The sequence below is a fragment of the Peromyscus leucopus genome, chromosome 16_21 (assembly GCF_004664715.2).
Source record: "Peromyscus leucopus breed LL Stock chromosome 16_21, UCI_PerLeu_2.1, whole genome shotgun sequence".
Classification (NCBI taxonomy): domain Eukaryota; kingdom Metazoa; phylum Chordata; class Mammalia; order Rodentia; family Cricetidae; genus Peromyscus; species Peromyscus leucopus.
In genome coordinates, this window is record NC_051084.1 from 67,265,110 (window position 1) to 67,409,288 (window position 144,179).

Consider the following 144,179-nt stretch of genomic DNA (forward strand, 5'->3'; position numbering starts at 1 on the left):
GGTTGTTCCTGCCTTTTGCACAGTGCTAATGTTACAGGGAGCCCACCAGAGATGATCATCAGACACAGTTTATAGCCAATTGAAAGTCTTTATTTCAGCTGGTCGGGACTACACTCAGGTATTGCAGACCTAAGTGTAGCAGCAAGTTTCCAGAGCACAGGGTTTTTTGAAGGCAGAAACTTTGGCATTTCCCTTGGGGTGGGAGTAGGGGAGGCGATTTTGTGCAAGCAAGCAATTTGACAGAAGCTAAGACTAGCGGTTAGCTGGAGGGGTTCTGTACAAGCAGGCAGTTTAAGAGAAGCTAAAGTTAGTTAGGGCATCTTGGCCTTGGGTTGGAGTTCTAGAAAAGAGTTGGATAATTTTCCTTGGGGTACTCCATCAAGGAGATCAAATTCTAGTTAAACTTGAAATGGCCTCACCAAGAACACAAGATGGAAGAACCACTGCACTGTCTTGCCCCATCACACTCTGTAATCTATGATGTTTTGAAACTGTTGGCTATTTCTCTTTACTATCATAGTGTGAACTTCATCAAAGTAGGATCTCTTCTCATTTTCCTACTCCTGGGGCCTCATACAGTGCTGGAATGCTGACACCCAGTGCAAGTTTAAGGAGAGAGTAAATCTAGAGCTAGGAACTGTACCATAGAAGTGGGAAGTTCACCCTAAGAAATGGTTTGATCATCACAGGGAATACTTCAGGTACAAGCATATATACTAAATAATACAACCAAATGGTACACACCAGAAGCTCATAGATACAGTGAGTTCTTGCTCCAGCACCTATATTATAGGTGCTTGAAATTTAACAAGCCTTACATTTGCTTGGCAAGTACCCTACCACTGAGCTGTACCCCAGACCTTTCTTTCCATTTAACCCACCCTCTTGCTACTGTCCACCCCCAAGTGTTATTGAACTTGGGTGTCAGAGACTGTGCTCCAAGCAGGATTCAGCCACTAACCCTCAATAAGATAATGTCAAGAGTCACATTAATAGTAGAAAGCAAGGAGAGGAGGTTTATCCAGTGTGGCCACATTGGGGAGAGAGACAAAGAGTTAGTGAACCCCCCAAGTCCATTCCCCTTTGGGGTCCAGCAGCTAGGCATAGTGGTACATGCATTTAATGCCAGCACTCGGGAGGCAGAGGCAGACGGAGCTCGGTGAGTTCGAGGCCAGCCTGAGTCCCAGGAGAGCCAGGGCTAAATAGTGAGACCCCCGTGTCAGAAACCAAATGAAAACCAAACAGAGGGCCAGGGGTACAAATTTCAGCTGCCTGGCCAAGGTGTGGTCCAGCCCAGCATAGACTTATCACTGCCTGAGTTTCAATCTCATCCAGTACGGTGGCCTGACAAGTTGTCAGAGCTATGTGAAACCTATTTAAAGGAGATAAATCACCCCCACACACTGCTCCCCACAACCCCTGGCTGGGGCCTTTTCCTTCTCCCAGCTTGAGATTCCTGGGAAAATTCCCATTTCTTTGGGGTCCATTGTTTTCTGATAGTCAAGTTGTGACAGGCAAGTGTATTTTTAGAATATCTTCATTTCTGTCAGGCTCCTGACATAAAGGTCTTAACCCTGAAATGTCAGGGAACAGCCATTATGTGCTGACATCCTGCTAAGTATTTCAGTGTTCTTCATCTGTTCCTGGAGTAGGTAGTTTTACATTTATTTTCTGTCCTATTCTGCTGTAGGAGAGAAGTGGAATTTTTTTTTTATGTTGGACCATTACACTATTATGATTAAACTCCAACTAAGTTATCCCCTGTTCTTTATCATGAAAAGTATTTTCATTTATATTAAAAAGTATAAGTTCCCCGCCTGATTAGTCCTGCGAGTCCTCTGCCTTCAGTAAAGTGTGGACAGGGAATATTTTAATTCTAATCCTATAGTTAAGGGCCAAAGAAAGGAAGGATAAGGCCAAGGATGAGGTGGAAAATACCTGAGAGGGGTTGTAATACTGTATCTTAATATTTTTATGAAAATAAGACTCAAAAAATTGGGGAAAATCAAGTGATACTTTTCTCTATGCTATCCAAACATAATTCAGAGTCTACTGCAGGAATCAACCATGTTTATTTTAAAATTTTTATTAGATTTATATATTTTATTTGATGTGAGAATGTTTTGCCTGCATGTATGTCTGTGCACCACATGTGTGCTTGGAATCCAGCAGATGCTTGGCCACAGTGACCGAGGTGAGGCGGCCTTACTTCACAGATACCAATGGACAGTCCCCTGGGGACTTTGTCTGTGGATCTCTAATTTCCAGGGGCCAGGATCTCTGACCTGGGAAGCAAGCTTACATCAAAGGAGTTACTGGTGGCCATGCATCCTGTTCCCTACTCCTTCTCCTGCCTCTTGTCTGCAATCAGGGCCTGTCTGCAGGCTTGTAACCTGTGTAAACCACCCCAGCATCAGACAGTATCAGAAGAGAGTCCTGTTTCTGTCGAGTGGACTCTGGTTCCTCTTGACCCCACCATGCTGTGTCTCTGGTGCTGGGGCCTGAATTCTGCTCAGAGCCCCACTAAGCTGTTTTCTGTCTGTGTGTCCATGATGTTAAATATCCTTTCTAATAACCATTACTCCCTAAGGATCCATCTAAATGCCTTAGAGCAGTAGTTCTCAACCTGTGGGTTGCGACGCCTTGGGTGTGTGTGTTGCATATCGGATATCCTACAAATCAGATATTTACACTATGATTCATAACAGTAGAAAAATTACAGTTATGAAGTAGCAACTGGCAGAAGATATCCCATAACCTGGGATTCAATGAGGAACTATATTAAAGCGTCACAGAATTAGGAAGGTTGGGAACCACTGACTGACAAGGAGCCCACCAGGAATTACCACTCAGCCAGTTTATAGCCAGTTGAAAGTCTTTATTCCATCCAGCTGAGACTATATCCAGGTATTCAGGACCTAAGCATAGCCCTGAGCCTTTAGACCAAAGGGCCTTTAAAAGCCAAACCCACATCCTGGCATCTCACTCAGCTGCTGCAGGGCAAAGGTCTGCACAAGCAAGCCGTTTAACAGAAGCTAAGTTCGCTGGGGCATCTTAACCTCAGGGCCAAGTTAAACCTGGCATGGCCTCCGCAAGAACACGGGACGGAGGAACCTCTGCACTGTCACACCCTGTCGCAAAGGTCTCTCTTAAATCCCCACCCAAGACCTTTCAGCTAAGAGATCCAAAATAAAATTCAAAAGACTACACACTGTATGGTTGTCATTAAATAGTATTATTAGACTGACAAAATCACAGCTATATAGAAGAGGTGAGCGAGGATGGAGGAGGCAGGAGCTCACCCACAAAGGGAGAAGCTGTGGGCTGAGATCACCACTCAGACTTGTGAATGTGGCAGTGGCTGAGGAGGCCACGCAAAGACGAGAGGCTTGCACAGAACAGCCTCCACGTCTCCCCCTCCCCTGCCTCTCAAACACATGTGAATGCTTGTGAAGAGGTGAAATGCAGATATATTGGATGCCTACTATGGTTTGGCATTGCCAGGTTCAGTGTAGAAGTCACAGAAACTGTGTTCCTTCACAGTGAAAGTGAACAGGCTTTGAACAACAAAACTTTAAGGAATTCGTGGCTAGGAGAGGTGACGGCGACAGAAAAGGAGTTGCCAATTCTGTACTGGATGAGACACAGGAATCAAAGGCGACGTGGTGGCAAAGACTCCCTCATTCTACAGCTGACTGCCATTCCTCTGCCAGGGAGTCTGTGCACAGAATAACTGGGGGAACTAGGAATACTCATAAAACAAAAATTATAGCCATGAAATATAATTATCTCTTTGGCTAGTATTAAATATCTCAAGCCCAGTATTCCAAATCAAGCCAATTTCAATTTCCACGATGAACAGTAAAGTTAAAAAAAAATCTCTAAGTTTTTGTTTTTATCTTGAAGCCATAACTGGATAGGAAAGAACCACTAAATCAATCAGGCATTTAAAAGCATTTATTTTTAAACTTCAGAACAGCGAACTTTATTTACTCACCTGTTCCTGTTTGGCACCAGATATTTTCAGCAAACAGACCTCTTCAAGCATCTTCACCTGCTTTAATCAGACCTCCCAAGTGGTTCCTGCTGCTGTTAGCAATCACAGCAGCCTGTCAGGGGTAAAGGACGGGAAGAGAAAAATAATCATGTACTCCTCACCGTTCAGAAGCGCTAAGGCACTTGGCGGCGGGGTTGGGGGGTGGGGGGTTGGGGGGTGGGGGGGTGGTAAACATGCATTTGTCTGTATTAAAGGAAAGGCAAATCTTTCAGACCCACTCTGAAATGAAGAATGACATAATCACACCTTTATTTAGCTATTAATCAACTAACTATTATATTATAGTATAACTAAATGTTCTATTATTTAAAACTACCCAATTTTAGCCTATATGGGAGGCACTTTTTGTTTGTTTTTTTGGTTTTTCGAGACAGGGGTTCTCTGTGTAGCTTTGCGCCTTTCTTGGAACTCACTCTGTAGCCCAGGCTGGCTTTGAACTCATAGAGATCCACCTGACTCTGCCTCCTGAGTGCTGGGATTAAAGGCCGAGCTGGCATTTTTTTTTTTTTTTTGATATGTGAGGGGATATGAGTATGTCATGGTATGTGTATGGAGGTCACAGGAGTCTGTTCTTTCTACCATGTGGGTTCCAGGGTGGAACTCAGGTTGTCTGTCAGTCTTGGCAGTGGGTGCCTGTACTCACTGAGCCATCCTGCCAGCCCGTCATGAAAGGTTTTCATGTGATGAAGATGGTATTTCTTAAAAATAATACATTTGACACCAATATCTTTTCAGTGGGAAGTTGAGCATTCGGTAAATACAGTAATGAGGTTCAAGGCACTACTCAACGTTATCTTCTGAAGAGAGGGGGAAATAAAATACAATAATCTGTCCATAAATGTTTTTCTCTCCATTTCCTTAAAAAGAGAAACCGCTTCTGATTTAACAGAGCCTCTAGGCGGCTCCCAGAGAAGTATTATAGAATCCTTGCTTCCAGATAGCTCCTCCGTGTATGGGAAAAAGGGCATATTTATCCACTTAGTAGAGGAAGCAAAGGGACCCATGGGTGCTAGAGCTCTTGAAAGCTTCTGATAGACGAAAGCTGGAACTAACTAGCCATCCGAAATAAAGGATGGGCGAGGTGATTAGACGGAAGTTAGGCGGAGGACACAGAGCGGAGGTTGTAAGATGTGCAGACAAGTGGAGCACACCTCTAGGGAAATAACCAGCGTGCTGTGTAGCTGAGAGGAGGCCGAGGTGGGAATGCAGGGAGAGAAAAGGCCGGAAACAAACGGCGAGTCAGAGCGAGAGGGCCTTCAACACGTCGCTGAAGATTTTAACTTTATTGTAGGTATGAAGGAGCAGCTGAAGGTGATACTATGTGATGCAGCCCAATTACTAAAAGAAATTACCCTGAGAAAAACAAAGTCCATGGTGACACAGACCAGCTTATGTTACAAAGTCTGAGTACAGCATTTTCCAATCTTGGAATATGAGGAAATATTACACTCAGGGAAAGGCAAGTCTAATTGAAAGTATTTTTCTTTTAAAAACAGGATATCAAAATGATGGCCCATCAGATACAGACTGGGTTAACATACAGAGAGTAGTAGCTTGTCTATATCTTCCTATAGGGCAGTGGCTTGTCTAGACCTTCCTATAGGGCAGTGGTTTGTCTAGACTTACCTATGGGGCAGTGGCTTGTCTAGACCTTCCTATAGGGCAGTGGCTTGTCTGTATCTTCCTATAATGAAACAGGCACCTAGAGATGGGGAGGACTAGACCACAATGTCAAAGTTCTGTTCTGTTAAAAGAAGAGCCCAGACTTGGAGGGAGGTTCTTAGACTTCAGGGCCAGACGTCCTTCCATGTTAACTGGCACTCAGTAACAATACATGGTTGTCTGGTAATCTCTGAAGAGGAGCTTCGGTTTAACAGCGGGGAAGAGAACAGCTTACTTGCCAAATTTTGTTTTATTTGGAGACAAGGTCTTTTATGTAGCCCAGGCTGGCTTTGAACTTACCAAACAGTCAAGATGACCTTGAACTCCAATCCTCCTACCTCCAATTTCTGAGAGCTAGGATTACAGGTATGTGCTACCATGCCTTGTCAAAACCCATATTTGAATCATCAAATATTAAAATTATACATTTTTCCCCAAGAGATTCCTGGAAGGAATCTGGTTTTGTTCATGGAGGGGAAAAAAAAGTTTAATTCTCTCAATTCCTTTTTAAATTAACACAGCAAAAGAGGCATTTGAGACCTACATGAAAGCTACAGTCTTAAAATAATGAAGACAAAACGAATACATTGTATGTAGCAATAAACAATTATATGTAGCAATAAACAATTTTCTTGAGGACAGCCAAATAAATGAATGAATGAATGAATAAATAAATAAATAAATAAATAAATAAATAAATAAATAAGATACAGCTATCAATGAGGGCAGTGATTCACATAAAAGCAGAAGATCTACCTAGTCCTACCCATGAAGGATTATAATCCAACAGGTCCTGAAGCTCTCTAAAAACACGTATTATTCCTAGGGCTGGAGAGATGGCCTAGTGGTTAAGAGCAATGGCTGCTCTTCCAGAAGACCTGGGTTCAATTCCCAGCCCCCACATAGCAGCCCATAACCACCTGGCTCTTTAGTTCCAGTGCCCTTTTCTGGCTTCTTTAGGAACCACATGCAATTGGTACATAAAGAAACATGCAGGCAAAACACCTACACATGTAAAAGAAAAAAATAAGTAAAAACCCATATTATATCTAACTAAAATCAGTCTTAAGAAATGCTATTCCTTTAGTTAGATATACTTGTAAATTTGCTTATAAAGAACAGAGAATTATTTATAACAAAAATGTATAGATTTTTTTCAAGAAGAAAAAAATATTTGATGAGAAAAAAAAATGTGTGAAAGCAAAAGAAAAGAAAACTGCCTAGAATTTTTAATACCGAGTCACAGAGAACATGAGAGGTGCCCAGAGTCGCACAGTAGGAAAGTGAGAAGGTGACAGACAGGACTCTTCTGCTGTGTTCACTTCTGGAGAGGACCAAGCGTTTTCCAAGTGGGTACCAAGAAACCAAGCTTGCTAGTAAACCGTGGGTGTGATGGGATATCAGTTAGAGACACAGCAAACAGCCAGTGATGGAGAGTCTCAGTGTTTATCTAATCCTAAACTTTGTGCTGCAAGCAACACAGATTTACTGAAAATGTACGAGATAAACAACATCAACATTAAAAAAAGCCCAGGATGACTCAAGAATCCGAAATGGGGTTGTCGTGAGATGGACGCAAGAGTTGCTTGGGCACCTAACCAGTGTACAATGATGGTCCGTTGTAATGCCCATAACAGTCAGGACCTTTGCGCTTTGCAGCCTGAGCAAGCTCCTTTCTCTGGGCTTCAGTTTCCAAATCTGTAAAGTGACGTAGTTCAATCAGATGATCTTGAAGGATAACTTCAGACAGTTTCAGAAATTCACACGGATTCAGAAACCAAAGAACAACATGTCAGTATGGAAGCAGTGTTTCAGCCCCAAGCCCCCAAAAGAATAAGGCTAGGCCAATTTTTAATAGTCCAGTTTGCATATAATTATTTAATTCCATATTTACTTAGTCATAAACATTACAAAACATAGGAAAACCAAAATTCCCCCAAAATGATTCATTGTGGAGCAGAATACGTGAGGACTTAAGCAGATAATTTAGTATGATCTGGACTATATATATATCTAGCCACTCAATTATAGATTGACAAACGCAATGGAAAGGTAGGCAACCTGAAGACATAAAGAGATTTCGCAAACTCCACCTTCTGCAAGTAGAAAAATGAGACGGCTACACACATTGAAAGATCTTTAAAAGTGTGCTTCCTCCTTTAAAATGGCAGTGATTATCCATCCCCACAGTCATGCTACACAAGAGCATCTCTGTCCCTCAGGACATCTGTTAGTTTGGCTCTGAGGTCTACCTTGGGCCTGAGTGGTCGGGGTTTTCCTAGTAACACCTCCAGCCTTTACCCCTAGCTACAGCCACCCATCCTGAAAGGCCATGTCTGAGGCTGGGGGAGCGGCTGTGGGCAGGTGAACCTGGAGAAACCTTTCTACAGCAAGAGAATGGATGGGATGCAGACTGGAGAGATGTACCACAGATGGCGTACACTTGTCACATTTTATGCAAGAATGAGTAAGATTCAAAATGACTAATACTCGGGCTTCTGAAAGTTCTAGAATGGCATCTGAGTTCTCTCTCTCTCCCTCTCTCTGCGCTCCCCTCTCTGGGACAGAGGAGACAGGTACAGAAGGAGACACACCAGTGTGAGCTGCCTTCATGCCAGTCTTGCTCCAAAAACACCCAGGAAGAGCTGAGGACATGAGGTGCTCCATAAGACGACCCTGAGAGCTGAATCTCAGTCGAACATGGTGTGGTTTCCGTGTGTTACGATTCTCAGAGCTACTGACAAGTACGGGTTGTGACGCTACACACGGCAAGTGATCTGCTCTCGCGGAGACAGGCTGTGGCTGTCAGGGGAAGTTACTAGGTTCTAGCATGTGTGGAGGGGTGAGCACATCTGTAAAGGTGGGCCCTGACAGCAAGCAGCCTCTTTCCCTGCAATTCAAACATCACTTCAAGTTGTCTCTTTGATCTTTCCATCCTCCTTGCGAGAAAAGGTAAAGCCACTTCTTTCAGCACTAGGGAAACTCAAAAATGTTTATTCTTGAATTTTCACTCGCCTCTCTGGAGTATACGATATGTGCACTCTAATAACAGAAAAGTGAGTTGTCACACTGCAACAATAAATACTGGCGCACAGGTTAAATGTGTTGCCTAAGCACTACGCAGTCTTCCGCATGGCTGACGCCTAGCCAGGTCTGAGGGCCTGGCTCCCTCTGGTACTCCTCTAGGCAGATACTTTTGCAGAGATCGGCAGCTCAAAGTCTAAACCTTCTGGTCCAAGGTCAAAGTGGTCCAGGTTCCATTCTTCAGGAAACGCTGCGCTGGGTCTCAGTGGTTGGTCTTGAGAGATTGGGACCAGAGAGATCACTCTTAGGGAAAGAGTGGAATCTAAGAGAACTCGGGTGTCCATAGAAATATAAAGCGCTGCCCCCTGTAAATCGCAGTCTCTGTGGAGTAAAGTATCTTCCTAAAGAGGTAGAAATAATAGGGGGCGTGTGTTGCGGATGCCCTTGTTCAGTAACAATGAGCCCTCTAGCTTTAAGGGCTTAAAATGGACTGACTCCACTCATCTCTCTGATTTTTTCATAAGTGAGCCAGAACACCATTGACCAAGGGGTCTGAAAGATTAACCAAAGAGGTTAGTGCACATTTCAAAGCAATTAGAAATATTCTACATATCGCATATACATCTTTGAGTGACAGAGTCATTTTCAATCCACTTGTAAAACAAAACAAAACAAAAGCCACACAAATATCTTGTTGTTTACCTTTGTAAATCACCTTGAAACTTACAAAGCATTTTCATGTCACAGATTTCCCTAAAAACAACTTGCAATAGGAAAAAAAAAAGAGAGATCTTATCCCCATTTTACAGATGAGAATGCTGAGCTCAGTTTAGTAGTCCACTGCCCACTGACATGGTGTGGGACTAAACCACAAAGTTCTTTCTACCAGCTGTTACTGGCTACAAGGCTGTGATGTGGGACGTCTTGGTTTCTGTACTAAGCTGCTCTCCAATTAGACACTTAGGAAGTGAGGAAGACAAAGATCATCCTTTAAGGGTTGGGTCATGAAAATCTCAGTCTCAGATGTCTTGCAATCTGCACAAACAAGTTCACACTAAATAGAAAAAGGAGCTCCTGCCTCTGAATGGCTTAACCTTAATCTGAATGACCACATCGACAGGAACCAGGAGGGATGTGGACTGACGTACCACACTAGCAAGTAGGGATTATCAGAGAACGGGTGCCTGGAGGGGATTCCTCCCTAATTTGGTTCTGATCAGTGACTGACTAGGGAGGATTTCCATTTTATAGGAGAGCTAACCAGTTAGAAACTAAACAGGATTTGCTACGTGTGTCTGTAAAGGAATGCATATGCCTGTGTTTGGATATACTAAACATGTCACCTAGGCAGACCGAGGATTTACTAAGTAGTGGTTAGCTGATCTGCACAGACATAGCTGAAATCATAAGCACAAAGCTGTGACCGTGCCATATTCCTGTGTCATCAGGAATGAAGCAGTCAAGGAGGCAGCTGCAGGGAGACCAGGGAGGCGGGGGTGGGGGGTGGGGGAGGTGGGGGTGGGGGCTGGTGAAGTAGGACCCTGCAGCCATCTCTAATGGTGTGGCTGTTAGCTTTGCTCTTCATATGAATGCAACATTACAGGTTTGAAACCATGGGGCCAGGGGAAGCAACTTCATGCCTCCTCTGTCTGGGGGAAAGGTCCGTGGTGGGGTTCAGTGGGGGTATTGAGTGAGTTCAAGAGAGAGAGCGTGTAGGCTGAGGGGAGCTGATCGGTGGGACTGACTGAGCCCCTGTACATCCATGCTGTCTTTCTGAGTTCCCCATCAGCACAGTAGTGACTGTTGTCAATAATCCACCTGCTTATGGACCTGTGCTACTGCCTCGGGTTTGTCTTGAGCCCACTGAAGTCTGTCTCTGCAGAGCAGGATACTCAAAAGCTCTCTTGGCTTGACAGTCTTAAATCTTAAATTTACAAATAAGCTCCTCCTCCCGATGTGATGCTTAGCAAGCAAGTACCTCCCAAAGCTAACCCGGGCTCACACAGGGCTTGGATTTACAAAGAACATGCTGGCCCGGAGGCATTGGTTACCTGTCTTATTTACCAAATGTATTGTATGGTGTGACCTAATCATAAACTTCAGTGAAGTTAGCTGGGTATTTGAAGGTGCTTATGAGTCAGATGTCTGGGTTCAATTACACATAGCAACAATCACCAAGGCAATAACAAGCATACTAGTGATGCTTGCTGGGTAGGGAGCCTTTCCTTGGCATCAGCCCTCCATCTCTATACACCCCTACTTTTTAGTTTTTCCTGTGTGTACAGTGTGCGTGTTTGTGTGTTTGTGTGTGTGTATGTGTGTGTGTGTGTGTGTGTGTGTGTGTGTGTGTGTGTGTGTGTGTGTGTAGGTATGCATGTAGGAGGTGGCCAAAAATAGCTATCAGGAATCATCCTCAATTGCTCTTCTGTCTTACACAGTGAGGCAGGGTCTCTTGATCAAACCCAGAGCTCACTGATATGGCTAGTCTGGCTAGACCACTTGTTCTGAGGATCCCCACCTCTGCCTTCAGGGACTGGAATTACAGCCGGCCACCACACACAGATGACATTTACATGGGTTCTAGGAATCTGAACTTCTGAACTTCGGGCCACACATATGTGGCAGGCACTTAACCACCAAGCCTTCCCCCCAGCCCCCATCTCTCTATAGTCTTTTAAGATTTTTATCAACTAGCTAAAGGATTCTGAGGAACTCAGTACACTGAACCAATAAGGAAAGGGAGTCAAAGTCAAAAATAGCTATGAGGGGCCAGGAGGTGGTGGCGGCACACGCCTTTAATCCCAGCACTCGGGAGACAGAGCCAGGTGGATCTCTGTGAGTTCGAGGCCAGCCTGGTCTACAGAGTGAGATCCAGGACAGGCACCAAAACTACACAGAGAAAACTTGAGCAAATCTCTTCCACACTGAGACATGGTTTTCTCATCTGAAAATGTAAATGACAGTATCTGCCTTACTGTGTTCTTGTACAAATTTAGAAATGATTCTTGTGTGTGGAGCGCTTAGCGTATAGTAGGTACTTTAAAAAATCACTGCATCACCTCTGCCTCCACACATGATGCTGATGCTCATGATACTCTCTCTCCCCTCTCATCTGATAAGCACCTACAGAAGCATCATAGCCCAGAAAAAATGACGACTCTTTGCAGCCTTCTGTGGCCTTCAGACAGCTACCGGCTACAGCCATGTTTTCTGCATTGTCCGTATTCCACACAGTATTTTTCATGCCACCAACAGATACAAGCTCCTTAGAAAGATGTCCTCCAACATCACACTTTACCCACTAATCCGTCTCCTCAACTTCTGGACAGGGTGTGTGTGTGGGGGTGGGGAGTGTTTGAAGGGTGCACCTGTCCCTGGCCCCTTCCTGTAGAGTGCTCTCTACTTCCTAGGGTTGATACTGAGAAATACCAGTTAGTGACTGAACATGGTCAAGTTATGCAGTTGCTATGACTTTATTTCCTCCTCTGTAAAAGAGGGCTGTACAGCAGCTCGATGCATAGACAACTGGGAGAATTCCATGGCTAAGCCACAGTTACAATGAGAACCGTGCTGGCAATGCACAAGGTGATTCATCGATGCTTATCATTTCTATAATTTTTAACTATGTACTTTTCATTGTCATTTTCTTTAATGAGCGTCTTATTCTTGAGGGTGGCCAGGACCTCTAAAAGCTCCTTCTTTTTGTAAGCCCAATTAAAAAAAATCTCTAGTTTCAGTAAGAAATATTCAGCTTTAAAATGATTTTAGGCTAATTGAGACCACCAAAGTAAGGTGGGTTTTTGTTCTAGTGCACTTTGTATCATGGTCTGACTCTAAAGTGTTTCCCCCAAAGGCTCATATGCTGAAGTGTTGGTCCCCAGCTGGGGGAGCTACTGAAAGATGATGGGATCACAAAGGCACTGGCCTCATCAGCAGACAGTTAATCCATCCATTAGGAGGTAAGGCCTGGTTGGAGAAAGTAGGTCACCAGAGGTGTCGTGCGTGCGTGCGTGCGTGTGTGTGTGTGTGTGTGTGTGTGTGTGTGTGTGTGTGTGTATGTGTATGTATGTATGTATGTATGTGTGTGTATGTGTGTGTGTGTGTATGTGTGTGTAGGATGTGTGTGTGTGTACACACCACCAGTGTATGTGTGTGTAAGAGGCCAGAGGCCAATGTTGGGTGTCTCCCTCAATTGTTTCTCTACCTTATGTTTTGAGACATAGTCTCTCAATGAGACCCAGAGCTCACCATTTCTGCTAGACTAGCCAACCAGTGAGTCCCTGAGATATATTGGCTCGCATCCCCACCATGCTTGGCTTACAGGCGCACACCACTGCATCTGGCTCTTTACACAGGTCCTGGGGATCCAAACTGGTCCTTATGTTTACACAGCAAGCACTTTACCCACTAATCCGGCTCTTCAACCTCCGGACAGGGTGTGAGGAGGGAGTGTTTGAAGTGTGCACCTGTCCCTGGCCCCTTCCTGTAGAGTGCTCTCTACTTCCTGGACACCATGAAGTGAGCGGCTTTGCCCTGCCACATGCTCCTACCAGGATGCTCTGCCTCAGCAGCCCACAAAGGCGATGGAGTCAGCTGACCAACCGAAACCTCTGATACCCTGAGACCAAATAGACTCTTTTCTTCTTTCAGGTTGTTTTGTTCAGTATTGGGTATTTTGTTACAGCAATGAGAGGCTGACTGACATATTTATGCTAAGAGTTTCTTGTTAATAAGCAGTTACTATCCCATAGTGATAGACAGCACACATTCCCAGTGGCCATTTGTAAGTGGACAGTTTTTACACTCCCTGCATCTCCCTCTCCACAGTCCCCCCTAAGATTCCGATTTTGGTCTAATTCTGATATTAAGACTGTCTTCTGTATATCTATCTATTCAGATGTCTTACAGCACTCCAAACTTATCTGCATCAGAGATTAAATGTATTGAGTCTACACTTTCCTTGCCCTGCAAATGATGCCCATCTGTCAAACCACTGTCAGAACCAATTGCCCAGAGCCTGTTTTTCCTGTATCTTCTCTGGCTGTTCCACTATCCTCATCCAATCAGTCTCCTGTACCCCAAATACCTATCAGAAGCTGCCCTCTTCCCCTCACTGTCCGACTTCCGTCTGCACCACCGTTATGCTTCAATAAATACCCCAGGCCTTTATCTCAACTCAGGGAAGATAGAGTAACGTAAAAGTACAGAAGTGCCTGTCCTCAGCCCACCCCAGTGTGCACAGTTCACCTGGCCTGCCTCAGCTGCCTTCGCCTCTCTGCCTCGCCTTTGCCCTTTGCCCTTTGCCCTCCTCCTTCAGGTCTCTGCCTTGCCCTTTGCCCTTTGCCCTCCTCCTTCAGGTCTCTGCATCTTGGCCAGCTGAGCTTCCTACCCTGCCTTCGGCTTTCGGCATGCCCCCATTCCTCTCCAGGAATTGTTTTCTTACCATTTGGCATGCTCAAGCCGTATTCATGCTTAAAATTTCAGCTCAAAGGTCTCTCCTAGGGTGGCCTTCTCCATTCCCTGGTGTGGGCTGTACCTACTTGCTATGTATCGCCACAGCACTCGCAATTCCTCCTGTGAACTCACTGTTTAGAGCTTCTTACTTGAGGCTAAGCCCTTACTACAGGGCATGCACTCAGATGTGGGCAGAGATACTTATGTATTATTATGCTAAGTTTTGATTAAGTTTCTAACCCCACAACTCATCCGCATTTTCAAATATTTATAAGTACTTACAAAAGTTCCTTGTTTTAAATTATACTTACTACATTACTAGCTCTGTCTAATGCTGTATCTCGCTGCACTGGAGTAAATGACAGAAGCATTGGTACAACACTTTCTCCTAAAGCAGGGTCTCTGTGATAATAATACCTGTATAACTTGTCATCAAAATAACAAGTTCGGAAGCAGCAAAATTTCCCCGAAAGAGCTCCATTTTTAAGTCTACACATTCACCCCAACCCAGGCTATTTTAGTGAAGGGGAGTAGTAATGGCTTTACATTACATTAACAGCAAATAAGTAAATAATAAATAGCATGTCTCTATCTACTTTCAAAACAGATTATCAACCTATTTATTAATAAATGTGACTGGTTCATTTAGCTTTTGTCTGTCAAGAAAAGGAACATGATTCTAAGGAGAGGTGAAAAAAACCCTAATACAATATTTTAAAAAGAAAGCATGGATGGGCCTGTTGTGGGGGTAGAGCCAAGCCACACACCAGAAGAGAAAATGGAAAATATCTGTAAAGTACAAGTCATTTAAATTCAAAGAAAACAAAAATTAAAGAAAATCAAAAGACCCCATCTTTACCATTCTGAGCCAGGATGGCAGAAAGCCTTTGTACAGGCTCAGGAAGCCTTCCCCTTGAACAGCCTGGATCAAGCAGTCAGTTGATGACTTATATAAAAGTCCCCTGCAAGGAGAGAGAGACTGTAGTCAGATTTCCTCCTGTGTAAACAGAGATGCAAACAAAGCCATCTCAGGAAGGTCATCATGAACCAAATGCTTTCTGCTTATTTAGAACAAATAGGAGCAGCACTTCATTGACATAGGTATCTTCATTTGAGCGGAGGCATTTCCCTGCTGACTCTTTTTCCCATCACCCCCTTGGGCCTCTCTGAGTTCATTCCACCTGACCTCTTCCAAAGAGAACACACTATTTGATACTACATCACATTCTGTTACCTGAAAGGCATAGGCTCTGAACACAGCAGTCTGAAAATTCTCAGCAGAGTAAGCTTTCAAAAACGCTTGGAAACCAATAAAGTCACAGTAACTACTTTGTGTCTAAATAATATGACCCCAAAGGCTTAGTATATTTGCATTAGACAAAGAGGAGGTAATTTCATACGAACAACTGCCCCATTGAGCAGGAAAACACATGAATACATCTCTATCACACAGACCTACAAGAAAGCATCTTTGAAATACCAAGCCTGGCGCAGACACTCCAGCATGTGGGCACCAAGGGCTTTATCTACCTTCCTTGTTTGTCTCGGGGTTGGTTCATTATTCGGCTTTTAATGACATCAGCTGGTGTTCCCAGAATGGAAGCTACAAGTCCAGAGCACAAACTGTAGACACAAATAAAGGAAATTCAAAAAGAATGTTTAAACAGTTCCCAAATTATAAGAAAAGGCATTTAATATTGAAAAAGAATGCAGTGCTAAATATTCTTTGAGATTAAAATTAATGCTTAATTCTATAAAGAGACAGAAAATATTTAAAGCATGACCAGCCAACAGGTATGTGCCTCCTGGTGACAGGTTTCCTTTTATGTAGGGAATGAGAGCGATAAGATTCTCCCTTTGAGAGAACTTGGGAAATGGAGGTGTTTGTCAGGAAAGTTTGATGCCCTGAGTCCTGATTTCAGTTCCCAGAGCCACAGTGGAGGCGAAAGCTGACTCCTGAAAGTTGTCCTCTGACCTCCCCAAGCATGCTCTGGCATGCACACACCCGCAGGGCATATGGTCACAACCCATAACCCCCACACACACCCACACACCCACACACACTCACTATTACTACTAAATAACAGATGGTTAAGAAGACCCTGTTCTGGAGTGTCTATGCTCTGCTTAAGGACAAGCCAAGGAAAACTGGCCATCTTCAGATGCCGACCAGTGCTAAGAAAAAGCAAAATGGGTAAATGTGACAGGTGCCAACCAGTTAAGCAAGTGACGGGCAGGCAGGGACAGGCTCTGGGGTGACTGAGTCACCTGTCAGTACAGATCTGGAGGAAGTGTTATGAGGACAGAGAGTAGCGGGTACAAAGGAATATTCTTGGTACACAGAGAGAGGGTGTGGGGGAGAGAGAGGAGAGAGAGAGAGAGAGAGAGAGAGAGAGAGAGAGAGAGAGAGAGAGAGAGAGAGGGAGAGGGAGAGGGAGAGGGAGAGGGAGAGAGAGAGGAGGGAGAGGGAGAGGGAGAAGAAGGGAGAAGGTGTAACTCCAATATCAACTTGAGAATATTAATATCACGCCACATATCTAGGGGCATCTCAATAGCATATGGGGATTGGAGCTTTTTCAGTCTTGGGCAACAAAACCAGGAGCCAGATGAAACAAATCACTGTGATGTGAAGGACAGCAGAAACCAAGAGTCACTCATTCCGATGGAGAAGTTGGCATTGTGTGTCAGAGAAGGGACGCCGAAGAGCCGCATCCCTCAAACCCTCGCGTCTAATTCTGCTTCCTCTGGGCCCCGTTCCTCAGTTCTTGTTGTTTTGCTTTGTTTTGTTTGTTTTCTCACTCCTTTGAGGTCTGTAGTGACTCATTCTTCTCGATCTTTATTTACTGTTCATAGTTTTCACACGTGTCAATTCCCCTGTTGGTGAGCTCCTGGACAGGGCCACTGTAAGATCCAGGCTGGGACAATCAGCCCAGAAGGCCACACATACCAACTGAACTGAGCTGAAGAGACCATTTATCAGAAACTGCCACTGAGGCAGCCCCGTCAAGTACAAATCCTTGCTGAGTTTAATCTGAAATATGCCATGATTTCATCTGTCTCTCCCACATTTTAATTGCAACAAAATTGAAGACTCTTTAAAAAACCTAGCATCATCCTTCTCTCGGGGTGATAACATGACATTCTCAACCAAAAGATCCCCAAAGTTAGAATTTATGCCAACAATTCAAGACAGGGCTATATATGTGTCGAGAGGGACAGCAGAGGGTTACAAGCTCTTACTGCTCTTACAGAGTACCAGTGTGTGGTTCCTCGTACCTGCACCTCCAGCTCAAGGTGGTACAACACACCCTTTGGGCCTCCGGAGCCACCTGCCCTCACATGCACATGCCCACAAACGGACACAAATGCATACACATAGCTAAAAACCAAATCCTAAACGAGGAAAGGAAACAGAGAAAACAAAATGACTCAACACAGCTACCTACCTGGATAAACCATGGGTGGCGATATTGTCCTCAAGTGGTGTGTTCAGTACCAGGTAGTGCTTCACTGTATCGTAGGTGGTTAAGTCTGGCGAGGGAAAAGGGTTGAGTAGTCATTCATTCAGCAGTGAATGTCTTTTGTGTCAAGAGGATGCTGGGCTTGGGGCTGCACCGTGTGCCGGAGTGAAAGACACTGTTCTTGTTTTTAAGCAAAGCTACAAACAGTAGGAGAGGAAGGAAAGGCCTGGGCACTCATCTCTAGCCATGTGACTCTGGAATTTTTGGTCTGAGAAATTTCTGTCTGAACCTAAGTTAGATTAAGTTAAGACCCTGACAGTCATAATCAACAGATCTGGACCACTGTTTTCCATTCAGCTTGTTACAGCTTTTTCGAATGGCAATAAGAAGCTACTCAAGGATTTTTTTTTTTTTTTTTTTTTTTTTGGTTTTTTGAGACAGGGTTTCTCTTGTGTAGCTTTGCGCCTTTCCTGGAACTCACTTGGTAGCCCAGGCTGGCCTCTAACTCACAGAGATCCGCCTGGCTCTGCCTCCTGAGTGCTGGGATCAAAGGCGTGCGCCGCCACCGCCCGGCTACTCAAGGATTTTTTAAGAAGAGGAGTTACACCACAGTCCTGGGGTTTCTGGCGATAGCCCACACCGAAGAACAGGCAAACGAATGGTGATGTGGTGAGAACAGCCGGGCATGTTTGAGGTAGAGATGCAGTGTGATTGCTCCTTTTCCAGAAGTCGGGGCAAGAGTCAGTAAGATGAGCATCTCTGCTCCCTGCTGGCAGCTGAAACAAGCAAAAAAAAAAAAAAAAAAAAACACCACATGTCCAGATGTCAGCAGGTTTAAAGGAAGCCCTCTGCAGGCAAGCGAGAAAAGAAAACGGGAACCCCACAAACAGACAATGCCATGAATCTGGAAGGCCTCTTGTTAAAATGACACCTACCCGAGATCCAAAGAAAACATGGACAAAATGGCTGTTTAGACAGCTAAGAGAAATTGTCCCGAAGAAAGGAAAGCCTCTGCCATGAGGCAGGAGCTGGCTTAGGATGTGAATGAGGATGCAGAAGGCTGGGGTAGCAGAGCATGCATGGGAGACAGAGAGCTCTAGGAGACAGTGCTGGCCCAGGCTACTGTGGAGAGGCTCAGAGGTCACACTGTAGGAAGGGGACTAGATACGAGACCATCACGCTAATCCTAGTAAGAGATGGTGTTGCCTTGATAACGGTGCTGTGGAGCCCCGCTCGGCTTCTGCATAAATCCTGAAGGCAGAAATAGCCAGCAGATTAAATACAGAGAAAGAAAGAAAAGATGAAAGCAAGCTGCTAAATGTGAACAATTTAAAGGGAAGAGCTGTTATGTTTGGAGATAAAGATGTAAACAGACAACTTTTATGTATGTGTGTATGTATGTATGTATGTGTGTGTGTGTATGTATGTATGTATGTGTGCATGTATTTTTTACAAGACAACAGTATTTGTCACCTTTGTAAAGCCAGTTCAGGGATGGTGGGGCAAAGTGCCTATGGGGTGCCTGAGGAGGGACCATTGAGGAAGCATCTGTAGTGGCCATACAGGACACAGTAAGTCATGGATGAAGCAAGAAGCTCCAGTGACAAAGAGAAGACAGGATCAACTGCTCTCAGTAGCTAACCCACACGAGGACAAGGAAAGAGACAAAGTTCCTACCCACACAACAGAGTGGTTTGTGGGGCATTTGGAGACAATGGAGGAGAAAGTGGTTTGAGAATGAAGTTTCGTTTAGGTACCTTCAAAGTGAGAGAGCCAAAGGCAGACCCCGAGAAAGCAACTGGAACTTGGTAGAGAGTTGAGGCAAAACTTTGAAGGAACAAATTGAGAAACTACAATCACAAGGATTCCGAGGGAAAAATTTAGCTATCAGTGAGACACAGTAGATGTACATGGAGTGCACAGAGAAAAGATTTACTCCCTTCCACATTTAAGTGATCTGTTACTGGAATTCTCAATTCCGGAGAGACATATCATCCAACCTAGAAGATTTTTTCACTGATTAAGCCCTGAACGTTTGATGAGTCCATGTGAAAGACTGGGAAAAAAAAGATTAGTAAAACCATGGCCATGGCCTTCAGGGGCTCACCATGTTGTGGAAGATACAGACACACAGTAGAAGAGAATGAGAGCTGTAGGGACATGGAAAAGGACATCTAATGTGACCAGGTAAGGGGAGGGACTGTAAGAGGTTCAGGAACAATATCTGGGTAGAGGTGACAGTTTAGCTGGGTATTAAAGGGACATGTAGATGAAAATGAAACACAAGAGGGTCAAGACTGAAAGCAGAGAGGTGAAGAACAGCTTCCTATGTGCAGGGCTGTGGTCTCAGCTCACGGCTTTCTGCTGTGTTCCTGCCAGCAGACACAAAGAACTGCCCAGGGAGCTGAAGGCATGTGGAAAGTTCTGTTCCTAAATCCCCACTTTGCTATCTAGTGAGAGGCCAGTGGAAGGTGATAAGGACACTCACTGATGGCATGCTGGATCACTGATTAGAGAAATCTCTCTGGATAGACATGATGTACAACTTTGGGGATGGGGGACCAGGACAGTTAGATGGCCATGGCAGGGGTCAAGCTGGGAGTTAGTTTGATGGTTTGTCGTGTTGGAAGGTTACAATGGTGGTATGAATAGGTATGGCCCCCATGGACAAGTGTGTTTGAATGTTTGGCCCGTAGGGAGTGGCACTATTAGGAGATGTGGCCTTGTTGAAGGAAGTGTGTCACTTTGGAGGTGGGCTTTGAGGTCTTATAAGCTCAAGTGTTATAGACTATTATTTTAAGACGTGTTACATTTGTTTATGCTGTGGAACATTTGTTTAATGATGCAAAGATGTGTTGCATTCTTTTATGTTGCATGTGCTTAACTCTGTGAAGCTGTGTTACTGTGCCTGTCTAAGACACCTGATGGTCTAATAAAGAGCTGAATGGCCAACAGCAAGGCAGGAGAAAGGACAGGCAGGGCTGGCAGGCAGAGAGAATATATAGAAGGAGAAATCTGGGAGGAAGAGATCAAAGAAGAGCCAGGGAAGGAGGAGGACATCAGGGGCCAGCCACACAGCCAGCCACAGAGCAGGATGAAAGTAAGATTATAGAAGTAGGAAAGGGAAAAGCCCAGAGGCAAAGGGTGGACAGGATAATTTAAAGTTAAGGAAAGCTGGCCAGAAACAAGCCAAGCTAAGGCCAGGCATTTACAATTAAGAATAAACCTTTATAACTAAGAATAAACCTATTTGGGAGCTGGGTGGGAGGTGTCCCCAAAGAGCAAAAATAACCAACAACACTCAAGTCTGGCCGATGTGACATACTGTCTCCTGCTGCCTGTGGATCAAGCTGGATAGAACTCTTAGCTCCTTCTCGAGCATCATGTCTGTATGTGTGCTGCCACATTTCCCATCATGTCACTAACGGACTAAACCTCTGACACTGTAAGCCAGACCCAATGAAATGTTTTCCTTTGTAAGAGTTGCTGTGGATGTGACTGTTACAGTCAGCTGTCACCTTGACACAAGCCTAGAGTCATGGGGAAGAAGGAATCTCAGCTGAAAATTACCTCCATCAGATTGGCCTGTGGCCATGTCTGTGAGTCATTTTCTCAATTACTAGTTGCTACAGGAAGGCCCAGCCCACTGTTGTGGGTGGTATCATCCCTAGGCAGGTGGGTCTTGCATAGTACAAGGTAACTGAGCAAGCCAATAAGCAGTCCTTCTCCATGCTCTCTACTTTACTTCTACCTCCAGCTTCCAGCCTTGAATTCCTGCCCTGGCTTCCCATGATGATGGATTGTGACCTGTAAGCCAAATAACCCATTTCTTCCCCCAGTTGCTTTTGGTCATGGTGTTGATTATATCAATAGACAACAAACTAGGACAGCGGACATACATGATATTTGCTGGACTCTATACTCAAAATAGCTAAGGTCTCAAGTCCCCTGCTGTGACAACATTTGAAAAAGCCAGTCACCACACCTGTCACTGTTTCTTTGCATTAAAATGATCCCTCGCTGTTGTATCTCCAAAAAAAAAAAAAAAAGAAAAAAGAAAGAAAGAAAAAAAAAAAAAAGAGTTGCTGTGGTCAAGGTATCTCTTCACAGCAATAGAAACCCTAACTAAGATGGTTACTAAGGATACTGAAGGAGAGGGTATTGTGGTTGGGGGGTTGGCTTAAGATGATTTCAGAAGATGGAAGTAGTTGGTAACTTTGACAGCTACATCCCAAGGTCTGCTGTACATATACACATGAAATGATTGTCCCCAGAGATCAAAACCTAGGATGACAGGAACACATCTTTCATTTCCGCACCCCAAATTCTGTATTCTTAATAAGGCAGACAAGCTGCTTCTTTACTGTACACTGTTGCTTCTAATCTTTCCCATACCTTAATTCTCAAGATTTCAAGTTCATTTTGGTGAACAAACATGGCTGGCATACCAGTACCCACAGTGTAGAGACATCCACTGTATATCGAAAGCATAGACACTGTCGATTTCAGGCCTGTCTGCCTGGTGGTGGAATGGCCATTAGCCTCTTGGTGTTATGAAATGCTATTTCCATGTACGCTTATATGTTCTAGATTTTGACGTTATAAAATTAGGCATATATATTTAAAGTATCTTTTTAGGGAAGGCTATATCTAACTTCCCAATAAAGGTATCTGTCAACATATAGTTTTAAAATGCTTCCCCTCTTACATTTTATCTAATAGTATAAGTGTAGCTTCACTAGTAATATATTACCATTTTAATAGCATTTCCTAAATAAGAGTATCTGTTTATGTCTTAAAAATTTTTTTGGCCAGGTGGTGGTGGCACACGCTTTTAATCCCAGCACTCAGGAGGCAGAGCCAGGTAGATCTCTGTGAGTTTGAAGCCAGCCTGGTCTACAGAGCGAGATCCAGGACAGGCACCAAAACTACACAGAGAAACCCTGTCTTGAAAAAAAAATTTTTTTTTGATACAAGGTCTTTATTTTATGATCCAGGCTGGCCTTGAACTCACAACCCAGGAGGGCTCAACCTTCCAAAAAAAAAAAAAGTCTTTTCCAGCTTTCTTGATATATAATTGACCAATCTACATTTTATAGTTAAGGTATTTAACAAAAAATTAGTAATTAAAAATGAGAAGTGCGGGGTAGAGATAAATTGTGGGAGGAATGCTCCCATTTCCAGACTGCACACCATGCTATTCAGAACAATTCCAAAGGGATCGGGGCAGAGCTGCAGGGAGAGACCTGGGTGTCTGGGCAGAGTGACTGCCAGGCATACACATCAGCTTCATCTCAAAGCATAGTCTGAACTGCGGCAGGAGGCCTTAGATAGCTTTGTCTTTTTGGCTTATGGGAACATTTTTACTGTGTTTGGTCCTTCTTGTACGTCACTGAATGAGGTAAAACTGCTCCAGGATAAACGTTCAGTTACCAACACTGACTCCTGTTATTGAAAAGTACAGCAATGCCTCCCACACCCCAATGTTGGCGCTCAGAACTCAGTGATTATGGCTTAGAGATTCAGGAAGCTCGTTACCTCCCATGTTCACAAGCGCAGCTCTTTGAATATTGGGTACCCAGCCTGCCCACAGCCCGCGTATTCCTCCTTCAGCTAAGATTTTTGCAAATGCATGATGGACTCCACGAAATCTAAGGAGAATAACAAAGAAATGTTAGTCTATGCACTCATGTGTGTGGAAGGCAGATGTGTAATTTTCACCTTCTGCTGATACGGTTGGAACACAGGCAAAGGAATGATGTGTGGTGAGCAATGCCTTGGGGAACTGGGAGAGAGGCTCCAGGAAAAAGGCAGAGGCTTTGCCTTTAACCTCAAGTGCATTCTGTCCCTGAACTGTTCTTGGACATGATTCTATGCCTCCTGTGTTAAACATTTACATTCAGTTTATGAGACATGTTTACTCTTGTTGGATGTCAGAACACAGCTATAGAACCCAATCTGGTGAAAGGGTATGCTGAGTGCCGTCCTCAGGGCACCCTGATTCTGGATCTGGCCTTCTGCCTTGATTTCATGCTTTCCCAGACATAGTCTATAGTACGTGCCTGGCAATTGTGTTTAAATTGTCTGTCCTGAGAAAGTTCTGGGAAAGGGCTGCTCTGTCAACATTTAGTATGTGCTTCCTGACATTTACTTACATGTTTTCCTGAACTCAAACAACCTTCCTTGGACCTTTGTTTTCTCTGTGACACTCATGTATAAAAGTACACTAATCTGAAGTAAGGTTGTCTGCAGCATTTGACTGTACTCTGCTCCGTTTTTTAAGGTCTCCAAATCCCAGATCTCGCAGACAGATCCAGATCTGCATAAGTTGGCAAAAGTCAATAGATACAGTTAGGAATGAAATAATATTTATTCAGAGTAATTAGAAATTAAAGGATTATGAAACTCTGATTTCTAGATAAACTGAATAACTTACTGTTGAAAGGCCAACCTTTAATTCAAACATTTCCCTTTTAAAAAATGACTTATTATTTATTATTTTATGTGTCTGCATGCCTGTAAGTGCCACATGCTTGGATCCTACAAAGGCTGGAAGTGAGCACTGGATTCTCCCGGAACTGGAGCTACAGGTGGTTGTGAGCCACCATATGGGTGCTGGGAACCGAACCCGGGCCTGCTCCAGGAGCAGCCAGTGTTCTTAACTGCTGAACCATAGCCCAACATTTCCCTTTTGTCTCCATTCTTTTTCTTTCCCTTTCTAGTTTTCAGTCTTGTTATTTCACACAGGCTGGCCTCAAACTCCTAAATCTCCTGCCTCAACCTCCTGTGAACTTGGACTACAGGCACGCGCCACTATGCCCAACACGATTTAAACATTTTTAGTGGGCAACACTAGAAACTCTGTCATCATTTTCTCTTCTTAGTCTAGTAAAATGATCAAAATACCACTGCTTGGAATTTTTATATTGCCAATTCCTACATTAATTACAGGAAGAAGCAATAGTCGTTAGCCTTCCCTTTACTGGTGATACAGAGGCTATGTGTGTGTGTGTGTGTGTGTGCGCGTGTGTGTGTTCATAATATATCTATCTATACATACACATATTCAAATAATGCTAAAAAGCCACTGACTCGGGTCCGGGGGTACAGCTCAGTGGTAGATCACTTCCCAGTCTGCCCAAGACCGCAGGCTTGACCCTTAGCATCATAAGACAAAACAAACAAAGAAACCCAAACTCTGCAAAGTTTGACTCTCTCACACTCTGTTATCATCTTGGGTTAGAAAAGATGGCTCAGCGCTTAAGAGCACTGGCTGCTCTTCCAGAGGACCTGGGTTCAATTCCTGGCATCCACTTGGCAGCTCACACAATCGTCTGTAACTCCAGAGACAGGAGATCCAGTACCCTCTTCTGGCTTCCTCCATATGTGTTACACAGACATACACGCAGGCAAAACACCCATACACATGACATAGTACTAATAAAAAAAATTTAAAAAACTTCTATCTCATAAGCAAGATGGGTTTTTTTTTTTTAGGTCAAAAACTAGAAAAGATGATCTAAAAATTCTTAAAATTAAATAATGTCATCTTTGTGGAAATTCTATCCCATCCCCGTTTTTCTCACTTTTGTCCCCAGGTGAAAACTGCTGCTGAACTTGAGACAGTCTGCCCGCGTCTGTACAGAAGAAACACCCAGGCTTGTGCAGTCCAAAAGGCTCTGGAGCGGAAGTCCCTGCTTCTCATTTGCTAGCTATGTGGCTTTCATGTAGGCATTGCAGTCTCTGAACCTCACCCGGAAACAATGTGACACGCATCATCCTTCCTGTGATCCTGTGATTTGTCTACGTGGGAACCCATGTTCCCAGGATTGATGTACATTTTTCTTTTCTTCCTCTTTCTTTTCTTTCTTTCTTTCTTTCTTTCTTTCTTTCTTTCTTTCTTTCTTTCTTTCTTTCTTTCTTTCTTTCTTTCTTTCTTTCTCTTTCTCTTGCTTTCTTTTCTTTTTTCTTTAGCAATATATCAAGTACAGTCAACTAAAAATTCCCAACATTAGAGACAAAGGAAAGAAAGCCACCCACCCACCCAAGAACAGAGACAACTGGAGCCCAGATGCACATGTGTTCTCCTGGGTGCCTGTAGCACGCTTTCAGAGATTAGAAGCTGTTAGAAAAGCAACAGGACAGGCCCTGGGACACTGTAACCCCCTTGCTAAGTCAGAGTAGGCTAGAGATGACAGCGGAGTAGTGTTCAGTGGTGAACACTCCTCAAGGAAAACACCAGCCCTCCTCACTCAAGTCCAGCTCAGCTGCAGACAGTGTCCCCAGAGCAGAGCTCATCAGACTCAGCTCAGATCTCCCCACTTTTCTCTTTCCTGGGAGGGGTCTTGCTGTCTGTCAGAGCCCCCCTTTCCCAGGAGAAACAGGCTACAAGAAATTAGCAATACTGACCTTTCTGCATTCTTTCCAAGAGGAAAATCAAGATTTTTTTAGACAGTGGTGTTAATCAGGAATTCCCTTTAAAAATAAAGACACAGGGCGGGGGCGGTTTGGGAAGCAGAGGCAGGCAGAGGGAGGTGAGTTCAAGGCCAGCCTGGTCTACAGAGCCAGTTTCAGAGCAGCCAGGGCTACACAGAGAAATCCTGTCTTGCAAAACCAAAAAACACAAAAAGACAGAGACTGTGTGGTAAGTGATTTTTAGGATGCCAGCCCACAGTGACAGTGTTAGGGCTCATACCAGGGCACATGATCAAATTCTCATTCTCTTTTTCTCTCTCTCTCCCTCTCTCCTTTTGAAACACAATATCACCTATAGACCAGGCTAGCCTTGAGTTCACTGTGTCCTCCAGGTTGGCCTCCAATTCTCAGCAATTCTGCCTCAGCCTCCTATGTACTGAGATTACAGACCTCAAAACGATAGTGCCTGGCTGTCTACATTCTTTACATCAACTTGGACCAGGGGACCAGTCTAATGGCCTTTTAGTCAGAGGAGGCGCAAAGAGTTATAAATACACAGCCCATCTGATACAGAGGGCGCTCCCCCATGCACACACACACACACACACACACACACACACACACACACACACACACACACACACATCACTGTGCACAAGGAAGACCTGGGCTAGCACGTCTCTTCCCAGATATAACTGGAAAGAACCGGTGCTAATCCCTTTAGTAGACGTTAGATAACAGAAGTGACCGCACTGGATAAATGTGCAAGACACGGGTGACTGAAAAGCGGGAGGGGAAATCAGCCATGCCTTGAGCGACTCACCTCAAGGGCTTCCCTTCCAGCCTCCGTTTCCCTTCCATCTGCATCTGGACCTTCACCAGGTCCGTGGGGTTGGCTAGAAACTGCCCAATGACACCAGCCATCATCCCTCCAATGACCGACTTCCTAATCGCAAAGGGAGACAGTTGGTTTGCTGTTTGAAGTCGCCACCCAGGCCACAGATTGAATGAGGGAACCACACTGAACTTGCACAGGCCCTGGGTGGAAGGTTAAAGATGCAGGACATAAAGAACAGACACACAGGAGAGAGCAGGGACAGCCTGACTGGTCGCTGGTGGGCAGGTCCAGGGCTCAAAAGGCGCGAAAGGGAAAAATACCCGGAAATCCTTCCACCTAAGTCCAAAGGAGAGAAAAATGGACACTTCAACAGTACGGATGGGACGCTTGAACTGATCATTTCTCTGCCCCTGGCCTCTGACTGCAGGGTAAGAAAACAGCAGAGAGGCAGTCGGCCTCGGAGGCAAAGGTGAGGGCTGAGCCGGTTTTCCAAGGGACAGGCTCGACGGCATTCCTCTCGCTGAAGAAACTGTAGGCCAAAGCTCCCCTAGGCTCAGCCAGCTGTGAGCAGGACTCAAGTACAACAATTAGTGTTGCACCCCCAGATCACACATTAGAAGCTCGATAGGCGGTGCATCTTATAAAGGTCTCTATTGTTTTACATTTTCCCAACACTGTGAAGGGAGTTCAAATTCGTTTCCCTAGTTATCAGTGATGCTACTTGTTTTTTTACATAATGAACACTTATACTTCTTTTGGGAATCGGGTCTCTCAACGTCCTTTCCTTGTTTTTCCTGGGTGCTATCTATGGGTTTGTTTTTGTTGATGTTGTTTTGTTTTGATGGTGCACATGTGAATTATTTACGGTGAACTATTTCAAAATATTTTTCTTTAAACTCTCTCTGTGTGTATGTGTATGTGTGTGTGTGTGTGTGTGTGTGTGTGTGTGTGTGTGTGGTGCCTGAGGAGGCTAGAAGAAGGCTTCAGATCCCTTGGAGTTGGGGTTATAAACTGCCAAGTAGGGGTGTTGAGAATTGAACCCTGGTCCTCTAGAAGAGCAGGAAGTGTTCTTAACTGCTGAGCATCTCTCCAGCCCCTGCGAACTACTCTTTACATTTCTGTTGTAAATAAAAAACATTTTTTTTTTTTCCGAGACAAGGTTTCTCTGTGTAACACTCCTGGCTGTCCTGGAACTTACTTTGTAGACGTGGCTGGCCTCGAACTCACAGAGATCTGCCTGCCTCTGCCTCCCATTGCCTGGCTATAAATTTTAAATTTCAAAGCAACCAGCACTTGTACATTATCTCATGCAAAGGCAGGCATCACTTCTGCAGCGGAGAGGACTGCAGATGGAAGAGGTGAGACAGTTTATCCACGATACTCATCAAGGGGGCAAAGACGGGGTTCAAGCCCATCTCTGATTTCAAAGCCCAGAGCTTTCCGACAGCAAGAAGAACACAGACGGTTGTGCTGAAAGGTGGCCATAGGAATTCTGAGTGTGCAAAGATACTGTGGTTCTTAAAAAAACTTTTTGAGTTTGTGTTTGTGTGTGTGTGTGTGTGTGTGTGTGTGTGTGTGTGAGAGAGAGAGAGAGAGAGAGAGAGAGAGAGAGAGAGACACAGAGAGAGAGAGAGACAGAGGGACAGAGAAACAGAGAGAGACAGTCAGAGAGACAGAGACAGACAGAGACAAAGAGAGAGACAGAGAGACCCAGAGAAAGAGACAGAGAGATGGAGAGACAGAGAGTAACAGAAGACAATTTGTGGGAGTCATTTCTCTCTTTCTAGTATTTAGGTCCCCAAGATTAACTCGGGTTATCAGGCTTGGCAGCAAGTGTCTTGGCCTACCAAGCCACCTCATTGGCTGCTGCTGTGGTTCTTAATAAGCAATGGCATGGTGGAAATGAGTCTTTGGCACTGACAAAATGGAAGAATGCAGTATTAAACTTGAGTCACGGAGACAACCTGGAAGTTGAGCTTCAACTCTGTCCGAGCTGATTTGGATCTCAGCGTGGAAGTGTAGTCAAGGCTACAGGGATGCCTGAACACGCCAAGTACACAGAGCAAAGAGAGCAAAACTCCTCAACACTTTTTTATCAGGGATAACCCCGTATCCTCTCAGCATGGGCTCTTCCCATGAAACACGAATGACTGCAGTTTGGCGCTCAGTCATAGTTTGCAGCCCACAGAAGAGGGAAAGACAAAAGAGAGCCAAAGAGATGCTCAAAAGGTCAAAAAGCACAGTGTCCAGGAAGCCAAAGAAGCGAAGGACTCAAAAGAAGGACCAGAGGCACCTAGACACCCAGGACAACGAGGATCTGGTTCAAAGTACATGAAATGCATTCATCGCTCTTACATTGCGGGAATGGAGAACACTAGTGTGTGGGTTCAAGTCCCACAACTGTTAACGCTCTTTTCTAAAAACAAAAGAAAGAAAAAAAAAACATATAAAAATGAATAAAAAGAAAGGACAATAGAAAAAATTAAGTGACAACCTAAACTTCAGGGAATGAGAAGCTTTGAATATAAAGCCATTTGCTAAACACGCTTTGGCAGAGCTGACAAATGGTGTATCTTCATTACAGCGTCTTCCTTCTGTTTTGAAAAGGGTCCAAACGACACAAAACAAGTTCCTGCAGGAAGCCCCGCTGTCCTTTATATGACTGTGGAATCTACTCCAGGTATTTCTTCTTTAAGAAATTTCCCATACTTCCTAAGGGGCGGGGGCTATGCTAGCCCGCTGTCTGAAAACAAGAAAGAGCCATCCGGTGCAGAAGGCGGCAGGCCTTACTGTTAGCCTGTACTCAGTAGAACTGATAGAAAAATGGGAATCATGGTTTACTTCCTGGACACAGGCTTTAAAAACTGGACCACACAAAAACTTCTACTAATACAAAAGCCAGACCCTGAAAAAAACAGAAACAAAACATGCATTAATCACAGGTTAGCCCTCCTCAAGAGAGAGATGTTAGTTTGTTTACTCTTGGGTGACATTTTCTGAGAGCATATATTTTTCATTCAGGAAATTAATTTTTGGATTAATGGTATCTAAATAAAAGGCACATGGGCAAATGCATCAAGATGTAAAGGGTTTAAAGGACTTTATCAGATGTGCCTTGAATTTAACCAAAGCATTTCTGAAAGCGAGACTGGTGTCTTTTGATTATAATTCCAAAAGTACATGATAATGCAATGATTTAATGTGTTAGTTTAGATTTATTAAAACAGACTAGCTATAATCAAAGTCATGTGCTGGCTACTCTTGTATCAACTTGGGACAAGCTAGAGTCATGAGAAGAGGGATTCTCAATTGAGAAAATGTCCCCCACCAGACTGGCTCATAGGCAAGTCTGTGGGGGCATTTTCTTGATTAATAGCTGGTGTTCTGGGAGGGCCCATCCCGCTGTGGGCAGTGCCATCCCTGGGCAGTTGGTGCCGAGTTATATAAGGAAGTCCGCTGAGCACACCATGGGGAGCAAGCCAGTAAGCAGCACTCCTCTATGGTCTCTGCTTCAGTTCCTGCCTCCATGGTCCCGCTTTGAGGTTCTGTTCTGACCACCCTCTGTGATGAACTGTTCCCTGGAATTATAAGTGAAATAAACCCTTTTCTCCTCAAGTTACTTCTGGTCATGGTGTTTTATCACAACAATAGAAAGCTAACTAATGAAAAAGGATGCCCCGGTAGACGATGCTCCAATGGGATTCTTTATTATTATTATTATTATTATTATTATTATTATTATTAGTTTTTGAGACAGGGTTGGATGTAACAGAGGTTGGCCTCGACCTCTCTATCTTCCTGCCTCTACCTCTCAAGGGTGGGAGTAATGGACATGTACCCTCATTCCAACCTTTGCATTCGCTAAGATTAAAATATTAGATACATATGAATAATTCACATATGCATTTCTGTTGTTTCTATATACAATATGTACAGAGGTCTCACTTATTTGGATTTCTATTATTTATTAAGTCTGTTACTAAAAGCAATTTTAGTACAAATGTATAATTTTACATAAATATAACTAAAAAGCATTAAAGTTTTTGGGGTCACAGCACATTGTTTTCAAAACTAGACTTACCAGAGGGGGTAATGCTTATCTTCACTTTTTCCAAACACAACCTCCCGGAGATGTTCATAGGTGACCATCCGACCTCCCGAATACACTGCATAAAACAGACAATGGAAACACAAATTCAGTCTTGTATCTAATGAAATGAGAGGAACTTGTGACCTGGCCTCTTTTAGTCTTTCAAAGGAGAAATTCTTGCTCCTTCTCTGATCTCTAGAGTAAAGCCTCCCTTCTCTACCTTGTTATCCCTCTTTGTCTTTTAGGATTTGGCTCACTCTGTTTTTTAGAAAGTGGCTCTTTGACCTTCCTTTCAGCATCCTCGGCCCACATGGCATGTTCGAACACAGCAGCTATCAAGTTCATGAGCAATTAATTTCTTCTTATTTTTCCCTCAGGACTTCTCCAGGTGGGTTCTTGGTGTTGGTTATTTATTTATTTATTTATTTATTTATTGGCAGACATTAATTCACCAAACTTGAGTTCATTTATTGACTGACACACAACTACATAGACGCTCAAGGTTTTAAGGGTTTCTGAGTTCTAGAACTTGAAGGAAGGCTAAGGAAGAAGAGCTATGTCTGCCTTCTTGTTCTCATTTTGACCATCTTGAGCACCACCACAGAAAGGGGAGGAGAAACAAACTGAAAAGGAACCTCACAAAATAGCTCTGTGTGTGTATTTTAACTCAAACACGCACGTAGGGTGCTTGGTGTACAAAGGATATTCTCTTTGAATAAACACTTGTAACCGCACTGGAGGATTCATTAACAGTCTTCCCTTTCAGGTTTTAAGCACAGGAGAAAGATCTTAAGTGGAGAACAATGTAGTAGCCAACACAATGAAAGAGGCAAAGCATAGAATAATGGGGTCTAAAAGAGAAATAGTCTAAAAGGTGGAAAATGGCATCCTTAAAATCAGTACACCATGCTCATACAAGAGATTTTCTTGATAGTTTAGGAAGTTTGACTTGGTATTTAATAAAAAACAAATACAAATTACAAAATAGTATAAGTTTCTGTGCATAATTCTGACTCTCATAAAAAATCCTATGCTAAGCTATTCACGTGAAGAATAGAATATTAACAGCAATGATTAAAACTAATGCTTTCTGGGCCAAGGAAACAGCAGGAAGGTGGAGGCGCAAAAGGCCACACTATCTCAACGTCTCTTTTGGGCCAACTTCATGGTCTCCTGTCTACAAGCCGAAAGGTCAGTGACATCCGTTTCTGTGAATGGTGCCTTGGAAGCAGGGTTAGAAAGGTCTTCTCTGAGACATTTACCACTAATAACCCACAGAAGTAGCCTGGGAACAGAGGCAAAGGCAAGTTCACCTGTGCTCTGTCTACCCTAGTCCCACAACTAGACGTGGTGAGGCTCCTTGCTCTGTCAGATCAGCCTAGTTGGTCTCTGATGTACAGGGCAAAGATAAATACATTTCAATTTTCAAAGAACATAGAAGTTCATTTGGAACTTTGAATTTAAAAACCTACTTCAGTTTTTACTGTACTTAAGTTTTCTGAAGTAAGGGAAAATGATATAAATTATTCATGTTTCTCTGTCTTATACCATTAAAGAACTTACAAGGAAAAAATATTCAGATAGTCAAGTAGAAACAAGTATAACTCCCTTTATATGAATTTTTTAAAGTGATAACACTTGTTTAATTATCCTAAAGTGATTTATAGATATGGTGGTAGTTTATGTTTTTTTCCATGTTTATGTGTGTGTGGTGTGGTTGGTGTGTAGATATGCTCACATGTGTGGGTACGCTCTCACGTGTGCGCACGCACAGAGGTCTGGGCTGACATCAGATGTCTTCCTCTAGACCTTCCACTTTATTTACTGATCACCACTTCCAGCTAGCCTAGCTGGCCAGCCTGACCCAAGGATCTCCTGGACAGTTTACTTCCATAAGCCATTCTCAAAACTCAGGGCACTAACTCCTTAACAACTGGAGATATTTTCTTCTACTGACTTATTGTATCAGTGGGAAAACAAAACAAAACAATATCCTTGCTGGATTTTGGATACAGCTGAAGAGAAAAGCAAAGAATACAGAACTCATAACAAACTTACCAGTTAGAATCAAGATAAATACCTACGTGTCTGTAAATGGCGGGCGTCACTCCTTGCCATAACTTTAGAAAGCCTTCCTCCTGGACAATTCCTAGGGCCGTGCGCACCATGCCCCTATAAGGGGCAGATCCCGTTGCACCGTCTCCCAACCTAGCAAGGGCAGCTTCTCCTTGCATCTGGAGTCGGGTTTTTGTGAGATCGAGGGGAAAGGTTGCTAATGAAATAAGAAAAAAACAAACAAACCAAGGGAAGGAAAACCTAAAACATTCAGACAGACAAACAAAACCTCTCAAATCATAGGATTAATATTCTTCCACGGCTTGGAGATTCTGAAGTATGAGAATATAGTAGAATCAAGCAGGGAATCTGTGAAAGTCACACCCCTCCTATCCCACTCCCACACATTCTATACTAGTAGATGGATGATTTAGAAAGTAGAGTCTCATGCCTTCTCAAATCTAAGACTTGCTGTTCTAGAGCATCCCCAGATTTTTTTTTAAACAGCAAAAGCAAAATAATCTACAGAAGTAGAACAACCCTCTATCTCTTTTCAATAAAAATGCTCACTATCAAACCCACTTTGATTTTCCCAACGAAAATATAGTAGCCATATTCTGTTGTGTCTCCTTGAACCACAGCCATGATCATTTGAGACCAGATACAAATTTAGAATACACTTGAAGCTGAATTCTACAATTTCCTGGGTGTTTCCCCTTGAGAACAGATCACAGAACTGATGTTTGAGAGGCAGAAGATGCAATGAAGTCAGAATGTCTTCACATACAGGGGTGGCAAAACTCAACACTCTTCAAACTGAGGTAAATATTTAGTTATATTTTTCTGAACTGATAAGTCTTACACACGGTCCATTCATGAGTTCTTTGTAAGTCCCAACTTTATTCATTGGAAAATTTGTTTACATGTTGAATTAGGAACAGTTTTTTTTATTTATCTGAAAGCATATTTTAGCTACCCAACCCACATCAGGAAGATCAGACTTATAACATCACATACAATGTCCTGAATAATTCTAAGGGGGGTATTGAGAAGAGCTCATAAATATTGCTTATGGTACTTAAGATTTTTCAGTGACCACTACCTGGCCCAGAATCCATGAATACATGAATTTTCTAAGGGGTGTGTGTGTGTGTGTGTGTGTGTGTGTGTGTGTGTGAGAGAGAGAGAGAGAGAGAGAGAGAGAGAGAGAGAGAGAGAGAGAGAGAGAGAGAGAGAGAGAGAGAAGGGGTGTTACATATATCCAGAGAGAGAGAGAGAGAGAGATAGAGAGAGAGAGGGGGGGGGTTACATATTCCCAGTAGGTTTTGAGAAAGTTAGTATCTAGCCAATAATTTCCCTAAACAGATGTATCTTGCATATCCATACATTTAAAAGTGTTTTATCAACACATGAAGCTAAAAAAATAGGAAGAGGTAGAATCCTCTAAGAATTTTGATTTCATTTTGATTTTGGTTTTTTCATATGCAGGCTCTCATGCTGAACTGGGGTGTACTCCTCTTCATCACCTAACTTTGTTTCCCTAGCCTCTGATCTCTAGTCTTCAGATAATTCTCTCTGGCACATGTCACAGGAGCGTCCCCGTACAAGCCAATGAGCTTCAAGGAAGAATTCAACTGTTAATGTAGCTAATCACTTAGCCACCTGATTTTAGATGTCTTTAAAAGCTGGTGAATTTTATTTCAGAAAGTGGATGATAAAAAACGCTCCACTAGCTTTGAGAGGAGAGAGACAAATAGACCGGCCAAAGAGCCAGAAGGAAAGAGTCTAAAGGCAAACAACAGATAGTGTGCTGGCTATACTAGGTATAAAAAGAAATAAACCTCCACTAGAACAAGACTGGGTAACATTTTCAAATGACTAATGGGCTAGAGACATCCCCCCCTTTTCTTTTTTTAATGGACAAGAAAATGCAAGGGTAATCTGGAATAGCTTCACAGAGACCACAGTTTGTACCCCTCCTTATCAACAAATTACCATCTGCTCATGCCAAGGTACCATAATCCACTCGAGGTGGTCCGTTCAATTGTTGTTGTTTCTTTTTGACTCACTTAGACATACATGAATCTGTTTTCTAGGATGTTCTTGTGACACACAAAAATAGCCTCTCTGCAACAGGCAGTAGTTGTAAATGTCTTTCTCTGCATGTGCCCCCACTGGCCTGGAAGAAGGCCACGCAGGGGTCTTTGAAACTGTAGAGCCAGGATCCACTACTATATTGACTGCAGCAATGCCCCAATTAATAGCCACCCTGCCCAGCATTTACCATTTTTATAAAAATTACTTCTCAGGGTCCCTCCTGTCAGGTAAACAAGATATAGGCTTAAGAAGTGATGCGGGCATCTGACTTTAGGCAGATGTTCAGGAGGAATGGTTAATAATTGAAATCCCCAAGGTGGCACACCCCGCCCCCCAAACTCAAAGATTCTGAGGCTGCATAAACCATGAAAAAGACAATCTCAGGGAGGATGAAAAATATGTGAACAAATGGACTATGATTCCAAAAAGGTCATCCTCACGAAAGGGGAAATGTTTCCTAGAGAGGTATAAGGGCTCATGAAGAGCCCAAGAGTACTCACTCAGGCATAGGATAACATCCCTGGGGGTGGGAAGACAAGGACCCTGGACACCTCCAATCCATGCTCCTCCTGAAGCTGGCCTACTGGGCACCTGACCACATCCTTGCGAGGGCGCAACCTCTGAAGATGCTCCAGCCTGGAGCAGGGCTGCCCGCCCATCCCTCCCCCAGAGCGATGAGGCCACTCGCTGGGGAGGCCGAGGCAGGGGCGGCTGGTACCTAGCTCGGCCACGGTTGCGGCGCAGCCGGACAGTAGGAACTTGCTCGTCCGGGGCCATCTCTGCGTGAGCGGCAGCAGCGTCGCCTCCTCCTCGGGGACAGACATTCAGCAGCAGATCAGGACCACTGGGCACCCCGAGTCGCCTGTGCACCTGCCACCCTGCCGGCGCCGCCCCTTTTCAGCCCAAGAGCAGTAGGGGAGGGACCATGTGCACCAATAAGGCACTGCAAAACCTCCACCCGCTTAGGAGCTGGACCGGTCCGGGGGCCTCAGGTACTGAAAAACAAAGCGGAACCCAAGAGGCTTCTGGGAAATGTAGTTCTTGGGGGGCTCCGCGCCCTCTCTGATTGGTTGGCATCTAGGCGCCCTCTGCAAATTGCCAGCTACTCCATAGCTACGGCTATAGCGCGTGTTCCCGCCCAGGCCGGTGTAGTTCAACTCATTGTAGGTTTTGTTGTTGTTGTTGTTTTGTTTGTTTTTTTTTTCGTTTTTTCTTTTTTGCCTACTGGCCAGCATTTGAAAGCAATGCGAAGGTGGAAGGGAGCCACAATGCAAAAATTACACAAAAATCGGGGCGGGGCAAAGGAGCTACAGTTACGCAAGAGAATTAGTTGCCCAAGTTTCGGCTCAAAGTTTGGAAGACCAGGTGCGTTTTTCTCACTCGTCAGGGGAGGAGGAAATGCCCAGGGAGAAGGACATTTTTAAACGTCTGTGATTCTGCAAGATGGGCATCATGGAGTTATTCTCATCATTAGTCATCGCCGTCCTGGGAAGCTGTGTTCTTTTCTTATACTTTCGATTGAAGAATTTGCGCGGACCCCCGTGCATCCAGGGCTGGATTCCCTGGTTCGGAGCGGGATTTGAGTTTGGGAAAGCCCCTCTTGAATTTATAGAAAAAGCAAGAATCAAGGTATGTAGCTGTGCCGGGGGTTGGGGGTCGGGGGCTGGAGGGAGGTAATAATTTATTTTCAAATTATATTTTTATTAAGCGCAGTGTTAGAACATTGGACATAAGCATACTTCTGGCAATTAATCACATCTGTTGTTTTTCTCCTCATGATCTTCAGCTGTGTCCTAAGCAAGGCATCAAGAAATAAAATGAAAGACAACGCAGCTTGTTGGAAGTAGAGATGTCTTTTAAGTGTTAGTGACTTCCTCGCATTAATTCAAAGTGCGTGTTATAAGCGTATAGTAGTACTTGGGGAAGATAAGTTTCCATGACTTCATTTTGTGAAAATGAGTCATAAATCTGTATCACAAATAGAGATGGCACTACGACTTTGTAAAACTTGTTTTGCAAAGTTATCTTTACAGATTCAAGGCTTGCCACTTTTCTTTCTTTTTAGATCCCCGGATGCGTTTATAAAAGTTTTTGTCCCTAAAGCAGCTCTTGAATGTTATGTATTAAAGAAGACACTTTGTTAGCCTTTTAATTTTCATTCATATTTTCGCTGCCAAGATCTTACTATATTTGGTTGGTAAAATGGCTCTGTGGATGAAGTGCTTTCTACACAAGTGCGAGAGAGCCTGAGTTCAGTCCCCAACTCCTGCATTTAAAGTGGGTGAGCGGGGGAAGCAAACAAGTGGAGGAGAGATGACTCAGCTGTTAAGAGCACACCCTGCTCTTACAGAGGACCCAAGTTCCCTTCCCAGCACCACGGTGGGGTGGATCACAATCGCCTACAACTCCAGCTTCAGAGGTCTGGAGCCTCTGCCCTCCAGAGGCGTTGGTGCACATGCACATACCCATATAGAAACACACACACACACATACAGATAAAATGGATCTTTATAATAATAATTAAAAAAAAAAAAGAGCCAGTGTGGCCAAATGCGCTCAGATTCCATTGGGTGAGAGGCAGAGACAGGAGAATCGTTGGAGCTCACTAATCAGCCAGTCTAGGCCAACCACCCATCTCCAGGTTCAATGAGAGAACTTGTTGCAGAAAATAAGGTGGAAGGTCAGCAAGATGGCTCAGTGGGTGTAGGTGCCTGCTGCCTAGTCTGTCATCTTGAGATAGATCTCCAGAACCCGTACGGCGGAAGGAGAGAGGCAGCTCCCTCCGGTCCCTCCGGTTGGTCTCAGACCACACAGGTGTTGTGATACGTGCATGCGCATACTCATGTAAACACAATATAGGAATAATATTTCCTTATCATTAAGTAGTTCTCTCAGTCTGTGTGTGTGTGTGTGTGTGTGTGTGTGTGTGTGTGTGTGTGTGCATTGCAGGATGTGTGTGTCCGCTCATGTGCAGGTATTTTAGGCCATGCACAAATGAGTGTATGGAGATCAAAGATTGATGGGGGGGGGGGGGGTGTCTTCCTAATGCACGTCTCCACCACATTTTGTTGGCACAGGGTCTCTCACTGAATCTGGAGCTCAGCCTTTCAGCTAGACTGGCTGGCTAGCAAGCCTCGGCGTGTCTCTGTCTCTGCCTGCCTCTGTTCCCCGGTGCTGGGGAGGTAGAGGTGTGAGCTGGCTTTTATGTGGGTTCTGGGGATTCGAACTCTGGTCCTCATGTTGGCACAGCTGGCACATTGTCCACCAAGCTATCTCCAGTCTTTAATGGCTGCGTTTCATCAAATAAGGATAGGACATTTTACTCAAATCCCGAGAGTTGGGTTATATAGGTTGTCGCCAACTGCTTTTCATTGTTTCAACCAATACCTCAATGGATATTCTAATATTTTTGGTTGTGAGCCTAGCCTTTAATGGTTGAGCCATCTTTCCAGCCCTCGATGGATATTCTTATTTGTGTGTATGTAGTTGTATATTTAAAGCTTATTTGACTATTTCCTCAGAATAAACTCCAATAGATTTGCCTGGGGGCAGGGAATGCACAATTATATTGTTTATGATGGTATTGTGTTTTTGTACTGCTTTGAAAAAGATGTAGTATACACTTTTTTATTTATTTATTTATTTATTTTTATTGAGACAGGGTTTCTCTGTGTAGTTTTGGTGCCTGTCCTGAATCTCACTCTGTAGACCAGGCTGGCCTTGAACTCACAGAGATCTGCCTGGCTCTGTCTCCCGAGTGCTGGGATTAAAGGCATGCGCCCAGTGTAGTATATACTTTTAACCTTTGTTTTAGCATATAGATTTGCTTAACATATTAAATTCTGGGCCACACTGGGTGCCATAATTATGTGAAACTTTTACTAGTTGAATGCATGAAAGATGAGAAAGAATCTTTCCTAAAATAATATTTCTTTGTTTCCCACAGCCTTCCATGGTCATATGAGTTTAGTAATTTTTATGGAATGTTTAACAAAGTTGCCTCAGATCAAGTATGTGTGAGGGCTCTGTAGAGCCAACTATTATATAACACCACACAGGGTGTGTGTGTGGTCTTTCTCTCGTTTTCAAAGACTGTGGCTCCATTGTTTGATGTTTGAATCCTGGAAGCTGATTTTAAGAATTATTCTTATCATATGGTCAGGATGATAAAAAGTGTATTAGAGAAATTTAAACCATGCAAGCCGAAAGTCCCAAAGCAGGAACGCTCTCTCCCTCCTTAACCCACTCCCTAACCAACACACACAAAAGGAAAACCAAAGGGAACCAATGGCTTTTGCTTCTTTGTGTTATACAAGTTCTTTCTTAGGCTGGCCTTGAACTTAAGTCCTCCTGTGTGAGTACTCAGCTTTCTGAGGACGGGGATTCAGGTGTGCACGGTACGCCTTGCTCCCACTCAGCTTTCTCAGTCTACGTCCGCATTACTTTCTCAGAGCAGTCAAGAAAAGCTCCATTGCGGAAGTACTAAACCTTCTACAGCCTCTTTGCACGCTTGTGATGCCGTCTGTCTTCGCATTTGAACGAAATGTTGGAAGAGGATGTGATCTGCTTCTTCACAGTATCTGCAGCCCGTCTTAACATTTTGATAGATAGATTGCCTTTATCTGGAAGCTGTACGGGAAACACATGGCTTGTTGGCTCTTTAAGGAAGGACTTCCAGACATCCACGGTGAGCACCCCTCCAGCTCCAGCCTGTGAGGAAGACAGAGAAAACTGTGATGGCTGCAAACGTCTTCGCTGTAGTTGAATTTCATCTTTGGATGGAGGATGTGTTAATGTGGTTTAACATTTTAAAACATTAACTCTCGTGGGAGGCTTAGAATATGGCTCAGGCAGTAAAGTGCCAGAGGGCAAGCTGGAGAGCCTGGCACACACCTGTGATCCCAGGTGGAGGAAAGAGGGTCCTTGGGGCTTGCTGGTCAGCCACCCCGGCCAGTTCCTGAGTTCCAGGTTCAGGGAGAGACCCTGGCTCAAGAAATCAGAGGGGAGCAATGGTGGGAAACGTTAGTGTTGACCTCTGACTTCTACATGTACACACCTCTACAAACATACACACAATGTGTAGACACGGCTATGTGTCTCTTCCACTGAATTCTCAACTCTCATTCCCAAGCTCTGTAACACTAGTTCCTTTCTCACCCATCACCAGTCGCCAGAAATGGAGTTCGCTGTGGTTGGCAGTGCAGGCTAAGGGTTCTGGGGGGCCGGGTGGGGTTTTACTCTGGCACATCCCAGTTTTTCAAGTTTTCATCCCCCACTGAAAATGAATTTTAGCGTGATGCAGAGTGAAGCAAAGCTAATGAGGCAGTGATCTCTCAATCAGCAAATGAAGCAGAATAAATGATAACAAATAATAAAGCAGAAGAGACGAGACACACTTGAAGAGAGTCATGTGTGGGTTTAGGAAAGGAATAACTTAAGGCATCGGTAGTGGCTCTGTATGTGACCTGGGGCTGTAAATCGACATGATCTGCAACGGAGTTGGGAGACAGGGCATGGTATTGCTGGTGCAATTTAGTTTCCTTATCCATAAAAGCATGACTTTGAAGCAGGAACTTTGAAGGTGCAATGCATAAGCTTCAAGGCAGAGAGGGAATATTAGAAATAATCATTAATCACAGGCCAGAAGGAGGTCGGATTTAAGGTACAGCTCATTTGTCACATTAAACAGTCCGGTTGGGGTGTTTCTCAGAACTTGGCGTTCATGCGTGAGTTCAGAAAGGTTGGCACACAATTACTGACTGCGTGGCCGCATGTGTGCTGGAGCTGCACGTGTGTGGTTAAACATACAATAACGCTTGTAATCACTCAAGCGAATATTTTGCTAAAAATATGACCAAATAGGTTCAATTCTTATTTGCTAACAACCCCAAAGTGCTAATTAAAATATCAGAGATCCTAAGGGAGAGATATGCAGTGGTTGTGGTTGTAGATTGGAAAAGTCCATAGATGTCAGTCTCCAAATTGAAATCCAGGAGGAGTACTTTCAAATTCCCTAGAAGCGTTATTTTAGATTCTGTGACTATTGTTATAGAACTTAGGTGGAAAGGCCAAGAGAATGGAGTCCCTAAAACATGTTTGGAAGAAAAATACCCAAGAGGAACTGTTTCGCTCAATTTCCATGCTGATTAGTTATTAAGACTGCAGTGCTGACAGAGGCATAAATACCAAGATAGACGGACCAGAAGAGAGAGCTTGGAGAGTCAGCCACACAAGTGTGCTCAGCTGACTTGTGACAGAGACACAACAATAATTCAGTGGAGTAAAGACGCCTTTTTAAACATTGGTGAAACAGTTCCATGCTCATGAGCCAGGAGGAAATAAAAACCCAGCAATTTACAAAACAAAATAAGGAACCTCAACCTAAGAATCACATCTTAGACGAAAAAATAACTCAAGGTAGATCCCAGTCCTAACCAGAAACATGAACAACAAAAAGTTAAAAAAGAAGAGAATATCACCCTTGTGGGTCTAGGAAACACTTTTTTGATTGGCACTCAAAGTGAAGTCCGTAAAAGGAAGAGAAGATAAACTACTTTATGAAAATTGGGGACCTTTTCTCTGTGACAGAATCCCCAAGGAGGACAAAGAAAAAAGTTTCAGAACAGGATAAAGTATGTGCAAGTCCCATCCCCCACAGAGGACCAGTGTGTGGTGTGTATAAAGAACCATGGACAGTCAAATGCAAAGTACTGTCCAATTAGAAAATGGATGTGAACATCGTGTCCATGATGAGGGTTTCCAGATGGCAAACATACAAGGTTAGTGACAGTCATAGCCACTGGTAAAGATAAAATCAGCCTGAAGACGCCTACTCGTCCAGCTACTGTGGAAAATACATCAGCAGTTTATTAACAGAACACGCAGCTAATCGTGTAACTCAGCACCTCTATTTTTAGATATTTCTCCTGCAGAAATGGAAACTCAGGTTTACACTGTAACCCGGCCATTGCTTTATCTGTAATCTCTTTTTACAGTACCCTTGAAATAGGACCCCAAATGTCCTTCAGCAAATGTCCTTCCATGTTGTGTGGAATTCTGCTCAGAAACATATAGACATGAAGCCTCAACAACACCCAGAATCTAGCTAGACGTCTGTCTAGAGAATGGTAATAGTGGGAAAAGTCGCTCCCAGGGGTTTGTATGCAGTCAGACATTAAATTAAGAATAGGAGAACAAAGGAGAAAAATAAAACCAAAACCCACTGTTGGAGAGTTTGTGTCCCCACGCTGAATGATTTTCACTACGCAGAATACTACAGTGAGCTCTTTTCAACAGCGCCAGCCTGGGGCAGCGGTAATCTCAGTGGCCCGGTGTGTTTGAACTTGTCCTCCACTTGAAGCCGCTAACTAACCATGTTACCAGTCCCTAACTAATCTACTAGGAAGGCCACTTTCCTAGTAGAAAGTTAAGAATGTACATTTAAACACAACCTTAACAATGAGAATGAGCCGCTCCCTTTGAAGTATTGACTAGCAAACAATTGCCAGTAGGTAATATGGGGGGGGGGCAGTGAGGGTGTCTGGGTCATGGGTGTGAGAAATGGTACTTCGGTGGTTGTTGTTGTTTGTTTGGTTTTGGTGGTCAGTGATTCTTGAGCCTTCAGTTTGCCTAGTAGCACCTAATAGTCTTATCAAGAGTGTACCACATGCCAGTGTCATGGTTCGTGTGAGAATGAGTAGCACTAGAGAAGAGATGAGTGTAAATGATGTCTTGAGATTCTTTTGAGACTCCAAATGGTATGCAGATGTGTGGCTCATTTTCATGGTGTCCAGTTTGTTGCCAACATTCCTAATGGATACCAGAGCATAATTAGAATGCTCCGAAAATGGCATCTATTTGTTCCAATAAGGTCATAAACTCTGTTCTAGTTTTCCATTCTGTTGCTGTGATAAACACCAGCCAACAGCGGTTTAGAGGAGGAATGGGATTTTTTGGCTTACCCTTCCAAATTATAGTTGATGACAGAAGTCATGGCAGGAGCTCACAGGTAGAAACTAATGGAAGAACACTGCTTGCACACTCATGTTCATCTCATACCGCTTGGGACCACCTGGCCAGGGAATGGTGCCACCCATAATGGTCTGGGCCTTCCTACATGATTGAAAAATTAGTCAGCCCTCTCCCCCCAACATGGCCACAGACCATTATGGTCTAACCCTCCATTGAGACTCCCTATTCAGTTGACTCTAGGCTGAGTCAAGTCAACAGTTAAAACTAATTAGGGCAGACTCCCAGAAGGCAAACCTCATGCTAGAAATTACGTGAGTGAGAAGGGAAAAAAATTACTACTGTATCAGGAAGAATGTATAGTTCGTGAAGTCTGAGCTCTGATGCCAGAAAAAGAGGAGGAAGGTCACAGAAAGCAGGAGGATGAAGTGAATGTTAGGAGTCCTAGACAGACAAGACATGCATTATACACCAGCAAACAGGCTGCAAGGCAGGCAGATGCTGCCAGACACCCAGGCAAATGCTAGTGCATGTAAATGTGTGATGGCCTATTCAGGCAGGCACACACACATACCAGCACACAGGTTGCAAGTAGGTACACAGACCTATATAGTGTCTGGTGAAGGCCATATTTATACAGACTCATACAAAGGTGACATTTGCCAGAAGTGCTTGTATAACCGACTGTTTTATTGCTTGCTTTGGGGGTTTCTGAACCCCCAGTGTCAGTCAGTTTTTGCTGACTGATAGACGTCTTATATCTACCATTAGCCATCTTGGTAGAGGCCTGGTATCCATGTCAGCACTAAGATGTCTAAACATAAACAGGCCCCTTAAGGTCTTCTGTTCCTTTTAGCTTTGTATACTCTTGAGCAGTAGCGAGCTATATGTTGCTTAAGTTTCTTGATATCTTGAATAAAAGGTTTCAAGATCACTATGGTAATACATATATTCTAATTGTTTATTATTTTCTAATAACCAAGAAAGGAAGATAGAATATGCATCTTATTATATACATTTTAGGACAAAATGAATTAGGATTGATATAATTTAAATGTGACCCACAGAATTTCTAGCAACTACTAGATGTAACCGTATTTTCAAGTCTGGGCCATTACTTCATCATTGCTATTCTTCTTTTATTTTATTCTTTTGTGTGTGTGTGTGTGTGTGTGTGTGTGTGTGTGTGTGTGCGCGCGCACATATGCATACAGGTGCACACATGTGTGTAGGTGCCTGTGGAGGCCAGAAGAGGCCATCAGATCCTCTGGAGTTATATATGGATAGCTGTTGAACTGCCCAGTCTGGGTGCTTAAAGCTGAACTCAGGTCCTCTGCCAGGACAGTATACACTCTTAATCACTGAACCCTTGCTCCAATCTCAGCATTAGTATTGTGGAGGAAAATTGTGTTATACATAATCCACAACTTAGAAATGTTTACTAATACATCTGTGTTTTGTGTTCTATTCTAGTATGGACCAATATTTACCGTCTTTGCTATGGGGAACCGAATGACCTTTGTTACCGAAGAAGAAGGAATCGATGTGTTTCTAAAATCAAAACATGTAGATTTTGAACTAGCTGTGCAAAATCCTGTCTATCACACCGGTAAACAATATTTTTAGACAGTTCCTTTGAAGTATAACATTGAAACCCAAGAGTTATTTTGAGTAAAATTGCATCCGCAGTCCTCTATCAAGAATAGTGAAGGGCAATTATTTTGTTATTAAAGTAGGGTTAGAATGAAGATAAAAAAGTATATGTAATAGACTGGGTCATTGAAAAGGAAATTATTGGCAGTCTAATACATTTAGGTTTCACTTAGACATGTGAGTGAGATAGGTCCCGTCACTGATGCATTTGGGGGATTATTTGGAATCTCTAGTGTGTTACAGCACCTAGGTATTATTAACTACAGCCTTCTACTGTGATTACAATGTTCTACCAGCTCCAGCTCTTGGCTTGATTATACTCTGCTTGCCCAGAGTAGTGCCCTGCTTAATAAGCAAGCCATTAATATGGCCTCTCCTGAGAGTGCCCATAGGGGCAGTAAGGCCAGCTGGCTGATTTCTCATTTCTTACAGTCTCCATCTGTCTTAGCCCGCTGGCTATTACTGGAGAATGTGCCTCTCGTGTGGCTGTGTCTCCCTTTCTCCCTAGGTCCTGAGCCCAGACCATGCATCTTCCCCAGAATGCCTGCCCTGGCTTCTTCTTGCCTAAGGCATCCTTCTTCTGCCCCGCCCCGCCCCCCTCTTTCCTTCTCAGAGTCCTTTAATGCACTCTGTCATGCATTTCTTAGTATTAAGACAAAAAAATCTTTGAAAACCTCTCAGTGGTTAAAAGTTTAACTACTTTTCTATTGAAAGAGCACAGTATATTAGCTAAATTCACTGCTCTCTAGTGTTTGTTGATACGTAAGCTATGGAGTTTCTGATCGATGAATATAAATATTTTGAAGGCTCTTCTTCTATATGCTAACATATTTCTTCAGTAAAAGAACTAACTTATCTGCTAGAGGCATATGGATATTATCAGAATGTTCACCTGAGGCTCCCCAGTGACCTTTCATGTTCATTTCTATGAATCAGATAAAATCTGTTGACATTTACTCTTCAGCCAGCCTCTTATCCCTGTCAAACAGTCCACTACCATGCTTAGGAGATCCAAGTTTAATTTAAATTAATTTATACAAAATACAACCTGAACATAGGCGAATCATAAAATATAAATTATTTTTTAAAAAGATTCTTTAAAGTCTTTGAAAGATACTTTTATTTGGTTAATCAAACTATATAAACCAGATTAAAAATTTTTTTTGGAAAGTAGTCTAAAAAACCCAAAACTCTTGACCCTACCCCGACCTAACCTGAAGCTGGTATTGTAGAAGGAAGAGGAATACTTCTTTAAACAAGTATTCTATAGTGGGATCAGAGTTATTCTGCTGAAGAAACTTGAGGGAAATTGGTGTGTGTGTGTGTAGAAATGGGGGTTTAGCTGGGAGAGTAGTGAGTATACAAAGTGTAGATAATAGCTTTCAGAATGCTAAGAATTTCAGGACAGTGTGCATTTTCAATATGCCTTGACCATAGATCTGGAGGAAGATGGGACTAGAAATAGCAGCCCTCTCATTCCTTTCTAAGTCATCTTGCAGAACTGATCTACTGATCCTGTGTGCTGTGGGGACTTGGGCAGTAGTCCCCCTGGCCAGTTTGTAGCGGAGGAATATAGATTACGTGCTGAAAGGGATTGCTGCTTCTCGTTGTTGTTTTGAAAATAGTTCCCTCTGTCCTTAGCACAGATTCCAAAGAATGTCTTTTTTAAACTGCATGAAAGACTATATGTCTTGATGAAGGGCAAGATGGGTACTTTCAGCATACATCAGTTTATTGGGCAGCTGACTGAGGAAATTCATGAGCAACTGGAAGATTTAGGCACTCATGGGACAATGGACCTGGACAACTTTGTAAGGTAAATAGTAGTTGTTTTCATCTTCAAATAAAAACTTGAAACTAATACATTGTATTTCAAAATTCACCTGCTGGATTAGTGTTCTCTAATTAAGCTACTATGAGATTTAAAAAAATCATTTAAATTCTAATTGATAGGCACTTTCTAGATTAGCATTCTCACTTTATGGTGAGCAAATAAACCAACAATCATTTGACACACGAATAGTCATTGAGTCTTCTCGTGAAACACTGAATTACCAAAGCATTTTCTTACCCCACTGGAATCCCAGGATACAAAGGTGGAGAGTGACCTGGAAGTGGAATGAGGCTATACACTCTCAAAGCCCCACCCCACAGTGATGTACTTCCTTCGGCAAGACTCTGCCTCCTAAACATCCCATAACCGTCCCAAATAGTGCCACCAGCTGAGACCAAGGGTTCAAATACGGAAGCCTGAAGGGGACATTCTCATTTCAGTCATGCCACAACAGATAACATCAACAGATATTTCAATAGCAATAGTTTAAAAATGCAGACTTTTGTGAGAAATTAAGAAATGAGTGATTACTATTACCCCCTTCAATTCTTAGTGTATTTGCCGCTACATTCAGAGACACGAGTGGTGGCCTACATCTTACTATTTTCTAAATAAATTCCTATTGAATGACAGTCATTCAGTTTATTTCTATTTATTGTTTTGCAGTTGTCTGGGTCTAAGATGTGTGGTGATATTTTATTTTTGCTGAAATGTGGTGATATTTTATTTGTGCTTTGATAAATAAAGCTTGCATGGAGATCAGGAGGAAAAGGCCAGCCATTTTAAGTAAACAAAGTCAGGCAGCACACGCCCTTAATCTGATCACTTAGCAGGCAGGGTCTCTGTGTGTTCAAGGCCACACGAGGGAACAGAGCCAAGTGTGGTGACACATGTCTTTAATCCCAGTACCAACCACAGAGACCTGGAGGTCTGTACAGACAGGCAGTGACGAGGAAGTGAGGTTGCTGGGCTAAGAGCCAATGAGAGGGCAGAAAAGCAAGGCATATAAAGGTGTAGGTAGACAGGAAGTAGCTCACTTTTGGAAGCTGCAGAGTTGGTGAGGTAAGGTTGGCTGGTGGCTATTCCTATTTCCCTGATCTCTTAAGTTTTTCACCCCTATATTTGGTTCCGTGTTTTTTATTTAATAAGACCATTTAGAAATTCATCTATAAAGATGCTTCCTTAGAATGGATTTTTAGATCTCCAGGGTTGAAGAGAGGACTCAGCAGTTAGGAGCACACGTGCTCTTCCAACGGACCCGAGTTTGGTTCCTGGCACATATATTGCACAGCTCATAGTTGCCTATATTCAGGGCCAGGGAGATCCGACTTACCTGACCTTCTGAGGCACCTCCGTTCATGTGCACACATCTGCACAGAGACACATGCACACACACATGACTAGGAACGAGGTGTTTGTTGGTTGGTTGGTTTGTTTTTAAGAAAGGGTTTTTTAAATCTTCAGATAAACATAGTCATGTTTCAGTTGTCCTCACATGACAGCTTGACTTCCAGCAGCAGATGTTAAAACTTCTTAAGAATGACTGTCCCTGCCGGGCGGTGGTGGCGCACGCCTTTAATCCCAGCACTCGGGAGGCAGAGGCAGGCGGATCTCTGTGAGTTCGAGGCCAGCCTGGGCTACCAAGTGAGCTCCAGGAAAGGCGCAAAGCTACGCAGAGAAACCCTGTCTCGAAAAACCAAAAAAAAAAAAAAAAAAAAAGAATGACTGTCCCCTAAAGCTGTGCCACATTATCCATTGCTCATTTGTCATTTTAGGATAATTCCATCTTTGTTTCTAACTGCTCGGTTGACTTCCTGAGTGTCCTTGTCTTTGCAGGCATCTTCTTTATCCAGCCACGGTCAATACTCTCTTTAAGAAAGGGTTGTTTCTCACAGACGAGAGGAAAATCAAGGAGTTCTACCAGCATTTTAAAACTTACGATGACAGTTTTGAGTATGGATCCCAGCTGCCGGAATGGCTCCTGAGGTAGGGTGGCCTTCTGCAATTGGTTCTTTGAACATATTTCTTTTCAGCAACATATATCTATACTCTTATCTAATCTCCATCTTGCTCTCTCTTTAATATGTGTGTGCACATGTGTGCCCTGTGTGAGTGTGGAGGCCAGAGGATGACGTCAGGTGTCTTGCTTTATCATTCGTCATTGCAGGTTTTGAGACAAGGCTGATCACCAAGCCTAGAGCTCACCGTTTTGCCTAGCCTGGCTGATCACCAAGCCCCCAGCATTCCCCGTCTCTGCATGGAATTGCAAGTGCATGCTGCCAAGCTGGCTTTCATGTGGGTGCTGGTGACCTGAACTCACGCCTGCACAACAAGGGGGTTACCTCCTGAGCCACCCTCCTAGCTCCCATTCCTCTTATTTATCATTTATTTAACACTTTGTTTTTATTTCACGTGAGTATATGTATGTAGGGGTACAGTGCACTTGCCATAGTGAATGTGTGGAGGAGGCCGGAGGAAAACTTTCCCGAACCCTACAATAAATCCCCCATGGTAGTGAGCTAATCCCCAAATAAATTCCTTTGCTCGTTAAACAGACTCGGTAGATTTCTCGACTCACTCTCTATCTTGTAATATTGTCTTTAACACCCTGCTCCTGATATAATCACCTCCAAGTTGAGAATTTCAGGACTCAATTTTGCAGGGGACCCAGATCATTAGCAGTGAGTGGATGGTGGGAATAGATAGATGAGAATAAAATGGTGACAACTGATGGACTTTGCTTAGCTAAATCAGCCTCTGGCCTCTGTGCTGGACTTTCACCTGTCACTCTTAGGACAGGCACAGTGAACGTGAGCCAAGTAATTGACGCACCATTTTCTCCTTCGGTGGCGGGCAGCCCGGTAGGAATCCCAATGGCTGTTTACAAAGGCACTGAAATGTGTTCCCAGTTTTACCTGTGAACTAACAATTCAGAAGTGGACCTCTTTGGAAATGCTAACTGGAAAAAGATGCATTTGAGGAAATTATTCTATTTTCAGAAGTATTCTTTCCTTTTTAAAAATATAAATTACTTATTTTTGTTATTTTCTGTACGTTGGTATTTTGCCTACATGCATGTCTCTGTGAGGGAGTTTGATCCCCTGGAACTGGAGTTACAGACAGGTGTGAGTGTCCATGTGGGTGCTAGGAATTGAACCTGGGTCCTCTGAAAGAGCATCCAGTGCTCTTAACCATTGAGCCATCTCTCCAGCTCCAACATTCACTCCTTTTATGTCATAACCTGTCACCTTAAACACCCTTGCAAATCACTAATTATATGGGTTTTTTGGTTGTTGTTTAATGCAGAAACTGGTCAAAGTCCAAAAGATGGCTCCTGGCGCTGTTTGAGAAAAATATTGAGGAAATGAAAGCTCAGGAGTCTGCAGGTCATTCTGGGGTGAGTGTACTCCTCATTCACTAAGATCTATGTAATGAATGTGGGACTAAACAGAGACCATAAAAAACATTTTTTAGCTAGGAAATGCGTGTGATTGGATATACTTTTTGTACCATGTGATACACTCGGCATGCTTCTATACATTATTTTAATATCATAGCCTCACACCACCAAGGCATTCTATTTCATAGGGTTGCAAAATGGATGCTACAATAAAATTAAATTAAATTCTTGTTGTTTTTTTTCTCACAAAGTTGGCTATGTCAAAGGACAGAATTACAATTTAAAAGTCTTTGTTACTTTACGACATAATTCTCAAATTAGGCAACTTTTCATTATGTACAACAGATGAAATGTTTTCATAAGCTAAGCAGAACTGGTTTTATAAAAAAAGGCTAGAGCAGGGTTCTCAACCTGTGGGTCACAAACATTGTAAAACACATATTTCTGATGGTCTTAGGAACCCCAACCATAAACTTATTCTTTTTGCTACTTTATAACTCTAATTTTACTTCTGAATAGTGTCTCAATTCCTAAGACCATTGAAAATACGTGTTTTTCTGATGGCCACAACCCACAGGTTGAGAACCACTGAGTAGAGAACTATGAAACTCAGAAACAAACAACAGCAAAAACCCTTCCCTTCTAAGACTGAGCACAGAACAAGAAAACTATGACCAATGGCTTAAAATTGGATTATTCTGGTTACTTAATGAGGGAAGGAGTAAACTGGACTCAGCATCCTTGTCCTCACTCTTGACCTGTTTGGGCACATCAGCTTCTCATTCTCCCCTAGATTTCTAAGAAGGTCACACAGGAACTTAGCTTTCATCCAATGACTTTGGTTTGAACAACACCATATTGACTTGTGTTGTTGTTGTTGATCGGTTATAGGTGCCTGCCCTTACTCACAAGGCCAAGGTCACCTGATATGGCCTCAAGGCATGAAACCAGGCAAGGCTGGAGGGGGCCACAGCAAAACTTAAGCTGTGGCAATTTTATTAAGAGCAATCAGACTTTTTATACCTCTATCTGAAACGGAATATAATGGGAATTGCCAGGATCAATAGAGGTGTAGTTGCCATACAAGGGACACAAGATTAATATCTAAGACCAATTGTGCTGTCAAGCTTCGTGCACTTCCAAGGGAACATACAGAGAAACACAAAGCGCATGAATGCTTCACTGCCTGAGGGAGCGTGTCGGTCTCTCAGGAGCTGGAAGGTACACTGTGGCCCAGGAGCCACTTCACTAGTTATCTCCATGGCTGTAAGGAGCTGATCCAGTGTGAGTTAAAACACGAGGCAGGAGGAGTAGTCCCCAGGGCTTATTCTAGAGCCACGATTCTTTCAGTGTGACCCACAGACTACCAGCATCACCTGGGCGCCACTCATAAACTATGGGCTGGGGCCCAGTGGTCTGGGCCAGCAGCTTTCAAGGCACCCCTGAAGCTTGCTAAGTTGAGATTTTTCATCCCTGGCTGTAGGTTGAGTCACCTCTTGGAACTTTTAAGGAAAATCAGATCTGATTCCTTGAAGTGCAACCCTAATTAGTTTTAATAATAAAAACCTGGAGTCAGATATTGGGCGTGAAAGCTGAAAGATCAGAGAAGCAGAGCAGCCAGCCACTAGAGACTTCTTACCTCTACGAAATCTCAGACTGAGTGGGCAGGATCCTGTCTCCACCTGCTTTATATTCTTGTCTCCACCTCCCGAGTACTGGAATTTAAGGAGTGAGCCACCACCGCCTGGTTAACTAGTGGCTAGCACCACCTTCTGATCTCCAGGCAAGCTTTATTTGTCAGAACATAAACAAAATATCATACAGTTCTTGAGCCCTGAGCCCTCAGAGCCTGGGTTCCATTTGGTCTGGGTTCTAGGTTTCAAATTTGGTCACCAGGCATGTGACCTTAAACACAGGACCTAATGTCTAGGCCTCACATTCCTCACCTGCCTTGCAGAGCGTTAGGAGGTCACATTAGTTCATTTTTGTAGAGGGCTTACAATATAGTAAGGACGAGGTGAGAGCTTGTTTTTGTCACTGTTTAAAAACTCATCTCAAGAACAGGAAGACAGCTCTGTTAGTAAGGTGCTTCCCTTGCAAAAAACGAGGACCTGAGTTCCATCCTCAGAACCTATGTCATGAAACTGGTCCTGGACTTACAGTCCCCATACTAGTGGACACAGGCAGGTCCCTGGAGCTCACTGGCCATACAGACTAGCCTAATCTTCTATTTTCAGGTTAGTGCAAGACCCCTATTAAAAAACAGGGCAGGAGGTGGATCCTGATAAGTGAAAATACCTGCTGCTGTCTGTCCTCTGAAGCCACATGCATTCACATGCTCATGCATATAAACACACACACACACACACACACACACACACACACACACACATACCTACACACACATAAACATAAATTCAGAGAACACATAGTCACTTAAAAACTGGGCCTGAAGATCTGCAATCCCAGCTACTCAGGAGACTAGGACAGGAGAATTGCAAGTTCAAGGCCTACCTGGACAACCTAGTGAGACTATCTCAAAATAAAAGGAGATGGCTGTGATGTGCTCAGGGATAGGGTGCTTTCTTAGCATGCTGAGGCTCTGGTTTCAATCTCTAGTACCAAAAACAAACAAATAAAAAATCTACTTCCATTATTTTAGCATTTCAAAATGATACAGAGAGCTGGCCAATGGTGGTGCACGCCTTTAATCCCAACACTCAGGAGGCAGAGGCAGGTGGATCTCTGTGAGTTCGAGGCCAGCCTGGTCTACAGAGCAAGATCCAGGACAGACTCCAAAAGCTACACAGAGAAACGCTGTCTCAAAAAACTAAAAAAGAAAAAAAAATGATATAGAGAGCTTCTGATTTTAGTTGTAGATTGTCACCAATAATGCTGATTCACTCTAGAAAGGAAGACAGCCTTAGGAAAAAGAAATATAAATGATTTGTATCTGTGATGGTTAGTTTTAATTTTCAAATTGGCACAATCTATACTTACCAGGAAAGAGAACCTTAGTGAGGGATTTTATAGTGGGTGTGTCTCCAAGGGACTGTCTTGATTGCTCCGTGGGCAGCACTATTCCCTACGCAGAGGATCCTGGATTGTTTAAGAACGGAGAAAGCCAGCTGAGCACTAGCTCGTGTACATTCATTGCTCTTTCTTCTTGGTGATGGACGTGACTAGCGGTTTCAAGTTATTGCTGCCTTGACTTGCCTGAAGTGGTGGACTGTAATCCCGAATGATGAGTTAACATAGTTCTTTCCTCCCCTAAGTTGCTTTTGTTGGGGTACTATTATTTTTTTCTTTTTAACCACAGCTGCAGGAAATGAAACCAGCACAGTACCTTTCTCTTTGTCTTTGTATCCTTTCTGTTGCTGTGATAAACATGCTGACCAAAGGGACTTAGAGGAGGAAAGGGTTTATTTCATTTTATGCTTCCAGGTCATAATTCATCACTGAGGGGAGTCAGGGCAGGAACTCCAGGCAGGACACTAGAGGCAGAAACCATGGAGGAACTGTGCTTGCTTAAGGCTCTGACCATTCAACAGGCATATGTGTCACCCACAGTGGGCGGGGCCATCCTACAGAAGTTTAACACAGTCAAGACAGACACTTGGAACATCTGTGGAGCATCAGAATATGAAATCCATACTTAAAACGATCAGTTCTGCTCTCCCATCATTATGGACGTGATAGATAAGGAATTTTCAGAAGGCAGTTGCTATGCGCCAGTCATGACTACCCATTGCCCGAAGTCATTTCCTATTTCCTATGACAACTTTAATGCCAAGAAGATGATTGATTGGCAGGGCTAATCAATCTGGAAAACGTGCATGCTTCGTTAACAGCAAGTGACACCAGCACCTCGGTTCTCATCCTGCTGATGTATGCATTTCTTTCCCACTAACTTCTTTATTGTGTTAGTTTCCTCGTGTGAATGCCGAATGTGAATAATAGTAGCTGCTTCTTGGAACCATGCTAATATACAAATGAGCCAAACACTTGGAAAGACCTTAAAACTGCTCTGGCCCCAGGCAAGCGGGGGTCGATCATAGTGCCCATATTGTTTTCCTATCATGGTACTGAGTTAAGATTAAAAGCACATCCATCGCCTGAGTGTCTGCCCTCTGGTGGAGAAGCAACCAAGGGCAAAAGCACACTGGAGAAATCCCTGCATGAAGTCAGTTACAGTGTTTCCGGGGTCACCTGGGGAACAGCCAGAGTAGGTTGTTTTGCTCTGAGTTGGTGCCATTTAAGTCAAAACATCTGTTTTCCCAGGAGCTTGACCTGAGCTCCTCGTATATGCTGGCCAGCCCTCTACTTCTGGGGTGAATCTCTAGTTTTCCCTTTTACTTTTTATTTTGAGGAAGAATTTTACGAAGTCTCCAGATAGGGTCTTGAACTCACTTTGGAGCCCAAACATACTTTGAACTTGAAATTCTCCTGCCCCAACCTTCCAAGTTGTATGATTACAGCCCTGTACCACCAGCCTAGCTACTTAATTTTCCTATGAGCAGAGGTTTGCTTGTGTTAAAAGGGTAACGTGTGGGTTGGGTATGTAACTCAGCTAGTAGAATGCTTGCCTGGTACACAGGAGGACCTGATTTCAATCTCTACCATTGCGTAATAATAATGGTAACAGCTGGGTGTGGTGGTGCATGCCTTTAATCCTCTGTGAACTCAAGGCTAGCCTCAGCTACATAGTGAGTTCCAGGTCAGCGAGGCCTACATAGTGAAACTCCGTCTCAAAAATCAAACATGATACTTATGAAAATACAGACATCACAAGTAACCAAGCAATCCCCGGCAAAAAAACAAAACAAAACAAAAAACCAAAAAACAACGTTTTGGGTCCAGGTGTAGCTCAGTTCGAAGAGTGCTGGTCTAGAATGCACAACACCCCAGGTTCATCTCCGGTACTGACTGAGGCAGGTGTGGTGGTACATTCGTGAAATCTCAGCACTGAGGAGGGAGAGGGGGGAGAAGCAGGAATGCCAGGTCATCTTCAGCTATGGAGAAAGTTGACCTTGTCTCCGGTATTTTATTGGTAACTGTACTAATATTTACTTCTCAAAATTTTATGGGGTAGGTACTACATCAAGGCCATCTTATAGATGAGGAGATTCAACCGCTAAAATAGTCTAGTGATTTATACAGGATCATTCAGTTCCCTAATAGTGACGCCACAGGGCAGAACTTCAGCTCTGCTCCCCTGGAGTTCCTGTTTCCCATTCCCATACTCCCACGCAGGGGACCTTAGACTGCACTCCTGTGAGCATCAGACACAGTGTCTCTTGGACTAAAGATGAATGAATGGTTCCAGGGTCATGGGTCAGTCTAGGCCAAGTGCCCAATGAGCAAGCATGGGGATCTGAGTTTCAGACCCCCCAGAGCCCCCACAAAAATCTGGGTGTAATGACACATGTCTGTAACCCCAGCTCTGGGCAGACAGAGGGGTAGGTGGATTCCTCAAGCTCATTGGCTAGTCCAGCTGGCGGAACCAAGGAGCTTCAGGCTCAGTAAGAGACTCTGCCTCAAAAATAAAGGTGGAGCCTGGCGGAGGAAGGATACCCAGTGTCAGCCTCTGGTCTCCTTGTGCGTGCGCTTGCCCACACATCCACACCAATAAGTACATAGAGCACACACAGAGGAGAGAACAGTAGAATGATTTCTTGTTTATGGACATCTGTCCTTGTCACATAGCTGTGGTCTAACAACGGTCATTTCCTTCACACAGACCCTGGTGCAGGCCATACTGGATACTGTGGAAATGGAATCATGTCAACACAGTCCTAACTATGGACTCCTGATACTTTGGGCTTCTCTGGCCAACGCTCCTCTTGTGAGTACCAGGGGGACGATGGGGCTCATTTCCATCCACTTGACTTTCGTTTGTTTTTGGCGTTATTTTCCCTTTCTCTTCAGTTCTTCACTTACTTTGGGGAACAAAATGATAGCAGTGCACTGGGATGTAAGATTAAAAGCAACAGTGAATGCTTGACAGAATCCGGCTGGGTAGCTCAGTTGGTGAGATGCTGGCCTCACAAGCTACAGTTCCTAAATGCTGGTGGGTGTGGCAGGCTGCCTGAGATCCCACTGCTGGAGAGGTGGAGACCAGGGATCTGTGGGGCAAGCTGACCAGCTAATCTAGCCTGATCAATGAGCTCTAAGTTCAGTGAGAGCCCCTGTCTCAGTGAATGATGCAAAGAGTGACCGAGGAAGGTAACCAGCATCAATCCCTAGCCTCTGCGGGTAGGAGCATTCATGTACACACACGTCCACACACACTTCTGCACAAACATAGACGCATACATACCAGGTGCATGTGCGCGCACGTATATACACACACACACACACACAGCACTCACATTTACATGTTAAATCCCCCACCTCCCCCAAAATCCCACCCGAGCACACTAAGGAGGCACAGTCTAGATCCAGAGAGAATTCTGCCCCCTGACATGCTTGCCCTTTGGGCCCCCTGTGTACCGTTTAAGGGGCTCTGACTTTGTCAGGCTGGATGCTCTGTATGCTGCACACTTGAACAAAGCCCAGCCCAGCTTTGAACCAGGCTGAGAGAATGGCAAATGATGGTTTCAGATGGAGCTGCTCATCTCCAGCCACAGGGGTGGTCACTTAAAATCTCTGTGCCCCCGTTTCCTTTGCAAGAAGTCAGGGAGGGAGAAAGAGAGAGAGAGGATATGAGTATGAGCATAAAAACTTGTGACAGTGATGCTGGCAGCAATCCCAGGGGTTGCTCATTTCCCGACAAGTCTCTGTGAGATCCAACAAGATGCTCTAGTCATGTCCAGTGAATGTGAGCGCTCCCTCTCCTCCAGGGTACCCATGCATCTGTATTTCTTGGTCCCTTGGTTCTGCAAGCTTCTCAGTGAATGGGGCTTATGACATTGAAATTCACTGCACATCTAAAGACAGCAGGGACCTTTAAAACCCATTGATTTTTATGTACTTGTTTTAATTGATGGATTTAGTTTTCTGTTTGTTTTGAGGCCGTCTTGCTATGTAGCCTCAGGCTGCCCTTGAACTTGCAATTTCAGGTGCTGAGATTAGAGACGTGAAGCACAGTGTTGGGCAACTGTTTCCTATTATATTTTTCTTTTGCTAGGTGAACAAAATACTGGGTTTCCTTAGGACATATTTATCCATGTAGATCTGAACTTGGCCCATGGCTATCCTCATTACCTCTTGCCCCCTTTCCCACCCACTCCCTTCCTTCTTCCCAAATGGTCCCCCATCTGCTTCCAGGTGTGTGTGTGTGTGTGTGTGTGTGTGTGTGTGTGTGTGTGTGTGTGTGTTCCTTTAAAGCTACTGTGAACTGGGTGAAAGCCAGCAGATCTGCCCGCGATTCTGTTTAGCCCGCCCTGACTCCCTAGTCAGCACACTGTCTGGCTGGCCCAGGCTGTTCCTTACGTTGGCTGCAGCGGAAGGACGGCTGTCTGTGTATCTGTGCTTGATGAAACAGGGACGCTCAGCCCATCTCTGGCAAGCGTAGTCATTTTTTTTCTTTTTCTCTAACCACTAGAAATAAATATTATACATTTCTCTTTCCTGTTTCTGAAGGCCTAGGTGGCTAGATGATTTTTAGGCCCCAATAATGTAACTTCTTTTAACCTGTTGCAAATAACAGAGACAGATATTCTGGCCTTTCTGCTCCAACATGTAGCACCCGGAAGAATATATAGTTCAGCAGTGGCAGTCAAGTGGGGAGCCCCATGCCTCCCCCTACTCTCTCTGCTCTCCTATTCCTCTCTGACTCTTCTCAACTAATTGATCGAACTACAGCAACACCTAAGAGCAACTTCCAAACATGCACACAACAGCCACAGGCAGTGCGTTAGTTCTCAGGACCTTTCCAGAAAGGTCCCCTGCAGAAGCCACACAAAGCGCTATTGATCGGACACAGAGGTCAGTTCTTTGTGATTGGGCCTGGCACTAGTCTGAGAGGATGTGTCCGATGATGACCAAAAGTTTCATCTTGCTGGATCTTCCTCGTTGGCACCTCCACAGGGCAGGGTGAGGCCTGAGCAGAGACCTTGGAAAGGCCTTCTCATCAGATCTGAAGCCAGTTCCCACAGCTGGGCGGCAGAGGGCTGGCTAGTCCTTTAACCTCTCCCAGCTTGCATCCATGTCCTCATCTGAACTGCCTCCAAGGACGGTTGGGAGGATTTAACTGGAAGTAATAAAAAGTGCTTAACAACATTGGTGCTCAATAAATAATGTGTGTGCTGTACATAAAAACACCACCCTTGTTGAAATCAATGGCTTCTTTCAATGACCTATTAAAAATGAATGTAGACTGCCATGGGTCCCAAATGCTCGACCCCTGAATGGCCAGGATGGGCATGGCCCTACTGTTTGGGCTTTTAGGATCACCCATTGCTAAAGAAACCCTAAGAGCTGTAAGTGATGGGTGGGTCATTCAGGCCCAGATGGGGTCAGTGCTTCTCTTCTCCCTTGCAGCCCCCAGAGCCTGTGCTTTAGATGGCATGGTTACCTGCTCACCAGGAGGCTCTGTTTTGGCCCAGGTGTGCTTTGACAGACCATTGCAAGATTTTGGCCATAATTCATGAGATTATGTTGATGGAAAAACCATTTCCTAGTTCTAAGAAGTTCCTGACGGGCAAAAGAACTTTCTAGAACATTTCTCAGCTATATCAAAGCTGACTTTTGCCATTTTTATCTGCTGCTTCTCTGAAGCGGTAACTATGCTCAGCGGCCGTCATGGCCCCGTTCTGCTCAGTTATTGTCATGGTAGCACGTGTGTGGCCTTGCACAGTGACCTCTGCTCCCCTGCCCAGCTGTGTGTATTTCACATCTCTAACGTCAAGTTCTTTGGTCAGAAACTGCTTTATATGTATTGGTGTTTGCCATGATTGATAGAAGATTATCTGGAATGTTATAGAGATTTGTTCTTTCTTGTTTCAAAAAGTGGTCAATGATAGCCATCACTTTGAGCTCTAAATGAGTATATTAAGTATACAACAAGCCAAAGTAAAAGGATAAATAGCAAGTGATGAATAGATGATGGATGGATGGATGGATAGAAAGACATCATCAAATCAGGCACTCTAAACATCCAGCAGAAATCAGCTGGGAAGACATTTGAAGACATCCAGTTCTGGGTCTCCATGGAGAGAGTCTCCAGCAGAGCAGTCTCCTCTCTGCTGAGAGTTCCAAGTGAAAGAACAGGCAGCCACACAGAGAGATGGCATCAACAAATCAGGTGCTCAGAGCGTCCGTCGGAAACCAGCTGGGGAAACGGAGGCAGCCGGACTTCCCAGCTAAGCTTGCTCTCCAGGGGTGAGCTTGCCGTGGCGATGCTTCCGGCTTCTCCTTCCCACTCTGCAACTTTCACAGCATGGCTGAACAGTGACAGCATCTGGTGGGAATGGCCTGCCCTCCTGCTGTTCTCCAGGGCACAGCGCTGTCTTGAGCTAACTGTCTGTTGTCCTTCTCTGTCACAGAGTGGGGCAGGTCCCGTTTCTCACACCAGAGGAGGCTGGCACACTCCTGACATTAACACACTAGGGTCTGAAGTGGGGGAACCAACCCCACTTCCAGTGCCAGGTTCTCAGTGAGCTTACACAGCACATGGTGATTGACTTACATATGGCACCTCCTGGACGCCATCAGCATCCACCACATCTCCTCTTGGATGCTGCTGAAGGATCCAGCCAGCCTCAGAGCCTCCTTCCTCATCTCTTCTCACTTCCTCCTTAGCTCTCCTACAAGTGGCTTTTTGTAGCCGCCCTGCAGTTTGGTGGCCAGTTGGCTTTCTTTTTTGCACTCTGACCATGGACTTGACCCTTTGGCATAATACTGATTGTTACTCCATTGGGCAGCACTTTTGAAATCCTCTACCAAATGTGTCAGTGACCTTTGCTTTTTGATTCAGCATTGCCTGGAAACATTCTACTAACTCTTTAATACTTTTTCCTATGTTTATGTTTTTGTTTCTGGAGACAGGGTCCCACGCTAGCCTTGAACTCATAATCCTCTTGCTTCAGTTTCTCAAGTAGAGGCCAGGACTATAGGCATGTGCCAGGCTGCCTAGCCCTTTCCTTAGTTTTAAGAAGTATAGAAATCACTTCTTGTCCTTTTGGCTAAGGTGAAGTGGGTTATCGGTTCTTATCAGTGTAATATCACACAGAAGTGGGTTATCGGTTCTTATCAGTGTAATATCACACACATCCTCTCTCTGAGGACAGGACAGTAAAAACGGACGTTTGGAGCTGGGAGACGGAATGAGAGTTTGCACTGTCCCCCCACTGCATGCAGCGATCTGCTATTGCGGCACCTCCAGCAATGGTGCACCCCACTTGGGGGAGCATCTGGAAGAAGTACTCCTTCCCCCTAACTATTGTAGGGGGAGGCAGGGTCTCATGTAATCATGTAGCCCAAGTTGGCCTCACACTGGTTCTGTCAGGGAGGATGGCCTTGAACTCTTTATCCTCTTATACATCCCAGGTGCTGGGATCACTGTCCTGTACCCTCACACCAAAAGTTCATTGTTTTGTTTTGATTCATTTTATTTTTTGTATGAGTATTTTACCTGCACATGTGCCTATGGAGGTCAGAAGACAGCAGATCCCCTGGAACTGGAGTTCTGGGTGGTTGTGAGCTGCCGCATGGGTGCTGGGAACCGAACCCAGGGCCTCTGCAAGAGTAGCAAGTGCTATTAACTACTGAACGATCTCACCAGTCCTCAAAAGTACTGCCTTAAAGGTAAAATAATAATAATAATAATAATAATAATAATAATAATAATAATAATAGCAGATTTAACAATGGGAAAGCTGTTAAGGGAAAAAGCACTTCACACCATCGTGCAGCCATTTGTTATTGAGCTGAATTCTAGAGTTTTCCATAAAAATAAATGGTGCCCAATTTTAGTGAGTCTCAAAACCGCAGTCCGGCACACAGGAGCTCTTCTTGTGGAACTGAAGGTCTCTGAGCATCACTGGGATGCGTTCTCCAGTGTGAACTCTGACTTCAAATACAGTGAATCGAGTATGGAGTGATTATTAATCAAATCCAATAGCTTTTAGCGCTTCCGTTGATTGCTGATGGGAGGAAGAACCTGAGACAGGAGAGAGCTCCCTGAGTGAGGGTGTGTGAAGATGAGCTAGATAATCCTCAGGCTAATCCTTCCGGGTCGGATGCTGCTCCAGACTGTCTGCACTCCAGGGCCCTGGGCCCTGGTCCTCTCGTTCCTCTGTCTGAACAAGGCTGTATGTACATCCTTGTGTTCCCAAGGATGCACCAGGGAGGAAGGCAGCCTGAGCTTGGCTGTCTTCAACACTTCCCTTCAGTACTGCTCTTCCCCTTTTGACCACACGGGGGAGGATTGGGATCATTTCAAGGGACATCCTGTTTCACAAAAGCAATAAACAGACAAAAGACATAAGTTATACAAAGTGTTACCTGGGTCACCTCAGAATTGATTTCAAAATAATTTTTTCCACTTGCAGTTATTTTATTGATAATTTCCATTTTTGAGAATTCCCTGCCTCGGTGCTGTATTTACATCATTTCCACCTCTCCCTTGTCCCCCCCCCCCACTCCTCTGCCTGCTTCCACTCCCTCCCAAGTTCATGATCTCTTCGTTAATACAGTAGATGCTGATAGGAAAACAGTGAGAGGGAGATCCAGCCTTCTCGGGATCAAACATTCCTGTATTGTCTAACCTCAGAAGCAAAAACCTCCACCTCAGCAGGAAGTTCATTTTTTTTTTTTTTTTTTTTTGGTTTTTCGAGACAGGGTTTCTCTGTGTAGCTTTGCACCTTTCCTGGAGCTCACTTGGTAGCCCAGGCTGGCCTCGAACTCACAGAGATCCGCCTGGCTCTGCCTCCCAAGTGCTAGGATTAAAGGCGTGCGCCACCACCACCCGGCTTTTTTTTTTTTTGGTTAAGGAAGCTCATTTTTAAGATGCACATTTTTATCTTACGCATATTATATAGGGAAGATACGAAATACTCTTTTTTACTCAAACTCATTTATTGTGATAAATATTAGGGATGAAAAAGTCATTACTCTCCAAAATATGGTAGCTGTTGATTAAAAAAATGCACACATGAAGACTGTTCTGGGGTATTTATTTGGGGGCCAGACGTTAAAGCAAAAGAGACCACTCACGGAATCATCCAAAGCCAACAGGTTGAGTGGTCCAGGTTAGAAGCAGAATTCTGCACAATCGAAAAGATGGATGTAGTCTACTTGGTAGGAGACATTTATAATTGATGACAAATTCCAATAGAGATCCTGGCTGTCCAATCTATATCAGAAGCAGCTGCATTCAATTTAGTTTTAAAACCCTAGACTGAGGTTCAAAATTCCTACAAAGAGCAAATAGATAATCATTTGTATATTACCTGTGTTTCCATTGAACATTGAAAACTACATTAATAGATACAAAATAATCCTGATATGCCAAAAGGGAGAATTTACGGGTGTACTTGGGTATAAAGTGGCTCTGTTTTTCTTGTGGTGAAGTCTCATCGTCTGTTTGTTCGTTTTACTTTTATTCTATATTAATTTTGAGGAGTGCTGGGTACTGAACCAGGACTTGTATGTTCATACCATACCAGTGTCCTACCGTCAAGCCTCATCTCCAGCCCCCCATAGTTTACTTAATGAGACTTAAGTATGGTTTCCTGGAATTATTTTAAATTATTATGTTTTAGTTGCAAGAAGAAAATTTTCTGTTTCATTCTCATTCCCTCTCTCTTGCTCTCAACATAGCCTTGTTGTATAGGCCTGGCTGCTACGAAATTCACCTGGAAACCAAGTTGTCCTTGAACTCATAGCAATCCTCCTGCCTCTACTTCCAGATTGTAGCTATGTGCCACTACTCTCCTCTGCTTCATTTGTATTTTAAGGCTATTAAATCATGGCAATATTTTCATGTTGTATTAACATTCTTAGATTATGATTTGTTCTGAATATTTAGTGAATGGCTTCATGGCATTTCATGTTTCTTGTTAGTAAACACAATTCTATCTTTTCTAGTTCAGCAAAGATAGTTGCCTCTATGTAAATACTATAGCTAAACTATAGCGACAGAATTGATGTATAAATTTGACATCTTAATGATATCACTCTTATTTTAAAATCTGGTGTTTTACCCCCATGTACCACATGTATGCAATGCCCGCAGAGGCCAGAAGAGGGCGTCAGATTCTCCAGGACTGGAATTACAGATGGCTGTGAGCTATGATGTAGATTCTAACGCAACCTGTGTCCTTTGGAAGGGCCGGAAGTTCTCTTGACTGCTAAGCCCCTAATCGTGTGCTTTTGAGGTCGACTGAAACACTGTCCTTGCTTCTTTCAGCTGCCTACAGCTAACACTAAATTTGCTCTCGTCACCTTGGGAGAAGGTTTCACGTTGGATGTGTTCCTCTTTTCCAGATTGCGTTCTGGACACTCGGGTTTGTCCTGTCTCATCCCGACATCCACAGGACCGTTTTAGAAGGCATAGCTTCCGTGTTTGGCACTGCAGGTACTAACTTCATTTACGTCATTAAGGACACATTTAGTGTCTATGGTTTGGATCTTGAATGTCTGCCATGTTTTAAAGTCGGGGACCAGGGCTGGGGAGATGGCTCAGGTGGTAAAGTGCTGGCTGCCCAAGAGTGAGGACCTGAGTTCAATCCCCAGCCCCGACACTAAAAACAAACAAACAAGCAAACAAACAAACAAAGGCTGGACATGGTGACACACACTTGTAATCCCAGTGTTTAACATGTAAAATTATGGGCTCTGATGAGAAAAATAGATAATAACTTGATTTTCTTGTTGAAAAGTTTAATATCATTGTATAAAATACCACACGAGTTAAAAGTTGTCCCTCTCTTGCCTCCTCCATAATGGATGAAAATATCATTTCAAAAATATTTTATTTGGAGTCTTTGTCAAACTCCAGCAAACTTGGCTAGCCTGGGTACCTAAACGATGCCCTGCCAGCCCAGAAGGTGAAGCCAGCAGTACTGGGCTTCATCACCGATGAAGTGATGCTCGCCATGGGATTCCAGAAACACACTGATGAGTACAGGGAAAGGCCACTGCCCTCCACAGAGCTCGGGTCTACAGAGCTGACCAGAGGTGTGCATAGCCCCGTGTCCACGGTGAAGAAAGGGCAAGCAGGCGCCCTGACTCACGCTCTGTCCCCATCTGCTGGCACCTTTCCTGACTTCAGGTTCTCCGGATTCCTGCTCTTCGGGAAATACAAGGCCAGGACAGGAATGGTGGGGATGATGTGGAGAGCCCACGTGGCTCAGAGGCCACAACTGGACTGTGACGTGTCTGTGGGGCTTGAATTCGGAACTCTTACACGTGGCTCCAGGGTAAAAAGACGAGAGCCCCTTCTCCCTTTCTGTACCCTGGCTTGTTTTCAGAACCTGTTATTATTCTCTATTAACAGAAAAACATCCCTTCAAACTGTCTCATGGGAATAGTTGTGGTGTATCGATGATTTCCATTGTAAGTTGTTACTGTAGAAAAGAAAACAACTCATAAAAATATAAAACTTTAAAGAGCCATATGTGTACAGAGGTAGCCCAGAGCCCTCTGAACAAATAAAATATCTCAGAACCAATGATGTGTAAGCTGTAGTAACAGCTCAGAGATTCAGATGTGGGAGGAGCCCACGAGGCCAGGAGTCTTGGAGACTGATTTTGAGGAAGATATCCATAAATCTACACAAAAAAGGAATATTAGGGGATGCTGTAATCAAGTATTCTCCAGAAAAATAGAACCAGTTAAAGATGGTTGGATGGATGCCTAGACCATAGGTTATTAGGTATATAATTAGACAGATAATAAATGAATGGAGAGCTCTAGAAAGATTTAGTTTATTTTTAAAGCTTATTTGTATTTTTAAATTATATGGATGTTCATGTAACTGCACGTGGGTATAAGCATGTGAGTGCAGGTTTCCACAGATGCCAGACGATGGAGTCACATCCCCTGTAGCTGGAGTAGCAGGCTCTTGAGAGTCACCTGACGTGGGTGCTGGGAACTGAACTTGGGTCCTTTGCAAGAGCAGCGGGGTGAGCGCTTCACCCCAGAGCCCAGAAAGAGTTTTATGATGCGAAGTTTGTTGGTGTGATTACAGATCCTAATGGTACAGTCTTAGTCATGTGATCTCACGGGAAGTCTGTCCAGTCAGCTTGGTGGTTTCTCCAGAACTGGACGTGGATTCCTTTATTCTGTGCCTCCCGTTCTTGGCCAAGGGCCGCTATGAGCATGTCAGGTGCTCTCAGCATCCAGCCAGCCACTGAGAACTGCCTTGGCTCCTGCCCTCTGCTTGTGCAGAGCCTCACGGCCGGCCACGGCAGGAAGAGGGTGTTTTCAGGGCTCTCTGGAGCGGGATACACAGCCCTGCACAATTGAATGGCCTTCGGCTTGCGCAGGAACACAGACCTCGCCAAAGCTGCTACAGACGCCTGTTCCCTAGGCTTTGGGTTTCAGATGGTGTGTGTCCCATCTACTGCCTCAGGTGGCTGCGAGGTGAACAATGACCTTTAAAGGGTTCTCTCCCAGATCCTCTCGGGAAAAGCTCCCTGCTTTTCTGCTTCAGAAGTTTAGAAGACAAACAATGAATTACATTCTACTTGGTGCGTTATTTTGGGAGAGAAAAAAAAAACCCAATGATCAGTTTAATGCATTAGTATGCTAAGACTATTATTAATGGCTGTCAAAGAAAACAGAACTGAGTGTGGATAATTACCAGTACCAGGGGTGGAAACGTGTGTTGAGTAGGTGAACCAGGTATAGCACGAATCTTAAAAGGTCTTATTAATAAAAACAAACCTGGAGCCAGGTATTGGGGTGAATGCTGGAAGATCAGAGAAGCAGAACAGGCCATAGCCACCGCACCTTGCCAATTCCTCAGCTGATCCTGTTACCTCAGACTAGAAGCCTCTCAGTCCTCATCCAGAATGAATCTCAGCTGAACTGCTTCTCGAAAGTCTGAAAGCTTAACCAGGCCTAGTTCCTGGTCCTCATGCCTTATATACCTTTCTGCTTCCTGCCATCACTTCCTGGGATTAAAGGCTCTTGTTACTGCGCCTGACTATTTCCAGTGTGGCTTTGAACTCACAGAGATCCAGATGCCTCTGGAATGCTAGGATTAAAGGCATATATGCCATCATTTTCTGGCCTCTATCTAGTGGCTGTTCTGTTCTCTGACCCCAGATAAGTTTATTAGGGTGCACAATATTTTGGGGAACACAATATCACCACAACCAGGCTTGGCCTTATTGGTAAGATGCATTGAGCAAGGACGTGAAGTGACAGGTAGGAATCTAGAGGAAGGGGCAGCAGATGTGATCACATTGCGTGCCCACGGGATCTGCAGTTCTGTTAACACGGTCCTGGCGTTCATTCCGCAGCAGAACGTGTGAGAAATGGATTCACCATAGAGGGAGGAGCTCTAAGGTTCCATCTCTCCCGATGCCCTTCCCTTCCCCTTGACAGGCATACCTGCCCTTCCTTGTTTGGTTTTCTTTTGTTTTAAACCACAAGAACTTGCCTAGTTCATGGCCTTAACTCTCTATTTTACAGCCATCTGCTCCCAAGTCATTTCTAGAAGTTTCTAATATAAAGTGTGTACCGTGGGTTGATCACAGCAGGCACTCTGGGGAGATGCATCTTGTCTCATTCTTTCCCCTTTTCTGCCCCAGAAGCCATCCCTGCCCCTTCCTCTCCTGTGTTGCCTTTCATTTCCCAGCAGCACCTGCTTCTTTCTCCAGATCCCTGGCTCTGCATCCTGTCTCCTTGTGGTCAGCAGGGTTTCCCAGAGTGAGCAGCAGGAGCTCCCTCCATCTGATGGAGGGTGGCTTTTTGTTTGGTTCTTTGTTTGGTTCCTAATGAATTAGTTAAAATGTTGTGGAGTTTCCAGGAGGACTGATGGGCTGTGCCTGGAGTGCAGAGCCAGCCACTGCTCCCAACCAGGCCACGGACTGTCTGGCAAGCCCAGTATGTCCACTAATGCCAAGCACACGGTGACACTGGCAGAGGACACTGAGCTAAATGACATTGTGTCCCTGCAACTTCAGCCTGTGAAATCTGCAGTTGGTGCCAGGAAAATCACAAGCTCAATCTCCGTGTCTTCATATCACTAGCTTTTCCGTCCCCCTTTCCTACTTCTTTTTATTTTATATTATTTTTATTCATGTGTAGTTATATGCCTGTATTTGTGTATTCACAGTTGTGTGTGTGTAGGTATTCACAGGTGTATATCTGTGAGAGTGTATGTATATTCACAGGGGTGTGTGTGTGTGTGTGTGTGTGTGTGTGTGCACTTGCACATGCCTGAGAAGGCCAGAGGAGAGCATTGCATCTGTTAGAGCTGAAGTTACAGCTGAGGCTGCTCCAGACATGAATTCTGAGTTGAGCGACACATGCTCTTCAAGCTGAGTCATCTCTCTAGTCCTGTTATCATTAACTCTTAATTCAAGATATCAGACTGCTTGCGCTCACCTGAAGCCTTTCCTCATGGTCCTGTCTGAGCTTCAGGGGAGACAAGAAAAGCAAGAATCCTGAGGTTTCTATTCTGGGGTACTCAGGCAAGCTTCTGCTGAAACATAGGCAATGATGATGATGTGTGTAAATTACTTACATATGGTTTACATGTATATAAGTGTAAGAAATGTGCTTATATCTTTTTTTTTTTTTTTTTTTTTTTTTTTTTGGTTTTTCGAGACAGGGTTTCTCTGTGTAGCTTTGTGCCTTTCCTGGAACTCACTTGGTAGCCCAGGCTGGCCTCGAACTCACAGAGATCCGCCTGGCTCTGCCTCCCGAGTGCTGGGATTAAAGGCGTGTGCCACCACCGCCCGGCTGCTTATATCATATTTTTATGAAAGTAAATCTGTGTGTGAATGTAGTGCGTATGTGACATATCCGTGTGTGTGTGTGTGTGTGTGTGTGTGTGTGTGTGTGTGTAGGGCATTCTGCATCTATCTCCACTTATTCATTGAGGCAGAGTTCTCTCCCTGAACTTGAAGCTTGTGTCTTTTCAACCAGGCTGGAGGCCTGCAATTCTCCAGGATCCTTCTGTCTCCACCCACTTTGGTGTTGGAGTAACAGGCTTTCAGGGGACTCCTGGCTCACTATGTGGGTTCTGGAATCCAAACTCCAACCCTTGTGCTTACACAGCAAGCTCTCTTAGCTCGCCCAAGCCGTCTCTCCAGCCCACAACTGACAATTTCAAATAATACAGTGGCTACCTGAAGTCACTGTGTGCTAGCAAAAAACATGTTCATTCTCTTTATTGTTATTTTTTAATTAAAAGAATCTACAAACTGATAGTTCAATTAGACCTTGATTGTGTTTTCATGAAGAGAACTTTCCCCAAATGTATCTTCTCTTATGAAATTTCATCTATCCAAAATGGTGAGTATTGCTGTGCCCACAGAACTGAAGAGCAAATTAAATTACTTGACTCTTTGCTTTCAATTAAGCTGCACATTATTAAATTGCATATTAGTTATTACTTATTTTTTAAACATACATTTTTCAGACGAGGTTTTCTGTAGTCCCAGGCTAACCTTGAACTCACAGACAAGTCCAGGCTCACTTCAGATTTGCAGGAACCCTTCCGAGTGCTGGGTACCGGCTGCACCCCTGTCGTGGCTTTTGATGGGTTTGAGGAGCAGCATGCTCACCCGCCACTGAGTTTACTTTCTTCATCTTGGCGAAAAGACTGAGGTCCATGTTTAGATGCTTCTGGGGACATCTGTTCACTTCTCTTCGCCCTGGACCCCAAACTCCCAGTGACCTCCGTGCATGCGCTCCTGTGCGTTGGCAGACAGCCTAGAACAATCAGCTTTTCGTGTTTGGGTTCTGTGCCCCCTGTCTTAGGCAGGTTCCTCTCCTCATCCAGGGCTTCCTTGCTGGGAGTTTGCCCAGCTGCAGTACTTGCTCCAGCTTAGAACAACAAACAGCAGGCAGAGAAAAGTTACTCTTGTTTGCTTTTTTCTATATACTTGTTATATTTTATTTTAGCAGCATTTTTATTTATTTGTTTTATTTTTTAACATAGGGTGGCATCCACAGCACCTTTTTTTTTCTGCCTATAATCTTACTATGCTTTATTTTAAGATGAAATTTACTTATTGTTCAATTTTGAGATTATAATTTAATTATGAAATTTCCCCCTTCCTCGTCCTCTCTCCAAACCCTCCCATATTTCCTTCCTCACTCTCCTTCAAATTCCTGGCTGCTTTTTTCATCAATTGTTATTGCGTGTATATATGTATTTGTGTATATGTATGTATTACCAAGAATAACCTGTTGAGTCAACCTTCCCCCCCCACATTGATTTACAAGGAATTGGATTCACCTTGATAGAATTGATTCTTTGAAGTATAAATCATAGAATGTGCATGCAAAAATGTGCATTTGGTGCCTGAGAGAGATGGATGGCTCAGTGGTTAGGAGCCCTCGATGTTCTTACAGAATTCTAGAGCACCATTCCCAGTACATCAGGTGACTCACAGGCTCCTGCAATTCCCACTCCAGGGCATGCAGTGCCCTCTTCTGGGCGCTATGGGTACCTGCATTCATGTGCACATACCCATACACAGATAAAAATCTCAAAAAAATTTCTATTGGGTAGAGTCAGAAGTTGAGCTGTGCATTTTCACCCTGTTCGTCACTAATTTGTGACTTTGAAAACAAAAAAGATCTCAGCCACAGTCTTTAATATTTTTGCGGTGGTTTTGTTTTTGTTTTGGGCACCATTGCATTTGGGTGGAACAGCGTGGAACATTACTGACACCGTGGAGTGGCCAGGCGCAAATACAGAATGACCTTGGCTTTGCTAACAAACAAGTCTGCAAACTAGCAAAATCACAGTGAAGCCAAGCCAGGGTGACATCTGTGGTGAACGTGGCACTGCCCTCTCCGGCTTCCTCAGCTCCCCAGTCCCGTTTCATTGCGTTCTGATATTTGCACTTCCTCCAAGTGTAGACCTTATGGAGCATCATCGCTTACTTGCATCTAACTCACAGCTTCTCACCACTGGGATGCCTTCTCTGTACCCTCTTGCTGGCCAATAGCAGCATTCTTGAAAGACTTCATCATGCCATCTGAGCTGACTTAATAATCTCACTCATCACTCTTGCCCCAGCTAGCCTGGGTGCGATGGCCGATAACCAGAGTTATGACTGGAATTGGTCTTTTGGCCTTTCATGTGACAAATTGTCCCAAATAATGAAGGAAAGGATCAAATAACAGAGCCAAGATTACTCCAGTGGAGTTATAGGCACAGAACAGTTATTTTATTAAGAACTTCTCCGTTCCCGCTTGAAATCTGATAATCTGAATCTAATGTGGGGGTTGGAGGCTAATGCATATCATTCTGGGGATATTTCATGAGACTCATTTTCCTTTGCTAGCCTGGCCTTGATGAGCTGGGTTGGACCTAGGTTGCAATAAACCACACAGAAATGTATTGGGACAGTATTTCTCAGTCACTAGCCTTGAAAACTGTATCTAACTATTTACAAAAGCGAGAGGTTTCATCTGACCTACCACAAATTTTATCTTTTCTAGCCCAAACCTATACTTTTGTCCTCCCCCCAGGCCTAAGGCTATGATGGCGCCATTGGGAACAGGCAACCTGATACCCCAGGCGTGCAGACATCCCTGTATGACGATGGGCCGAGAAGAGAGTCCTCAGAGGCTGTTTCTAATACTGTTTGTTTCCTGTATGAAACACTGGACATGGTCCCTGTGATGGCCTAAGCCAGATTTTCTGTGAGGTGACTCCTCCGTCACCTGGCTCCGGCACACAGTGACTCCTCTAATGGTCATAGGCTGTTGGACAGCCCTGTCACGTTTATGAGCCGGGAGAGAGGTTCCACTCGACCGCGTCTCAGTTTAATCCTGCCGAGTCCCACTCCCATGACACTGTTCCTTGGCTTCATTAATTCTTCACCCTTCTCATTCAAGCACACTCCTCTTTTACAGTGTGTTCTGATGGAAAGTTATCAAGGCGTTTGGATAATCTCTTTTTCCCCCTAGAGATAAAGTGCTGAAGTGTAAAGGTCATTTTTAGAGTAAGATATATTTTATGTTTTATTTACCCAATATTCTCTCACCTCTGTTTACTATAAATGGGACCATGTTCTTTATTCCTTTTAAAGAAGGAAAAGGCATCACAATTTTGAAGCAGGCTCCACTTTGTGTTCTTATTTAATGTGGGAGGCAATACTTGTAAAATTAACATGAGATATAGTTTTTTATCAGAAGAGCCGAAGAGGTTGATTCAGCATAGCATTGCTGGACTTGTTTGAAACGACAGAATGGAATATGTGGTTTTTTTTTCCTGTGTGCATGCATGGGTGGAGTAAAGGGCAGAGGGTCAGTCTGTTGACCCTCTTCGTCTCCCGTCAGCTGTAATTTATCTGCTCCAGGCAATGCCTGCCGTGGTCCTTGCCATCTTTCCCACGCCATCGTTCTCGCTGTCCCTTTATCTTCAGCATCAGAATGAAGCAGCCGAGCGTCATCTGCTTCCAGTTATTGCTTTTACTTCTTCAGAAGGAAGCTGTACCCAAGATAACACACGTTGTCCCAAATACCTGAGATGTTAGAAGCCCCACTGACCTCTCACAGATTTAGAAGCACTAGCGTCAGAACTCAGAGATGACTACCATGTGTGGAAAGGCTGGCGGCTGGAGGATGAGGGGCTGGAGATGTGGTCTGCCAGGCTCCTGCGGTCTTGCCCAGCTGCAGTGCCATGTCCTCAGAGCCTATGGGCACTCCTTTGGTGTCCAGTGTTCATTTACCACAAGTACCTTAGGGGGCTGTGTAGGCCCCTCCTTGAACTCTTCACTTCTCTTTATTATTTTCAGTGCATGGAACCATGGGGCCGGGGACTGGGATGTCTCAGTGAGTAAAAGCACTTGCTGCGCAGAGTTCAAATTCCCTGAACCCGCATAAAAAGCTTGGGATGGTTGTGCCTGTGTCTGTAACTCCAGCTCTGTGGGAAGCAGAGACAGGAGGATTGCCGGGACTTGCTGGCTCAGCTCAGCTCCAGGTTCAGTGAGCAATCTAATCTCAAAGGAACAAGGCAGGGGATGATAGAGCAGGGCACCCCATAGTCTCCTCTGGCCTCCATAGGTTCTTATGTACATATGTGTGTGTGTGTGTGTGTGTACCTGCACATGTTTGTGAACATCTCTCTCTCTCTCTCTCTCTCTCTCTCTCTCTCTCTCTCTCTCTCTCTTTCTCTCTCTCTCTCTCTCTCTCACACACACACACACACACACACACAGACACACACACACACACACACCCCAAAAACAAAGCAAACAAAAAAACTCAGGTTGGGATGGACCTATATGGAGAAAATAATATTTCATAAAAGTATACTTTAAAAAAACATGCCTATGATCCTGGATGGCAAGATTTAGTATCATGAAAATGTCTAATTACTTCACATCTTAAAATTACTGTACCTTTAATGAATTATGATGAGAATTCCAATGTATTACTCAAAATTACCTAAATCAGTTAAATTTCATACAGAAGGATAACTGTGATTACAATTAATAATTGGTAGTAATAATAAGTAAAATTTTTAGAAATATAAATTACTAAGGCCAGACTTCAGTAACATATGAAAACTGATCAGAAAGTTAGGATAACCAGAGTACACAGCATACACAGGAAATACATGGGGCATGGAACTTAGTTGTCTATCTTTTGTGAACAAAAAACATCAAAGAGAGGATAAAAACGTCCTTAGGTGGGTGGTAAGGTGGGGAAGACCTGGGAGGAGTTTGGGGAGGTGAAAGAATGTAATCAAGATACATTGTCTGATAGTTCTTTAATGAAAATCTAGAAATGTCCAATTTGCAATGTTCATCTTTAAAGTAAAAAATAGGGGAAAAGTTGTGTATCTATTTCATTTTCACATCTTGGAGAGAAACATTTCCAAGTTATTGGCATTTGCAAAGAGTTAATATTCCAAAAACCTACAGTGAATCAAAACAATATACCCAACAGAAAGAATTTGTAGGAAACAGCAAAAAACTCAAGGTGTTTCACTTCCTGGCCACTGTCTTTGATCTGTTCTCACTCTTTTTCCCTTAAACTTTACAGATATGACTGAAAGTCTGTTTTTATAGGTGTTCTGTCTAGGAAAACATGTGTAACAGTGCATAAATACTGAGCCTGTGCAGGAACAAAATGCTAATGTTTTATAAGAAACAGAATAATCTTTTTTATTGCTGAAGAAATATTTGGAGGATAATATGGAATATTCATTTTCACATTAAATTTTTGAGTGGCTTCTCTGTCTGGTCAGATGTATAATTTGTTTAAAACAATAGCACAGGCCACATGTGGTCAGGAAGCTGGCAGGGATCTAGTCTTTAGTATGTGTCTTCATTCTGGAGTCTCCAGAGTGGAGTGGGTTTCTTCTGTGATTTCTTTCTCTGTGTTCCACAAGTTCCTGTGCGCTCTCTGAAGGAGATGAGCAGACAAAAACTCACCCCCAGATATCCATCCGTTTCACTCTTCAAGTAATTATGAGTCAATCAATTATTGCTGGTGTCAGGAAAACCATTTCCACTTTCTATTTTAGATCTCCAATTGTCCTCGTTTCTATTGCTGTGAAGAGACACCATGACCACGGCAACTCTGGTAAAAAACAAAACAAAACAAAAAACATTTAATTGAGATGGCGACTCACAGTTTCTTTGGTTCAGTCCATTATCATCATCATGTCAGGGAGCATGGTAACGTGCAGGTAGACATGGTGCTGGAGCAGGAGCTGCTACATGTTGACCTGCAGGCAACAGGAAGTAGACTGTCTCACTGGGTGTGGCTTGAGCATCTCAAAGCCCACCTCCACAGTGACACACTTCCTCCAACTCCAACAATACCTTATCTCCTAATAGTGCCGCTCCAAAGGGAGTGGCATTTATAGAAAGAGTTTTACTGCTTTACCCATTAAGGAAGACAAGAAGAATTAAATCTTATCCCAAAAAAATTCCCACAAACTTGTGTTCAGCCCATTTTCATTACCTTTAAATGACTATTAAGGGATTGCTAGACCTAGGAAATTGATTGTAAATGCTATGGCCTTTAGGACATTTTCATCCGCTGTTGTTTATGGGAGACATGCTAACTATTATAAGTGAATGTGTGTTTCTCTGAGGGAAAAAAAGAAACAAAGTTTTAATGATGAGAGGATGTTTCTGAACTGAAATGGAGATATAATTTAAAAATTGGAGTTTTCAAACATTACCTTTATTAAGTTTTTAAAATTTTTAAATAAAAGAGGAAATATAAAATCTCCTCCCTTCCCCTCCCCCTCCCATAACCCCAGAATACAGTAAATTCTTATTTCCTGGTTCTCTTTAGATTTTCCTCTCCTTTGTAAACAACAGACTTTCTTGTAAGCTTATTGATGTAAACAACAGTCTTATTAAATAAGAAACACAGAAACAATGTAAAAGAGAAAGCCGAGAGGTCAGAGCTCAGAGCTAAAATCTCACCCTTCCGCCTGCGGTGTCCCAGCTTCCCGAAAGAGAGCTATATCCTGTCTGTTCGTTTTTTTTTTATAGTATTTTGTTCTGCCTTCTCATTGGTTGTAAACCCAAACACATGACTGCCTTGTCACTGTCTGAATGTACAGCCCCCTAGGTCTTAAAGGCATATGTCTCCAATGCTGGCTGTATCCCTGAACACACAGAGATCTATGGGATTAAAGGCGTGTGCCACCACCGCCACACTCTGTCTATGGCTCTAATAGCTCTGACCCCCGGGCAACTTTATTTATTAACATACAATCAAAATCACATTTCAGGCCAGGCGTTGGTGGCGCACGCCTTTAATCCCAGCACTCGGGAGGCAGAGCCAGGCGGATCTCTATGAGTTCGAGGCCAGCCTGGGCTACCAAGTGAGCTCCAGGAAAGGCGCAAAGCTACACAGAGAAACCCTGTCTCGAAAAACCAAAAAAAAAAAAAATCACATTTCAGTACAATTAGAATACCACCACATAAGCTCATCTTCAAGTCTCTTCCTGGGGAAATAAAACCGAACGTTAGGCATCTTTATCCCCGGACAACAATTGGTATCCCTGCTTCATTATTTATGAGTAGGAGTCAGAGAAAGATTGTATTTTTTCTAAACTTTTATATAATTTTTTGAAATGGAAGTCTAAGCTCCCTGGGCTGGAGATGGCTCAGTGCTTAATAGCCTGCAAGGCCAGAGCAAGGATTGAAGTTTGCATTGCCAGAACCCACACACATAATGCTGGGTCGGCAAGTCTCCAGAGCAAGCTGGCTGTGAGGCCTAGCCAGATTGGTGGTTCTGATTTTGAATGGAAACCCAGCCTCATTCAATAAGTTAGAAGTGTGATCAAGGATAATAGAATTCCTGTCATGAACTTCTGACCTCCACATGGACATGTGCCCACACACAGGTATGCTCACAAACATGCATACACATGTACACACACACATACACTATATACACACGTGAACATGGAGGAAATGTATAAAATGCTAACATTTTATTCATTAGTTTTTCTTTTTGGGGACATTACTATAAAGTTTAGTAAGTAGATCTCTGGGCCCAACTTCGGTAGGAATCATTGCTGGATGGTGTCTCTTCAGTTCCTCTTTAACATAGACTGTTACCTGTTTTTCTGTCAGCCACTCATCTTCATGGACACTGACCTTGACGCACACACCTCGGCTTCAACGACCTTTAGCAAGCTGGCCTATGGCTATGGAATGATAACCTCTGTGCAGGAGCACCCAGGATTTCAAAAGTCAAGAAGGACCCTATGGGTTGTGTAGGAATGGGTGCTTTAACTTGGCAGGGAATTTGTTATGTGCTTTTCTCCTTCCTTCCCCATGGCTCTTGACAGTACAGTAATACCTGCCTGAGAAGACGGGGAGCCTGGAGCAGGGGAATACCTCACTATCCAGCCTCACATCACAACCTACTTTCTGATTCTGTCTCTTTGAATTGTGTCTCAAAAACATCTGAAGGACTCATCTCTGTCTGCCATTTTCCTCACCTTCTGCCAAAAGTCCTTACAGAGTGACATTCCAGTGTCACAGGAGAATCAGCATTCCCTTTTGTGGAACTGATGAAGGGAATTTAAAAACCGAGCCCAAAAGAACTGGAGGGCCATTTTATTAGCGTTTGAGAGAGGCACAGCAGGCAAGCTTTGTGGGAGCCATGGCAACAGCCAGGAGGAGGAAGATGGGAAGAGGAGGAGAGCATGTCCTTCCCTTCTTCTGGGCTGGGGCCAGCAGGGGAGCTCCACAGGCAGCTGTAGAGGTTTAGGGCTGTTCAGAGCATGAGTGGGAAAGCTCAGAGTGTCAAGGGAAGTGTGCTTAGGACTCGGGCCAGTACCTGAAAAACAAAAGAGAGAAAGTTCTTCTTTTGCACCCCTGGTTGTAAAGATCTGGAAGCAACTGCCTTGAGGTAGGGTTTCTAGAGGGCATAAGTGTTCTGGTTTTTGTATTTTTTAATTGAGGAGTAATTATTCTTCCCATTCCTTTGGCTTGTCTTCAAGCAAATCAGGTGGTTTTTTTGTTTGTTTGTTTTTTGTTTTTTTGAGGCGTGATCTGGCCAGGCGATTGACAGGTGCTGTTAGCTGAGCCCGAAGGGGAAAGGACAATGGTATTTGAAGAGTCTTCGGGATCCATCAGAATGACTTATCTCCACCCAGATCCATTTTCTTTTTTGATCAGTAGGAATTAGATTTCCTTCAATAGGCCTCATCAAAGCCCATCTTTTTATGTTATATTTTAAATTTTAAGGAGGCGAAACATGATGCTTCCCTTTCTCTGGTTACCAGGGAAACAGGAGGTGGTGTCTAGAACTGATTATGAGGTAGCACTCCATCCTTAATGTCCTCAGGACCACTGATGTCTCTTTAGCTACCTAATATTAGGACTAAAGAAACATTTCTTCTACATATTTATTATATATGTACGTGACTCTTTTTGTATGAGGAGAGGGGCTTAAAATACAAAAAGGCTATGGAATTGTCTCTGAAGTCCTCCTTTGGCATTCTAGTTGGCGCATATTCCTTCTTAAGTCTAAGAAACTATAGTTTCATGATTTATTTTAGCATCTGTTATTTTTCTTTCTGCTTGGGTGACTCCTACCCATCTTTCTAGGCTTCTATGAATTCCAGCCACAGGCGAGAGGAGATGAATTCCACTGATGCCTGAGCCCTCTGCTCTGAGACTTGTATTATAGTTATTTATATCCTGATAAATCATCCTGTGTTCCTGTGTCCAAGATCCTTTAAGGCTGTGATTTTTGTCGTTTTTGCTTCTTTGCCCTGTTTTGGAAAACTAGGTGGGATATCAGCACGAATGTGGCTTCTTGTTAGTTTTAAAGGCTGTTGTGATACTGTCAACATGTCTCCCTGTGTTGGAAAAGAATATTGGAATATTTACGACGTCTCACATACAGATGCACAAACAATGCCAAAGTCACTGGGCAAGACCATCTTTGCTTTTCCAAAAGGTTGCATCATGACCCAAACTGGGAGAGCAAGCACCCTTGGATGGGGAGGTCACTTAGCATTTATTCTAATGCGGGGGGTGGGGGAATACGGGGGGGGGGGGAGGGGATGGCTCTCTCCATTGTTGGGAACTTGACCTCACAGTCTGATGGGACTGGCTAATTTGTAATCAGCATGCAGGGGAAGGGTCTGATGGAGTGAAGTTTCAGGGATATCTGTCTTAGGGGCTTGGGCAAACAAACACGTGCATGAGGTTTTCAATAGGTGGTAGAGGGATGTAGAAGATAGACCATCTTTGGGCAAAAAGCCTGTTTCTCACAGTTGGGCACGTTGACTTGTCTGAGCCTGGAGTGTTGAGAGGTATCTATGAAGACTCAATGAAGGATCTAAAATGTTTGTGATGTTAGGTAGCCTGTCAGTTATTAACATTGCCCCGGCTCCTACAGCAGATGTTTGAGCGACATGTAACACAGATATGTTTGGAGTGTGCAGTGTCAGAAGCACGTGATCACATCCGTGTCTTCCCTCAATGTCAGAATCGTTGACTAACAGTAAATTACAGGGTATGCCAGTTTCTATGGCAGCAATTTGCCAGACTTCCCTCTTTCTTTGGTAATCTTGGCCTGGGTGAGCAAGATTCACTTTTATTGTAGTCTTAATTACTAATATTAATTCTCGGATTACACATTACATACCACACAATACCTGTCTCTCTCTCCATGTATCAATGTATAGGTTGCAGAATGGCTGTAAAGGGCTAAAAGGCCACCACAGAATTCAAGAGGTTTCTGAAGTCTTGAGGGGCCAGGAAACTGATAGAAATGTAAATAGAGTCTGTATTGCTAAGAGAAAACATGAGCTGTTGGGAAGTAGCTGCTGTTGTGGGTCAGGCTGCTGTAGGTCACAGGCTGGAAGTGAAAATACACAGTTGTATTCAACTTGAGAGCTGACAGAACCAGTCCAGGTGAAGGAGCTGGCAGACAGATGGGTCCAGACAGGCAAACAGCTATGTGAACAGTGAGGACAGAGCTGAGCCAAAACCCCGGGGGCAGTCCTTGACATGGTGGTCATGTGACATGTGGGTAGGAGCCAAGCTAGCACGGTGCTATGTGTCCCTCTTCATGGAGTCTAGGTGAGGGAGGTGTGTCCTTCTCTTGGTCTGGTGCATCTAGTAAGTTCTTGGTTGATTGAGAATGGCCCATAGGCTCATGTGTTTGAATACTTGGTCCTCAGTTGGTAGAACTGTTTGGGAAGGATTAGGAGGTGTGGCCTTATTTCCGAGGATGCTCTGCCTTCTGCTTGTGGATCAAGACGTGAGCTCTCAGCTGTTTTGTGAAGCCATACCTTTACTCTGCTATTGTGGATGCTAACGTTCTGGAACCATAGGCCCTAAGCAAACCTTTCTCTTAGTTGCCTTGATCACGGCATTTTATCATCAACCAAAAAGTAATTAAGGCATCTGGTAGTACCTTTTCAACTCCCAGAAACAAGTACTTTCAGTCTATGCAGTGTGAGTGATGCCAGGTAGATGACCCTTCACATGCCCACCCAGGGGTAGTTATCCTTTATGTCAAAACTGAGTAAAAAAAAAGTCTGCTTGTAAAGTAGAATTTCTTGAGGTAAGGAAGAGTCTGAAAAATGAGTATTTTACAAAATGTGGCATAAGTTTGGGTAGGGTACAGCTGATCTTAGCAGATATGTAGCGTGTTTGTAGTGTGAGTGAGTCAGTACCTGAAATAACAGCATTTAAATCTCTCATTTATACTTAACAAAAATAGTTTATAGTCTCTGTATAATTATGACTTTCATCTAAAAACTAAATGGAATACATTGAAACTTTCTTTCTTTCTCTCTCTCTCTCTCTTTCTTTCTTTCTTTCTTTTTTGAGACAGAGTTTCTCTGTGTAACCCTGGCTGTCCTAGAACTCACTCTGTAGACCAGGCTGTCCTTGAACTCACAGAGATCCACCTGCTTCTGCCTCCCAAGTGCTGGGATTAAAGGTGTGTGCCACCATTGCTAGGCAAAGGCCCCCTCCCCACTATGCCTGAATACAAGAATCATCCTTTCTTTTATTTGTTTTTAAATATCCTAAGGTTTGATTTTATTGTACTTATGCCAAGAGTTAAACAGACGGTTTCTAATTTTTCCTGTCAACCCCCTCAGCTCCCTCCCTGGCCTCTCTCTGTAGTGGTCTTGGTCTCTGTGGGGCTCCTGCCCTTCTGGTGATTACCTTGGCATTCTCCCAAGTGGAACTTTCTAAATTTAGAGCCACAGGACTGGGCTAACACACCACAGATGAGCATTGAAATCCCGATAGTGCGGGAGCAGCACCATTTCTGAGAGTTTCAACAAAAAAACGGTCTTTTATCAGAAAGATGTTTGGAAATAGACTATTTCTTTTGTCTTGTCTAAGAATACTACATTATTTTCCCACATCACACTGGGATTTGAAAAACTAAAAAATACATTATTAAAAAACACCTTTTTTCCACATCACTTATACATTTGTATGTCATAGTTTTAGCTATTTCCCATTGGAAACAGGCTTTCAGTCCTATATTCTGTAACGTGATGTAAAATGTTTCTACAAAGCAAATAGTCTAATAGTGATACTTAGGTTTGAAAACGTAAATTCCCTAAAGGAGGTCAGAAACTTGACCACAACTAAGTTCAAACATCCAGGGTCAAAACTACACATGTGTTAGACAGAACAGGGAGATGTTAGGGTTGGGACACGTGTTATTTTTTTCTCATTGATGTGACAAAATATTAGCGAAAGTAACATAAGGGAGGCAGGGTTTATCCTGGATGAGGTCTGAAGGGATCTCATCTGCCCATCGTGCAGGAAAAGCATGGTGGCGTATGTACACAGTGGCTGGTCACATGTCTGCAGTCAGGAAGCAGAGAGGAGTGAATACAGGCCTCAGCTGGCTTCCTTTTTATTTGGTCCACAACTCCAGTCCACCAAATGGTGCCACCCACATTCAGGACATGTCTTTCCTCCTCAGTTAAACCTCTGTGGAAAAGCTGTCGCAGTCAAGCCCAGTGGCCTGTCTCCTACGTGATTCCTGTCAGGTGGACAATAAAGATGAATGACCAGCCTGGTTCCCATTGGAATCCCTCACATCTGATTTGGAGCATTAACTGTAACTGGTGGTCACCACCTACCCTTGGTGTAGTAGAAAAATATTTATTATCTGTATGCTGTAACAATACTGAACTAAAACAGAAAAACCAGGAGGGAGGAATGAGTGGGGGATTTGTTCAAATACAATTTCTGTAAATAGTTACTGTAGGGGAAACCAGTCTTTTGGAGAAGTTAGTGTGCTAGGATCTGAATCAAAGGGTCTGGCTAACTGATCTGTCATGTCTTTTTTGGGGGTCCTAGTTTACTAGGCCTCCCATGGCTTTTAGGATCAAGAAGGAACTGGTTTGAAGCTTGCCTCAGATCTCTGATTTCTAGTACCGAACACCAAACATTCCCCATCCCTGTTCCCATTTGCCATAGCCATGGGCTTCTGGGTAAACCTTAGCTCCATAACCAGTGACTGACAGCCTCACAGTTGAGGCAGAATCCCTGGGAACCGGAATGGCAGACAAGAATTGCCACTGCAGGTCATTTCCAGCCTCAGTATAATTCTGCCTGTCCCTTGTCTCATACTGTTATGCCCATATTGTGACCCTCCAAAGAGACCACCGAAGACCTTGGATGTCCAGAACGCAACAGCAAGGTTTATTCTGCAGATACAAGTCTAGACAGGGACTCATTCCTACACCCAATACACTGGGGCAGGGAGGAGTACCTCTTTCTTGGGGAAGTTAGTTTTTATAGGCAAAACCCATAAAATTTCTTAGAGGGGAGGGGATTAGTACGGGTCCATCCTTGATTGGTCCAGTTTTTCCCGGGCCTGGACTTTATCTTATTCTAGCTTGTCTGTTTGCCTTGTCAGGAGTTTTACAACTTCTCTCCGGGGTCAGGTCATGTTATCTCTGGAGAGGGGCATCTTGTGGTTAATTGGTTACCATCAGACATCCTGATTCTCTTCTTTTGTTCCTGGGGCTGGCGCCATCATTTCTGGGGACTTGAAACTGGCCTGGGTCTATCTATATTGAGATATCTTTGTCTAAGGCCCCCTTTTTGAGACAATAGAGTGAGGGTCTTGTTGTGCCAAGATCACAGTCCCCAAAGCTGCCACTGGAGACTTTAGGTACAGATTGCAAAAGTAAGGTGTTTTCTAAGTTTACAAGCCTCCAGGGAGCCTCTTCCAAATCTCTCACTCACAGCAGGGAGGTTGGAAGGAGTGCTCCCCTTTCTTTGTGAGGCTAGTTCTTAAAGGCACAGACCATATAATTTATTTTAACCTGCCTCCCTTTTTAGTCTTTTGGTCGAATATCCTGACTGTGTTTTCCAAAGTCCCTGTAGCAGATACAGCCACCTGGGAAAAGGGGTCTAAGTTCTTATCTACACTTAGGAATCCTGGTTTAAGCTTCTCTTTGTCTGTAGGGGATAGAGTGGGGGGTTTACTGAGGTATCACAATACTTTTAATGTTTTGATAAAGTCAACTAACACGTAAAGTTGAGGCTTGGACAACCATGATCGGGGTGGTGAGCAGTGAGGCAGCCTGATGCAGAAAGGGGGAAGAGCATGCAAAGGGCAGAGAGCGGACACTGAGGCCCAGGAACCAGGATTCCAGGGACAATGGGACACCCCCATCTCCTGCTGCCTTTCCCAGGCTCTCTCTCTTTCTAGAAATCACCAGCTGCCACCTTGTAATGCATTCTGAAGCAGCCCCCATACCTTTTCTGTTTGGCCAACCCCTCACTCTTGCGGGCTGCAAGAATATATTATAGAGATTCAGCTGTGTGTTAAAGCTATACTTTGATCGGCCGAAGGTCTGTCAAAAGGCAAGTCATGTATTATCAAATATTTGGTGTTATCCAGTTTTTAAAATTTCAGCTGTCTTCTGCTATGAAATTCTCGTGTGCCCAAATAGTATTGACCACTTGGCAAACAGCTAAGCTTCCCAGACCTGCTGAACATCTAGGTAACTAACTCTCCCCATCCTCCCTGTCCCCCCTGAGCCTAGGAGAGAGCAGGGTACTGGATGCATAGCTCTGTTTCTTCTGCAAAGGAAGCTCAGACCATCCCCTTCCCTCAGGCTGGGGGCATGGCAGAGGGATTGAGGACAATAGGGTTTTTTGCATAACCAGGGGTGGTAAGGACTGGAGCAGAATTCCAGAGACACAGAACCCTGTGGCCACAGAGAAGAGAGGAAGACAGAGGTTCTGTAGAGGGTAAGGCAGATCTCTGGTAGAGTTTTCTGAGAGCCAGGAGTGAGGAGCTAGGTAGGCGGGATGGAGGACGAAGATGAGGTCAAAGGCACAGGAGCTTACTAAAACTGTGAGGACAGGAAAAGTGGGCACAGAGAGGAGCTGAGTGTGAGGACAGGCCTGAAACTGGGAGAATGAAGTGAATGGACTGAAGAACTCAGTGTGCTTAGATTCATTTTATATCTCTCAGATTAGTGACCTTAGCCGCTTGTAGCATCTGTTCTGGACCCTGATAGAAATCTCCTCAAGGCAGGCACTTGGGGGGAATTCGTTACCTCACACATCGTAGGCCTCTACAGCAGGCTTTCCTGTCATAATACCTACCGGAAGAGGGCTTTCCCTCCCTCCTGCCCACCTGCTCTCCTTTCCTCCTTGTGTTCCTAAACTCTCAGTACATTTTAGTTTTGTATTTCCACACACGCTTTCAGGTTGATGTAGATCACTTACCATACCACATTTAACTGTTTATCTGTGTTTTCTTGTTCTATGTAAAATATTCAGATGCCAGAAGTTTCAGGTATTTGCTCCATTCAGTTATCAAAAAGAGCTGGCCTATCATCTAATCCCCAAAGCTCATCCTTATTACTGAAGTTCTCGACCAATCCAACTTATTTCTAACAGAAATGATATATCTTTATTATTTCTCAGTTCATGTGGGTGGCACACACCTCATAGGAATTTTAATTCCTTAAGTAACGTAGGAAGACGTACATGGAAATAGATGGGTGTTCATGAGCTAAGGCTGGCTTATAGACAAAAGGGCACACATCTGCTGTCAAGATTTCTTTCCAGTGTCTGCTTTACTTAATTCCAAGGGATTGCTCCTTAGGTGCCATGTGTTACCTAACTGCCCTTTCTGCTTGGTACCCAGGAGATGTTTGCACCACAGGGAAAATGGAGCAGACTGAAAACCAGGATGGCTGAGAGGAAAGCACTCAGATAAAATGGGGGGCAGGGGGAGAAGGTAGGACTCAACCACAGTGTTTCCTTAGATCTCTTTTAGAAGAGTACATTAGAAACTGAGTGTCAGGAAACAGGTCTCCTTACCGCAGCTGCTGGCAGCATGCTCTCTGAGTATGTGAGTGCAAGCGTTACAGCAGCCCTCCTCGAAAGAAGCCATTTCCTCCCTGGTCATGTGTTTTACATGGCTTCCTAATATTAAAATAGTACTCAAGGCCTCACACACTTGACCTGGGCATAGAAGTGATAAGGGCAGTGAAGACCACACAGAATGTGTCATACTTTTAAAATTCAGGGGCTGGACTAAAACTTGACCCTTTGAGAAAACCCAATAATAGCTCATTCTTTCCTTGCCTCGTGGGCACAAGTAAACTTTTCCCCATACTAGGCCTTTCAGTTTAGACTTTATGGACCATAAAATCTCTATGACCTCCTCTTACCTGTCATTGAAGTACAAAACCAACCACAGGTGAGTGTTGATATTTGTATTGGAAGGCATGTCTTTATAAAACAAAGCAATGAGCTGGATTTGGCCTATTGTCACAGTTAAAGAACCACACTCCATATCTGTGAGGTGAGAAACATGAGGTCCATTTAGGTAGGTAGGTAGGTAGGTAGGTAGATAGATAGATAGATAGATAGATAAACAGATAACAGGTAGGTAGATAGATAATAATTATCAATAATAGATAATAGATGGATAGATAGGTAGATAGATATGTACGTAGTTAGATAGATAGATAGATGATAGATAGATAGATAGATAGATAGATAGATAGATAGATAGATAGATAGCAGATAGATAAGCTCGGCCAGTGGCCTCTGATGTACCGCTGCTCAGAGGGAGCTGACCCCTTCGTAGTTATAAAATGATGAAGCTGGGGACTGGTGAGATGGCTCAGAGGATAACTGCACCTGCCACCAACCCTAAAGACCGGAGTCTTATGCCCAGGATGCACATGGTGTAAGGAGGGAACCGACTCTTCCTGAGTTACCCTGACCCCTGTGTGTATACCCTGGCACACACTCACCCCCTCAAAATGCACACAAATACAAACATTAAAATGCAATTTTGAAATGGATAGAATTTCCGGGTTAAAAGTCATCAGAGTTGACGACTCTATGACCCAGTTTTATGGCTCATGGTGGGAACTAAAAGTCCACTCCTACATATTGATGGTCTTCAAAGCTAGGTGAGGGATGGTTGGTGTCAATACATGCACTTGGATCTCTGACTTGAACTCTGGTGTAAGTCATAATTTTCACCCTCTAAGTTTATTTAGCTCTGTTTTTAAAGAGAAGGGATAATTTCAAAAGTACTATAGTGATAAGAGCAGCTTTAAAAGGAGAATATTTAATAAATAAAACACAAGAGAAGCATATATTGGTTTACTTATTTACTGACTTACTGCACTGGGAATTGAACCCAGGCCTTCTACATTTAGGGCGGTGCTCTCTCACTGGGGGGTATCCATAGCTCCCTTCTTTTTCTTTTAATCTGTCACTGTGTTTTTTTCTTAAAGTATGGCTCCCAGACCCACAGTGTAGCGTTATTGGGGAACTTCCCAGAACTATTAATTCTTGGGTCCAGTGTATGCAAGGTTTGCAGGAAATTCTATTTAATTTAAACATTTTTCCCATTCTTCCCCAGAATTGTCTTTAAATCTTTCCCATTACCTGCACACAAGCTACAGCTTTTTAAAATTGATCTTCTCTTCCACTGCTTTAGACATCGGCCCATTTGTCTATTCATTTATTTCATCAGTGATAATGTACAGACTGCTTCCCATGCACAAGACATCGTGTTAGATCGTAAGCACACATCGATGGATCTTAAATGAATGAGATTCAGAAAGAAATGAAATATTATTACATTTGGGAACTCCATGGTAAAATTATAAGCTGAATTAATTTCTGTATCAAACCCATGAAGATATAATGGCATGGCAGTAAGTTGGGAGAGAACCGGGGTAGTTGTCTTTCTCAGGATGTTTCACCGGTGGCCTTAAGAATGAGTGGGAGCCAGCCTCCCAAACAGTTGCAAAGGGCAGAGGCAATCGTAATGACACATAACACTTGCTGAGTTCTTGGCCCTTGGCAGTTATAATTTTGAGAGAGTTACATACATTTACAGTCCTGACAATATCTGACAATACCTGACAAATCTATGCGGCAGATACAGTCAGCATTCCTATATTAGGTACGCCAACTGAGCCAGATCAGCAGGTTGGGTAATGTACAAAGGTCACATTGTCTCCAAGATTCCATGTGAGGTGTAATAAGAGGGATATGTAGACGGTATTTGCCAAAGGGAAAACAGTGGCATTATCTTTCTACACCACGACATTTTATACTTCTCTTCAGACACCAACTGGGTGTTGTAGAACTTAATTCAGTTCCTGTACTAGCTCCGTGGACTTAGTGCAGACCCTGAAAGTTTAGGGCTCAGCACCACAGTACTGCCCCTGCTTTAAATAACCATAGAAAGTAGTAGGTCCCACACCCCTCAAACTGTCCATCTTAGCTGCAAACTGGGAGTTTCCACAGCCTTCCTCAAGGTTCATTGATTTGCCCTAATAACGCAGAGTTCAGAGAAACACTTTGCTTACCATTACCTATTTATGATGAAACCTGTTGTCACTGATGCAGGGGAGTGGCCAGATAGAGGGGAAACATCTGGGAGTGTCTTGCCCCTTGGAGCTGGTGTGTGTGACCCCCGCAACACATGGGTATGTTTGAAAAGAGATTTTAGGGAAGTGGCCCTTCACAGACATGGTTGATTCAGTGACGAAGTTAAGCTCCTTCAGGAAATTGAAGTGTGTGTGGAGGGCTAAGGGTTCCAGGCTTCTGATCACATGGTTGATTTCTTGGATGACTTTTCCCCATACTCCCAGCATCACCTCACTAGGGTGAGTCCAGGTATAGGTAGAAGACACTCCCTCTCCATTGTCAGTTGTCCATCACAGTTTGAGGAGCTGAAGAACCAAGTGTATATTCCATATTCTCTCACAGTGTCCGTCAGAAGCAGCAGGGATGGCAGATTTGTGGGAGTTCTAGCAACTTGGCAGATTCCAACCACTTTCGGTCATGGCCAGACAACATGGTCAGGAGTGTCTGTTTATTGTCGTGGAGGAAGGTCACTGTGCTCTGATAAGCCTGTTAGACTCTATAGCAGAGCCCGGGGGGTGGGGACCAGCAGGGGCTTAGGGAAGTAATCGAGATGCAATAGGGCTGGGGAGCAGGCGCAGTGGGTAAAGCGCCCGGTACACAATTACGGTGATCCCAGCACCCACATGAAAAGCCAGGCATGAACACACGTGCCCGACTGTAACTCCAGTGCTGGGGTTGCCGTGGAGAGAGATGGATCCAGAGGACCCTCTGGCCAGCCAGCCTGGTTAAAATGCTAAGCTCCAGGTCTAGTGACAGATTCAAAAAATACGATGGAGAACAGGACAGAAAGATGCACAGTGTCAGCCTCTGGCCGCCACATGTGTGTACACAGACACGCAGGTGAGTGCATGTACACACACACACACACACACACACACACACACAGACATGCGTATACAGAGACACACAGACAAATGCACACACAAAGGCACACAGACACACATGTACAGAGACACATAGACAAATGCACACACAAAGACACACAGACACACATATACAGAGACACACAAAGACATACAGACACACATGGACAGAGACACACAAACAAGTGCACACACAAAGACACACAGACAGACTTATACTCTCGGCACCTGACAAGTCTGAGGGAAAGGAGTTTTCTATAATCTTATAATCGCTGATGACAACTGATTTTATTTTTTGCTTTACTATTTTTATTTTACTTATTTTGATTTTTTAACTTTGTGTCTCCCTATGTAGCCCCACCTGGCCTGGAACTTAATATTAATATGTAGACCAGGTTGGCCTCAAACTCAGAGATCCACTGCCTCTCTCTCCTGTGCAATGCGATTAAAGGCCCACACCACGTATTCTGACCCACTGATGTTTTAAGTCAGCTTTTGTGGCTAGTACAGATAAAGGAGATCAAGGAGTAAAGGCTTCTTTTGGCTCAGGGTTCCTTAGGATTCGTCCATGGTCGACTGGCTCACATTGTCTCTGGTGCCGTGAGGAGACAGAGAGGGAAGGGCCCCAGGGATCCTTGGATGGATTGGTCATGGTGACTTTCTAAGTCAGTGATGTCAGGACCAGACTGAAAGCAGTGCTATTCTGGGGAATTTTCAGAATGCATTTTCCTTGAATTATTCACCATTAAATTGTATAACCTGACTGAAATCCCACGACCACACTTACGGCCGTGTAAAGATTGACCCAGTCTATTCCTTTTGTAAAGACTGGACCTAGTCTAGTATCGTCATCTGTTCAACTTAGGGAAGTCTGGTGTGTCTGTGTTGAGAAAGCATGCTCTTCATTCCAGAGAGGTCACCCCACACCCCACTGTCCCTATCGTTGCATCATCTGTAATCAATGATTAAACAGAAAAGTAAAAGAGCTGGGCATGCTGGTGCATGCCTTCAATCGAAGTATCAGAAGGATGAGGCTGGAGGATCTTGAGTTCAAGGCCAGACCTGGTTTCCAGTTACCAAACAAAAACCAAAACAACAAAAACAAACAATAATCATTGGGAAGGAAGGTCAGGTTACTTTTCATATCTGTTCTCTGTGTGTGTGTGTGTGTGTGTGTGTGTGTATCTTTGAGTGTTTCTATGTGTGTCTGTGTCTGTCTGTTTGTCTGTGTCTATCTGTGTATGTGTTTCTGTGTATCTGTGTGTGTGTCTGTGTTTGTCTGTGTCTGTGTGTGTTTGTGTATCTGTGTGTGTGTGTTTCTGTGTGTCTGTGTCTGTGTTTGTCTGTCTGTGTGTGTTTGTATATCTGTGTGTGTCTGTGTGTTGTCTGTGTATGTGTGTGTATCTATGTGTGTGTCTGTGTGCCTTTTAAAATTAATTTTTTGGTTATACAAAAAACGAGTTTCATTGTGATGTTTTCATACACAAATCTCTCAATGTACTTTGTTCTTATTCACCTCTTGATGTCCTCACCCATCTGATCTCTCCTGTTACTGACTCCTCCCATAAATACATACCCCGTTGCCCTCTCTTCTCCCCAGACCTTTCTTCCCTCTCCTGGCTCCTTTCTACTGTCCTATTGTATATATGTGTAACATTTCAATATAGATTCTGCACATGAGAGAAAACAAGCCATATATTTCTTTCCCGGTCTGGCTTACTTTGCATCAAATAATGATCTCTGGCACTTAAAAAAGACATTTATTTTTATTTTATGTGTATGTGTGTTTGCCTTTGTGCATGTATGTGCACCATATGCTTGCCTGGTGCCACAAGAGTATGTTAGATCTGCCTGGAACTGAGGTCATGGGTGGTTGTAAGTTCTGGGAACCAAACCCAGGTCCTCTTCAGGAGCAACAACTACTCTTAACTGCTGAGCCATCTCTCCAGCCCCAGTGATCTCTGGTTATATCCATTTTCCAGCGAATCCCATGTCATCTCTCTTCATACCTGAATAAAATTCCATCATGTATATGTAGCACATTTTCTTTATCCATCTCTCTGTTCATGGATGTCTGGGTTGTTTCTGTATCTTGACTATGGTGAACAGAGCAACAATAAACATGGGTGTGCAAGTGTCTCTGAGGTGTGCTGGCTTAGAGTTCTTTGGGAACATGCCCAGGAGTCATATAGCTGTATCATGTGTGGTTCCTGTTTTAGTTTCATGAGGACATTCCATACTGATCTCTGTAGAGGCTGCACCAGTTTACTCTCCCCCCAGCAGGGTAGACAGGCTCTGCTTACTCTACATACATGCCAGGACTTGTTTTCATTTGTTTGTCTGATGATAGTCATTCTTACTGGAAAAAAATGTAATCCTAAAGTAATTTTTGAGTGTGTGTGTGTGTGTGTGTGTGTGTGTGTGTGTGTGTGTGTGTATGAATATATAAGTGCATATGAGAGCAAGATGATACTTATCTTTCACAATTGGGTTTATTTTACAATGTAACGATCTCCAGAACTTAAAAAAAATATTTTTAGTGTATGTAGGTATGCTTTTACCTACATGTATATATGCACTGTGTGCATGCAGTGCCTATGGAGACCAAAAGAGGGCACCAGAATCCCAGGAACATTTTTTATATCTGCTTGGAAGTCAGAGGTCGATGGTAGATGTCTTCTACAATTGCTTTTCTACCTCACTTTTCAAGACAGGGTGTTTCAATGAACCTGGAGCTCACTGATTCTGCTAGGCCGGGTGGACTGCAAGCGCCAGGGACCCTCCTAATGCTGACATTCAGCCCCACCCTAGCTTTTTCCATGGGTGCCGTAGATCCAAACCCGGCTCCCCATGCTTGCATGGCAAGTCTTTACCAAATGATCCATCTTCTAGCCCCTTAGGGCAATGTCAATTTGCATCCCCCAGTGGCTAAGGATGCCCAGCACTTTTTGGAAACATTTACTTTTCTGGCCTTCTTCTGCCAGTCTTTTACTGCTATTTCTTCGAGTGTGATGGGGATTTTGACAAGGAAGGATGAGATGAGGAAAAACAGAACCCTTTCCGGACAGAGGCCATCTTTGCTGTTCTGTAGCCCCAGGACTGTTAGAGGTAGGGCTGGGTGCCAGTCCATCCTGGCACAGAGAGGAAACAAAATCAGTACAACCCAGCCGCACTTTCCTTGTTGGTGAGCTTGTCCTGCGTGGACGAGCCTGCTCGAAATCACCTTCTGGTCTCTCTAGTGCATCTCTTCTTTATTCTCTTTACAGGTAAAGATAAGATGAAAGTGTCGGACGGAGACTTGAAGAAGCTCCTTTTCATTAAGTGGTGTGTTCTGGAAGCCATCCGCCTGAGAGCCCCTGGTGTCGTTACTCGGAAAGTCGTGAAGCCAGTTAAAATTCTGGTAAGCTTGGGTTGTTTGAAAACGATGAGCCTTCTAGAAAAAGTTTGTGTCTTGTTCATACGTTTCCTAGGTTGACATATTATTGATTTCTTCACCTAGTATTACTGAATAGAAATTATATATGTGTGTCATATACAGCATGCTTTGAAGTATGTACCTGTTTTATAATGGCCAAATCAAGTCATGCACCTGTATATTAATTCACACACTTAATCATTCTTGTATGAAAATATTTGTGCACTCTACGAGCAGTTAGCACACTATTTCTGACTATAGTGACTCCATGGTGTGCCATATCTCTTTATCACATTCTGCTGTTTAAATGGAATTTTGTATTTTTCGACCAGCCTTCCTCAAGTCTCCTACCTCCCAGCCCCCAATAATGACACTTCTCAACACTACCTCTATGGGCTGAATCTTTGATTTTTGAGATGACCCGGCTCTTGTCTCTCTGTGCCTGGCTTATTCTTCCTCAGGCTTCTTCTGTACTGTTGTGAATTTCCATCTTTTAAAAAGCTGGATGATGTCTCATCATGCACATACATGGTACATTCTCCTTCATTCATCTGCAGACGAAAACACTCTGATTCATGTCCTGGTCACTGTAGAGGACGCTGCAGTGACCATGAAGGTGAAGTTACCTTTTTGACATGTTAATTTTACATCCTTTTCTGTAAACTCAGCAGTTGGATAGCTTGATCACACAGTAGTTCTACTATTAATCTTTTTGAGGGACCGCCATATTATTTCTTACATGGCTGTACTAATGTGCATTTTGAAAAAACAGTCTCCAGTGTTCCCTGTTTGTCTTTGTCCTCTGACACCTCTGCTTTTTTGGATAATACAGATTCTAACAAGACTGAGATAATATCCTGTGAGGTTGGATTCCTGTTTCCCTGACAATGATATTGCATGCTTTTAAAAAAAAAAAAAAAAAAAAAAAAACTTGTTGAACATTTTGTAGGTCTTCTTTAGTAAATATTTTTATTTTTATGCATGTGTGTGTGTGTGTGTGTGTGTGTGTGTGTTGGGGGTGGTGGTTATGTACATAAGTTCAGTGCCTTAAGAGGGTGTTGGACTTCCTGAAGCTGGAATTACAAGCTGCTTAGTGTGGGTGCAGGAGCCAAACTGGGGTCCTCCGGAAGTACAAAGAACACTCCAAACTGCTGAGTCATCTCTCCAGCCAGTTCTTGAGTCTTCTTTTGAGAAATGTCTGCTTAGGTCTTTGCATATTTTGTAGCTCCCTTTTGTTCTTACTATGGAGTTGTTTGAGCTGCTTGTATTGGGAACAAGAACCTTTTCTCAGATGTGTGCATCACACCTATCTCATCCTGTCCCATGGGTTGTCTGTCCTTCCTTAGCTGTGCCTTCCTTAGTTGTCCAGAAGGATTCTAGTTTAGAGTAATCCGGTTTGTCTGAGTTTTTGAGTTCCTCAAATCCTCGTTTCCCAGATCAGTATCAGAAAGGTTTTCCTCTGTGCTTTGTTCTGGTTGTTTTACACTCGTTTAATCTATTGGAGTTGATTTTTATATACTGTGTGAGATGAGAACCTAATTTCTGTCATCTGCATATCGGTATCTAATTATCCCAACACCATTTAAGAAAGCTGGCATCTTCCCATTGGATATTCTCGGCACCTTTATTTATAAAAAGCCATAAATGAGGGATTGATTTCAGGGCTCTCTTCAGTCCTGTCGGTCTGTGAGTCTGGTTTTGTGCCGTTTTGATTACCGTAGCTCTGTAGTACCTTTCAGGACCTGTGATGCCCTGCCTCCAGCATTGTTCATTCTGGTTAAGATTCCTTCAGCTGTTTGGGGCCTTTTGTGATTCCATGTGAGTTTTAAGATTTCATTTTTTTTCCACTGAAAAACGTCATTGGATTTTGATAGTGTGTATTATTTACATGGGCCCCTAAGCTCCCGTGAGTTCTAAGTGACCCTAGAACAGTTAGAAACACTGTTAAGTGACACAGCGCCATTCAGAGCAAGATTTGTCTTTTGGAAAAGATTTTCACTAAAGTATAACCTTTCAAATAGAAATTTGGCCGCGTGATTCTGTATCGGTTATATAATGTGGTTGAAGCCAGGCAGGTGGTCTTTTGTTAGCTGACTCAACAGGACTTATTTTTAAAAACTTTATTTTTGAGAACTTTATATATGGATATGGTGATTTTCAGTCACATTCACCCCTCTGCTCTCCCTCCAGCTCCTCTCAGATCCCTCCCATGTCTCCTTCCAAACTTGGTGTCCTCTTTTTTATTTAATACCCACTGAATATAGTTAGTGCTGCTCCTATCAGCATGAATGCAGGGCCTGGCTAACCTACCAGAGGCTACACCTGAAAGAGAGTGGAGTCCTCCTCCCCTGGCCGCCATCCTCTGTACTGAGCTCCTCAGGTCGGGGTGGGGACTTGTGGGCCATGCCCCCCCCCCATCCATGTTGGTTCCAGCTGTGCAGACCTGGAGCGGGCGACCACAGCTGCCAGGAGCTCCTCAGTGCCACAGCTCTGCCATGTCCAGAAGACACACTATTCCTCCCAGTCTCTCTCCTTGCTATTCCCTGAGCCTTGCAGCAAGGAGCTGTAATACCAACATACGGACATACCATTTCTAGGCATGCGCTCCATCATCACCTATTTCCTGCACTGATTCTCAGCAAGTGCCTCCCACTGACTGGCAGGAGTTTCTAGCCACAGATGAACACGGCTGAGAAGAGAGCAAGCATAGCATGGATCAGCTCTGCAAGAGGACAGCAGCAGAGTGAAAACAGAGTCGGGGAGAAGTCTCCAGGTCACCATGCGGAGTCTGTGCACATGGCAGACTGCAGTGAAATATCTGTGAATCAATCATCAATCACCAGAACCAAAATTTTACAGGAATTACATGGCTCAGGGGCCTTTATTACCCAGGGAGATCACATGGATTCCCTCCATCCTCCTAGAGAGATCACATTGATTCCCTCCATCCTCTTGTTTACCTCTTTTATACCAGGGAGATCACACTGATTCTCTCCATCCTCCCAGGGAGATCACACCGATTCCCTCCATTTTCTTGTTTACCTTTTTCATTTATACATAGATTGAGAGATTCTGGATTGATATCAGGGGCTTTTGGTAGAACACAAAAGAGATAAAAATCCCAATTTGTAACAGTTAAAACATTTGCACCCCCTGAAGACAAAGTTAGTTTCATTGATCTTACATAAAGTATAGCGCTTTGTTTTATTGGGATTTAGATGGCTTTGCTTTTAATTACTCTATTGATTACTTTAAACTGTGAGTGTACTCTGAGAGGAAATGGTCCACTTGTTGCAGTGAAGCAGAGAAATGTGTGTGTTTCTCTGTGTGTTGGTATAATCCTGATTGGGCTTTCTCTAAGTACGGTTAAAAAAAGAAATCCCAGACTTGATATAGATGTCTCTGTATCAGTGGGTGTCCCGATGGCTCTTTCAGGCAAACAGATTTTTAAAAAATATTTATTCCTAATATTTCGTTCATTTTAGAACTTTTGTAAATGGCTGTTTGGGGCAGGGTTTTGAAGTAGGGTTCTTATTATGAGAACATGCGTGGATACCTCAGGCTGGCCTGGAACTTGTGGTGACTCCCCTGCCTCAGCCTCTAAAGTATTAGTGTTGCAGGTGTGATCCACTCTATCTGACTTATTTATGGTCTTCCGCTGTTGTTTAAAGTTTTGGTTTTCAGGTTTGTACAACTTGTTTGTAGAAATGCAGTGGTTCTTCGTTTCTTTCCGTGGAAACAGGGATGGCACCCAGGCCCCTGTGCAGGCTCGGCAGGCACTCTACCACCAGGCCACATTCCCAGCCAACAGCAGGGAATGTTTGTAGACTTTGGTGATGTCTTTGCTGTAGGCCTTGTTTTTATTTCTGTCTTTTTATTTTGTTTTCTTCTGTTATCACGCTGGCTATAGTTCCCAGCACTCTGTTGACTCTAGTAGTGTCCGACGGTGCTTTGTCCTGGCCTCGAGGGGAAAGCTTTCATTTTCACCATCAAGTGCCATGCTGGGCATAGAATTTTTATAGATGCTCTTTGTCGAGTTCAAGACATTTTATTTCTACTTTTCTGAGAATTTTGTGAATCATAGATCATTGTATCAGTTGGTAGAACCATATCCTTTTCCTTGTTTGTCTTACTAAAATGGGTCACATTTACTGGTAATCAAATACTGAATCAGCCTTTTGCTTCTTTGATGAATCACTTGATCACAGTGTAAGTAGTTTGTGTTCTCTCTCTGTGTGTGTGTGTGTGTATGTTATATGTTGTATGCATATGCCTCTGGAGGACAGAGGTTCACAGAGATTGACAAAGGGTGCCTCCTCAACCACTTTTTACTGATTCTTTATACATATTATTGGATTTGTTTTGTTGATTTTTTTAAATTTTAAAGTATTTTTATTGAAAAACTAAGCACAAGAGAAAACAATGACTGCTTAATTAATTATACTAATTATTAATAATGCTGAGTTGAAGTAGTCAGTCTTTTTGAATATATATAGTGCTGTACACACACACACACACACACACACACACACACACACACACACACGTTGCTTGCTTAGTTTGGTTCCCAACACCCAAGCTGGGTGGCTCACACTTGCCTGCAATGCCAATTCTAGAGGATATCCTCTCTGGCCTCTGCAGTCACTAACACTCACATGCATATACACACATACACACACATACACATAATTTTAAAAAATAATCCGATTTGGGGAGATGGCCCAGTGGTTAAGAGGATGTACTGCTTTTGTAGAAGACCCAAGTTTGGATTCCCAGCACCCACATGGCAGCTCACAACTGCCTATAAATCCTGCTCCAGAGAAATCCAATGCCCTCTTCTGGACTCCCCAATATTTCATTAAGTACACAGACACATAATCAAAATAAAGTAAACCTTTAAGAAAATAAAATGCTGACATTTAATTAATATATCCCTCTATGTAGTCAAACATGTATGTACAGGTGTCTCATAAGCAGAATTAGAAATTAGTCATCTCCTAATTGGACCACAGAAATGATCTATCCAAGGAAAAAGGAGATCACCTGGTTTGTAAGAGGACTTGCCTTGCAAGCACAGAGACCTGAGTTCGGATCCCCAGCATCCACATGCAAAGCCAGGTGTGGCAGTGAGCACTCATTATTACAGTGCTTGGGGGAAAGAGACAGGCAGGTCTCAGGGGCTTATTGGCCAAGAAGTGCAGCCAGAATGATTAGCTCCAGGTTCAGTGAGAGACCCTGCACCTGAAACAGGGCTGGGGGGATGGCTCAGCAGGTAAAGGCATGTGCCTCCAAGGCTGACATCTAAATTCAGTCTCCAGAATCCAACTCCCACAAATTGTCCTCTGTCTGCTACACATACGCCGTGGCACACACACACACACACACACACACACACACACACACATACACATACACATGCACACACACATACACATGCACACACACATGCACAGAGAGAGAGAGAGAGAGAGAGAGAGAGAGAGAGAGAGAGAGAGAGAGAAAGAGAAAGAGAAAGAGAAAGAGAGAGAGAGAGAGAGAGAGAGAATTATCTAACCAGGAACCTTAGGTTTTTCTCACTTATTATAAAATGTCTCTTTTTCACGATATAGTTGTAGCTTGGTTTTTAATGACCCACACTCTCCTTAAAACTTATTTCAAAATAAGTGATTTGAAGCTGATTTTTCTATCTTAGAGTCATACAGTTCCTTCTGGTGATCTGTTGATGTTGTCTCCATTCTGGCTACACAGAAATCCAAAATATTTTCCTGAACCTGACTCATTCAAACCTGTAAGTGCTCTCTTTCAATATGTATTATTTTTTATAATGTCTGTGTTTCTTGCCAAGAATATGAATGAATAAATTAACTGAACCTGTATTAGTAAGCAGCCATATTTTCTGGTAACTGTGCCCAACATTGGCTATGATGGACCAATAGCATTTGCAATATAGATGTTACTTTTGCAGATCGGATAGAGGAGTTGGAATGAGCATCCTCAAAGAGGAACTTTTATACAATGCTGGGAAGGAACATGAAAGCCAGTAGCCCTGGTTCTGCTGGAAGGAAGCCTTATTTTGTACTCCTTGGGCAACTGCTTCTGTTACTGGTTTCCAAGGAGCCCACAAAATAAAAACACAGCAAATTAAAATAGTGATCTGTTACTTCATGTGCTTGGGGACTCATGGACTGAGCCATTCTAAGAGTTCAGCTAGTTCATGCCTTGCCTTTAGGGAAGTCTGGGAGAACTGGCACCCAGATGTATTTATTCCACAGGCTTCCTCCAGCAAGCAGTTCTGTTCGTGTCTTGCTGTTGAATTATTATTATGAGCAATTTTATGATAAAGCCCGAGGCCACGTTATAAATAGCCTTCCTCTTCTTAGCTCAATTCTGTAGGTGATTTACGTTGTCATTTACATTCGCCACTTAATAGGATTCTTGTTAAGCCTTTTTTGTTTATAAGTTCATGTTCCAAAACCACAATTGTGTCTGATATTAATAACAGGTTGGGGGAAAAATGACCCACAACTCTGCAACTTTGTATGCAAGGATTAGCTGTACAGCATCATTTTTAGCCCAGAAAAGCAGAGTTAAGCTTATTTATATAAGACTGACTTAGGAAAAAAAAAGTGTTTTCTTCCCACAGGAACGCTGGAAAGAGGCAAATTTAGATAAGAATGCTTTCTTGGACGGCTTTGTGGCTTTTGGAAGCGGGAAGTTCCAGTGTCCTGGAAGGTCAGTGCGGCAGCTGGGCAGCATTGATGCAGAAAGTGTACAAAAAGCCAGTGGCTCACGGGGAAACACACCACCCCGTCCCTTCATTACGGAGCCGCAGGGAAATCTAGGAGGGCACATTTGGTTTGTTTGGTCAGTGGTGGGGTGGGGTGTTTTTGTGGGAATGTCTGTGGTGGCTTCTGACAGGAGACCTCAGGAGACGACACTGCACTAGCTGGCACCCGAGGATATTGGGGCTTCCACAGTCCATGGACGGGCAGTTTAAAGCACTGCTTTCCTCTGTGTGTGTGTGTGTGTGTGTGTGTGTGTGTGTGTGTGTGTGTGTGTGTGTGATGCCATCGGAGGGGCATGTGATGCCTGTGTGCAGATGCATATGTACATGTGTGCCGGTGGAGACTGGAGTACAGCCTTAGGTGTTGTTCCTCAGGTGCTCCCCACCTTTTCTTCGTGTCGAGGTCTTTCATGGTCTCCAACTGGCCAAGCAGACTATGCTGGCACTCCAGGGAATCCCAGGAATCTGCCTGTGCCCACCTCTTCAGGACGAGGATTAAAGATGCATGCCTTTATGCCTGAGTTTTAGTGTGTGTGTGTGTGTGTGTGTGTGTGTGTGTGTGTGTATGTGTGTGTGTGTGTATGTGTGTGTGAGTGTGTGTGTGTGTGCGTGTGTGTGTGTGTGTGTGTGTGTATGTGTGCGTGTGTGTGTGTGTGTGTGTGTGTGTGTGTATGTGTGTGTAATGTCAAACCTGGGTCCTTGTGCCAGCCTTGCGGTTATCTCCCAAGCCGAGTGCCACATTTACAAGAACAAAGGTGTTCATTTGCTCAGCTACGGTGTTGTCCGATGTTGGTTATGGTTCTGGGACATTGCTGGCTTGGAGGTAGGCAGCAGTTGACACCGGGTCCTTCATGCAGTCGCTTTTGTCTCACAGAGCCTTCCCCTGGGCACCCTTTGTGGTTCAGTGCATCTGCGTTCCATACGCTTGGCACCTGTTCGAGCACAAGTGTCCGTCATTGATGGATTGTGTGTATTATTTATCCAATCAGAAAAAAAAAATGAGCATTTTCCTTTGCCAGGGACAGGCTCTGGGGAAGATGGGCATGGTCTGTGCCTCATGAGATTCATTGAAGAAGACCCACTTGGGGTAATGTTGGCATTTATTTGTAATAATCTCACTCAGGAAATCATTACAAATCCTTTAAAAAAGTATATTTAATGGATTTTAATTTCTTAATTTAAAAAGTCATTCATCATTGTTTGAATAGTAATTTCAGGTCATATTTACAATGATTATCCTATAAAGCACCAACTCGATTCCTCTTTTCTCTGGGTTTTAGAATATCAATATGCTTTTAATAGTTTGCATCTCTTCCTAAATGATTGTAATTTAGTCTGAGCCAACCATAAGCATCTAACGTCCTCTTTAGGATGGATTTCAGGGACCTGAATCTAAGCAGATTGGCACATGGTGTTTCCCTGAAGACAGGTGTTTGTTCTTCACTTGTAGTTGAAAATGGCCCAATCAGAACAAATGGAGACTTTTATCTACATAATTAGAGAAACATGTTCACTTTAACCCCTCACACCCCAGTCAGATATCATCATCCTCAACAACAACAATGACCAATCAGCCAGTGTTGCGAGCGGTGATCTTTATGGCAGGTTGGAGCCTGTGGATGAAAGAGCAGAGATGTGGAAAGATCCTGTGAGATAAAAAGCATTGTGTCACAATATGGCAGCCTTCTCAGGAGCTTGTCTAGTTCCTGTTTTAGTTGATAATGAATGCACACATTTTAAAGACAGTTTTAGAGGTTCCATGACTAGAACTGGACACATGCTCACATATCCACCTCATTTACAAGAGCTAAGTGCTATACACGCATGCCAGATATTTCATGAGGAGAGTTTAAACAGTACACAGCAGCGACAAAACTCACTTCTTTCATTCTGACTCTCATTATTGACACTATAGAAAACCAGTTCATTAAAGAGAAAAAGATTTATTTTACTTTTAAAAATCTCTCTCTCTCTCTCTCTCTCTCTCTCTCTCTCTCTCTCTCTCTCTCTGTGTGTGTGTGTGTGTGTGTGTCTGTGTATCTCTGGGTGAGTATGTGCACATGTGTGTAGGTACCCACAGAGGCCAGAAGAGGGCATCAGCTAGGGCACATAGATCTGATGTTACCAGCAATTATGATGTGGTGATGTGCGTGCTTGAACTTGTGCACATTGCAAGAGCAGCCATTTCTCCAGTCCCAGAAAAGCAGTTCTTAAACCAATGAGAAATCCATCATTTTTGTCACATAGTAAGGCATCATCACAGCTGTAATTCTTCTGAAGACAGTAAATGCTACTTTTTTCATAAATTCTCCATAGCAACTTAAAGTGTCTCTTATACTCATCTTCTTTGGTTTTAAGTCTGCTACTGAAGCCAAGGACTACGGTATTTACAGTGAAGCATGTAGCATGGGCCAGTGGTAGACAATTGCCTAATGAGTATTATTCCCAAGAGGAGCTATTACCATCCTCCCTGTAAGCTTCTAAGTCTGAGAGACATCTATTTGAGTATGAAGGTAATGGGTACAATAAAGAAGACCATGAAACTATAACCCAATCAGTGGTATCTTATTTGGGGCAAAAATTGTATTTTCAGAATATGTTGACCACAAACATTATATTTTCAGAATATATTGAATTCTTCTTATATGCAAGTCAGTGTCCTGTATACCTCTGGGGATGTGAATATGAAAGAGCCATATTCTCAATTGTCATGAGGTGAATACCTGGTGTTGACAAGAAGGACATGGGATTCATAAATAGCTTCAAGGAATGGAAAATAGTGATGCCACATACCATACTGAAGATTCAAGATAGAGGTGTAACTGGTTAGGGGGATCTTGGCGATTTCACAGGAAAAGTGGCCTTTTAAGGGAACAAAGAACTTTTAGGTTAAGAAAATAGAATGAACAAAAGGGATATCAGCACAGAGGAGCTTGGAGCTTATGTTTTTACAGATGTTTGGGCCAGATTAGATTAGGATTGGTTGAGGAGAAAGATTGGCTATGAATGTTGGGTTGGTGTGCTGGCTAATCTTGGTAATCGACTTGACACGTCTGGGAAGTCCTCAAAGAGGAATTGCCTTCATCAGATTGGCCTGGGGGTGTCTATAGGCATTTTTGGGATTGTTGATGCATGTAGGAAGGCCCAGTCCACTGTGGGCGGTGCTATCCCTAGGCAAGTAGGTCTGGGCTTTAGAAGAAAGGTAGCTGAGAAAGCTGTAGGGAGCAAGCCAGTAAGGAGTGTTCCTCTATGGTCTCTGCTTCAGCTCCTGCCTCCAGATTACTGCCTTGACTTCTGTCTATGATGGAGTGTAACCTGTAAGATGAAATAAACTCTTACCTTTCCATGTTGCTTCTGGAAACCAAAATTAGGATGCTGTAAATATAAGTGGCTGTCACAGATGGTGTGGATAGCTAAATTAGGAGCAGGAGGGTGTTTGGGGGCAAGATAGTAAGTTTTCCTTTGGAAATTTTGACTGAAATGTGGCAAGATATCTATCATATAATCAAACCCTACAGGTTGACTACAAATGTTGACTATGTCTTACATGTTTTTAAAAACTGCATCAAGTCTACATTTCTACTAAGTTTATGTTTCAAAAATATCTCTTTTTCCTGTCACTTATTTTAAACAGGCAATTCATGAAACATTTTGTTTTTAAAGAGAGATAAAAATTGTTCAGGCGAGCAGATGACTTCATTTGGGCAACGTACACCAAGAAAGCTTTTCCACTGGGAATTTAATCCTATGAATCCTGAGTATAAACACCAGCAAATGACACCCATTACTAATCGGTATATCAGGGGCCAACTTATTTTCTCATGCACAAAATACTCAGCGAGTTAAAGTTCCCTGCAATGTAGCTGACCATCAAAGTCCATCATAAATACATACTCTTATGGCCACACAGCTGTTGTTTCCTAAAAGTTCATGCCATTGGTGTTCCATAAGAGTTCCTCTCTTGGGTGAGCATGGAAAGTTTTGCTGATATAGCTAAGTAAGTACTTGGTACAGCCACCAGCAACTAACAGACACAATGGAAGATCTGTAGCACATCTTAGAAATAGTGGAAGTTCTAAGGGGTTTGCAGAGGACCCCTTTCTAGACACTCCCTGTAGTCAGACTTTTTTGGACCACAAGCTCCCAAATAATGACACAGAGACTTATTATTAAGTATGAAAGCTTGGCCTTAGCTTAGGCTTGTCCCCAAATATCTGTTAAAACTTAAATTAACCCATTTATATTAATCTACATTCTTCCGTGTGGCTTTTTACCTTTTCTCCATATTATATGTCTGACTTCCTCTACATCTTGCTGGTGATTCTCTACCTCTCAGATTCTTTGCCTGAGTTTCTCTCTCTCTCTCTCTCTCTCTCTCTCTCTCTCTCTCTCTCTCTCTCTCTCTCTCTCAGTCCTACCTATCCTCTCCTACTTAGAGCTATTGGCCATTCAGCTCTCTATTAAACTAATCAGAAGGTGCCTTAGGCATGTGAGTTAAAACAGAGACACATCTTTACAGTGTACAAAAAGATTATCCCACAACATTTCCCCCTTTTTGTCTAAATAAAAAGGAAAGGTTTTTAACTCTAACATTGTAATTCACAATGTCTAGTCCATTTGTATTTGGCAAATTCAAAGAAAGTACTTTATTATCTCTCCTATCTTAGTGAGTACAAAGTTCTATACCTAAGCCATATTTTATTATAACTAGTATTACCCTCATGAAAATAACCTTTTTGAACTTAAACTATTTTCTTAAACAACTTAAGTTTTTATGTTTCCCAAGCTTTATAAAGTATACATCTCTTTTATGAATTTCTTTTTTGAATTTGGTAACAATGAAAATGGTAAAACTATAACTATCTAATCTTCAATCCCAACAGAGACCTGAGAAGGATAAAATATTACCTGAGTTAACAGGAAGTGCAGAACAAGCAACGTCCAAAGCTATAGAAATTATAGAGACAGCTGGCTGCCTGGACAGTCACCCAAGGTTCCTCTGCAATGTAAGGGCATTCATCTTTGACCTATAGGTCTAGAATATCTGACAGACTTTTCTGTGAAGCAGGAATTTTGAAGGACTGGCCTACCTTGTCTTGGCAAAATTTGGCAATTGACTTCCTTTGTGTCTTGCTTGTCCAATTTGGACAGCATATTGTCAGCAGTTGAGGCAAGGACAGTTTCTTGCCCAGTAACTAGCTTTGACACATTTAAAGCAAACTCCATATGGAGTTTCTTCGATGCCCATCATCTTCTCTGAAGTAGATTGGTGCTGCCAGAAGCAGACATATATCACTGTCATGAAAAGTTTTATGTTATTAAAACATCTTAAATGCCATGTTCTATAGATCTCTGAAGTTTTTGAATACCACCTATCTATCTAAAACATATCTCTGTTTAACCTTGAAAACATACCTAATATGACTACAAGTTTAATTGTTACAAATGACTACTAACCCACATTTCTTAATTATCCCAAGCAGTTTGTAATAATAGCTTTCAAGGACTAGAGTTTTTACATTTTTAAATGAGCTGCATAGGTACAATACCTTAAACGAGAGTAGAAACATATATACAGTATGTTATAACAAAAATAACCTTAAATTTGTATCAATATACAAAAATGCATACCAGTGTAAATGTTTGAGACTAGTAGTTGCTTTTTAGTTTAAAAATAGATTCAATAATCTACCCTTTTATCCTATCTTTCCTATATCTACCCCCCCTTTTCTTTTCATAAAGGGATCCCTGAATCTAACCTCCTTTGCTTAGTTTCAACCATGACCATGACCAATAACAAATTGCAACTAACCCCCCTAAACAATGACAAACATCCATAACCCACTGAATAACCAAAATCCACCCACGCCACCTCTTGGAAATGTGGGTGTTGTGTTCTTAAAATTACTTCTGTTGTCTGGGGGATAACAGCATCTTTAGGGGACCCTGAGAAAATTGGGTAATGGTCAAGTCCTGGAAGAGGTAGCTGTATCATTTGTTGTTCAGTCTCTGTGTGATAGGAAAGTGCAGAGCTTATCTAAAGTTTTGGCTGGAGTAGTCTGTGAGGCTGGACCATCTCTGCTAACAGCTTTGAAGTTGTTATGGATGAAAAATTTTGAAGAAACTTCAACAGAGGCATTCTGAGAAGCTGGATCACCTGGGCCACTCATCTTCATTGGTGTCTGGTCTTTTTTTCTTTTTTTTTTTTTTCTGAAAACACACAAACTTTTAAAGGTAACATACATATCTGCATTAACACAAGTATGGAATATGCAGTGTGTACAAGTCAGCTAAAGATGATTCTCTACTTTATGTTTGAGCAGGTAGAAGGCATCTGTCAACTTTATAAGACCATTTGAACTATATATAACCAAACTGTAATATAAATCTCCATGCCATTTGAAAGGATGGCATGTAGTAATAAGTCATGAGGACTCGGTAGCCAACAAAATGTATCATGTCTCATTCGGGTTCTGAGTTGTTCCCATGTCCAGGGATCGGCTTACATCACCTTTCTTATAGTTGTTTTCTTTGGTTTGTTTCTATATGTCTACAGCCAAGATTTTCAGGAGGTCCCCCTGGTCAAATCTGATCTTTATTAATTTTGATGGAATCCATAGCTTTTTGTTTCCTTTGGAAACAAAGGCATAACCACTCCCCCAACACAACACATGTTGTAACTTCCATTTTGAAGTTAAGGCATTCTTAAAAATATACAGGCTGGTTTAATTTAGTAGTTTTTTTTCCCCACAATCCAATGTCTGTTAACAGCTGTTGTTTTTTGCTTATTAGCATTTAAAAAATTAAGAATTAGTTAAGCATTATATAGGGGTCCAAACTCACTGTGTCATCTTTTCCATTCTCACGTGGCTTATTCTTTTTATGTTACTTTATTCTCTAAAGATTTTATTATTTTTAAACTACTTTTTAGGACTGTCTATACCCATTTTCTTCATTTTCTTTTCTTTCTTCTGCACCTAAGCACATTTTCAAGTATACTGTACCTGTTCAGAGGTTTTCTTGGTCTGGACCTAGCTTTTTTTTTTTTTTTTTTCAGTTTTCTGATCCTGTGAGCCAAGCCTTAAAGGGCCAGGCTACCTGCTGTGACTGACCCTACAGGAAGGGGTGGTTGCATATGAACAGTTACAAGCTTGCTGGAGAAACTAAGGAGTATGCACACCATGACTCTGGGAAAATGCTGCAAAGCCCTTATGTATATACAGGTTCCTTTTGTGGCTCTGTTTAGCACATGGCACTGGTAGCTGGCTCTGCCCCACTCAGGTCCACAAGAGCCTGCAGGCACTTGCTGGGAGCTGTGTCTACCCATCCCAGCTCTGGGAAGTTGCTGGGCTGAGCTGCGTGCAACAGGCATTTCTACCTATTCTCCCATGGAGTAGCATGCCAGCTGCTCACAGGCCTCATGCTTGGATATATGGGCCTCCACATTGGATGCCAATGTAGTCAGGTCTTTCTCTGGGCCACCAGCTACCAAATAATGACACAGAGACTTTTTATTAAGTATGAAAGTTTGGCCTTAGCTTAGGCTTGTTCCCAACTAGCTCTTAAAACTTAAATAAAAAAAAACCAAAAAACTTAAATCAACCCATTTATATTAATCTATGTTCTGTCACATGGCTTGTTACCCCTCCTGAGTACTATCCGTCCAACTTTCTCTGTTCTCATTGGCGAATCTCTGCCTCTTGGTTTCTTCCCAGAGTTCCTATCTCTGCCAGGAAGTCCCACCTATCCTCTCCTGCTTAGCTATTGGCAGTTCAGCTCTTTATTAAACCAATCAGAAGGTACCTTAGGCAAATAAGGAAGGACTGAGACACATCTTCACACCATGTGATCAAATATCCTGCAGCATTTCCCTATAGCATCATAGGAAGGGAAGAAAGAAAAATATCTATCATATAACCATATTCTATGGGTTGAACACAAATGTTGACTATGTCTGATCTATTTTAAAAAAACCTCACTAATTAAAAACCCCAATTAATTCTATTGCTAATGAAGTTCAGGCTTCCAGCAGGAGGAAGCAGTGTGAGCGATCAAACTTCTTTAGAAATAGTAGAATGCCAAATGAAGAGCCCGATCATAGTAGACAGGCTCATATTGAGCTACGAGATTCAAGTGGAAGAGAAAGATGGGATTATAAGTGGAGAATTTTCCTTGCATGGGACTCTCTGAGAGCTGGTGATCTTACAGGAAGGGGACATGCTTTGTCTGGCTGCCCCCTGGGATGTCCATCAAAGGAAACTGGCTTTACTTTGTTCCCACACTTACAAGAGGCTATCTGCTCAGCTGTACCAAATGCTGTGGGTTGAATTCCAAGGCAAAACAACAACTCTGGGACTGGAGAGTTGGCTTAGCAGTTCAGAGTGCTTACTGCTCTTGCAGAGGACATAGGTTCGGTTCTAAGCACCCACTCAGGTGATTCACAGCTGCCTATAGCCCTAGTTTTCTGGGGTCTGGGCCTACAAGGCCACTTGCACACATGTGACACACATAAACTCAGGAAAACACACATACAAATAAATATGTTTAAAGATTCTGGTCTTTAGCAAGATTAACAGTGATCTATAGCAGGAAATAAATTCTTTGATAAGATGGTGTGATAAGAGTGAGGCTTCGATATTTGAAATATGAAAAAGAGGCATTTATCCTTGAAGAATAGAAACTGGTTCTGTGTGTGTGTGTGTGTGTGTGTGTGTGTGTGTGTGTGTGTTGTGCAGGGTCAGTGGTGTTTATGTATCCCAGGGCAATGCTAGGGTACAAAGTCATTGATGTGTCTTGCATTACTAATGGAAACCTCACAACTATTGAAAAATGCCTTAAAAGTGTGGACTCAGCTAATGTAGATTAGTAGTAGTTAGTCAACTGATTTAACAGCTCCTGAGCAATCAACATTAACATGATTACTCACTGACACAGTGACTACTTGTTGGATGTATGCTATGCTCACTGCAGGGTTCTGAGCATCACCTTGGGAAACCAGTCAGATGATGCTCCTTCCTCCACAGAAGGGGTTCTAACCCGTGTTCTAACTCAGGTCACTTTGTTCAAAACTACAGGTTCAAGAATAGGAAATGTTCCCGAACAGCTTACTGTGGTTGGGGGGATTAGATGTGGCAGGATACAAAGCTAGCCCTGGTCTAGAAACGTGGCTCAGCAGGTAGAGGCACTTGCAGGGGCAGCCTGATGATCTGAGCCCAGTCACAAGGACCCACAGGAGGTGGAAGGGCAGGGCTGGCTATCACAGGTGTCGTGCGACCTTCACATGCTTGTGCCTTCCTGTATGCTTGAATGCACACACAAACACTTAATACACCCCCTAGCCCTACTTAAAGGAAGTTGGCACATGGCCTGCAAGAGGACTTACATGTAGAATAACTTCCATAACATGGGAATAATCAATATAAAAACATTCAAGAAAGTATGTCTTCTTGGGGTATGGTCCTGTTAATCTGCAAAGGAAAAAAAAAAGCTCCCATAGGAATCATAGGAATGCAGTGTACATATTTGTTAGTATTAAGGCTACTGCTATTTGGGATTTGTGAGCTGTGAGTACATTCATCCCTATGTATTTATCATGCAGATATTATAATTCTTATGGTTAGATATTAGTAAATTATTTTTGCATAATCTTGCATTTGAGAAGGGGCATGAACAGCTTTTACACTTTAATGCATAGAAACAGCACAGTACTTTTGAAGAGTGAGCACACTCTAATCCCAGTGGACTTACTGGTCAGTGAATGAAATAACACATTATTCTGAGGAATGTGTTCTGTGAATAAGTGTGTCTCTTAAATTCCATTAGTTAAATATAAGTAAATGAAAGCATTCATTGGTTTAACATTTCTCTAACATCTGGAAATGCACTCTAATATTTTTACAAAGTGTGGACATGTCTGTTAGGGTCTATAAAAAGGGGTTAGGGATGAGGGCAGATGATGGGTAAGTGTCATTAGGTCCAAGGCTCTCAGCCAGGCTGCCAGAACCTCTTATTAATTTTTAGTCACAGTTGTCTTTTCTTGGTGCCTTGCTAAGGATCCTTGGCTCACTCAGAAGAGCACAGAAACCACTAAAGAATGGCAGTCACTATTTTCTTGGCCACTTAATTCTGATATTAATTATGAGGCTAAGATTTAAGTCTGTTGAGAACTGAACAGCATCTCAGGGGTAATATCTCACACTTAGATGAGCATGTTTCCAAAACAGAACATGTTCTTTTCTGGGCAAAACTTTCAGAAAAGGAGTCTTTTTTTTTTCTTTTCATATGTGAAATAGAACCCCAAGCCCTTTGTGGTACACAGGATTCAAGGAGAGGGTATTTGTCTACATGTGTCTACAGAGAGAAAGGAGTCACTTCCAGTGGGGTGTGCTCTTTTCTCCAAACCCCTTCCCTGTAGATGCCTCATGTTACCCAGTTGAGTGAGCTACTGACTGCTCTTTAGTTATCTCCACTATCTCCCAGAAAGAGAGATATGTTCTGTTCAGAAAGAGGCTTTCAGAGACAGGTGTGCTGGTGCATATCTGTAATCCCTGCCCTTGGGAGATGGAGGGAGGAAGATCAGGAGTTCAAGGCCAGCCTGAGCCATGTGAAACCCTGTCTCAAAATAAAACCCAAGAGAGAGGGTTTCACTCCTCAGAAAATGGGGCTGGAACTGAAGTGCACTGGGCCCCAGGATCAGCCATTGGCCACTATCTTGCCATGGCTTCATTCCTTTTCCCTTTCTGGTAGTCTTAATTTTCACATGGAGAGTCATGGTGTTCTGTGGCTCTGATTCCACCCACTTTACTGATGTGGGTCACTGCCCCCTCAGTGAATCAGTTCATTCAAACCCAGATCCATCTTTTCCTCCCCATAGTAGTTAGTCTGGGTGATGGCAGGTGTTTGCAGCAAGAAAGTTAGCTATCAGGATTCCTACTGAGACTTCAAGAGTGGTCACTTCCTCTCAGATGTGAATAAAGAGGCATGTAGACACAGAACTGATAGCATCTGTCCTTTTCTGTTGTGGTTGTTCCTTTTAAAATATATATAAAACAGTCATACTTGCATATAATGTGTTTGGATCAAACCCACCCCTCATTCCCTTCAATTTCTCTTCTACCCCCCCCACTTCTCCCCTCCAACTTTGTATCATCCCTCCCCCTCCTTCCATCTATCCCCTTCTCTCTCCCCCTTTCCCTCCCCTTTCCCTTCTTCCTTCCATCCTTCCTTCTTTCCTTCTTCCCTTTCTTTTTTCTTTCTTTCCTTCCTTTCTTTCATTCATTTAAAAAATACCCACTGAGTCTATGTAGTACTGCCTGTATGTGCCTGGGTATTAGATCTACTGGAGCATGGGTATCCATCTATTCAAGGATTGCATCCCTGAAGAAAACTGACTCTACTGTCCCTTTTCCAGCAGCTTCCATTACCAATAGCTCCTCACACAGAGATGAGGGTGGGGTGGGGAGACTTTCATGAGTCCCTCTAGTATCCTTGCTGGGGTTTGGACTGGCTTGATCTTGTACAGATATTGGCATTCAGACCCAGCCACTGTGAGTTCATGTGTGCAAGCTGCACTCTGTGTATGATTCTGTGCTGAATCTGTCTGGCCCTTGACTCTTGTTGGTTGGGAGAGTATTAACTACTACTGTCTCATTGGTGGTTATGTGTCTGTTTAAGTTATTTATTTCATCTTGATTAACTGTGGTACGTCAGCTACATTTAGAAATTGGTTTCTTGTGGCTTTTCCAGTTTAGTAACATTAACTTTTTTTCTTTCAAAATTGGAGAGCAGTATTATAAATACATCTTTTCCCCTTTCACAAAAAGTCATAAACTCATTTTTCCATTTAAAATTAATAATTTTGTAAGCTATTAGAACAGTCATGATTATAGATAAGTAGAAAGAAGAAAAATATCTGCACAGTAATATGCACCATCTCTCAATACCCAGCAGTATTTTGGTGTATTACTTTTATACTTTTAATTTGGTATATTGTAGGTACTTGATGTTATTTTGTGAACAAAGTTTGTCCTTATGATTTTCTGGATTTCCTCAATGTCTGTTGTAATGACTCACTTTTCATTTCACATTTTATTAATTTTAGTCTTTTCAATTTGACCAAAGTTTTATTAATCTTTTTAAAGTCCCAACTCTTTGCTTAATTGATTATTTGTATTTTTTTTTCTTTTTCATTAATTTTGTCATCCCTGACTTTGAATATCTCTTCCCATCTTCTCTTTTTGTTTGCTTTCCTTCACCCAAAGCTTTCAGGTGCATCATTAAGTAATCTCAACCCTTCTCAAACTTGTTCAAAACATGGAGAGACAAGTTCCTAACTTATCTGATGAGGTCAGCACTACCACAGTTAACTCCACACCGAAATACCACAAAGCAAACATTAGATAGAGCAACATTTCTTATGAATAACTGATGTAAAAAGCCTGGAGTGGTGGCTCAGTGGTTAGGACTTGTTCTCTTGAAGAGGACCCAGATTCGGTGCCCAGCACCAGGTGGTAGCTAACAACTCTAGTTCCAGAGGATCCCATGCTTTCTTCTGGCCTCAGCTGCCACTGTACACATGTGATGCAAACATGCATTCAGGCAAAACAGAAACATCCATACATTAAAAAAAATTAAATCACATTCTTAAAAATAAATCTCAATAAAATGCCAGACCTGCATTCTGCATTCAATAGCATTCCTTGGGGTGGGCTGGACATGGTGGTGCATGGCTTTAACTCTGGCATTTGGGAGACAAAGGCAGAGAGACCTCTGTGATTGGGAGGCCAGACTGCTCTATATAATAAGAACTTGTCTCAAGAAAAAGAAGAAGAAGAAGAGGAGGAGGAGGAGGAGGAGAAGAGATTAGGGTCAGCAAGATGGCTCCGTGAGTAAAAGCACATTCAGTGCAGACCAAACTCCAGTCTTCTGAACGAGCAACAAGCCCTCTTACCCTGTGCGTGATTTCTCACCCCCACCTCACTCCCACACCATTCTTACCGTCATATCCTCTTCCATTTGATTTTCCTCACTCCGCACAAAGTATTTACCTTTCTTCTTCCTGTCTATGCCTACTGTCACCCCGACAAAAGTCTCATGCCTCAGCCAAATCCTTTCATGGATTCTTTGTCATTTGGATGCAGGGCACTAAAATGAAGAGCGATGATAAGTCTACACCTGCCAGCATGCGTTCCTCCCTTCTCTTCACTAAATTCCTCTAGATTATCAATTTCCAAGTTGTGGGCTTCACAACACCAGTGGAAAAACTACCTAGAAACCTGCACAAAACACAGAGCTTGTGTCTTGTCCCATTCCTTTGGAGTCAGAAACCCAAGGGTAAGGTGCAGTGAGCTCTGCCTTCCCCCTTCTCCCAGGATATTCTGACAGATGCTGACGGTGGAGAACCACTGAGTCTGGGTTATTTTGCCTCCTGCCACGTACTTGATTTTTACCCTCCTCCAAGATTTCTTAAGAGGATGAGATTGTGGGGAAGCACCTCCTCTTGAACTTGAAGAGCTATGCTTCAATGTATGATACCTCTGAAACTATGCCTGCCTGCTGCCATCTCTGAATTCCAGGGCAAGAGCATTCTATTTTCATGTGCTGCAGCTGGTAGCAACCAGGAATACACGGCAGAGCTCCTCTTGCTCCTGGCAGCGGGGATGATTTTCCAGCCCTCCCTGGCATCATCTGCAGTGACTTCTAGGAGGAAAAAAGAGAGGTTTTTCCTCTTCAAAAGTCAGGGAGAAGCCAGATGTGGTGGCACACACCTGTAATCCAAGTATGCAGGAGACAGAAGAGGTTCAGGGACAGCCTGGGATTGTGTATGGGGTTCTAGGACTTCTTGGACTTGAAACCGACAGCAACCAAAACAACAGCAACGATAAAAGTTTGTTCAAAATCAAAATATCCAAAATGGAAAATCAGTAATTCCACCCGATCCTAGCTCTCAGTTTCTTTGACATACATTGCTGTCCTCGGAGACACCTGCTAGTCCAGGTTGTCTTTTACCCATCCACCCTCACTCTGTCACCCCACCTGCGTTCTCCCCTGTGGAACCAGCTCCTCAGGTGATAGTTTATGTCAGCTACCCTGGCTCCACACTCACTCCCTTTCCTCCATCTTTAGTATGCACTGATGAATGTTCTGTGAATGCCACTCTCTGATTAGGAGGAGCCTGACACCGATGCTGCCGATCAGACCCTTACCTGTCAGGACTCCTGGTTCTCTGTTAATGTGACCCCAGCTGTGTCTTTGGAAGCCCCTGGCGACCCTCCCCCAGGGGTTATCCGGCCGTATCCAGACCCCCATGCTCCCTGCTCTCGGTGCACTGGAAAGGCTTTCAGTCACCATGCCTGCGTAGTTAAAGCCGGTCCTCCCCAAAGATCGAGCTCAGGTTTGCCTTCAGGAACATCCAGGTCAGTGCCCTCTCCAGGCCCCAGGTCTCTGCAGCGTCTGTGTGCCCACATTCACCATATCCCCTTTGCCCTACTTCTTACCCTTTCCCTCTCACCCCATTCAGCCTTGGCAGCCTCGCTGGGACCTCATTTTTCCCAAAGCCCCCGCAGCTGCGTCCTGACGGGTATTTACAGTTGGGGAAAATCCACAAGTGCTAAGTATCTACGGAATTTTCAACATGTTTGTGTTTTAATGAGTTTTCTTTCTAGATGTGCACTCTTGTTCCTGTAAGGGTAAAAACTGAATCTGTTATAAATAACACACCTCATTATTTTCACTATTTTGACATTGGAAGTGTTGGGAAAACATTCTTAGCATGAACATAGCTCAGCTGGTTTCTGATGACTCTGAAAAAAAAAATACTGAGTGCCACAGATGGTCAGATTCTAGTGTTAGCCATGGAAGAAAACTCAACGTTGTAGTAAATGCCTAAAACTTTTATTTTGCCATTGCCAAAAATTTACCTCCAGTGGGTACCTGAGAAAATTCTACTAGAATGTCCAAATATTTAAATTTGGGTAAAATCATATTTTCATACTTTTTCTTTTGGCTAAGATACAATGTAACATTTTGATTTACTTTTGTTTATACATGTGTGCATGTGCCTGTTTATCTTCTGGCCTCTGAGGGTAGATTCACATGCACACAGACATACATACAGACACAGACATACCTACATAGACAAATTAAGATAAAATACATCTTTTTTGTTTTGTTTTCTCTGTGTAGCTTTGCGCCTTTCCTGGAACTCACTCTGTAGCCCAGGCTGGCCTTGAACTCACAGAGATCCACCTGCCTCTGTTTCCCCGAGTGCTGGGAATAAAGGCGTGCGCCACCACTGCCCAGCTAAAATACATCTTAAAAGACATAGATTTTCATTTGTGTTCACCTAATGACTAAGCATTTATACATCTTCTAAAGCAACTGAGCCATCCCAGCCACTCAGTGGTATTAAGAAAGACTGAAGTATTCATGTGTCTTTTAGAGACAAGTAATTGCCTTATGTTTTTTTTCTTCAGGTGGTTTGCTCTGTTAGAGATCCAAATATGCATTATCTTAGTGCTTTATAAATACGACTGCACTCTTCTGGACCCATTACCAAAGCAGGTAAGTGCTTTTAGAATTTCAAACAATATCATGACTTCAGATTTGATATAAACTTTAAATATGGGTTTCGATACTAGCCACGTGTTGAGTGAATCCCTTAAATTTGACCTTGGCTCCATTTACAGAGGTCTTCTGTAGGTCTATAAATGAACTCTTTGCTTTGAGTGCGTCATAGCCCTTGGTCCATCCAGAAGGTGACCGGATGCAGGGAAGCCAATCTCCCTATAAAGATAGTGAGCATAAAGGAAGAGGCTGAGGTTTCTCCCTCACCATTGAGGCTATCTGTCACTTAGCTCTATGTAGATGCAGTGGCTCCTGAAGGGACAGGAGCCCCAGAGTCCTGGATCCTGGAAGGTTTGCAGAGCATGGATTGTTTACTCTCCTCCCTAGGGCTCCTAATCCAATAGTTCTGGGAAAGGGCTCCATGTCTGCATTTCTGACAAGTTACAGATGTGTCTGTTACTGCTGGTAGCCTGGGTACCACGCTTTAGAGAGCACTGCTGTAAGGGGTGAGGAAAAGTCCAATTTCATCCCAAATGTGTGAAGACCGGCTTGGACTGGATGAAGGGTGCTATTTAAACAGAATGTGGCTCTGAGGTCACATCCGAGCTATTCACTAAGGCCGTTCGTGTTTCATGGAGGAAGGAGTAAATGAAACTCCTGGTGTTCTTTGAATGGAAATAATCTAAGTGTGTCAGTGCCTCAGGAAATATGTCACAGATACACACACTTAAGCACTTTCCATTGGTTTTGTTTCCACTTCTCTTTCTCCTAGTTTTTTTTAATGTTATCAATTTCTTGAGAATCTCACATATTATATTTTGATCATATTCATCTCTCTCCCTCATCTCCCAGATCCGCACCCCATTCTTTACTGACCCAACTTTGTGTCTTTATTTCTTTTTTTAAACCTGTGGAGTTCAGTTAGTGATGCCTACATGCTTTTGGGTGTGGTCATTCACTGGAGCATGCTAGACCTGCCCAGGGGTCACACCCTTCAAGAGAGCTGTGTTCTAGTAGCAACTATCAGTTACCAGTAGCTTCTCAGCTAGGGGTGGGACTTTGCGCCCATCCCCCGCCCCCATGCTAGGGTTTTGTCTGGCTTGAGTGTGCACAGAATGTGTGCACACTGTCACCACCACACGCAACAGCCCCCCCCCCACTCTGTCTAGAAAGCAGAGTCTTCTTATAGTCACCTACCACCTCTGGTTCTTACATTCTTTCCACCAATGGCAGCCCTGGGGGCCAGCCCACCTGAACCCACACTGCCCAGGCAAGGTGCAGGGCTCTTTCTCCTGAGTGCTGCCATTGGTGAGAGGCAGGGCCAGCTCTCCTGCCTGCCACAAGTGGCAAGGGACCAGGGTTGGGGTAAGGGCATCTTTCCCTCACCCATGCCACCAAATGGCAGATGAGGGGGGGTGGGATCAGCTCTCCTGCTCTCCTGCCCTCAAGGCCAGCTCGCTTATAACACCCCCCCCCCGCCCCACCACCACCACCAATAGGGTCAGCTGTACTGTGCTGTCCAGGCAAGGTGCGGGGCCAGTTCCCCTGAGTGGCTGCAGCTGGTGAGAGGCAGGGCCAGCTCTCCCTCCTGCCATAGGTGGCAAAGGGTGGGGCTGGGGGAGGGCATCTCTCCATCGCCCACTCCACCGTATGACAGATGAGGGGTGGGGCCAGATCACTCACACAGATTGGTGGGGCGAGACTACCTGTGTCTCTGTCAGCAGGGTCAGCTCTACTGTGCTGCTCAGGAGAGGTACAGGGCCCACTCTCCCACGCTTGTGACCCGAAGGCCACATATTTCCTCTCTAAGAAATAAATATAATTTCATTTCTCTCTCATTACAAACCAAATAACAAGGAAACACAGCAAAGCTTTATTTAAGCTGCACGCCACACCAGTGGCCCAGCCTTGGCAGCCTGGCATCCATCCACAAAACAACTTAAGTGTCAGGCACATGTTTCACTGGTTCTGGTGGTTGTTGCATTCTAACATTTTTAGGGTGCAGATCCCTTTTTTTATTTAAATTTTTTTTCTCATTTTATATACTAACCCCAGTTCCCCTTCCTATCCTTCTCCCACCCCCTCAGCTCTCCCCTATCCCAACCCCCATCTACTCCTCAGAATGGGTAAGGCCTTCTTTGGGGAGTCAACAAAGTCTGGCATACCGAGTTGAGGCACAGCCTAGACCCTCCCACCTACAAGGCATCCCTCCATAGGAAATAGGCTCCCCCAAACCAGTGCATGCATAGGGTGCAGACTAGTGCAGGTCCCTTCCTCCTCCACAGCTCATTGGCCACTGGGCCAAGGGGGCAGACGTGGCAAGCAGGGCCTTGTTCAACCTGTGAGTATAGTGGAGATAGCCCTTCAGGAGATGACTTCAGTGAATCAGCTCAGTGGTGTTCCAGAGTGTAGGGAATATATAGGATTGGGAACGACAGCTGGAGAATCACCTAACTTGCATTAAACAACACATTCCTATCATAAAGTTCCAGTGCAAGTCTCAGTTATTATCATCTGTGGATGCTTGGTCCTATCATAAGGCTCCCAGCACAATGTCTAATTATCATGTGGGCAGCCAAGGGAAAGCTTCTGCAGGGCAGGGAACTGTGTCCAGGGTCACACTAGAGGTAAGTCAGGGATCTGGGCCTAGCGACGGTCTCCAAATAAAGCCAGGTAGAGAACAGGGAGCCTTCCTCCCAGGGGATGGAGTCATCCATGTTGCCGAGATTGAAGAGGGCTGCCAGGCCATGGTAGACTATAACCTCCGACCACAGGACCTCCCAGCACCTTAGAAACTAAAATTTTGTGCATCTCTCCATGGAGAAGTACATACATCTTCATGTATAACTGGGTTCAACTTCAGTGGGCTCATGGGAACTACGCAATCCATTCTATCCGCGGAGTTAAGGCATCCATCCTGTGTTCTATTGTGTTCACACTTGAAAATAAAAAAGGCTGATTGCCTAAACTGCACCCCCCTCTTTTCTCACTCTTCACTGACCCCCAAAGCTCAAGGCTGACAGAGCCTTTCATAACTCTAAACCTTAGAATCCTTTCTGTTTTTAGGAGTACTCTGTCACCCCTCCCTTTACCCCACAAACTCAGACATTCCCCTTTCCTGAGGAAAAAAGATCCCCAAGCGGTGGTCATCCCAACGGTGTGGCTGTGGTCTGTCCACCAGCTCCAGGTAGTTCCCACGCACCTGTCACAGGTGCCGATTTTCACTCAGTGACTGACGTCCAAGCTCCAGAGCCAGAAAGGGGGGGGGGGTTACAGAAGGCTGGGAGGTTGAAGAGAATGTAAGGAGTCATCTACGGATAAGAATAACTACCAGCACACAGGTTGGCCTGCATAGGCCGCACACAGGTGCGTGGGCACAGGCACACTGGCAGACTCCCACGTAGCGTGCAGGCAGGAAGGTGGACTGGTTGCTTTGCTGCTGCTGTGATGAAACACCAGGACCAAGGCAACTCAATCAAGGCAGCGGGCATCTGGGCGTATGGTCCTGCAGGGATAAGGGTCCACGATGGCTTGGAGATGTGGCAGCAAGCAGGAAAAGGAAGCTGAGAGTTATGTCTTAAGCCACCAGCATGACGCAGAAGGAGCAAGCTGGAGGTAGGCCAGGCTTTGCGATCTCAGAGTCCACCCCCAGGGACACACTTCCTGTGTGTCAGAAGCAACTATTAACGGGGGGTGGGGGTAGGGGTGGGGGGTGTCAAGTGTTCCAGTACCGAGACTGTGGAGGTCTTTTCTCATTGAAACCACCACAGGAGAGGAACGCAAAGGCACTCATCTCCAACCTCAAGGTCGTTCTTCTGTAGAATCACACGAAAGTGGCATTCTATCAGCAACAGTCACGGATCATCACATCCCTGTTTTCCCTTTGGGTTCCCCAGGCATCTGCTGTCAGCCATCGTTAGCCGACTCAGTCCCCTCGGTATCTGGTGTTAGCCATGCTTTAGCTGACTCATGCCATATCACTGCCACGTTGTCTGAACACAAAGTGGCACATTCGGCCTTCTGTTTCCTACGCGAGGTGTCATAGCTTTTGAGTCAGGGATGTAGAAAGAGCCTTGTTTATTTTTAGCATGCCCTTCAGCCTGATAGAAGGGTGGGCAGAACACAGGCCTGTGGGCCTAGGTGAGCAACGTGAAGCTGAGAGATTATTAAAATAAGCTAGCTTTCTCTTCTCTGCTCCTCCAACGGTAAAGTTGATGCTCGAGGTTTCAAAACTCAGCAATGCGGACATTTCCCACCCTTCCAGCCTCCACTCTGTACCTTTAGAGATCACAACCAGGAAGACTTAGGACTAAAGCTGTTGGCCTCTGTCTCTTAGCTTCTGTGTCTCTTCTACATTTCTGCTTCTAGAGTTGTCTCCATTTGGTGGGTGTCCCCCAGCCAGAAGGGAAATGCCGAATTGAATATAAACAAAGAACATGATATCCGTTGGGGCTCAAGAGGGTCAGAACCTTCGAGAAGAATGAAGTAACCCGGCTCCTGCCCTCCAAGCATCTTGACCTGAAGACATCCTAGTGGCACACGTGTTTCTTATCTGAAGACCATGCATCCGATCCCACTGTCAGGAACATAGAAACCCCAATTCATGGTTTAGAGAATGGGTTCAAATGATTGTTTAAAAGCTAATTTTTTTTAAAAAAAAAGTTGGAATTTGACTTCATATATGACCATATCAAAACTTCAAGTAGAAATGTCATTTGAATAGAAATATTGGTACATTAAATTCACTGTGAAGGCAACATTCTTAAAATTCTATTTTGTAAAGAAGAAGAAGAAGAAGAAGAAGAAGAAGAAGAAGAAGAAGAAGAAGAAGAAGAAGAAGAAGAAGAAAACTCTAAAGTTTTGGACACTGAAAAAAATTAATGATTTCTAGACATTTTCTATTTTTAAAATGTGATTCTTAACTAGAGGTTGGAAATCTTAGGCTTATTAAAGCCAATCACTGCAGACATGCCCAGTGCTGAGAAGTATGGAGAAAACGGCAGATTTGTGGCACTTGTAGGGACCGGTTCCTGTGCTGTGCTCATTCCTGCATGGGCGTCATCTTCTCTGGAGGGGTAATCACTACACATCAATTGAGGGATTGATTTGTACTTTAATTAAGGGAGAAGCACTCTTTTGACTCAAAGTGTTTTCAATGATAGTTCAACAGAGATAATGCATGGTCTTACTGCATCTTGTTAGGCCATGTTTGGTTGATATTCCTGGGAGGTCTGCTCTTTTCTGAAGGGAAATGGAGGAACAGTGGATCTGGGGCAGGGCGTTATTAGGAGGGGAAACTTCAGTCTAGATGTATTGTATGAGAGATGAATAAATAAAAAGAAAAAATAGAAATGCACCTCTGATATTGTGTCCTTTAAGTAACTGCAATTGAGTCTGTTACTCACATCTCAGGACAGTGGAATATTTGCCATGAAGTTCTGGAGAGAAAACCCAGTATGTCCATGGGAATATACAGTTCTCATAACAACAAACAATGGTGTCATCGTTTATCCTCCAGATTCCAATACAAGTTCTCTTCATCTCCTCTGTTTCACTGTGGCTTTGTAGTACATGCTGTTCTCCTGGTCTCTTCCCTTCCCTACCTGGCTCCAGCTCCTGACGTTGGGTGTGGATAGTCATCTTTTCCTTACCAACAAGGACGTGCATCTCTAGAAGACAAGGAGTGCTTTCAAGAATATTCACTCTTTCCAGTGAGTGAATTGATTTTGAAGGTTAGCTGGCTGCTCAGGCCTTCTCTTTGCAGGCTTGGTGGTCTGGAGAAGGCAGTGCAGAAGTCCACAGCAGCTCATAGTGTGACAACCACAGCAGGTGGGTTCTGCAACAATAACAGCTGTCTTCTGAGGGAAGGCATATCTGCCCCACAGCCAAGGCCCACAATGAAATGCTGTATTTGCATACATTTGCATACAGTTGAACTAAATTGCAGGGCTGGTGTCTGCTTATTCTTGCTTCATAATGTTCGCTAACATGCCTATGTACTTTAAGAACTGTCAAAGACAAGGAAATCTGTTGGTGTTTGGAATAGTGAAGAGTTAATATTTGGAGGCCCCATATTTCTTTTATATCTCTCTGGGTGTTTGTATCATATATAATATTCTTGTATTAACTGGGTTTTCCAGAAGGCAGAGCCTGAGACAGACTAGTATGAAGACAGTTTACTTGGGATGCAGGAGACAGGGCAGGCAGATAATAAGCCCGAGAGCTGTGTTAGCAGGCCGTGTGTTGTAGCATCAAGGGTCTATGAGGCAGGAGTGACTGAGTGCTTTGGAGAAGTTAACCTGTGCTCAGTTCAGGAGCAAGGGGTTCTGCAGCTTTGCGTGGCCAGAGAAGCTCCAACACGGTGAGCGGGTGAGTCTGAGCTGCTCTGGATTTGCTGAATTCTGTAAACTGAGGTTGGGCTGTGGACACCTGGCGTGGGGGCACAGTGACATCGGATGTACTCTTCTCTGATCTGGTGGCCCTTTGCTGAGATCCACCATATCACCTTCAAAGCGGTGGCTGCCAAGCAAAGACTTGTTGGGTTTGGCTAAAGCTGCCTTCATAACATTTAAACATGTGCCTAAGGGTTTCTCTACTCATGATGAACCTAAAACCGTAATCTATTCATAACCCACCCTTAGAATGTTTTGCTGCATCTCTGCCAGTCCGTAAGTGGCCAGATAAGACAGGTGTGGGCTCTGTCTATACCTCTCTTTTATTTTCTGCACATAGCTTTCTTTGGCCACAAATGTAACGTGTGGTGAAGTGGTTGGGCACAGATCTGCACGGTTTTCTATCCAGACTGCTATCCAATTCTAGTATTGCAAGTCAAACAAAGAGCTACAAAATCATGTTTATTGTCATTTTCTAATGATTTCAGAGCTATTAGAGCAGATGAGGCGCCAGAAAGAAAGTGCTGATAACTCCCAAGAGTCCTTGAGGGATGCGGGAGAGGCTCTGTTGACCCCTTCCGGGGTCCCTCTGTCTTACAGAGTTGGTTCCATCTTGGCATTGGTGCTCTGTTTGCACTGAGCACCAAATCTTTTTGGCTTCTGTCTTTTGACTTTTGAGTCCAGTGCTCATTTGCACTGTGAAGCGATTGCTGACCATTGGAAGCCCTTGCAGAAACTGGAGTAGTTCCAAGATGCATTGAGTTCCATAAGTAATTGGACTGGATCCAATTGCAGGCCTCTGATGACTGACTGGATGAGACAGAATCTGGCAGTAAGTGCGCTTACTGAGGGAAATGCAAACCTTGGCCTTCCAGACTCTGCAGGGACTTCATATTCTAGCCTCCGTTTCTCCTGAACACGAAGGAATTACGACAACCTTGAAAAGCTGGCAAACCAAGAATGTGAATGAGACCATCAGATCTGTATCTGTGTGCATGGGGTGTGTATGTGTGAGTCTACCAAAATACACGAAGGAGCTTCTATTAGTCACTTTTCTGTTGCTGTGATAAAATACAATGACCAAAGCAACTACAGGAGCAGGAGGCTAAGGGTTCCTATCTTGATCAACAGACACAAAGCAGAGAGAGTGAACTGCAAGCAGGGTGAGGTTATGAATTCTCGAAGCCCCCCCCCCCAGTGACATACTTCCTCCAGCACATGCTGTACCACTTGCCAAACAGTGCCACCAACTAGTGACTATGTTGAAGTACCTGAGCCCATGCAGGATATGTCTCATTCAAACCACCACAGAGCTCTGTTTATCTGACTTAAAAGGGAAAAAAGTGTTTGAATCTAGTTGTTAATTATAGAATTTTACGTTAGACTTACTAGTTAAACAAGCTTTCCTATACCCTTGATAGATTAGGTCACAAAGATAAGGGTTTAGTCAAGGAGAAAAATGTATAAGAACAAATTCCTTCATCTATATCATCCCTGGGAGTAAAATGACAAGAAAGGGATTTGTGTCTGACTGTTGGATTTGAGTCTCTCTACTTCTGTGATGTTTGAATTTGATCATTGTTAGATGGGATCTCCTGTAGTCCGGGCTGGCTTGGAACTTTCTCTATAATAATGCTAGCTTTGAACTTCTGATCCTCCTGTGTCCACATCCCAAATCCAGGGATTACAGGCATACATAAACAAGCCTGGCTCCATTTATGATGTTTTTGATATTTGTTTGGTTTGCCAGTGAGCTGAGACTTTGGGACCAGCTTCAGCGCTTCCTTGGTTCTTGAATTACGTACATTTGGTTGGGAGCCTCTGGGATATGGAATGGTGGTTTTTGGACATGGATGTTTTGGTAATACCTGGGTTGCCAGCTACCAGGTAAACCAGGCCTGCCTGTTATGGCCTCCTCCATCTTTTCTGCATAGAATTGCCTCCTTCCTGCCCATGCTGGAAACTGTTGGGTTGGATACTTTAGGCATCATTACCATAGTTCCTTGTCCCTGATCCTGGGTTTATCACTCGGTGTATGAGTTAAAGACCTAGCCATGCCCTTTCATTTTTATCCATCTTAGATACTATATGAGGGTCCAAGACACAGGACAACTGGGGAGTGTGGACTGCTTACTAGGCATCTGTGTCTGACTTCTCAAGAGCCTAGAACAAGGCTGGTTGATAGTTTTAGCTTGATTTTGCTCCTTTTTTTTTTTTTTTTTTTGGTTTTTCGAGACAGGGTTTCTCTGTGTAGTTTTGCGCCTTTCCTGGAGCTCACTTGGTAGCCCAGGCTGGCCTCGAACTCACAGCAATCCGCCTGCCTCTGCCTCCCGAGTGCTGGGATTAAAGGCATGCGCCATCACTGCCCGGCTTGATTTTGCTCTTTTAAAAGAAAAAAAAATAAGACGACATTTTAACAAATGGGTTAAGCATTATTACCCACAAGCAATTCAAATTTAGCCATCAAAAATTAGTAAATTGGGTAAATACAAATGACATGAACATTTATAAATGAACACTTCATATTTCAGAAATCTTTCTGGTAATTTGAGGCCTTGACATGATGTGAAGAAATAGATACCCTTTGGGTGTCTGGGTCATTTCTCAACAAGTTAAACTATTAAGATGATATTTATTAAATATAAGTTTAAAGTTTACATATTTTGGCATTTTGCTATTCTATGGTTGAATATAGTAGCTAAATATATTTTGGATTGTTAATTAAAGTAGGTCAAAATGCATAGAGTAATGATTGTGAAGTGCCCATCTTCCAATGGGACATCTGTGACTCACCCCTACCTCAAGCCCAGGAGCATTGTGGAGGAAGGGGCAGAAAGACTGCAAGAGGGCCCAGGAAGGCACTGCTGCAAACAGTGTCTTCTGGGTGTGACAGGGATGCTGTGCCCAGGACTCTCGAAGGCTGGGGCTGCCTGTACAAGACTTGTACAAGATCCAACATTCCAGCCAGGATGTGGGGAAGGGCTCCCAAGACCCTAGTCCTGTTTGAGGAGCCACAGGCAATTGCTAGCTGCAGTAGGGAGGGTCAGTTTTCTTCAGTGACATGGCCATTGTTGGGTGGCTCATGCTCTCTGGTGGTCAGCCCTACACTCATGTGCACATGGGCAAGACTAATTGGACTCATGTAAAAAAGCAGCAGAAGAAGATGTAAATTTGAGAGGGGGATATTGGGGAGAGCTGAAAGGAGTTGGGGGGTAGCAGAAATGAGGGGAGGATATGATCAAAATGTATTGTATTTATGTATGAAATTCTCAAATAAAAATAATAAAAACAAAAATTGCTTCATGTGGAAGCATACTTCTAAAAATCACCTCAAAACTGCTGATAGAGAGCACTTCAAAAAGCTTACTATTTAGATTTTTTTCACAAGAAATTAAAGTTGCTAAGAATGAAAATTTTAATTAGCATATGATAAGCAAAACTAAAGATAATAATGGAAACAAGAAAACTAAGGTATTTTTGATGGGGAATATTTATTCTAAGCCAAAGTATGTATATTATTCAATAAACCCACTAGACTATTTTAGCTTTTATAGAGGCATTCTATTCAATTACTATTTTTCATTCCAGGATTTCTAAATCTGTAGGATTTTCCGTGTGAGAAGGCTGCAGTAGTTTGAAAGAAAACTGTCCTCAAAGGCTCATGTGTTTGAGCACTTGACTCTCTAGCAGCTGGCACTGTCTGTGGAGAATATGGAGCCTTTAGGAGATGTAGCCTTCCTGGAGGAAGTGCATCATTGGAGTTAGGCTTTGAGAGTGTATAATATTACCCCACTTCCTGTGCTACAATTGACAGACTTCCAGGTTTTCTCAGGTTAACTCAGTCACTGGGATACAGGATCAAGACCACTGAGTATTTTACAAGACAGATTTGGACCCCAAACCAAATGGTCTTATTTGTTCGTTAGCCCATACAGTCACCATCTCAGATTCCTGGTTCAAACAATGCTATTTCTACCTCTCCAAGCAATGTGTCCATGACCAAAACTATGCAGGATTTCATAACCTACCTTATACCAACAATCTCATGCTCTGAGAGATGAAAGATAAAGGGCAAATATGGGCTAGGCAATTGAATGTTAAATTTGTTGCTCCAGAAAAACAGCTTTGGTACACTTCCCTATCTATATGGTAGATTGTTGTGGAATAATCCTTTTGTACACTGTGAAGATATGTCACTTGGATTGGTTGAATAAAAACCTGAACAGCCAATAGCTAGGCAGGATTTCTAGGTGCAGAGGATACTGGGAAGGAGGGAGGAGTCACCAGCCAGACAGAGAAGGAGCAAGACATGCAGGAGGACAGGTAAAAGCCATGAATCACATGGCAGCATGTAAATGAATAGGAATGAGTTAATTTAAATTATAAGTGCTAGTTAGAAACAAGCCTAAGCTATCAGTCTAGCTTTCATAATTGATGACAGGTCCAACAAAGTCCATTTACAAATGGAGAAAACGTGGAGGCACCTATTTCCACATAAGACCTGAGAAAGCTTAAGTGGAAAAAAAAGGTTCCAAGCACAGAAAAAAATGGAGCCTTCTAGTCCCACAGTCTCTCATACGGGCCATTGTACAGAAATGTGTCTCTCAGCAACTGCCGAGGGCTTGAGCTGACAGCGTCATGAGCTAAGCTGTACAGTGGTTTAAGTTTTACTTATGCAGACAGAAAAGGTTACAGATACACAGTAAAGCAGGTTCAGACAGAAAAAAAAACTCTAAACAGGTTGAAGAGTCTTAAAAATGTGCTTAGGCTTAAGAAAGAAAAGAAAATGGGTATAGATAGTCATAGAAAAAATAGTTTATAAATGAGATAGTCTTTAAAGAAAAAATAATATTGAGAGGATGAGCCACATAAAGATGGAAAATACACAGAGTCTGGATCCTATATGCTGTTATATTGACTTTAAATTTTTTGATTGGTGATAGGCAAATAATAGCTGCTGAGAAACATTGGATTGTGAAAACTACTAAATTAAACTAACCTATATATTTTAAAACTATCTTAACTTCAAAATGGAAGTCAAAAAATATGTTACATTGGGGAAGAGGTTATGCTTTTGTTTCCACAGAAAATGAAAGGCTGTGTATTCATTCAAGGTTGATAGAGATTAGATTTGATCAGGGGAGACCCCCTGAAAATCCTGGCTACAGACGTAAAGAAATAAACCTAGAAAAACTACAAGACAGGTGACATATATTTTATCTGCTCAAGCATAAAACAAAAAAAAAATCATTTTTGGCTAGCTTGTGCACAGTCCATACTTGTGTTACTGCAGATTTGTGTTACCTTTGAAAACCTCTGTTTTCAGAGCAAGGGGACCAGAAACCAAGGAAAACAGGTGGCCCAGGTGATCCAGCCTCTCAGAGTGCCTCCGTTGCCGTTTCCCCAGAGTTCTAGATCCAGAACAGCTTCAAGGTTACTGGCTGAAGTGATCCAATCTCACAGATTATTCTAGCCAGGACTTGACCATTATCCTAATTTTCTCAGGGTCCCCCAAAGATGCCCGTGCCCCAGACAACAGGAAGATGCTAAAGAACACAACACCCATATTATCAAGAGATGGGATGGGTGGTTTTTGGTCGTTCAATGGGTTATGAATATTTGTCATTGTTTTGGGGGATTGGTTACAAATTATTATTGGTCATGGTCACAAAAAAAACTGAACAAAGGCAATTAGATGCAGGGATCTCTTTCTGAAGAGAAAAAGGGGGGATAGAGTATGGAAATGAGGGGGGAAAGGGTAGATTATTAAATCTACTTTTAAACTAAAAAAAATAACCAACTGCTTGTCTTAAATATTTTACATTGGTATGGGTTTTTATATATTGATACAAATTTAAGGTTATTTTATTATACTGTATATATCTCTCTTGTTTTAGATATTTTTATATATTGATACAAATTTGTTATTTTTGTTAGAACATACTGTACATAGGTTTCTATTCTTGTTTAAGGTATTGTACCTGTGCTGTTCATTTAACAATATAAGTAAATTTCTAGTCCTTGAAAGTTAGGGTATTTAGGATAATAAAGAAATGCAGGTTAGTAGTTAGTCACCTATGTCAGACAAGCTGGAATTCATGTTAGCAATGTTTTCAAGGTCAAACAGAGATGAATTTTAGATAGATAGGTGATCTTCAAACACTTCAAAGACCTACAGAATATGATATTTAAAATGTTTTAATAACATAAGGCTTTTCATAACAATGAGACACATATGCTCCTGGCAGCACCAATTTACTTCAGAGAAGATGATGGTCATCAAAGAAACTCCATACAGACTTTCTATTCAGCTTTATGTCTATGTAAGTATATGAGAAACACAAATTGGATTTCTGTATTTTCTTTTTTCCTTCTTTTTTTGTGGGGGGAGGTCACAAAGGTTGGGGGGCAGACATGGGAAGACTGGGAAGTGTGTGTGATCTGGGTTGATGATATAAAATCAATAAAAATGTTATGAGAAAAAAAAAGAGTGGACTTTGGTGAAGTTACCATGCAACTGAGCAAGGTGTTCAACTCCTTGCAGAGCTCTGTAGTTATGCTGGGTCATGTGGCTAGTCTGGGCTGATAGGATGTATGTCCCGGTGCTAGATGTCAGTGCCCTGTGGATATAATTGACCCTCTTCCTTTCTCCTGTGAGCTGATGAGGGAGAAGCAAGAGCAGGGCAGATTGTTTCTCAGGCTGCTCCTGGGTACCACCGAGTAGGAAAACGCCCTTTGCCACAGCCTGCATTGGGATACCGTGGAAGTGACAGTGATTTTTTTTTCTACCGCAGTATCAGAACCTACCAGGGCAACTTGGAAGATGAAGAGCTCCGACTGCTGTTCTCTCCTTCTGGTTTTAATCCTCTTTTCTCTAATCTGGTTCCATTTAGATCAGGGGTGGGTATAACCTTTTGACATTGCGATATGATGTTGCCATCTACAGTGAGATGCTGACAGAAGCCATGTGCTCTCAACAGGAGCATCAGCATGTTATATCAAAATGTTATCATGGATACTCTATGCAGATATCTTTATTTTTCTTAAGTCATAATATTTGCAGCCAAAATGATATGTTCACTATTTACTTCATTTTCTGAGCGGTTAGTTGGCTTATGAAATAGAAAATAATTCCCATTCGGCTTAATTCCCAAGTCACACAGATTACTGACTCATGTAGTAGACATTCAACAGCATACTTCTTGAGCCTGTAACAGTGCCATGCCTGGACCTATACTCAGTAGAATAAGTAAGTTTGGAGTGGGAATATACTGTGGTCATTTGTGTTCGACTCTAACCCTATCAATTTCTGAGTGTGTGGGAGTCTGCAGGTTCCTCGGCATCCCTCATCTGAGACCAAAATGGTACTTGGAAAGCGTTCTCATATGCTGTGGCTCGAACTGGTACGTAAAGCATCGCTCACAATCAGAGTGAAACAAGGGCATGCTTTCTTACGGGTGGAATAATTCCAGCCCCTCTCTCTTTGAAGGGAAACTGTACTTCTGTTTGGTAAGAAAGTCTTGCTGGAATTAGACCACAATTTCCTGTCTCAAGTAAAACTAAAGCACCACTTCGCTCTGCTACCACATTGCAGAACTGAAGATGTCTTCCTGCCTGGCAGCCAGGAACATTTTGTCTTTCCATCTCTCTCTGCATGGAACCCACTCAACATCAACTCTCCTTGGCTAAAAACAAAGTGCTTAATTACTTCCCCTCTGAACTTGTTATCCCAGTGTGCTTTATTGATTTGGATCATAGTTACATAAGCCATGTTCATCATGCCTAATGTAATATTTCCCATCTGTTCATTTTCACATAAGACTACCATGGCAAAGAGTAATTTAGCAGAGTCTACCTTCTTCCACTTTTTAAAGTGAAACAAACCATTCAAGAATGTGATGCACAGGCTCTCTAGGAAATAAGCAGGGATCCGTTGTCTCACAATATCTGTTGAATTCTGGAAAGTCACATGTTCAAATCCCATATGGTCACACAGTTCTGCACAAGAGTGAGCTGATCACATTGTTTCACCGAGTGCATTTCGCCACACCCTAAATATCATTTGGGAACAACAACAAAAAAGGATATACAATTTTTGTTTCTCCTCAATTGTGCTATGAATTTAGAGCTGGCAAAAAGAAAAGTCAGCAGAAAAAGAGAAAGAAATGATTGTTGACAGATACTGGACCTTGAACACATCCTGCTAAGTGAAAAGAGCCATAAAGGACTTCATGTGATGTGGACTGTCTAGGGCATGCAGTCATGCAGAGAGAAAGTAGATTAGTGATTTCCTCTGGCTGGGCAGGGACTCTCCTCCGTGTGTGTGTGTGTGTGTGTGTGTGTGTGTGTGTACAAGCACCTGTGTGATGATCAAGTGGATAACAGCTGTGTAATAGATAGAGGTAGTCTTTGAGGGTAACGGAACATTCTTTTCTCCATTATGATGCATTTCACTTTCTCAGAAAACAATGGTGGTTGCTAAGAACCAGGCATTGGGGAAGATTAAGATATGCTTGGTGGAGATATTTTGTGGTTGAAAAATAAGTAGGTTTTGAGGAACCCCTATACAGCATTGTGATTGTAGTTTAAAAAATAGCGTATTGAGGCTGAAGACACAGCTCAGTGGTTAAGAGCACTCTGCTCTTGCAGACAATTCAGAGTTCTGTTCCTAGTACCCACATGGCAGCTCACAACCACTTGAAACTATTTCCAGGATATCCATTGTCTCTTCTGGTCTCAATGGGGACTGCATGCATATGGTGTACATACATACATGTGGGCAAACATTCATGCACCTAAAAATAAATATTTAAAAATTTTAAAATGTGTATTGCTTCTCGGACTTTTGGCTAAGATCAAGTGTAAAAATTTTAAAATGTGGTAGCATACGTAAAATTCACATTAAGATATTTTAAATTGAGTGCAGTGATGGTTACACCATTCTAGGACATTCTAATGCTGCTGGATATTAAATGTTAGGTGGATAAATTGTCTGAAATGTTAGTTGTTCCTCAATAAAACTGCTTTAAAGGACTATTGTATGTGTGTGTGTGAGAGCAATGTGTTAGTATTCCCACAACAAGTATGTGTCTCAGAATACGAGACATGTGCAAAAAATACAAGGTACTAAATACTCTGTGAAACATCACAGTTCTGAGTCCTTGGTGTGCCTTTTTGGGGCCAATTGTTAACTCTTTGTGGGCGATTTCTTCCAAGGAGCCCTGTCCTCAGCATCATGGTAGAGCACCTGGTGCCTGGAAGTAGGATGTGCTCTACTGAGTTCCGTTGCAAGTCTTTTTCTACATTTTGCTGTCCACTGGCCTCCCACGGTGCCTGTGGTGTCTGCACCTCTGCTGTTTGCTGGCTACCCACAGTGCCTGTGGTTCTGGACTTTGCCCAGCATGGCTGGCAGCATGGAACCAGTGTTCCCCTGCCCAACTCCCTGAGTCTCATGTGTCCCTCATAGTCAAAGCTCTCATGTCTCCAGGCTCAGCCGCTTCAACCCTTGCCAGACTTTCCAATGCAGGAAGTGTTAGTTATTTGGCGGCGCTCTTACCCTGTGAGGAAATGTCACGAAACACGACAGAATCCACTAACAAGAGTTTTATTAAGATAAGAGAGACAGACAGGTGTGCTCAGGCCTGTTGAAAGGACAGGTGCATGAAGAAGGAAGCCAGGAATATGGCGCCAGCTTATAAAGACTGGGTCACACATGTGTACACAGGTTCATGTGGCTACTCCACGCATGCGTGTAGATCACATGGTTGTGTTGCCTGCTTTACGCAACCATGCAAAGCCACGGAGTCCTGGTCACACGAGACATTTTGACCCGGAAATGGCTATTTTGACTTGGAACTGGCTAGGCAGAAGAGTCTGGGTCTGCTGGATATACGCAACCAGCAACCATGCCCAACCATGGGGGTGTGTTGTGAATCTATCAGGAAGAACCTCTTTCAACTCTTGCCTTGATTTCAAGATCACTCTGGTCTCCCAGAAGTCTCTCTCTCTCTCTCTCTCTCTCTCTCTCTCTCTCTCTCTCTCTCTCTCTCTCTCTCTCTCTGTAGCACCCTCACTACTACCCATTCACCATGTCCCAGCGAGGGGCTGAGGATTAAAACAGAGACAAGACAGCAGGTCATTCATCTCAGTAGAATACCCTTTATTGAAGGAGGGAAGAGGCCTTAAATACAGGCTTACAGCACAGTGGGAGAACCCCGGAAGGCAGAGGTTCCCTACAGATGTTTTACATTCTTGCATTCTAGCTGTTTACACCAAATGCAGGATACACAAACAAGGAACCTCCTGTAAGCTGTTTAGGAGGAAGGAAACCGGCAGGGAATCAGCATAGGGAGGACATCTGATCAAGGTCAGCAAGCAAGACAACAGCTACCCAAGGAATGGGGTCAGGGCCCAACATCTATGCAAAAAGAGTCCACCTTGTTTTTGGAGACAGGCCTGCTCTCGAAGGCCAGGCTGGCTGATCAGAAAGCCCCAGGGAAATATGTGCCGCTACCTCCTCTGCACTGGGGTGCCAACACACGCCTCCATTCCTTGCATTGCATTTTTAAATTTCTATGTAGGTTCTGGGGTTTGAACTCAGGTCCTCACACTTGTATGACAACCGCTTTAGCAATAGTGCCTTCTCCACCCCTGCCGGCCCCCCCCCCCCAGAGATGGTTTTGATGGCTCATCAAACCCCCAGCCAAGCTAAATTGTAAGGCCACAAAGGCTTAAACTGAAAATATTTTCAGGACATGATAAAAATAGTTACATTCCATCTCTTCTAGTACAGGGAAGGAAAGGACTGACAGAAAGGTTGAATTGCTGTACTAGAACGCTCTGCGAGTTGATACATCTAGATACAGCAGAGCCCTGAGGAAACTGAAGTCATAAGTTAACACTCAACACGACTGCTTGGCATCCTGTAAGAACTTGACCTGCATCTCCTTCATAGGGATCATACTCAATAAGGAAATGCCGGTTTGGGTCCCCAGTTCTAAGAGTAGTAACAAACCGAGCCATGAAATAAGCTTCTCTCTGCAAACTGTCTGTATTACATAGCTGAGTGACTTGGTAAGAAAAGAGAGATTTCTGCTCTTCAGTTTTCTGCACCCAGGGAAACAAGCCAATGAGGTTTTGTTGTTTGTTTTTCTCCCCCAAATGATTTCTTCATCAAGAGAGGGAAATAGAGTTTGCAACAAAGAAAACCATCTCTAGGGAGGAAGTTTCCTCTGCACAGAGCATCTCACACTTGTACTGCAAGAGTCCTGGATACAGGATGAACCTTAATGATGGGACTGGGAGGAAAAGCCTCTCCAGCCAGGTCCTGGTGCACAAATGAGGCATGCCTTCTGCCCTTACTTCCTCCTCTACAGCGTGAGAAGCCTTGTCTAGGTTCCTGGGGCTGTGATCCATGACTGCCTGGCACACGAGGCTATGCAGTCAATACAGCAGAAATGAAGGAAGAGCTTAAGGGGTTAGTAAGTTACTGCCATAGTTCTTTCTTTGTCTTTTATCACGGGGAGAGTGAAGGGCGAAACCGCTCAAACAAGTGGCAGGAATGGTGGGTGACCTGGTCCCCAAGCTTCAACCTTGTTTTCCCAGGCTGTGTTAATTTTTCATCAGGTAAAAAAAAAAAAAAAAAAAAAAAAAAAAAAAAAAAAAAAAAAAAAAAACCCAAAAAGCAAGTGAGTGTTAAAACACAAGCAAGGTGAAAACCCAGAGCCAGAGACTGAAAGGCAAGCTTTGCACAAGGCTTCTTGGTGCTCCCCCACCTCCCCACCCCAAGCAGCCATTCCATTTATCAGACTCTGTGCCACTTGAGATGTGGCCGAGCTCTGTGGGTATCATGAAACCTTTCAGGGTGGCTTTACAGACCAGAGAGCAGGAGGACAGTCAGTTACTGACTCATCAATTACAACAGGGCAAGACAGTCCGTGCCAGGCACGAGCCGTGAGAGAGACAGAGACACAAAGAGAGGCAGAAATAGAGACACAGAGAGACAGAGACAGAAAGAGATCATGTCTCCTGCCAGTATAGTGTGCCTGTGAAAACTGAGACACTTAGATCCTCTGCGTTTTTCAGAAGTAGAGAGTGATGCATAGAGAAGCCAATGACTTGTCTAAGATCACACAGACAGGAGATGGAGAATCCGGATCCAGTGCAAACATCAATTCGCTTTATCTCTCCTTTCTCATCTATGGTCACCGCCAGCACTCAAACCCCAAGGAGCGAGCCATGCAGATATCCAGACACCTGGTCGAAACCTTCACACTCCCACATCTCTAGAGGCTAAGTAAGCAATCACAAATGCCACGAAAATCTGAAACCTATCCAAAACTTTCTACATACCTTGAGCTGGTGCTGCCCCAAAGAGGTATGATTTTGATGCAATTCTACCTTCATTTTAAAAATCCATTTTCTTCAAATTCTTTCTTCCTCTCCCTGCCATTCTTGGGAAGACCAGAACATCAGAGAGAAGAGATATACTTGTAAGAATCACCCCCTCCTTCCAGCTTGTTACATTGTCAAGATTTTTCAGTGATTTCGCTCTGAAAACAGCTACTGAATTCCATCAGCATTCCATTTTCCCACAGGAATAATCTTCAGACCTTATGAGTAAGAGACAGTGGGTGCAGCCCATGTCACAGGGTTTGGACAATAGTTCCAACATAAAAACTGCCAGTCAGCAATGACCAGTGTGGCTGGTGCCCGATGCTATCATTTCAGGGAAAACAAATGTCCTTTTCACCTTCCATAAATCCTCCCAAGAAATTCATTCTTGTGAATTATTTTTCTCACTAGACTAGTTCAGTCCTCTGCCTGTCTCATCAATAATCATCTGTTACTTCCAGCAAAACACACACACACACACACACACACACACACACACACACACACTCCTTCCCTAGAATTTTTTGAATATTAGCACACATCATAATTCTTTTTAAATGTAGTCAGCAATAGAATGCAGACCTCTTCTCACACAGGGGATGTTGACTTAAACACTTTTTTTGTTTTGTTTTGTTTGTTTTTCGAGACAGGGTTTCTTTGTGTAGCTTTGTGCCTTTCCAGGATCTCGCTCGGTAGACCAGGCTGGCCTCAAACTCACAAAGATCCACCTGCCTCTGCCTCGGAGTGCTGAGATTAAAGACGTGTGCCACTACCGCCGGGCAACTTAAACACTTTTGTGCAGAACAGACTGGCTGAAGAGTGATGTCCCCTTCAGTGGTTAGTGTCACAGCCATATCTTCCTGAACCTGTAGAAGATGCTGTAACCAGTGGGCTATCTGCATCTTGTTGCCACTACATCCTTTAACCCGGAGAGGCAACATGGAGCTGTAGACCTTTGCTCTGTGCCTCTCATACACAGTCACTTTCTTCTACACCTGCTTTTCCTTTGCAGAGCAAGGGGCCTCTTTCCATCCTTTGGCAACTCTGCAAATGGTCCTACTAAATGAATGCCCTTGACCTCTTGGAAATGTGACATCAGTAGATTTCCCAGATTCCTTTGTAGTTCCTTATGGCCCATGAGTGAGTCCTGACCAATGGAATGCTGACAAAATGATAATGTTCGTGACTCCAAGCCCTGACCTACAGAAGACTTTGTGTGTCCCACTCGGCTTCCTCCCTCCATCTGGCAGCAGGATTCAGAGATTGCTTATGCTCTGAGGCGGCTAGAGGATGGAACAGCCCTAAATGGAAGAGAATTGGATCCCTGGATGGCCATGTGGAGAGGGCTCTCTTGGAGCATAGCCTACATTGCAATGTAAAATAATAAACAATAGACTTTTACATTGTTAAGAATTGCATTGGTAAGAATTGGGGTTGTTTTTTTTTTTTTTGGTAGATTCCTCATGTATGTTTGTATTAGAGTTATGCAACATGATTTAAATGTGTTGTCCTTTGGGTCAGATTTAAATAAATGTCAATATCAGGGCTGAAGAGATGGTTCAGCAGTTAAGAGCACTCACTGCTCTTCCAGAGGACTTGGGTGCAGTTCCTAGCATCCACCATGTGGTAGCTCACCACCATCTGTAACTCCAGTTCCAGGAGATCCAGTGCCCTCTCTGGCCTCTGTAGGTATTGCATGTACACGGTGCACAGACATACATGAAGGCAAACACTCATACACATAAAAGTTATAAAACTTAAAAAAAACCTAACATCACTTGAAAATTATTTCTACTCTCCTGTCTTAAAGAAAACTAAAGTGCTACCAAATGAAATGAAACCAAATTAATTTATACCAGATTAGTAATTTGTCTAATATGGTTTATTGTAACTCATCTATCAAGAGAGGGAATATGTCGAAATGTCTGGATAAATCTCTCAAGGTTTCCTGTCCTATTTATGAGTCTTCAAAAATTTTGAATCAAGCTTGTTTGGTGATTCTGAACTCCTTCAGAAAGCAGTTTTATATTTAATCTGGAATGTTTGGTTGTTGCCAGGCATCCACCAATTAATAACACAAGCACTAGCTTTTAAAAGCCAAAGCCAGGATGGGACTGAAGAAAGGGACCCTGGAATTCCTGCCCTTAGGACTGAGAAAACAAGGAGGTTTCGTGTTTGAAATTCCGTAATAGGTTTTCTCGTCTTTCCCCTGTGGCTTCTGTCCTAGGAAGGAGGGAGGAAAGAATGCATAATTACAATTCCGTACTTCAGAGTTGAAGCCTGATGAGTTCTTGTTTAATGCTCATCATGGGGAAGATACGCGTCTATAGCAGAGAAGACTGGCAGGTGTGAGGATGGATGGACAGCTGTGTGCTTAGGGGGCCATAATAGGAAAGGAAGCGAGGCAAACCAGGGAAGCCATATCAGGTCCTGGAATTGAAAATGGAACTGAGACCAGTTCTTGAAGGGGGACCCATGTAGGGAAAAGGTAGGTCATGAAGGAAAACTGCCCAACCCCAACAGTGAGCAATGGGGGAGACATGTTCATGTATAGCAAAGTGATGGATGAGCATGGTGCCAGTTAGGGAGAATCTGAGACTGAATGTGTTGTACCCACACAAATCCCAAGCCCAAAGCCATCTGAATTGGCTACTTTTCTTGTTGCTGTGGCGAAACACTTACAAAAAGCAACTTTTGGAAGAAAGAGTCTATTTTGGCTCCTAGTTTGAGAGTACAGTCCACCAGGGCAGGGAAGGCTTTACGGCAGGAGCAGGAGCCAGCGGCTCATGGCCGGGAAGCGGAAGAAGAGGATTGCTGGTGTGCTGCAGCTTGTTTTCTCCTGTTTCAGCCCAGGATCCCAGCCCGTGGGATGGGTGGGTCTCTACTTCAGTTAATTCTCCCTGGGAACACCCTCACAGACGTGCCCAGAGGTGTGATGTCTGAGTGGCTCAAAATCCAGTCAAGTTGACAATAAAGGTTGGTCATCCCAGCGTCCCTTCCTGCTTCACTCTACCCTGAAAGCACCCTCTCTGTGAAGGCAGACAAGCATTGTGACTGTTGGCCATCCACATGGCGAAGCATGGGGCAGGGGGAATTGTTCACACAAGGGAAACTAGCCTTGGCTATAACAATTTACTCCTTGTCAAATGAAGACCAAACATATTAATAAGTGAACAGTATGTTGACTGCTGCCCAAGGAACATTTCCACACTGTACAGGCAGGAAGGAGGACGAATCCAGCCCAGGAGAGCAGGTGAGGCTATACAGGATTTGCGTGGGTGAAACACATCAAGTCTGAGATTCTCACTAACAGGTATCGGGCTCACACAGAGCTTTGCTATACTTGAATGCGTCCCTCTATTTTGCTCACGGTTTTGTTTAAGCAACACTCTCCCCTGGTAAGTTGGTCAGGAATTCCAAGTCCTTGTCTTCAATCCTGTCCTGGCTTTGGCTGTTTAAACTAGTGCTTATACGGTTACTGATGAGCAGATTCCTAGTGTTAGGTAGTTTAAAAGACAAATATCTCCCCAGGTTCAGGCATCTGACCACTTGGTTTCCAGTTGGCGGCACTGTTTTGGGAGGTTGGAGAGCATGACCTTGCTGGCGGAAGTCTGTCAACAGGGTGAGGCTTTGAGGGCCTCACCCTTCTTTTAGTTTCTTCTCTCTGCTTCCTGTGTGAGCTTGAAGACGTGAGCTCTCAGCTTCCAGCTCCACCCTCCATGCCTGGCCCCCAGCCTGCTGTGCCTCCCTGCCATGATGGACTCTTCTTGCTCTGGAGCCAAAACCCAAAATAAACTCTTTCTTCTATAAATTGCCTTGGTGTTTTATCAGCAACAGAAAAGTAACTAATATACTTGGCAGCAATCAATCATTCCACTTTAAATATAGCACTGCTTTCTGAGGGAGTTCAGAACCACAAAGCAAGCTTGACACAAAACTGAGACTCGTACATAGACCATGCTGCCGCCTCTTCTCTCTCTCGGTCCTAATTTTTCTTGGTCATTGCCCCCTCAGTTTTTTACCATTTTTTCCTTTTACTGAAAACAGATTTTCCTTCCTTCACATATTATATCCTGATTATGGTTTCCCTCCCTCTATTCCTTCCTTCTTCCCTCCTATTCATAACACCCCTTTTCTCTCATTAGAAAACAAACAGGACCAAAAAAAAAAAAAGAAGCCGGGCGTTGGTGGCGCACGCCTTTAATCCCAGCACTCGGGAGGCAGAGGCAGGTGGATCTCTGTGAGTTCGAGGCCAGCCTGGGCTACCAAGTGAGCTCCAGGAAAAGGCGCAAAGCTACACAGAGAAACCCTGTCTCGAAAAACCAAAAAAAAAAAAAAAAAAAAAAGAAAACAAACAGGCGCCGGGTGGTGGTGGCGCACGCCGGGCGGTGGTGGCGCACGCCTTTAATCCCAGCACTCGGGAGGCAGAGGCAGGCGGATCTCTGTGAGTTCGAGGCCAGCCTGGTCTCCAAAGCGAGTTCCAGGAAAGGCGCAAAGCTACACAGAAAAACCCTGTCTCGAAAAACCAAAAAAAAAAGAAAAAAGAAAACAAACAGGCTTCTAAGGGATAATAATAAAATAAAATATAGTAGTGGAAAACAAAAACTAATGTATCAGAATAGAGCAGGACAAGCAGAAGGCAAAGAGCCCAGGAGAAGGCACAAGAACCAGACCTGTCGTTTGCCCACTCAGGAATCCTCTAGAAAACACTAAACTGGCCTAGAGGGTAGAAAGAAAGAAGAAAAAATGTAAATAAAAAAAATAATACGATAAAATTTAAAGAAAAAAGAAGACTCCATGACACTATGAGACAAGGAACCTCCAAAGATGCTGTTAAGTTCCTTTTCTGTTGGCCGTCAGCTATTGGGCATGAGGCCTAATCTTAAAAGCAGTTTGTTTCCCCAGTGAGACCCCCTCGGAGGAAACTAAATTTTCATTTGCAAGTGGTTTTCAATCGGAGATGTCTCCTAGGTTAGGGATGGGGGCATGTGTCCACTTCTCCTTTCAGCTCTAGGTCCCTCTCTAGTGCAGACCTGTGTACATACTGCCCGAGTCTCTGTGAGTTCATATGTGCGACGATCCTGTTGATGTAGAGGGTCTTATTTTAATCTTTGGTGTCCTCCACCTCTCTGGCTCTTACACTCTTTTGACCTCCTCCAACCACGCAGTGTCAGGTATGGGTTCCATCTCATGGAGTGGGTCTTAGTCAAATCAGATATTGGTTGGTTGGTGACTCCCATAAGCTTTCTGCCACTATTGCCCTAGCATATCTTGTAAGCAGGACGCTATTGTAAATCAAGCATTTTGTGGCTGGGTTGGTGTTCACATTTCTCCTTTGGTAGCATGCATAGCACCGTCCTACACTGAAGACCCTGGCAGGTAAGGGTGAAGACTGTGTAAGCAACAGCTTCTCCGTGTTCAATGAGTTGTGTACATGTTGTCTTCAGCAATGGATCCTCGCCATCGGTTTGTGGAGAGCAATCTAAAGTCTTGGTAACAGCCTGGGTCATTTGAGGGTTACCATGGGGCCCCTTTGGCCAACATCTCAATGAGATGTAACACAAGCCCAGTTTTGAAAGCTTCATTTGGTGAAAAGAGATGAACAGTTAGGGCTTTGTTTCCTCCATTATTTGGTGACTTCATTTAGAACATCTTCATATATGTATATATTTTAAGAAGCTTATACTGCATTAAGTTTCCATACCACCCCTCACCCTTCCTTTTTGCTGTCTGCCCTCGTACCCCATCCCTCATCCCCCTCTTCCCTCCTTCTCCTCACTTTGTCCTGCCTTTCTCTTTCCTCTTCCTCATCATCCCTCTTCCTTCTCTTTCTCCTCATCCATCCTCTACCTCACCTTTAACCTCCTTGTTTCTCCTACTCCTCTTGCTCTGTATCTCACTCTATTCTTTTTCTTATTCTTTTCTCATCATTTTTTTTTACTGTCCCTTCAATTCTTTGAATAGTTATTTGACCCAATTAAAAAAAATAAAAGAAACTGGCCCTTGCTGTGGTTTATCCAAGAGTGGGCCCAATTTTTCCAGAAGAGTTCTGCTCTCGGTTCTGATCTCTTGAACAAAGGGCACCTCCCTCTCTTTCTAACAGCACAGCAAATATGGTATCAAGTAGGAACGAGGAACTTTTACAGGAATCTCACAAGGGAGAAGATAGTTTTTGGCCTTGTTGCCTGAGAATAACACAATCCACAATCATATGTTATCAGTCTGTACCCATATATTTCTTTCAACATTTTTCTTGGGAGGATGTATTATTTTCAACACCTCACTGTTTTTAGCAAAAGATCTCAGGTTTAACCAACCAACCACCACTTCTTCTTTTTTTTTTCTTTTTTGTTATCAACAACTTTTTTTTATTTATATGATACTATTTTTCTTTTTTTTTAAAACATAATTTCTTTATTGATTCTGTGGGAATTTCACATCATGCACCCCAATTCTGCTCATCTCCCAGTCCCCCCCATATCTGCTCCTAACCCTTGCAGCATCCCCACAAAAGAAAATTAAAACCAAACCAACCAAACAAACAAGACCTCTTCTCTTCCCCATCTTCCCCACCTCTCCAACACCTCTTCATTCGTCTTAGTGGTGCTGGGAGCCGAGGTGTGTTGCACCGATACCATTTTATCCCATCAGCCTTCATTGCAAATGTTCATTGCAATGAGTCATTGGTCTGGCTCCAGGTCTCTTGTTCTGATACACCATCATCACTGGGCCTTCAAAAAACCCCTCTTGGATATCCCATAGTCACCCCGAGTCATGGAGATCCTGCAAGCGTCATTCACAGGACCAGTCCCAGTTTCTTCACATGCTCCTGCAGGACATGGGGTGGGCCAACCCAATGGCCCGCATGTGGGCCTGGGTGGCAGCTGAGCTGGTCAGTCGAGGCCACTGGGGCTGCCCCCTCAGGTGAGGGTGGAGCAAACTCTTCTATGCCCATGCCAGTAGGGCCAGTTCTCTTATGCCCATTGTGAGGGGTGGGGCCAGCTCTCTTGCTGCAGTGTCCAGGGAGCAGCAGGGCCAGCTGTCCCAGGGCCAACAAAAGGCAGGGCTGGCTCAAGATGGCCCTCTGATTCATCACACATGGTTCCTATGGTCCCCTGAGGTGACATGGGCCACAGACATCATCACAGACCCCAGGTGCAGGAGAACCAAGGATCTAGACATGGTCCTTGGCAGCAGCCCAAGCCCAAACAATGCCATGGTGCTGGGTGGCAGTGCAGGCCACTCAGATCAGCATGGCCCAGCGGCAGCATGGCCCTCAGACACCAACATGGCCTCAGGTGGCAACCCAGACCCCAGGCCTCCACATGGCCTTTGATGGTAGCAGGAGTCACGGACATCAACACAGACCGTGGCTGCAGTAGGGCCACAGACTCAGACCCCCAGCTGCAGCTCTGGCCCAGGTGTCACCATGGCAATGGGTAGAAGTACAGGACACTGAAACTGACATGGCCCCTAACCACCATTTGTTTGTTTGTTTGTTTTTTGTTTTTCTGAGACAGGGTTTCTCTGTGTCGCTTTGCGCCTTTCCTGGAACTCACTTGGTAGCCCAGGCTGGCCTCGAATTCACAGAGATCTGCCTGGCTCTGTCTCCCGAGTGCTGGGATTAAAGGCGTGAGCCACTACCACCACCTGGCGCTAACCACCATTTCTTATGTACACATACATTGTTCTGAATCAGGAGCATGAATGGCTTATAATGGAAAGATAAGAAACACCGTGTACCCAATATCTGTCTATCTATCTGTCTATCTGTCTGTCTATCTATCTATCTTATTACATATATACATATTACATAGATATATTACATATATACATATATTACATATATACATATGTTTATATATTATACATATATACATATATTACATATATACATATTACACAGATAGTATATATGTATATATATTAAAATTGATTACACTGTTTTCCTTGAAGGTTGGTTAGTTCTAAACAGACTGAGTGCACAGTATGTAAGCAGAATGTGCACATAGCTCTAAATTATCTCACGGCACATTGTTACAGGTTGAGTGTAAGTGTCATTTGTAAAGGCAAGTTTCAAATAGCGTTTCTCAGAGAAAAACCATTCCCACATTTAGTCAACTCTCGAAGGCTTTTTAAAAAACGTATCTTCTTAATACTAAAAATACATAACACTTTCATCAACTAAGATTACATTTGGCTGACTATGATGGGAAAAGATCCAAAGTGAGAATTCATTTGTTGCACATTAAAGAAGTCGGGGTTTAGCAGGGAATATCCCATAGCATCCTAAAACTGACAGAGAGAGAGAGGTCAAGATACCTGATAAGGTCCCACATCAGGTCAGTGGACAGAACCCGGACTTCTGGAAAAACAAGATAAATTTTGTAGCCTCACCTATGGAACTCCGAGTGGCTTCTGATTTTAGTTCCATTTGAACTTGCCTTTCTTCTCCTTATCTTCCTCTTCTCTCAGGCTTCTTTGACTCCTTTGCTGGCTTTATCTCCTCCTTGCAGCATCCATGTAAAGAAATACTCCACTTAGTCTTATTTCCTGGGAGATAGCAGATGTCAAGAATATGGACGTCTCTGCCTTTGAGGTGGAGCAGGCACCTGCTTACAGCCTCTGCATAAAGTCATAAGACATTGTCTAGAGCTTGCAATGGGAGCTTAAGTGGAGGGAGTCAGAGACTATTACAAAATGAGATGTAAGAGTTCCATTTACTTTAGTAATTTCCTGGTGCTTCAGGCTTCTTCCTCTATTAATTACTGCTCGGTTATGCCGATGTCACAAGTAGACAGTAGGTATGGCAGAAAAGAAGGTGGGCTTCTATTTCAGATCTACTAGACATATTTTGAACTTACTCTTGTATTAGGTACTTTTCTGTTGCTGTGATAAAGCAGCATGACCAAGGGAACTCACAGAAGAGAGGTTTATTTGTGCTCATGGTACCAGAGGGAAAAGAGTCCATCATGGTGGGAAAACGCCATGACAAACAACGGCCATGGTGGTAGGAAGCAGAGAGAACCAAGGAGAAGAAGGTCAGGCTGTGAACTCCAGAGCCTGCCCCTGATGACATGCTTCCACCAGCAAGGCTGCCCCTCCCCATAAGCTGTCCAATTGTGCCACCAATGGGACCAAGAGCTCAGGAGCTGGAGTCTATGTAGAGCGTTCCCCAGCCGAATCACCACTCCTCTCCAGGAGTTACATGTGTCCGGTAGGCTATCTTCTTAAGCTCAAGTTCACTTGTACTAACTGAAGGTATAGTTTCCACTTGGCTCACTCATTGCCAGGATAAAGTAGGGTATTATACAGAATATTCCCACCCTTCTGTATTAGAGAGAAAAATACAAAGTGCAACAAAACTTCATGTTGATGAAATTAAGGTATTTAATTATCGATACTTTAAATTCTTAAGTAGCTGGGCAGTGGTGGCGCATGCCTTTAATCTTAGCACTCGGGAGGCAGAGGCAGGAAGATCTTTGTGAGTTCAAGGCCAGCCTGGTCTACAGAGCAAGATCCAGGAAAGGCGCAAAGCTACACAGAGAAACCCTGTCTCAAAAAAACCAAAAAATAAATAAATTCTTAAGTAATAACTATAATGGTGAGCTAAGGAGATAGGTATATCTGTCAGCAAACTGTGTACCACACAAGTACAGAGACCCACGTTTGATTATCAGAACCCATGTGAAAAACTTGGAGGTGTCAGAGTATGTACTCATAATCTCGGCACTGAACGGCTGAATACAGACACGCCCCTGGGTAGAGGGTCACTGGTCAGCCAATGTAGCCTAATCAGTGAGCTCTGGGTTAATGAGGGACTCTCTTCCTAAATTAGGTGTACCACACCTGAGTAACAACTCCTTGGGTTGTCCTCTGGCTTCTGCACTTGTATATACACACACACACACACACACACACACACACACACACACACCTAGAATACTTTAGTCTGTCTTCAAAAGGCATGCCAAGTCTTATAATGAGTCTTTCTCTTTCCTGTCATCTCCCAAATAATGACACAGGGACTTTTTAGTTAACTGTGAAAGCTCGGCCTATAGCTTAAGCTTGATTCTAACTAGCTCTTGCAACTTAAATTAACTCATTTATATTAACCTACATTCTGCCACATGGCTCTTGGCTGTTATCTCTCCACCGGTACGTCCTGCTTGCTCTGTGTCTCCTTGAGTCTCTGCCTTTCTTCTTCCCAGAGTCCTTTCTGTCCCCAGAAGTCCCACCTATATCTCCTGCCTAGCTATTGGCCATTCAGCTCTATATTACACCAATCACAGCAACATATCTTCACACAGTGTACAAATATTGCAGAACAAAGTCTTTTTAAATTTTCAAAAATAAAATCCAACAATACAAGAAGATAATAGATACCTATTCACTGTTATATCTAGAACAAGATGGCTTTGGGCATGCAGTTAGCATTCAGGGAATAGCTATTGAATGAATGAACAAAACACCATATGCACTTCACATTGTAGCAGCTGCTAGAAAGATAACTAAGGTCCAACTTTCATGAACCTCAGATTCCAAATGTAGACAGACCTGTTAGTAAAATGACTCCAGATAGTAAATGCTGGGAGAAAGACTCAATGGGATTTTATGATAGAAATGAACTGCAAGGAAGTAAAAGAGGCAAACAAATACAGAGAAAGCTTTAAGTTGCTTGGTCAGAGAAATCCTGAGTGGTATGGAGGAGATAATCATAAAAAATAGAGATTTGTATTTGGACCACTGTCCTTGTGTTATGAGATACACTAATATAAGTCTATTTAGATTCTACTTAGGAACATCTTCAGTTCTCTGTTGTTCATCAGGTTAACAGTTACAGTTCAACACCTATCTCAATCCCCTCAAAACTTAGAAAACCCTAGACTTCAAAGTTTACAAGGAACTAACTGTGAAATCATTGTTTGGGCAGAACTTTCTAAAAAATTATATTCTAGTAGACATTCCATGGCCATTAAAGCAATTCTTAAGTAAATAAATAAGCCTTGTGGTCAAATACACTTGAGAGTCAACCCATGAACAGTGGCACGATGCAGAAGTTCTAAAGCAGGATAATTCACATCCTGTTTATCCCAATGTTTCATTTAGTTATTTTATTATGTTTTATTTTATATTTATTTTCCCATCTGTATGTACCTAATAATAGTAACATGCAGTTTAGGGAATTCTGTTATAGTATAAAGACACAAGAAGTTTGGAACAAGGGGAGAGGAGAAAGATAATCCTTTGGATAGAAGCCTTATCTTTCCTAAATGAGATATACAAACTTTTTCTTTTAGGGTGTCTTGCTGTAGAGCCCAGGCTGCCCTTAAACTTGAACTCTTCCCACTTTAGCTCCCCAGTTATGTGTTTATAGGTGAAAGCCAGCACACCAGACTGGCATACCTACACAGATTTATCATAAACTTAAAAGGAGTTGTGGGTGTCATACTTGACATTGGCTAAACCAACTGAGCAAAGAGACTTGCTACATTTAGTTTTTTGACTCCTAGAGGCTGTAGAAATTGTTCTAGTCTATTAGTGGGATACATTTGGATTTTCTCTATTACTTTAATGAGCATGAATACATTCAAACTGACCTTTTTAATTTTTTTCTTTTTTTTAGTTTTTTGAGACAGGGTTTCTCTGTGTAGCTTTGTGCCTTTTCTGAAACTCATTCTGTAGTCCAGCTGGCCTCGAACTCTTAGAGATCCTCCTGGCTCTGCCTCCGGAGTGTTGAGATTAAAAGTGTGCACCACCACCACCACCTGGCTAATTATTAAATTTTGTTTTGTTGTATTGATAAAGACAAGCAGTAGGATTGTTGCTGGATGGCTTCTTTCCAGGTTCCACCAAGCCCCACAGTCCCACAATCCACGTAAAAAATAATCACTCAGATGCTTATATTACTTATAAACTGTATGGCCATGGCAGGCTTCTTGCTAACTGTTCTTATATCTTAAATTAACCCATTTCTATAAATCTATACCTTGCCACGTGGCTAGTGGCTTACCGGCGTCTTTACATGTTGCTTGTCCTGGCTATGGCTGCAGTGTCTCCCCCTCCTTCTTCCTGTTTCCCCAATTCTCCTCTCTCCTTGTCCCACCTATACTTCCTGTCTGGTCACTGGCCATCAGTGTTTTATTTATATAGAGCGATATCCACAGCATAGGATACAGCAGCAACTCCATGAGTCTTTGACAGATGAATACCATATTTAGTTCTGTCACTCCATAACTTTCTAGAGTTCATCTTTGGAGAGTTAC

The 144,179-nt window shown here is 43.5% G+C and overlaps 2 protein-coding genes and 1 pseudogene across 4 annotated transcripts; 2 read left to right on the top strand and 1 right to left on the bottom strand.

The window, feature by feature from the left end:
• Window positions 1-7,577: 7,577 nt before the first annotated feature.
• On the bottom strand, window positions 7,578-36,169 carry Slc25a27 (solute carrier family 25 member 27). 3 transcript variants are annotated; one of them, XM_028890692.2, is made up of 10 exons: window positions 35,872-35,930; window positions 35,126-35,199; window positions 33,082-33,273; window positions 30,993-31,077; window positions 26,897-27,019; window positions 23,197-23,309; window positions 17,644-17,728; window positions 15,728-15,820; window positions 15,057-15,159; window positions 9,052-9,295 (listed from the first exon to the last, which is right to left on the bottom strand). In XM_028890692.2, the coding sequence occupies exons 1-10, from the start codon at window positions 35,928-35,930 to the stop codon at window positions 9,224-9,226; spliced, it is 999 nt and encodes a 332-aa protein (XP_028746525.1). In that variant the 3' UTR covers window positions 9,052-9,223. The 3 variants fall into 3 exon arrangements, with proteins under 3 accessions (XP_028746523.1, XP_028746525.1, XP_028746524.1); XM_028890690.2 differs by lacking the exon at window positions 35,126-35,199 and having other exon boundaries at window positions 7,578-9,144; window positions 35,872-36,169; XM_028890691.2 differs by lacking the exon at window positions 35,126-35,199 and having other exon boundaries at window positions 35,872-36,169.
• Window positions 36,170-36,272: 103 nt separating this feature from the next.
• LOC114707856 (24-hydroxycholesterol 7-alpha-hydroxylase) lies at window positions 36,273-117,910 on the top strand. Its single transcript, XM_028890717.2, has 12 exons — window positions 36,273-36,782; window positions 44,595-44,730; window positions 46,416-46,590; window positions 48,445-48,594; window positions 49,915-50,005; window positions 55,749-55,853; window positions 63,440-63,530; window positions 90,632-90,765; window positions 96,473-96,568; window positions 97,424-97,512; window positions 113,038-113,125; window positions 117,497-117,910. The coding sequence occupies exons 1-12, from the start codon at window positions 36,597-36,599 to the stop codon at window positions 117,566-117,568; spliced, it is 1,413 nt and encodes a 470-aa protein (XP_028746550.1). The 5' UTR covers window positions 36,273-36,596; the 3' UTR covers window positions 117,569-117,910.
• On the top strand, window positions 60,116-60,351 carry LOC114707859 (annotated as a pseudogene).
• Window positions 117,911-144,179: the final 26,269 nt, after the last annotated feature.

Coding starts and splice junctions, on each gene's coding strand:
- Slc25a27 (XM_028890690.2), bottom strand. CDS start 35,977: ATGTCTGTCCCCGAGGAGGAGGCGACGCTGCTGCCGCTCACGCAGAGA. Junction 33,274..35,871: donor CGCAACCGTGGCCGAGCTAG/GTACCAGCCGCC, acceptor TTATTTCATTAG/CAACCTTTCCCCTCGATCTC. Junction 15,821..17,643: donor GCCACCCATGGTTTATCCAG/GTAGGTAGCTGT, acceptor TTGTGTCTACAG/TTTGTGCTCTGGACTTGTAG.
- LOC114707856 (XM_028890717.2), top strand. CDS start 36,597: ATGGGCATCATGGAGTTATTCTCATCATTAGTCATCGCCGTCCTGGGA. Junction 48,595..49,914: donor CTGCCGGAATGGCTCCTGAG/GTAGGGTGGCCT, acceptor TGTTTAATGCAG/AAACTGGTCAAAGTCCAAAA. Junction 97,513..113,037: donor AAGTTCCAGTGTCCTGGAAG/GTCAGTGCGGCA, acceptor TTTTTTCTTCAG/GTGGTTTGCTCTGTTAGAGA.